The 119,613-nt window shown below is 42.5% G+C and overlaps 3 protein-coding genes across 6 annotated transcripts; 1 reads left to right on the forward strand and 2 right to left on the reverse strand.

Moving 5' to 3' along the window:
* Positions 1-4,627: 4,627 nt before the first annotated feature.
* PODN (podocan) lies at positions 4,628-43,207 on the reverse strand. Of its 4 annotated transcripts, none has more exons than XM_050962439.1 (11): positions 43,097-43,207; positions 37,447-37,709; positions 32,745-32,838; positions 31,138-31,202; positions 24,032-24,141; positions 21,128-21,284; positions 18,892-19,007; positions 15,866-16,523; positions 13,066-13,214; positions 7,380-7,570; positions 4,628-5,307 (listed from the first exon to the last, which is right to left on the reverse strand). In XM_050962439.1, the coding sequence occupies exons 2-10, from the start codon at positions 37,702-37,704 to the stop codon at positions 7,408-7,410; spliced, it is 1,770 nt and encodes a 589-aa protein (XP_050818396.1). In that variant the 5' UTR covers positions 37,705-37,709; positions 43,097-43,207; the 3' UTR covers positions 4,628-5,307; positions 7,380-7,407. The 4 variants fall into 4 exon arrangements, with proteins under 4 accessions (XP_050818396.1, XP_050818397.1, XP_050818395.1 ...); XM_050962440.1 differs by lacking the exon at positions 43,097-43,207 and adding an exon at positions 42,861-43,046 and having other exon boundaries at positions 4,628-4,910; XM_050962438.1 differs by lacking the exon at positions 43,097-43,207 and adding an exon at positions 42,861-43,045.
* Positions 43,208-49,807: 6,600 nt separating this feature from the next.
* SCP2 (sterol carrier protein 2) lies at positions 49,808-108,152 on the reverse strand. Its single transcript, XM_050962443.1, has 16 exons — positions 108,021-108,152; positions 100,041-100,098; positions 98,992-99,063; positions 95,979-96,110; positions 93,536-93,600; positions 91,405-91,531; positions 90,374-90,437; positions 90,018-90,104; positions 89,241-89,391; positions 87,849-87,996; positions 81,291-81,398; positions 72,505-72,658; positions 67,461-67,551; positions 62,769-62,898; positions 54,419-54,498; positions 49,808-50,691 (listed from the first exon to the last, which is right to left on the reverse strand). Exons 1-16 carry the CDS (start codon positions 108,069-108,071, stop codon positions 50,596-50,598), a joined length of 1,614 nt encoding a protein of 537 aa, XP_050818400.1. The 5' UTR covers positions 108,072-108,152; the 3' UTR covers positions 49,808-50,595.
* Positions 108,153-109,011: 859 nt separating this feature from the next.
* LOC127056026 (uncharacterized) lies at positions 109,012-117,327 on the forward strand. Its single transcript, XM_050963667.1, has 2 exons — positions 109,012-110,675; positions 117,262-117,327. Exons 1-2 carry the CDS (start codon positions 109,710-109,712, stop codon positions 117,325-117,327), a joined length of 1,032 nt encoding a protein of 343 aa, XP_050819624.1. The 5' UTR covers positions 109,012-109,709.
* Positions 117,328-119,613: the final 2,286 nt, after the last annotated feature.

A 119,613-nucleotide genomic window follows, 5' to 3' on the forward strand; every position in this document is an offset into this window, starting at 1 on the left:
ATCCACAAAGAGATTTAGATGCTTAACTGCCACTTTAGGCACCCCACTCAGTTGCCACCAAACTCTTGAGTACCTAAATTCCCTAGGCACCTAAGTTTCTGTCAGTAAAGTCCCCATGGCACCTAAATTTCTGATAGTAGGCATGTGCAAAGTCACCTCAGTTCTGACACCTAGTGTCTAGCTTATGCCAGCCCCAGCTAGATCTTCAAACTAGCTGATTCCCTGCCTATCTCACCTCCAGGTACAGATCTGGTAGGACCACAGTCAGTGTCTCCTGTTGAAACTGTTCCACTTTCTTTAAACACTTAAATATTTATTAGGCCAGCGACCAAAAGCGTGAGAAGGTTTCTACAGCCCAGGGGTTAAGGACCCACATGGGATGTTAGACTCAAATTCAAGTCCCTGCTCCAGTGAATCAGTATTTTATATAAAGCTTTCTCAGGCGAGATAGAGAGACCCACCCCACTCACCCAGATGCTAGGCATTTACCTGTGAAGAGAGAGAACTGGGTTCAAGTTCCTGCTCTGCATCAGAGTGGGTCTCCCACAGCCTGACTGCTGTGACTACTGGGTATAAGGGCTCTTCCTCGTTTGTTTGAAATGACTGACCTGACTTAGGCACCTAACAACAAGAGAGGTTGGGCAGCAGTGGATCCCAAGAAGGGGACGGTGCCTCACATTAGGCACCTAACTACTTTTGGTGGGCAGGTCTTAGGCCCCACCCCTCTCCTCAGCATTTCCCAGTGCCTAGTTTAGGCACTGCAAAACCTAAGGCCCCTTTGTGGATCTAGCCCTATGAATCTGTAAAATGGGTAGCACAATGGGGCCCCAACTGCAGTTGTGGGCTGTAGGCACTTCTGTATTATAAATAATAGACTAGACAAAAATTATAGAAGATACAGTGTAAGGATGAATCCTGCCCTAACTGGATTAGGGCTGGCTAGCCCAACAGGACATTTCCTTCTCTACCTATTATATGTGAAATATTGTCTTTGGCCCATACCCTGATGGCAGGAATGAGTCTGTTCTCCAACTGTAAATGAGAAGTTGTTAGACACTTGACAGAGCAGCATATAGAAGTTTCTGTGGGAGAATGGAACTCTGCATCCCGTAAGAGAAAAGGAACATACACATACTCGCTTGTTTTAAATCTCACAATAAACCACTAACCTTGTTCCTCTTCAATAGTTGCAGTGTCAGGAAGAATCAGAATCCCTCCAAAGGTTTCAATTTGAAGGAAAGTGATCGAGTCTTGCTGGTGAGAACTTACCAATCGGATAATTAGGTAAGACAGGTTTTTTTGGGCTAACATCCATGACAATGTGCTTCTAAATCCACAAAAAAGTAATGACAGTGCAAGCTTCCCTCACTCGGAACTGGAGGGCTAACTCCAGTTGTCTGAGGGTTAGTTTCAATGCCCATTCAACCCTTTGCCTTACAGGTACTTACACTGGCTTGGTGCCACTGTAAGAACTTCAACAGGTAGTTAGAGAGATTCAGCATAGGGCCAACTGCAACATAGCGCTGTACCAAAGTCCAGTAACTCATTTAACCTAGGCTAAAGCAGGCTCAGACATTAACTTTCACTCACTACTATCATAGTACCAACCAGGGAGCAGAAAGGGGATTGGTAATAGTATAGGAAACCTAACACAAACTAAGTAATTTCCAGTATTACAGTCCCAGCACCTACAAGAGTCCCATGCCATAATTGTACTGAAATAGAAAATTGTGTCTAGGGGGGTTTCAAAATTGGTCAAGGTTATTACAGTGTTCTAAAATGCAAGGAATATTTTAGGGAGGGATTTTAGAAAGCACCTAACTGTCTTAAACACTTTCAAAAATCTCACCTTAAACAATATATTTCTTCTAACAACTGCTTTACTTTTCTTCGTTTAAGAGCCTGTAGCACTTGATTTTTGGGGTATTTATACAGTCTCTCTTTAAAAAGTTTACTGTACTGGTTGGTGAGCTGGTGGTATTACAAACCATTACACATCTACAATACCATGGAACTGACTGGTGTGTGCATGGCCTTGTGCTGTACAATTTTATTTGCATCTTCTCTATATGAACCAGATCCCATCAAAAATATTTGCGCAGTTGCTGCAGTGAAGAATTTTGTCGAAGTCCAGGAAAAAAATTTTTTTTTTCAGACTTGCGCATTGTCTCCATACTATGGAAAATGGGTTTTAAGAAAAAAATTAAATTGAGGCCTTCATTTGTATACACACTCATACAAGCCATGCAAACATATTGTGTGTTGAAATGCATGCTCAGTAAAATGCTGCTAGGACAGATGTTTCAGATTTGTGCAATTCACTAGCAACAACATGCATATCAACTTCAAGGAACATCAGTTCTTTCTTCTCAAAGTCTGAGCAACTCACAGGAGAAGACAAAGTCATACCCTATGGTGGTTGTTGGTTTCTATATTAAATTTCTTTTATTGGTGCAGTATTGTAAGTTAAGCAGATAGGCTGATTTCCAAACTGTCCTCATTTTTGTCACAGGGAAAAAAACAGAGGCCCTGATCTTTGGGTCTCTTGGTACTCAGAGCTTCAAGGGCTGGTTAAGACCCTGGGACAAATCCTCCAGAGGTCTTTGCACCAGTTGGGGCTCTCTATAATGCAGAAGCACTCCAACCATACCCCCTGCCCCAGCCACATCCTTCCAACAGGGACAAATACGCTGGCTCTACACCAACCAGGAAATCCCCAGCTGGCTGGTAATGCTGGCTTTCTAGTCCTTCTGAACTGGCAGGTAGAGCACACTTGGTTGGAATAGAGCCAGAGATCTGTACAAGGGGTCCTGATTCTCCACTCCCTCCTCGTTTGTAGGGTCACTTACATCTGTGCAAACTGAGTTGCAAACCCTACTATTTTGGTTTGATAGAATGTTATGCCTATTTTGCACAGACAGAAATAATATGAAATGAGGAATCAGACCTATAAGTTCTTTTTTGAGCAGCAAAGTAGTTTAGCTTGTGATGGACAAAATACATATTTTGTGTTGTATTTTTATTGAGGAGACAGTGGCTTCTTTAAGCCTAAGGCCAGATTGTGGTCTTAGTTATCCTGGTATAAAGCCAGAGCAGGTTTTTTTTGTTTTTTTTTAATTTCTGTCAAGTTATTCCAGATTTACACTGGTGTAAAAGAAAGCAGACTCTGGCCCTCAGACTGAAGTTAGGCCTTCCTTAGCAAATGCTAACACTTGCCCTAGGGGGCCCAATCCTGGGAATTGTTGAATACCCTCAATTCTTATTGATTTCAGAGGCAGATGAGGGCACTCAGTCCTTCCCCAGGAGCACGCAAATGAAATGGAAAGTTTAATGGGAATCAAAAGGTGCTCAGCAACTCCCTGGAAAAAATCAGGTGACTGTTTGTTGGGGGGGGGAATAAGTTGTTAGATGGACCCCATCTTTACCACCATTGCATTCCAATAGCAATGGGTAAAGAGAAGCTTTCAACTGTTTGAGGATTCTGAAGAGCATTGTCACTTGTACATAAGGTAGCTTAAATATCAGCCAGGGCCGCAAAAAGAGGGGTTGTAGGTTTGAGACAACTTTGTAAAATATATTCAGCTTTTTAACCCATGCTTTCTCTTGTTAATCTGCTTACATCTTTAGGGGGTGTGGTCTACGGTCTCCTGGCAACTCTGATATCTGTATATTACCTCAGAAATACTCTGAATAGTTTGGGGGTGCTGTAAGTTGATCTGTTTTGTGGGGTGACAGTCTGAGTGAGCCGTTATGCTGAGTGAGCCATATACATCGCTATGTGGAAATCTATTCCAGAAATCAGTTGGCAGTTGTTTTTTTTGCCTCAAATACATACTTAAAGCTCATGATTGTATTTCTTGTTCATGTTTAATGTTTGATTTTTGTTTTTTCTTTGTTCTGGAAGTAATTTTTTGCCTTCTTTTTTCCCCTTGTGTGGCTTGTGGCCATGTTGAATTGTCCGCATTGAGAACTGGCAAGGCCTTGGAATAACTCATGTGTTAGAGAAATCAAAAGGGAAAATGTATAACTAGACCTTCGCCAGTAGGGAAAACAGCTGGCGTAGAAACAAGCCAACAAAACACCTGCAAATAAATCCTAGGAGCACATTATGCAAACAACATGTGCTCAACCAGAAACCCTCACTTCATCAACAACTTCCTTGCACTGATTAGATAGCTCAGATGAAGGACATTACAAGCAGATTAGAACCTCACAGCCCTTACGCTTTGATTCTTATTTTTTCATGTCTGTTCCATGATTTCAATAGGAACTGAGAGCACTCAGGATATTACAGGTGAGAGCAGCTTTAAGGGCCCAACGTCCTGCAAGGGTTGGTTCCCCAGTCTGGCACTGTGATGGAAAACCCCTCCCCTAATTGTCCTTAATGACATCTTAGGGTCTGCTTATGAGAGGTTCTGAGTACCCACGACTCTCACTGCCTTTGGTGGTCACAGGATCAGGCCTGTAAGTATGTATGCTATACAATATGCGTCTAGTTGAGAATGTGTGCTGCTGCACAGCTCCTAAATATTATTTGGTCCATTCACCTGGTCACTATTCAGGGATATTTATACAAATGCCTCATGGACAAAAAGCAGCAGGATAGAAACTTTGACAAAGACGATAATGTAAAAATGCCTCTCTTTTTTATATATGTACAAGAGTTGTTGATTTGTTTTAAAAACCTTTCTAACATGGGCATATACTGCAGGCTTTGATAGTAGGGATAAGTTACTATGGGATCCAGCCTTAATTTGCTTTTCTCATCCAAATATACATATTGTACTAACAGAGGAATGGATTAATGCAGTCTGGTTGTTCTTATTGCAGTCTGGTGATGAAGATGCCTCACATACTGCTCCACAGATGAAGCTACTGTAAATACCCATCCCTCTTGATTAACTATCAATCTGTTTGAGGTGAGAGAAAAGAGACAAAACATATATATGGTTCATTTAAAATGGAGTGACAAAAACAGTATCTGAAGGCATGTGTTCAAAACAGTCCCATATTGTTGTTATAGATGGAAATGCTAGGGGAAGAGAAAAAGAAGAAACAAAAGCCAGCTTTTGTGAGTTCCAGAGCAATTCCTTATGATCCAGAGTCTTGTATAAGATGAAGTGGAAGCTTTGGGATGGCATTCAGGGTCTCTCCCTGATTAAGGCACTATAACAGGCCTTAATCAACAAGCCTGGCCCAGTGCCACAACAAATAGTCTGAGTGTAGTTCACCACGCACATTTCTCTAAGTGCTCTCAGTATATCTATATATAGATACAGGAATATATGTCATTTTCCATATGTTTTCCTGCAAAACATAAGGAAGGCAAAAATCAGAGTTACATAACTTTGGAGCTTGTGATTCAAAACACAGTAAGCTTAATGCATGCTGACAGAAGTCAGATGTGTCCCAGCCCAAAACAGAGATGTACTTCCTAAAAGGTTTAATGTACCTTGAGTTATTAAGTGTAAACTATTTTCCTAGGAGATTAGTTTGACCACCAGTTCTCTTGTACTTTTATGGATAACATAGGCATGGATCTAATACTTGGCTTTCCCAGTAGCTCCTGCCCTGTTCCAACGCTGATAGCTGAAGTAGACAATCCCCAGTACTGAATTGTTCCATACTCTAAGATGAAAACATTTACCAAGGTGGAGACTACATTTGTTTTCACATCTAACCAAATCCAAATTTGAGCTTGGGTCTCCAGTGGCAAAAGGCTCGTATGTACCTTGACCCCTGCCACCTTCCCACCTATAAAAATCCTTTTTTTAAGAGTAGAGCACTGCACAGAAAACAATAAGAAGAACATAAAAATGGTCATATTGGGTCAGACCAATGCTCCATCTAGCCCAGTATCCCATCTTCTGACAGGGACTGGTGCCAGATGCTTCAGAGGGACTGAACAGAACAGGGCAATTATCAAGAGATCCATCACCTGTCATCCAATGCTGGCTTCTGGCAGTCAGAGGTTTAGAGAGACCTAGAACTTAAGGTTCCATCCCTGACCATCATGGCTCATAGCCATTAAAGGATCTGTCCTACATTAACTTATCCAATTCTTTTTTGAACCCCATTATACTTTTAAATAATCAATGGTCTCCAAACACTGCTGCTCCTCCACCTTATCGTGTACAATAGAAAAGAGAAAAAAGTTCAAATAGAGGGATTAATTGGCTAATCAGATTGGTAATGAGATACAGAGCTCTTCATCTCTAGGTCACCAGCTCAAATCAGCCCAGGGAGGTAGTGACCTGGACTTGTCATGATCTGGAGGCTCTTCACTGAACCTATGTGAAATGAATAGTAATGGTTTCAGTGCGGCCCACAATGGACAGTGCTAACTATACAAATACCACCCCCACTACAACTTGGACTCTTGTTTCAGCCTTGGAAGGGGTGGTGAAAGTTTGGATGTGAATATGTAAGAGTGATGCTATGGATGGGTCATTATATCTGGATCTAAAAGCATAAGCCTCGAGCTACAGGACCAGGACCATTATCTCACAGGCATCAGCAGACAGAAGCCTCTAAATGCAGCCCAGCTACTTGAGTGGATCAAAGAGCCACACTGGTATCAATGAGGGTTGCAAGTGGGCATGGAGACTTTGTCATCCCAAGAGGCCATTACTCCAGGCCATTCCTGAGACATAACATGGGGGCAAATTGAAAAGGCAAGTGCTCCTGCTGCCACTGCTGTGTGATAATCAGAGGCTGCTAGGGTCTGTCCAGCATTTTTGATAAACACCAGATACACAATGATTTTTTAAGAGAAATTTTCCAACCAGCTTTGACTGTGCCATCGCTGTCCCATTATATTTTAGGATGGGTCCTTGAGTCCAGCACTCCAACTCTTACCCATGATGACAAGTATCAGAGGGTAGCCGTGTTAGTCTGGATCTGTAAAAGCAGCAAAGAATCCTGTGGCACCTTATAGACTAACAGACGTTTTGGAGCATGAGCTTTCGTGGGTGAATATAGCATCTGAGGAAGTGGGTATTCACCCACGAAAGCTCATGCTCCAAAACGTCTGTTAGTCTATAAGGTGCCACAGGATTCTTTGCTGCTTTTACCCATGATGAGTAATTCCATTTACTTCAATTGCACTATTCTTGTGAATTAAGATTACTTATGTAAGGGTTTCAGGATTGGACCCTTGAGTGGGGGGAGGGATAGCTCAGTGGTTTGAGCATTGGCCTGCTAAGCTTGGCACTGTGAGTTCAATCCTTGAGAGGGCCACTTAGGGATCTGGGGCAAAATCAGTACTTGGTCCTTCTAGTGAAGGCAGGGGGCTGGACTCAATGACCTTTCAGGGTCTCTTCCAGCACTATGAGATAGGGATATCTCCATATATTAGGTATAACAGGATGGTTACCTACCACATGCTGTGCTTGAGTCTGTTCATAGTTATCTTGATTCCTCCTCTTCTTCCTCCTCCTCCTCTTCTGAATTATCCCTGTTCTTTGAAGTATCAGTGAATTCAAAGTTCCCTTCAATATCCAGCACCTGTAAATGCTTTAGGCTTTGAAATGTACTTTCCTTCACTGCTCCAACTGCTATCTTATTATACCTTCAAAACAAAAGTGCGACCACTGTGTTTAAAATAACTGTTCTCTGCAGTGTGCTACATTCTAATTTTGAACTTGGCCTTTATGTTACAATATATAATCTCTGCAGATGCTAAGTACAGTACACCTTCTACCAACACAGGAGTACTGGGAGATTAGAAAGTAACCTGGGTACAAACTTGCCATAGCTTCAGCCTGGCACACAATACCACTCTAAGAAGTACTGTACCAGCCTAAAGAAGTAGCATTGTTCAAAGTGCAAATGCTGATTGGCCTGACTATAGGATGACACTTCTGAGAGTAGGGCCATTTAAAGGTGGACTTTCTTTTTTTTTTTTTTTTTTTTAAGTCCCAGGTTCAACAGCCTGGATGGCAAAATGCAGGGGCCAAATCCTGAAGTCCGTAAGTGGTCTTTACTCAGACAAACTCCCATTGATTAAACTGAGACTTCTGGCTGAGGACTGAGTAAAACCAGAGGACTTGGCCCTTCTGGATGGGTAGAGGAAGAAATGGAAGGTAATGATCTGTGAACAGCCAGGTGAGGCAGTTATTTATATACTCTGATTATTTTTAACTGTACCACAGTTGACAAAGGACTTTTAGAGCAGGGAAACCCTGAAAATGTGAATGATATGCAGAGTAACTGCTCACTAGGATTCCAACTGATCTGGCTGTCAGAGAAACAGTTGTTCCAGATTCCATCTATTACCTTGCCCCTAACCTCTACAGCTCTACACAGCAGAGAAAAATCACAGTATTGGAAAGTCTCCCATACGTTTCTTTATCCCAGCACCCAGTACTTTCCCTCCCATAGGGAAATGGTACCAGCTGCATGTCCTAAGTTTCAAAGTATAGTGTGTTTGCAGAGTTGTTGTAGTTATGTTGGTCCCAGAATATGAGAGAGACAAAGTAGGTGAGGTAATCGCTCTCAACCTTTTTGATTCCAGGCACCAGCTTGCTGCCTTCCTACACTGTAAGAGGGAGATCTCAGGGACTGGTGCCAGTCCACAGATTGGTCGTTGAGAAACACTGCTAATGAAATGGGCAATTGAAGGTTAGAAGGCAGTGCGGTGTTTTACAGATAGTTGTAATGAGCCATAAAACCAGTGTCTCTGTGTCCATGGTTTTATCCATCTAGCAGTTATGAATTTAAGTTCCCAGGCTTGCTTTTGAAGATGTTGTGCAGAGACAAGTTCCCCACAGACCAGCACACACCAAACTGAAGTGGCACCAAACCCTGCCAGAACAACAGATGCAAAACCTGCAGACATATTTCCTCTGCTACAATGATCAAAATCCCACACAACACACCTTTCAAGATTCATCAGTCTTACACACACCTATCACAACATGTGGCTGAGTGCATTATCCAGTGCATCAAATGCCCCAACATTAACTATGTAGATGAAACCAGACAATCACTACACTCTCAAATGAACTCACGCAGACAAAAATACCATGTCACCTGTGGACGAACACTTGTCACAAAGCAATCACTCCCTATCTGACCTCTCAGTACTTGACCTCCAAAGGAAACCTGCACAATACTTTCAAAAGATGAGCCTGGCAACTTAGATTCATAACTCTGCTGGACACTAAAAACCGCAGACTCTGAAACACTGGTTTTATGGCTCATTACAACAATTTGTAACACACAACACTGCCTAACCCTAAATTGCCCAGTTCATTTTAAGTGATCTCCTACAGGGTGAGTAAACCCTTGTGCCTAACAATCCATCCCAATTTGTATTTAGCTCAGACACTCTGGTTTCCTTCCCCAGACCTGAAGAAGAGCTCTATGAAGCTCGAAAGCTTGTACTTTCCACCAACAGAAATTGGTCCAATAAAAGATACTACCTCACCTACTATGTCTCTCTCAAAATATAGTGTGTTTGTCTATGAGACTCAAGAACACCTGTTGATAGTTTGTTTTTTTCCCCTTAAATACTGAATCAAAGGCTCCCTGCAGAAACACAACAAAGTGCAACAATTGATAATCTGTAAACAATGTATACACACTAATATGTATTTTTAAGGCTCCTTCATGTCTATTGCATGGCCTATCACTCTTGAATGTAGTCACTGTTGTATCCTCTTAAATATTCCCAGATGCTATAGTATTTAGTAGAATGCCTTGTCAGCCTAAGAGATATTTGTCAACAAGAAGCCCTTAGTCATCATACCATTGTAAAACAATAGCATGATGACTAACGGCTTCTTGTTGACAAATATCTCTTAGGCTGACAAGGCCTTCTACTAAATACTATAGCAAGACATTTTAGTGTATTTGTTTTATATACACACATTTTTATATAAATTTGGTTTCTGATTTGCATCCAAGTTCTCACTAAATTCTCAGAACCCTGAGCAGCTGGATTCAAAGACAATAGGTTTTTAAATTATTGCATAGTAAGCAAATCAAATTATCCAGGAAAGGATTATTCAAATCTGTAGGTAACACAAAGCAATTTAATTGCATATAAAGGAATAAGATCAGACCGTATAAAGCTCACTAGGCCATGCACATCCCAGGCTTTCGAACACGATACTGCAGGGATAAAATATCAGATTAAATCAAATATTCCATATTAGCCAGGGGTTTTATAAATCCTGTGAGCAGTATTGCTAACATCAGTCTCTTAGAATAATAAAAATACATACATTTACTGGACCAAAAACTGATTTCACTTGCATTAGTGTAAATCCTGAGTAACTCCATTTAAGTTAGTCACAACTGTTTGGATTTATGCTGAGTATAGATGAGATGAGTATGTGGCCCATTACACCTACCAAGTATATAGTTAAAAAACAAACTCTTCATCTAGTGGAGTTTCTAGTTCAATGCTATTTAATCTAAATTACATCCTGGATAGACATCAATATCTAAAGGTTTGCAGTGATTTACAAAGCAAAGAAGCAATCTTTTCCTGAGCTAAAAGGATGGGAAAATATTAAGTCTCTGTCAGAGCTGTGGGAAACTGAGACCTCTTCATTTGTAGGGCTTTTCATGCTCATGAGTTTTGAATTTGAACAGAGCTCAGGAAATAAATTGTCCCAGGCGTGTATGAAACTTACTCATTGAAAAGTTTATAGAAGTGAGTGAACTTGGCCCAAGTTTGGGGTTTGCATTGAAAGCTGATGAGTTTCACTTTTCATTTTGAACATTTCACCCAGTTCTAGTCTCTGTCCTTAATTAACTTGAAATTCTGACTATAAGGCCATGAACTAGTTTGAAACTTTGGGTTTCTATCCCTACATTCCAGTCACTCTTCTGCAGGCAAGTTCTGTTCAGTGCAGGACAATGGTAGCGGGGGATGTGTCTGCATGGCCCTGCCACTTATGTGTGATCTGGGCCATTTGTGCTGCCTGAACTGTGTAAAGTGGCCATAGCACACTTGAGAACGTGGCCCCACATTTCGCACAAAGTGCACAAACGGCCACGTTGAAAAGATTTGCTGTAATATTGCTGATTGTTACCAATAGTAAGAGATCTCGTCTTCAGCAAGCATGGCATGCTGGTTTTGGGGTCTCCCCCAACCTCTGTAGCAACAATAATGACTAGAGCGAGGAGCTGAACAAATGTATGCTATTATGTGTTTCCTCTGCACTATAGATTCTTTAGACTTGTGAGAGATATTAGAAATCGGAGAGGCACGGCAGGTGAGGTAATAACTTTTACTGGACCATCTTCTGTTGGTGATAGAGTTGCCAGGTGCCCGGTTTTTGACCGGAAAGTCTGGTTGAAAAGGGGACTTGGCAGTGTCCAGTCAGATGTACTGACCAGACACCAAAAGTCCAGTTACCGCAGGGTGCAAGGAGGCATGGTGTCATTAACTGATACTAGACCCTGCTCAGCCAGGGCCACTTCTACCTGTAGGCAGGCTTCTTGTCAGGCTGCAGCAGCTCTCATCCCAGCCCCAGAGCAGAGGGAGCCCAGCTGGAAGGGGAGATGGAGGGTGGAGATGATCCAGCGAGCGACAGGGGTGCAGTCTTATGGGGGAAGGGCAGAGCAGGGGGCGGGGCCTCAGGGGTCCAGTTACCTGCCATTAGAAAGGAGCAACCCTAGTTGGTATGACACACAAACTTCAAGCTACACAGAGCTCTTCCTCAGATCTAGGCTGAAGAAGAGCTCTGTTTAAGCTTGAAAACTTGTCTCTCTCACCAACAGAAGTTGGTCCAATAAAAGATATTTTCTCACCCATCTTGTCTCTCTAATAAACTGGGACCAGCACAGCTACACCACCATATAATAGAAATCAGAGTCAGTTTTTTGGCACAGGATTGAAAATGCTCCTTCCCAAAAGATCTGCAGGGCACTTTCAAATGGTTATTGAAAATCAGTTATTACACAACATCAGGGCTAGACCAATCAATCTGCAATGCTACAGAGATCAATTGTCAAACTGTCAGCCACTCCCAAGTTGCCTCCTGGTGGCCAGAGGTGCCTCTGCAAAAGTCTGCCTCAATTTCCCCTTCGCTCAAGGCCCCTTTAAAAGTCCACATGGTCCATATATTCAAAACATTCTCCTTCTGGGGTCCAATTCATTAAGTGCTGCACAAAGTCATTCAAAATAGAACTCAAACCTACAAAGTCTTCACCCCAATTTCAACTGGGCCCAGCCCCTCCTCTCTGAGGGTCTGTCCTCTCTTTACAGTTTATTTCTTTTACCCCAGTGCTAAGCTGGTCACATAGTCCCTTCTCCCTGTGGGTCTGTCTTCTTGCTCTCTCAGCATCCCATACCTGGAATATGGCCTTCTCTACAGACCTTCCCCACTCATGTTTTCTCATTGCTCACATAGGGTCCTGCAGGAGCCTTTGTAATCCCTGCAGTGTCTGCAGGAATCTGCCAACCCACAGCTGACTCCCACTTTATAAGGCCAAGATATCTCCCCTTAAATTCAACTAGGCAGCAGGTAATCAATCCAGGTTCACTGGATCTCACTCCCTCTAAGAGGGCCAGGCCAATCACCCTATGCCACCCATGTTCATAATCATATCATGGGCTCACCCCTTCCCCACAAAACTGCCAATGCAACACACACATTGTGCAAAGTTATAGTCATGCATGCCCCCAAACCACTAACAAGCTTCTATTTGCGATACTATAGATATTCAGGACTGAAAATCAGTGGCAAGGCTGACTGAGTTAAAATTAGACTTTCCAAACTTGTAGTTCCTGGCTATATCTGGGCACAGGACAAACACGTATACTGACATCCTACAGTCTCTCTAATCCATCTGCCTGACCCATTCTTATAAACACTGAAATTTAAAAGGATGCAGCACTCAAAGCAGAGTGAGTGTATGAGGTGCACACATGACCTCTTACTGCATATAAACCTAGCTGCACCCTGGATTACTGTACGATCAAGTTGCCCATAGGAGAAGCTAGGATTTTAAATGCCTCCCCTTCCCCACACCCCTGAAGCAAGCAATCACAAAAGAGAATAAAGCAAACAATCCTGTGTGCAGACTCAAAGTAGAAAATTCCCTTACCTGAGGAAAATTCCTTTTATGTTGGGTGTGGATTCAAAGGCATTCTCTGATACCATGGTGATCTTGTTGTTCTGGAGATATAGATATTCTAGGGATCCTGGCAAGTCCGATGGAATAGAAATCAGCTGATTGCCACCCATATCTAATAGCTGAAAGGAAGAGTCAAAGCCAGGGGTTAACTGAAGAGATGAGTGTAGACAGCAGCAGCACCAACCATATTTCATTACTGGTGAACCAGATTATGATGTGTGAATCTCAAAAGGATGGGTATTGATAGCTATCACTATGGGTAACCATCCAGAAGTTAGGTACAAGTGCAAAACCTATCCCGGATTACTGGGTCTGAACATGTGAGTAGGAAATCACCTGAAAAAAGGTAGGTAGGTAGGGGTGTGTGTGTGTGTGTATCTGTGTGTGTATCTGTGTCTGTGTGTGAGAGAAAGAGAGAGAGAGAGTGAATGAGTGAGAGAGAGACTGAGCATTTTCAACCCTGTAAAAAGGTTCAGTTTCAGTTCAAGGTGGAGGGATTTTTATGGTTTCGAACCTCGTTTCACGTCAAGATCACTGTGGCCAGGAGGATTCTGGGCAGCTAAAGCTGTAGGGGGTCCTGTCCTCCCACAGTGCTATTTAATCTAGCAGTATCACATCAAAGATCATGCTGCTTTCTTTAAGGGCCCCTACATTTCTCTATCCCTATCCTCATGTATTAGTCCAGGCCTGTTTGTAAATGAATGAAAAACATACTGGGTTTCAATTATGCATAGAACTCCTTGGATGATATTCTCTCAAACACTTCATTGATTAAAGTTACTTTTCAAATGTTACTTTCAAAGTTACTTTACAGACCAATGTGTTAGCTATTAGCTAGGGCCTGATGCCACAACCCTTACTCACATGTGCAGTCTTACAGAAAGAAATGGGCCGAATATTTCTCCAACTCCCTATCTAAGATATATTTGTGTAGCACCAATTGCCATAATATCTAGCCACTGCTGTGTGTTACCATTACTGCAAATCTGGAATTCCACTGACTTCAGTACATTCATTCTGGATTTAGGCCCCAAACTTGCTTAACTTTGCTCATTGACTTCAGTGGGAATAGTCACATGTGCAAAGTGAAGCATGTGGATAAGTATTTGCAGGATCGGGGCCTTACTCAGCTATAATTTGTCAAACCTGCCACAATAGGACTACTCATGTAAGAACTGCAGGGTCAACCCCTTAATGAAGTATACATTACTGTATGCTGTAAGAGAAATAACTAAGTAATAAAGTCACTCAAAAAAATGCAGTGTGCCAAATGCAACCTTCTTAGAGGCTACTTGAAGAAAAAAAAGGGCCTGTTATAGTAATAATCATTTTTCTTGAACAGAGTTTACCATGTAGTAGGGTACAGCTGGACTCAAGGGGCTCTGCACTTCTCTGGCTTGACACTAATTTCAGTGGTGTGACAGTGGCATAAAACCAGAGTTATGCTGAAGTGAATCAGACCCATAGATAACAGAAGCTTATCTCTTCTTAATAATTAAAGCTTCCAAGATCTTAAGAGCATTTGGTTTGGTTTGGTTTGAAAACAGATGGGTTAGGATGGATAAATGTCTTTAGTACTACAGTGAAACAATCCCACCATCTGTAATCTTCTTTGGTAACATCATCCTTCAAAACTAAATTCCATCTTTGAACTAACCAGCTTTGAAATACAAACATACAGTAAGTCACACTTTAGGTTACCTGCCTTCATTAAAAGCACCAAGTTGACAAGACAATTAAAAAGGTATGATAAAAATCATGGGCCAGGGCCTCACCTAGTATAAACTGGCATTGCTCCATTAATTTCAATGGAGTTATGCCAATTTATACCACCTGAAATCTGATGCACCATTTTCTCCATAGACTTCAAGAGCAGAACTAACATGAGATGAACTGCTGTACAAATCAAAATTCTTGGCATGTCTGAAGCCCTTACGCTGATAACCAGCATCACATACGCTCTGCATCTCTTATCCCTGTGGTGCTTTCAGATACAAAAGCTCCCTCCCTACAGTGCATTAATGTAGGTACAGTGGATGGTTGCCATATGACAAGAGCAATACCCTTTAATGCAGGAAATGGGGCTCTTGCCTAAAAGGAAATGCAGACAAATCCTTCAGCTACTGACAACTGCAAGATCATTTTGCATATCCCAAACGTGATTGTTCCTGCCTGCCTTATGTTTCTATTCAACTTTCCCTGACAATTAACTAAAGGACAAGCAGTTGATTGAATCCAGGCCTTCTAACTGCTATCCAGGTGCCTTACCCAGCTGAGCTGCTAAATCCTACAGCTTGGCTTGTCTGACTGTAAGCTGCTATGGATGTTTTGTGCATTAACAGCTTGTTTTGTTTATGCACTCCTTGCCTCCCAGTGTCCCTCCTTTCAGAACTCTACACAATAAAGCTTATTTAAAACCCCTGCGGGTGAGGAGTGGCATTTTTATGGCGGCATCTGGAGTTTTAGCTGCATGAGTCATTAATATCCAGTTGAAAATAGAACACAGCTTCAGAGTCCAGGACCAGAGAAATCCTTATGTTTCCTCTGATAACAGTACAAAGGCGGCTGTCTTTCTATTTAGGAGGACAACTCTGCCACAAGTCTTTTAAAATCAGATAATTTCCCCTTTCTGCACTGTCCTGCACTTAATGTGCAGGCCTAGAAAATAAGGGCCAATCTGAACCTAGCATTAATGCTCACTGAATTGGACCAAGCAAATAAGGAAGGGACATCCATATTATCAATACAATAGAGAAGGTGGTGTTTCTACCTGGAGACTGCTGAGTTCTCTCCATGCTCCCCTGTGAATGGAATTGACTTTCAGTTTATTGTTGCTCAGATAGAGCTCCTGCAGCTTTGTCATTCCTGCCAGGGCTCTTCTTGGAATGGTGCTTATGTCGTTCTCCTTCAGTTTCAGAATCTGCAAGTTCTTTGGAAAGCCGAAGGGCAGTATGTGGAGGTTGTTCCCAGAAAGATCCAAGGACTTCAGCAGTCTCAGCTTGCGGAAGGCCTCCCGATGGATATGAAGACTTGTGATCTTATTGTAACTCAAGTTTAGCTCCTCCAGTAAGTAAGTGGTAGCAAAGTCATTCCTGTTAATCTCAGAGATCTGGTTGTGAAGTATCATAAGTGTCTTCACTCGCCGAGGTAGCCCACTGGGAATCCTTTCCAGCATATTGTTGTACAAGTGGACAGTGTGCAGCTTCTTCAAACCCTGGAAGGCTAGCGGGTGGATCCCTCGGGCTTTTAATTTGTTGTTGTGAAGTAAAAGGTACTCAAGGTTTCTAATTTGGATCAAGACCTCCCTGCCAATCGTCTTAATTGCATTCTTTTCCAGGTGAAGGAGGACGATGTTTCGAGGTAAGCCACTCGGGATTTGTGAAAGATTATTGCTGGACAAATCTAGATATTCAAGGCTGGATAGTTTCCTTGGGAAAGCAGGAAAGAAAACAATTCTCCATTTACATACTGCCAAGTGAAACAATAATCTGTCTCCCTGAGGGGATTTATCCCCTTTTTAAAATACTTTCTCCCCCCCATCCTGGTCACCCTGCTACTTCCCTTACTGTCCTTGATGTTGTATCCCTGGTGGGGACAGCAGAATATGTAGTTCCTCACTGGCCACTAGGGGATATCCAGTGCCATCAAGCACCTGCTACACTTGCAGGAGAGCTGGCTGGATTCCATAAGCATCTGCCAGGGAGCTGAGATCTGCCTTTCAGCTTGGTAGTTCTCTCCGTTAACACCACATACAAAATACTACAGCCAAATGATCAAAGTTATTGCATGCCACCAGAAAGACAGGTAGAGATGCAGTAGAAAGACCATTAAAATTTAAAAGTTCTGCTGTCAGTTTAAAATGACTACATCACAATCGACACTAACTCGTGTCTCCTTTCAAATAAAAGAGTAATTTTCACAGTAAAAAAACAAAGTTTTGACTTTGAGATGATGCTGAATTGTTCTCACCAAAGGGGGAGACATAAGCTCAGAGGCCTATGCCAAGATTATGAACTTCTCGTGACCTCCTAGTATTATGGAAGTGATTCAAAGCCAGATCTGCTTTGTGTAAACTATTCAAACTAGATTCTAAGGACTCAGTTGTAGCTAAAGCAAATCTTCAGTGCAGGTACTTATACCAAATGGATTCACATAAGTGGTATTGAATCCTGTGGCACCTTATAGACTAACAGACGTTTTGGAGCATGAGCTTTCGTGGGTGAATACCCACTTCGTCAGATGCATCTGACGAAGTGGGTATTCACCCACGAAAGCTCATGCTCCAAAACGTCTGTTAGTCTATAAGGTGCCACAGGATTCTTTGCTGCTTTTACAGATCCAGACTAACACGGCTACCCCTCTGATAAGTGGTATTATTTCTCAGCTCTGTGTTTCAAGGCATTTCTGGAACTGAATAGCTTCAAGTCAGACAGTATACTCTACTTATATAATCTGTATGGCAATGTATATCCCAGGAAATATGGATTTATGTAGTGCAACCTTCATTGACCACTGAGTACAAAAGATCAAACCCCATCCCCACTGCGAAAGGTGATCTGTGGCTTAGCTGGAGTGATCGTGCTGTGCTCATCCAACCTTATCAGAAAATCTGCAAATTTGACACAATCAGCTCAGGATTGAACAAAGACTGTGAATGGCTTGCCAATTACAGAACCAGTTTCTCCTCTCTTGGTTTTCACACCTCAACTGCTAGAACAGGGCCTCATCCTCCCTGATTGAACTGACCTCGTTATCTCTAGCTTGCTTGCTAGCACACATATATATACCTGCCCCTGGATATTTCCATTACATGCATCTGAGGAAGTGGGTATTCACCCACGAAAGCTCATGCTCCAAAACGTCTGTTAGTCTATAAGGTGCCACAGGATTCTTTGCTGCTTATCAGAAATGTTACACACTACATTATTCTGGAGATAAAAATAGCAAACCCACAGATAAATTACTATGCAATTGTCAGGATGCTAAATAGTGGCGGGAAGAATAAAGGGGTTGTTGCATTTTCCTTTCTTCATAATCTGACAGGTTTGTAGAGTACATAGCAAGTTATGCGCAGGACCCAGGTACTGTGAGTCAGATCCTCAGGTACAGCCAGTCAAGTACTCCACACAACTGAGAAGGCAAAGGTAGCTTTCTGACACACTGATCCCAAGAGTCTCAGTTTACCCATAGCACAGCATAGAGAAGCCAAAGGGCTATTTTAAATTGCACCAGCTTGTAAAAAACCCTTAGGGGCCATTTTACTTCTGGGAAGTATCAAAGCACAGCATTCTCCAGCTTTCCTCCTACACTGGGGTAGCCCCATGGCAGGGTAATCCTTAACTGAATAATTAGGGCAGGTTTCAAGTTCGTTTTGCACTGTGAGAGCAGCACAAAGGAGAATCAGCAGAGCTGAAGATCTAGCCTTAATGTCCAGAAAACTGCACTTGGATCTGATCATGAAAAGTGCTGAGTGACCTCACTTCCTGTTGGTTTCAACAGGAGTGGACCCCTAAACTTCTACTGACTTCAGCATGACTCTAGGCCTCTCCCAATAGGCACCTGGGATTTTGCATGATTGGGCCTGTAGCTACCAGGGAGCTAGAATCATTAGTGTCCTTTGTTTAAAGATACTGTCTGATACCAGTTCAAACTGTTCACCAATATGTTTGCATTTGGATGGCAGCACTTGAATTAAGGCCTTTTCATATAGACCCAGTAAATAAAATGGCACATTTTATAATAGAAACCTTGTACATGTAAAGAAAAAATAGCCAAATTTAAAGAGCAGAGTCTCACCAGAAGGTTTCATTGTCCATCCCTTCATTAGTCAAGTAGTTGTTCTGCAAATACAGCTCTCGAAGGCCCGCAAGATCATTGAAGGCTCCTATGGGAATCTTTTCCAGTTTGTTGTTCTATAGACACAGAAAGAGCATTATTATTCTGAGAATATCCGAGTCTAGAGAATAGTCAGGCACAGCTCTGAGTAGCTATCATCATAGGCCTCATGTCCGTGGGCATAAGCAGCAATAAAAAAATCAGTTGGACTAGCATATGATACATGGGGATGTTACCAGGCTCTGAGAGAAGTATATCCAAACAGTAGGCCAAATCCTGCAGTCCTTTCTCACTCACTCTTCTGGCATAATTCCCCAAGAGTTTTGACTGAGGACAGAGTAAGAGAATTGCAGGATTTGGCCCATTAACAGGGTCCTACGTACTGTACAGGTTCCTGTTCCTTCCCCTCAATAAAGCTATGCACCTAATCAACCCTGGCCAAAGAATCTAGACTCAGCAAACCAGATTCCACTATAAAGTGGACCAACCAATTCTGCAATCCTAACAAGATTCCTTATCTACCAAAAAGTACAGTTCCTAAGAGTTAGATTCCAGAAAGCTACCTTCTCCCCTTAATGTGGCTTCTGAGTGGCCAACAGGCAGCCAAAGATAAACCTTGCTGTTGCCCTGAGCCAACATTAAAAATGTTACGTTCGTTGGTGCATTCCATTTACAAGCAGGAATTATAAATGGGCTCCCACACTTTTAGAATATATAAGGCACTAATGTTGAATTTGGCAGACTCAAAACAGTTCAAGTATATGAAGAATGCACCAGACGCTGGGACAGCTTCATGTCTTATACATCATCTCAATAAATGGGACTACACCAGTGTCGAAGTGATCAGAGAGAGGAAAGAGACAACATGACTGTGTCACATCAAAACTAACTCTGCCTCTCCCCTTTCAACTCCCAGCGGCTAGCCCTCATTTATTGTTGCTCTCCCATTGGCTAGTCAAGACAACAGGTTCATGTGTCGCTACCAGCGGATGACACGTTTTGGAAACAAATCTCATATTTCCCTCTCCGATCCTCCTCTTTTCCCCCACAGGGTCCAAGACTTTCACTCTCACAGCTGACTGAGGAAAGACAGTTAAAGTCCAGCACTGGGCAAACTCTGGGTCTTGATTGTGCACAGGGCTGAGTACCCACACGTCCCGTTAAAGTCAATGGGATTAGCGAGCACTCAACATCTTGCAGGAGTCGTCCAGCAATTCACAAGATTAGGCCCTTTACCTCTCTCTAAACTGGAGACCCTGTTCCTAGAAAGTGTTGCATGAGAGTCAACGGTGAAACATTCAAAGGAAAAGGAAAGCAGGGCAGGCAACAAAGGACTGCATAGCTTAGGGAGATGATAATAGGCGAAGGGCCTTCTTCATCTCCCAGGGATTGTCAGCACTGAGCACAGCTGGGTCCAGAATTCTCCACCATCGCAGCTCCTCCATGTTAGCTATGGTGAGAGCTCTAGTGCAAATGGGCAACACATGATTTTAATCTAGATTAGATGACATGGAGATAATACCAGAGCACAGCTACACTACAGTGCCCACTAGTGCCTCTGCCAGGGTTAGCTGCAGCCATGGAAAATTACTGGTCCAAATATTCCAGTTGCCAGTTCAGTAGAGACCAAAAGTCATTGCTACTTGAAGGTGATACAGCCTATGTGAAATAGTCTGGTGAGCAAAGACAGTACCTTCCTAGTGGATAAGCAGCTATGTCAGAAAAAACACCATCACAAATGGCAGGCTCAGCAAAGAGGACAAAGACCGAATGGCCTTAGGAACTTATCTGCCCTCTCATCTCATCCCTTATCTGCCCTCTGTGTTATTCCAACATGCGAGGACAGCATGACAAAATGTGCACTCTCTCTGTTCAAGGACTGCCTGGTGTTTGGCTACACTCAGGATTGAGACATGCAAGGCTACCAGCCAGCCACCAGCAATAAATTCCCTTGGAAATAGAAAAAACGGAATTTTGATCTGGGCAAACAGCTTGTTGCTTAGCAAAACAGCCGTCACTTCTCATGCCAGTAAACTTGTATGTACAGGGGAGATTGGCTACTCTCTGGCTTGCTTTTAGTTCAGCCCAAACCTAGCAGGCACAATCTAACAATGGGCCTGCCTCTGCTGTTTAAATCTCAGACACACACAGAACTGCATCCCAGATGTAAGAGAATACACAAAGTTGGTTTCATTACCTTTAAGTGTAGCTTATATAGTGCTGGAGGCAGGTTCTTTGGAACATACTTCAGGAAATTGCTGGACATAATCAATATCTCCACATTATTAGAGCCATTGAACATATTATCAGGTAACCCAGCATCTGAAAGTTTATTGTTGTGAAGATACACAGATCTACCAGAAAGAAAGACAGACTGAATTAGGCAGTATAGTCTGCTTTCCTCTCTTATCCAATACAGCCTTCTGAAATCTACACCTCAGTCTATCTTCTTCCTTGTCTTAAGATACAGATGTTCATTTTTTAATGAATCACTTATTCTGCCAAGTATAACACAGATGTGCCCAAACCACAATACTGGCCCCAGGCAGTCTCTGAGTGGTGGAAATGTTCAAAATCCAAACCTGGATTTTGAACATTTCCACCACTCAGAGACAAAGCCTGGAGACAAAGCCTGGAATCTGTACATGGCAAGACTTGGGTATGTTTGAAATTTTGATCTGCATTTAGCAGCTTGAGCCCAGCTCAGTGTTTGGCCACAAGGCAAAGAGACTCTTTTGGAGCGATGGGCAAACCTCAAAGTTTAGAGTTTGGATTTGGTTCAGAGACATACCCAAAATTTGGGTTCTAGTCTAAAGCAGTGGTTCTTAACCAGGGGTCCACGAGCAGGTTTCAGGGGGTCTGCCAAGCATAGCCAGTGTTAGACTCGCTGGGGCCCAAGGCAGAAAGCTGAAGTCTTGCCACACAGGGCTGCAGCTCAGGGCACCAAGCCCCACCACCTGGGGCTGAAGTTAAAGCCTGAGAAACTTAGCTTCACGGTGCCCCCTGTGGTGTGGGGCTCCATGCAACGGCCCTGCTTGCTAGCCCTGGCTATTATAAGCAGAAAAACAGTTGTGGCACAGCTGGGCCGTGGAGTTTTTATAACATGTTGGACGGGGACCTCAGACAGAAAAAGGTTGAGAACCCCTGGTTTAAAGCACATCCCAACCTTGAGTTTGCAAAGTTGGGCTATAAATCTCTTGAGGATTGGTCATCTCAGGAGATTTCCACTCTTTCTGCTTCCATGAAGGCGGGAAATAATACAAGAATACCTTCTATGTTGCTATTTCAGAATTTCTGCTCCTAGAACTCAGGAGTGCAGAGACCACTATGCAGATGAAAGAATAGCTTAACCAGCCTGTAAGACTTTTAAACTTAAGGTGAAGGTTTGGGGAAATATGTTTTTTATTTCCCTCTGCACAGTTAGCCCCATCCCTAGGTAAATTCCTCCCAGGAAGTCCTTATCAGATAAGGGGAAAACAGTTCTATCTCAGAGTGAGGGGAAAAGGAAACAGAGCCTTAACCTCCTTTCTTACACAGTTTTTATAGCTGTGCAATGACAGTGATGTCAATGGAGCCACTCCCGATTTACACCTATGCAAGTCGGAGGAGAATCAGGTCCAAACCGTCCTCCTTTTGTTTTTACAAAAACCCACTGTCAAACAATGGGTGACTACTCCCACTTCTGTAGTCCCTTTGTTTCTGCATGTGCTGCAGGAGGCACTGTGACTAAAATCCTGGTGGCAGATTAACAGTATGATAGGAAACAACTTCCAACGCAGGGATTGAAAAGGCTGCATCTTCTAACTTGTTTTAGGATTTTGTTGTGATTGTGGAGATGATCTGGGGGGATTTTTTGGACTCAACATAGAAACACGACAGCTCCACGAGCAGAGAATCACAGGGAAGGATATGATTCACTCTGTATGGTCAGCTATGCTTTTAACTGACAAATATTTGCCTTTCTAAAAACCTCTCGTTCCAAGTCAGCAGAGCCTGAAAGTACATACTTTACTTGTGGGGGAGGGTACAGCAACTGAATTTGAGAGTTAAGATCTTGTATCCGTCCAGCTCAGGAAACAACGGACTGCTGTTCTGTATTAAACAATGGTTGCTATGGGAGAACTTGTGAAACTCACTTCAGAAAGAGTCCAGCTACTTAATGCGATGCAGGAACTCAGCAGCTTCTGTAATTCAGGTTTTGGAAGGAAGACACATGCATAAGCTCCTGTGCAGACATGATGAAATATCACTCAAGATGAGTGACTGACCCAACCTTTTCAGGTAACTGTAGCGGCTTACCAGACAAGAAGGTACTGAGCTAATGCAACTCCCCCTGAAGTCAATGGAAATTGAGGGCTCTCCGCATATTGCAGGATTAGACCCAGCGGGCTCAACTGTGCCAGCCAGCGCTAGCCACTTACAATTCAAATGTGCACGTTGTAACCAGCAGTGGAGCTTGGGATGCTTTTGCAATGGTTACTGCAGTAATGGAGTCTGTATCCATAGATTAGACTGGGTAAAACTTCTGTGAAGCAGACCACATTTCACAGCAGGTTTGTGAAATGAAGGTGGTCTGTGGCACTGCACTGGGGTCCAGCCTAGAAAATCATCACTGAAGAATAGAAGTGGTGCCTAGAGAATCAGCCACACAAGGTTGAAGTGCTGATGGGGGTTGGTAAGTACTGTTGAATCCAATACTGTTGCATCATTAGCAATAGCTTTAGTCTCAGCTTGATCATAGGCTTTCAGTGAGGGAACTAAAATGGAGTTGGGAATATCTGACCAGTTAGTCACTGATTTGTTTAATCAGTGTTGCTCCTTGCCTCTCATAACAGATAAACACAAAAAAGATTTAGAAGACGTGTTTATTAAAAATGTTGTGTGTGTATAATTTGTCTGATGTCCAGCAAAAGCAACTAGAATGCATTCATCTGAAAGTGGTTTTGGTCCCCTCAGTAACAAACAATCCTCCTCCTCCAAAAGTTATCTCCAGGCCAAAAATGGTTTTGGTAAACAATCTAAATAATCAGTTCTTCCCACCAACCCATTTGCACTAAGCAGTGACAGAACATACTCCTCCTTTCACTTCTCGATCCCTTACCTCAGGTTTGGCTTCTGTCCAAATGTGAGCCCATAAATCTTTGTGATGTAATTGGCTGCAAAATCTGCACTGATCAAAGTATTTGGTAGGAATTTCGGAGCCAGCGTTAGCTGAAAAAACAAATATTGTGGGGGAGAGGAAACCAGTTAGATGCAATGAATGCTTTAACCATCAGTATTGGGTTAGAAACAGAATATTTGCAGGCTATTTACTTTGAAGAAGCAACAGTAAATGACAGAGTCCAAGTGGTCTCGTTAAAAACAGTGAGGATTTCTGTCCTTACTAAATAATCTCTACAGGAGGAAGCTAGACTTTTGCTTCAAAATGTTTGGATGGGTTTTATTTTGATTGGAAGAAATCAAGGGTTCAGAGAGTAAATACATTTCATGTTATGGTCATAATTCCTGTGAAATACTATGCCAAAATTTAAAAAAAGCAGCATAATACCCTCACTGCCAGAGTCTCATGTGAAAGTAACTCACGTGGTGGTTACTCCACACTTTAGTTCCAAAGTCCCATGCATGTTTGACAATCTCTTCAAAACAGGATGCAGGTTACCGGGTTTTATTTTTTTCCAAACACAGCAGAATATAATATCGGCACAAAAGCAAATATCTGATGTGTAATAAGAATTACATCTTATTTGTTAAACACAGACAGTGTATTGGAAACAAAATACAGTGTTCTTGTCCCAAAGATCTTATAATCCAAACAAGACAGATACAGGGCTTGAGTCTCTTCTTGGCCTAGCGCTATTCAATATCTTTATCAATTATCTGCAAAAAAACATTCCTGGTAAAGTTTGCAGATGACAAAAATTGGTGGAGTGGTAAAAGTTTAGGACAAGTGAGTTCTACTGAGCGATCTGGATCATGTGGTAAAATGACTTTACTGAATAGTAGCTAAAGTCAAGGTTATACAATTAGGAACCAATAATACAGGTCACACTTTTAGGAGGCCTGTATTTTGGAAAGCAGCAACTCAAAATAACTTTGGGTTCAAGGTGACAAGATGACTCAAGACATGATCACCTAGAGCAGTGCTGTGGTTAAGAGAACAGATGCAATCTTTCGACGTATAAGCAGTGGAATATCTAGTAAAAATAGGAACATGTTTTCAGTACTGTATGCATCATTAGGAAGATAATTACTGGAATACTGTGCCAGTTCATTTTAAAAAAAGGATGCTGACAAATTGGAAAGGATTCAGGAAAGAGCAACAAGAATGATTCCAGGTCTAGATAACGTGCTTTACAAGGAGGGACTAAAGTAGCTCAATCTATTTTAGTTTATCCAAGAGAAGGCTAAGAGGTGATTTGATCACAATCTGTAAGTACCTGTATGATGAAAATATTTCTGATAGTAGAGGGCTCTTTAATCTAGCTGACAAAGGTATAACAAGATCCAGTGGCTGGAATCTGAAGCTAGACAATTCAGATCAGAAATCAGGTGCACATTTTTTAAGTGAAGGTAATTAATCATTAGAACAATTTACCTGGAGTGTGATAGATTCTCTGTCATCTTTAATCAAGATTGGACATCTTTCTAAAAAGATATGTTCTAGAGGTTGTGGACAACATACAGACATCACTTGGTGAAATTCTATGGTCTGCATTATGCAGGAGGTCAGACTACCTGATTATAATCGTCTCTTTTGGCCTTAAATACTTTGAATCTATAAATCCTCCTCTCACACAGGTTTTACAACAGTGTTACTCCATCAACTTCAGTGGTCCTACTCATGATTTTTAGTGATGTAAGTGAAGGGAGAGTCAGGCCTATAGAGCAGGCAAAACACGAGAGTCCACATAAAGGAATGTCAGTAATTCTTTTTTAAGTCATTACTCCTATTATTATTATTATTAACACTTCATTATTATCATCATGTTGGGGAAGAACAGAGATTCTAATGGGGAATAGCTTATTAACTTCTTAAATAAATGAATAGCTGAAGAATATCAAGCTTCTCTTTCTGCTGGTATGTCAAGCATGCACTTGGCAGAGTAGTGTTTCTATCACCTTGTCGTTCACCAGACATGTAACTCAGACTTTTATTTTTAAACCAAAAATAAGTTTCATTTATTTGTCTCTTTCTTTCCTGTGTCAGTAATTCCCTCCTTAGGCTGCTGAAAATGTCTGATGGACCCAAATCAAGCAACAAGAGCCATTTCCCCAAATCAATTATCCCCTGTGAAGCTTTCTCAGCACCAGAAATAATGGGTGGAAATTAGTGGCATTTTACCAACAATCAGCACTGACACCACATTGCCTTTAGCTTTAGATGTACTCATGGGTATATGCTGTACTTGCTGACCTGGGAGACATAATCTCATGGGAGTGGGTTAATGCTAACAAGCCTGGTCAAGAAGCTCTGGAAACGTGTCATAAGGCAACATTCTCTACCATGGCATAATACACAGAAATCAGACACAGGAAATCACTCATAGATGCAATTAATCACTTCAATCCAGGTTCAAGCTTTCCTGTCTGCATACGTTGTCACCTGGGTCAAAGTAGATATATGAAGCACACAACAGCCCTGGACAGCCCTGTGGGACACTCAGAGAAACAGAATCACTGAAAACCACAGAGAAAGAAAACGAAAATGCAGAGGAGGTGTTTTGCTCTAAGGGCATGTCTACACTACCCGCTGGATCAGCGGGTAGCGATCGATCTATCGGGAATCGATTTATTGTGTATAGTGTAGATCCCCGATTGCTCTCCTGTAGATTGCTGAACTCCAGCAGTGCAAAAGGCAGAAGCAAAATCAACGGGGGAGTCATGGCCATCAATCCAGTGCCATGAGGACACGAAGTAAGTAATTTTAATTCAATCTAAAATAAGTAATTTTAATTCAATCTAAAATACGTCGACTTCAGCTACGCTAGTCTCATAGCTGAAGTTGTGTATCTTAGATCAATCCCACCCCCCAGTGTAGATGAGGCCTAAGAAAGAAACAAAGAAAGAATTGATTGATTCAGCTGCTCAAATCCTTTTCTCGGCATCTCTTTCTCTTCCAGGACCAGTTCGCATCAACTATCTGGGGTTGGACACCTACTGCTGGCCAGGCAGATTTCAGATGTAAGAAGGTACGCTCAGATTTAGCGGACCGAAGCAGACAGCCCTTTCTTAATCTACACAGCAGGAGCTGAAGGAAGGGGTACAATAATGATAGAACTGACACAACTGTCCCAGTATTAGAACTTTCACTCATTGGCTTTTATAACTGGATGAACTGTTTTGTGTGTGTGTGTTCACCAAGAGCCAAGAGATGGTTGAGGAGCACCAGGGTTTGTGTAGGTTTCCAGGAACTCCATTGCACAGAAGTGTCAATATCAGATTTACCTTCTCTTCACCCCTCTGCCTTCCATCCTCTGGATACGAGACAGACATCAGAAAAACATGGCTGCTCTCAAAAGTCTATAAACAAGGTACTCTGATGTTTGGCAAGTTATACTTTCATCCACCCCAGGTGGGTAGAAGCCTGTTGAAAATTACAGAAAACATCTCCGAATGGAAATCCCATTCTCTTACTAGAAATGGTAATGTGAGCAGTTGAGGGAACATCACTGTCCTTTCTCTCAGCTGCCATGACAGATATAACAAATGATCAATCCAAGTGTGTGTTTTGCATTTCAGGTATTGCCAACTAGGGAGAAAAAAAAAAAGACACTCCCTGCAGGGACCTCAATTATCCGACAACAGCAAGTTTGTCTTGAGAGCTATTTGCTGTATCTGCTCCTGCAGAGAATGATGAATTTTCCAAACTTGTGCTGCTTCTACTGCAGTACACAGAATGGATAGTGTACTGAATGCACTATTCTAGGACAATACCTATAGTACTGAATGATGATTTTCATTAGTTGGCTGTTTGGAGAATTTATGCTGGGTTTTCATAGTTGTTAAAGTAGATTCAGTGGCTGGGAATTCTCCCATCATTATTGTCTTACAGCAGTCTAGTGACTTCAACTAATGCGATTTTCTCTGCAGCCTTGTTCCTGCCCACCCCCACCCATCTCCATATTGCAGGTTTCTTTCCTCCATGGCTAACTGGTAGATTGACCGATAACAGTGCTGCCATAAAAGCTATTTTCTCCTTGTCTGCTGCAGACCCTGACACAAACAGAAAAGCCTGGGATCCAGTGAATCCCATATCAGTACGGGAATATTAAGAAATCTAAAGACTCCCTGACCCAAAGGGTTGATAATGTAAAGTAATCAATATAGCAGCTCAGTGCCCTGCCCTACATTTCAGCAGATGAGGTTTTTGTTAAAAAAATGAGGCATGCTGTGGCTACCCATAGGCTATGTGACCAAGGCTTCTTGTGGGTGTTCTTGGGGAATTTAAATAAGAAGTGACAATATACGTTATTTACTTATGGTGAGTGATACACCTGCAATACGGCATGGTTATGTATTAGCCTAGTTATGCTAATTTAAAAAAGCCACCCTGCTAATTTACCTGTCTGTGAAGTAATCAGAACTGCCACTAACTAAAACATCAAGACGAGCCTCCTTCCATAAAATGAGAGGAGTAAACTACCAGCAAACCCTTGTCCTCCTCCAGACACCACAGTTGCCTGAGCTGTAGCACTTCCCTTTGCAGCATGGATGCATAACAAAGCCAATCTGGTTTGTCCTGGCTCGTGATTTCTGAAGACGTGTTATTTTTGTGAGTCCACAACTTCTCACTGTAACTGCTTCTGACAATTTGCTGATGTTTGCATTTTTATCTTGGATGTGTGTCTCTCTCTGCAACAGTGTCAGGAAAAGCCAAACATTTTGTTTTGTCACACATGGAAAAGTTGGACTGCAGAGTTCTGGAATATTAGTCACAGCCTGGCTTGTTCTTCTCTTTTATGCATCTACTTGCTGCCAAGACCATTACATGGAATTGTGGCTTGAAAAAGTAGAGAATGTGATCTAGCTGTACTAAGGAGCAAATTCTGAGTTCAGACACACCAGGGGAAATCCATGAAGTTATTATGGATTTGTCCTGGCAGGACACTTAGACCAGAATCTGGCCATTTGGTGTATAATCTAAAGGCCAAAGGATCACAGACATTTAAAAAAAAGTGTGGTTAAACAGATAGAGAATTATATTTTTTTCTGTCTGAAAGGGGCTTCCTGCTTGCACAGCTGAGCTTTCCCCTTTCCCCACTGACCTGTGCCTGGTGCTTTAAGCCATACTTTTCTGTGGCATCACATTTCCTTCCGTAGCAAGTAAGTGTAGGGGTTCATTAAAAAATTATTCCACTGCAGAACCAAGCAGGAGTAAGGTGATATCAGAGAGGGTATCTCCATCCCTGTTGAGATAGCATAACCTTTTCATCAAGGCTTGGGGTATCTGTTGTGACTCCTATCATGGGTCATCAGCAGGGACCTGGGACCTTAACCACTAAAAGTATGCACTCCAAGCATTTGAGCTAAAGAAGTAACTTGATTAGCTACTAGCAACAGTAGGCACTTAGTCTCTTATGTGGACCAGATACTAGTGTGGAACACACAGCACATAATACATTCGGGGGGAAGGGGGTTACACTTCCTTCATGTCCCAAAACCTCAGTGGCACTAGCTCCTCTCCAACATCTACTTCCACTCATTCCACAGTTCTCCTGATGCACAGAACCCACATTTGGCAGAAAGTTGTCTCTACTATGCATGTGTATAGCTCCTGTAGACATGATGGGAATGGGCTCCATGGAGAATGTTGTGGCATTTTCAGTTCCTGACTGTTCATTATGAGAGTCACACACCAAAGTGTTAGGACCTGTTTTTCCAACGAGGCTTAACCCAGCCTCTTCTCGTGTGTGTGCAGCTTTGCATACCTGCACTCACAGTTTATGTGCACTATCATCTCTGTGTGCAGGGCCTGATCCAAAGCCCATAGAATCCTAGAATGCAGAGCTGGAAGGGACTTCAGGAGGCCACTTGGCCCTGCCTCAGTGCATGGGGTTGAACTAAGTATAGCTAGACCATAGCTGACAGGTGTTAACCAACCTGTTCTTTAAAATCTCCAATGATGGGGATTCCACAAACTCCCTTGAAGCCTATTCCATACTTAACTATCCTTATAGTTAGAACGTTTTTCCTAATATTGAACTGAAATCTCTCTTGCCGCAGATGAAGCCTATTATTTCTTGTCCTACCTTCAGAGGACCTGGAAAACAAGGGCAGTTACAAAGAGGACAGTGATCAATTAACATACTTGAAGACATTTTTCAGGGCCTCTCTTAGTCTCCTTTTCTCAAGACTAAACACTCCCAGTTTTTATCCTTTCCTCATAGGTCAGGTTTTCTAAATCTTATCATTTTTGTTGCACTTCTCTGGACAGTCTCCAGTTTATTGACATCTTTTTTAAAGTGACACCCAAAACTGGAGACAGTACTCCAGCTGTGGCCTCACCAGTGCCAAGTAGAGCATAATGATTACCTCCTGTATCTTACATTGGAGTCATACAGCGTTACTGCCTAGTCAGTAATTCCCCATTTTATATTTGCGCATTTGATTTTCCCTTCTAAATGAAGTGTAGTACTTCGCACTTGTCATTATCGAATGTCATCTTGAAGTCAGTGGGAGTCTCTCTCTTGACTTAGTGGGCTTTGGATCAGGTCCCCAGTGAGTGCAGGTTCTAGACGTTACATGTTCAAATACCACACAACACCAAACGTGGTCAAATGAGCTTGTGCATGAAAACTCTTGCCTGTATACATGTGAAGTAATGGATTTAAATCCCCTGCACTGAGGCAATTGTGCACAAAAGTGCACACAGATTCCAGATGGCGCTAAACTCTGTGCGCACAGGTGAGAGCTCTATTTTGAATGAGTAATGTCCACCTCTCTCATCTATTGATGCACCCTTCAAACGAACATCTTCACGCAACATCTTAAAAGCAACTCCATAAATAGCCCTTTTGTGTTAACAGTTTTGCAGCATGATGGAAGTTTTAATTGTAGGTAGCCTTAGATGAGCCCCCATTGGAATTACACACCTCAGCACAACCTTACAGGCATGGAGACCATAAATGTATTTTTTAAAACATCATTATTGTTTAACTTTATGAATAACACCAGAAGGCATCTCCAAAAACCATTTCCCCCTCTTACCTTATTGTTTGCAAGGTACAGGTAATTCAGGTTCTCCAGCTGTTCAAATGCCTCCTCTGGAAGCCCTTCAAACAACAGGAATGATTTACAGTCAACACCCTTTGTGAATGAGAATGCTAGAGGGACTTTTTGTCTCCCAAAGGATATCTATAATGTAAGTTTTAAATATTTTTCAGAAACAACCTGACTCATGCTTTTTGTTGTTTCATTTTCTATAATTATAAAGGCTAAAGAAATTCGTAAAAAGCTCTAGCTGAACAAAGCACATTGTTTAGCCTGTAATAATGAGTGTGATGATCAAAAGATGTAAAGGAGTGCACCAGATTTAAGGTCGCTTGCTGTGGGATATATATTACCAACTGCACAGAGCATCCATGCTGCTTGGGAAGAAAGGACAGGAATCAGATGTGGATTTTCTTCCCTCCCCTGCATCTCTCCACCTTTTGGTTTTTTGGTTAATTTCTTTTTATCAACTTGTAGAAAATTCTTCTCATAAGGACATAGTTTGTATCAAAGCATATTTGAAACTTACGGCTCACTCATGCGCTCACTGAAGTTAATGGAAGAAGTTTCTCTATTAACTGAAAAGGGAACAAGACCAGGTCCTGAATCTATAATTTTTGTTTTGCTGTGCATTATCGATGTACAATGGTCCTGTGCTTCCAATCAAGTCTACTTGTACCCCCTGAAATAGGAGGCTGCTCCTGTTATCCATACGAGTAGTAGGGTGCACCTCATAGACAGGGTCACACCTGAGTGTGTTGACAGCAGTACCATTTCTGAATCACACACCTTCCCCCTTTATTATCATGTGGCTCTTCCCCAGCCTCTCTCTTCTTCCCCTTTCAGAATCTGGCCTTTTCCTTATTAACTAAATAGCAATGTTCTATAGAAACACAGACTATCAGGTAATCTAGGTCAACCCCCTGCTCAAAGTAGGACCAATCCCCAGACAGATTTTTGCCCCAGATCCCTAAACGGCCCCCTCAAGGATTGAACTCACAACTCTGGATGTAGTAGGTCAATGCTCAAACCACTGAGCTATCCCTCCTCCCATAGTGAGTGCTTGACTTATCCAGCAAAACTTTCCTGAAGCAATCACAGTGGGTTGACAGAGTGGGAGTGGTGTTATTTTTAATGCATATGGTTTGGTTCCAAAGGTTTTGAGTAATTTAGACATCAAATTAACTGAATTGAACTGAAGGAGTGAATTAAGAAGCAGGCTCTGTCATAGGAAATTTGTTCAGCATGCAGATATTTCTGGATCCAATTTGTATTGCACTGATGTGCTCTAAAGGGACTGGAGGGAGCTTCCTGGACAAGCGTGCACTATGCCACAATACACAATATAGCTGCCCTGTCTCTTCCTTTGGTACAAGGAGGACTGCATTTTTATGCACTGTGCATTATTTTTCAGATGATGAAATGCCTCCACGTCTTGTGTGCTGGCCAAAGGAGTGACACTGATTAGCCAACTATTCTAATCACTAACATTTGAGCACACACACCGTTCCTCACGCCTTCCATCTGTGACCACTGACTGGCTTGTTGCATAGACTCATGTTGCAGTGCTCTCGATACTCTAATGCTTGGCTTTTGCAGCTTACCTTTCGAAGTGAGCCTGTTGTTCTGTAAATTGAGCGTTTCTAGTCTGTAAAGACGTGCAAGCTCTTCTGGAAAGATTTCTTCTATCTGGTTATTCTAAGGAAAGGGAGAATAGGAATCATCAGCTAAGTAATCAGAGAAAGACCCTAGCTCTGAACTTTTGGAAAGTTTAGATCTGGATCTGAATGTCAAAAATAGACCCCTGGCTATAAAAGGCCAAACTCAGATCCCGAATCTGACAAACCCAAAGTTAGCAGAGTTTGAAATCTTGCAAAGCCAAATTCTGCAGTTTGGAATTATCCCTAGAAATATCCAGGTCCTGTACTTTATGAGGAACAAGTTCTAGTAAAGCCTATAACGCCTCAGCCAGAGGAAAACCCTCTGAACAGCTGGCAGGTAATTAAAGCACAGCTTTACTCTGAAAAAGGACTATACAAGACTGGCATAGTGGGGTCCCAAGTTTATTTTCTGTCAGTGATTTTATTTTATTAAATCAAACGTGACTGGTACAATGAAATATTTTTTTCTAACTGCAAACTCATCATGAGATCTGAAAGTCAAGCTGGGTTCTAGTTCAGACAGGCCACTGCTAATAAAAAATCTGCCATCAGACTTTAGTTAACAATTCTTTGATAGCGCACAAGGCTGAATAGTATCCATATTAGTATTATGCATGTATATTATGGTAGCATCTAGAGGCTTCAACCAGGTCAGGGGCTAAGAGCTATATATAGAAAATTATAGCCTCTTCTCCAAAGAGCTTACAGCATGGAATCCTGTCCAGTCTCCCATAGCCCATCTAGTGGGCTAACAGGAGTTAAACTTCTGTTTTGACAGTAAAATAGCTCTAACTGGAACATACCTGGAGCAGATCTGTTGAGTAATAAGGTGTCATTTTACATCACAACTTTTCTGACTACAGCTGTGCATTGATTGACAACTCTGAATTTTCCATTGCAAAACTGTACACTCTATCAATTTATCAAATGTGATAAATACCAAAAAAACACTAATAGGGACCACAGGACACATTCTATACAAGTGGGAATCTGCAGTCATTGCATCGACTGTGGAGTTACTTGGGATTCACACTGCTTTAACTAAGAGCACAGTCTGGCTAACATACTCCAGTAAAAAAGAATAATTATGAATGCGTTCCACTGGTCTGACACTACAACATTTCAAAACTTATGAATGAATAACAATCAACACTTGATCAAATGCTTGCCTGACGGGGAGCAAAACACAGCACCATTGTGGCAAGCAAGGAATGGGAAGGGCTTAATTTTAAGGACTTTCAGTGAGACTTGATAAACACCAGCATTAATTATCTTGTCTTGAACACAACTGCCGTTCTCTACCAGGTATCAGAGGGGTAGCCATGTTAGTCTGGATCTGTACAAGCAGCAAAGAATCCTGTGGCACCTTATAGACTAACAGACGTTTTGGAGCATGAGCTTTCGTGGGTGAATACCCACTTCCTCAGATGCATGTAGTGGAAATTTCCAGGGGCAGGTATATATATATATGCTAGCAAGCAAGCTTGAGATAACGAGGTCAGTTCAATCAGGGAGGATGAGGCCCTGTTCTAGCAGTTGAGGTGTGAAAACCAAGAGAGGAGAAACTGGTTCTGTAGTTGGCAAGCCATTCACAGTCTTTGTTCAATCCTGAGCTGATGATGTCAAATTTGCAGATGAACTGAAGCTCAGCAGTTTCTCTTTGAAGTCTGGTCCTGACGTTTTTTTGCTGCAGGATGGCCACCTTAAGGTCTGCTATAGTGTGGCCAGGGAGGTTGAAGTGCTCTCCTACAGGTTTTTGTATATTGCCATTCCTAATGTCTGATTTGTGTCCATTTATCCTTTTCCGTAGAGACTGTCCAGTTTGGCCGATGTACATAGCAGAGGGGCATTGCTGGCATATGATGGCGTATATTACATTGGTGGATGTGCAGGTGAATGAACCAGTGACAGTGTGGCTGATCTGGTTAGCGCCTGTGATGGTGTCGCTGGTGTAGATATGTGGGCAGAGTTGGCATCGAGGTTTGTTGCATGGATTGGTTCCTGAGCTAGAGTTATTATGGTGCGGTGTGAAGTTACTGGTGAGAATATGTTTCAGGTTGGCAGGTTGTCTGTGGGCAAGGACTGGCCTGCCACCCAAGGCCTGTGAAAGTGTGGGATCATTGTCCAGGATGGGTTGTAGATCCTTGATGATGCGTTGGAGGGGTTTTAGCTGGGGGCTGTATGTGATGGCCAGTGGAGTCCTGTTGGTTTCTTTCTTGGGTTTGTCTTTCAGTAGAAGGCTTCTGGGTACACGTCTGGCTCTGTTGATCTGTTTCCTTATTTCCTCGTGCGGGTATTGTAGTTTTGAGAATGCTTGGTGGAGATTTTGTAGGTGTTGATCTCTGTCTGAGGGGTTAGAGCAGATGCGGTTGTACCTCAGTGCTTGGCTATAGACAATGGATCGTGTGATGTGTCTGGGATGGAAGCTGGAGGCATGAAGGTAGGCATAGCGGTCGGTAGGTTTTCGATATAGGGTGGTGTTAATGTGACCATCACTTATTTGCACCGTGGTGTCAAGAAAGTGGACCTCCCGTGTAGATTGGTCCAGGCTGAGGTTGATGGTGGGGTGGAAGCTGTTGAAATCGTGGTGGAATTTTTCCCAGAGTCTCCTTCCCATGGGTCCAGATGATGAAGATGTCATCAATGTAGCGTAGGTAGAGAAAGGGCGTGAGTGGACGAGAGCTGAGGAAGCGTTGTTCCAGGTCGGCCATAAAGATATTGGCATATTGTGGGGCCATATACAAAAACCTGTAGGAGAGCACTTCAACCTCCCTGGCCACACTATAGCAGACCTTAGGGTGGCCATCCTGCAGCAAAAAAACGTCAGGACCAGACTTCAAAGAGAAACTGCTGAGCTTCAGTTCATCTGCAAATTTGACACCATCAGCTCAGGATTGAACAAAGACTGAATGGCTTGCCAACTACAGAACCAGTTTCTCCTCTCTTGGTTTTCACACCTCAACTGCTAGAACAGGGCCTCATCCTCCCTGATTGAACTGACCTCGTTATATCAAGCTTGCTTGCTAGCATATATATATATACCTGCCCCTGGAAATTTCCACTACATGCATCTGAGGAAGTGGGTATTCACCCACGAAAGCTCATGCTCCAAAACGTCTGTTAGTCTATAAGGTGCCACAGGATTCTTTGCTGCTTCTCTACCAGAGGCCTCAGACAATGGATCAAAGGGAAGAAAAATATGTCTTTAATTAAATTGCAACTTACTGAACTTCTGCAAAAAACCCTGCTTGGCAAATGAAGCTACTGACAGCACATTGTGAGTTGATTCATCTAAGGACCTGTCTACATGGGAAAGTTAGACTTGTATAAAAAGGCATTAATTTAAACTAGTATAGTTAGAGTAGTATAATCCCCCAGGAGAGCACTCTAACATCAGCTCGAGGGCCTTTATTACATTTAGTTTGTGTCACTTGGGAAGAAAGTTTAAGATTAAAAGAAAAAAAAAAAAGCCACCCTCCAGAATGAGAGTCCACACAGAGAGTTACGCTAGTAGCACTTTCTCATGTAGACAAAGGCCTAAGAAGTTTAGAACATATTTCCTCACACTCAGCCACAACAAACATAACCATTATTTAGGGAAGTGAGCTTATTATGCCTACAACCTTCTGTTTAAAAACAACCCACCAGGATCATCTTGCTGAACTTGACCTGGATGAGGTCAGCACCAGCTGAGTGCAAGGGCCTCATCTATGCAATTCCCTCCCTGTGGGTTCCCAGTGAGCTTGCAAGATGGCTGTTTTCAGCCCTTGTAAGTTCTTCTCGTTTGGGTGATTTTGCTCATCATCACCATTTAACTTCGCATGTTTCTGTATAGATGGGGATCCGAGGGGATGTTTGGCACTGGGGGTAGAGGAATGCAGCTGGGCCAATGGATCCTGATTATAATATTTCAATTAATAAGGGATACCAGGAAACTTCTTGGCAGCTGCTGCAGTTACACCAGGGAAGAATTAAGCCCAGGTTTTCCAAAGGAAGAGCAGAATTAAGAATTGTTATACACTGAAGGCTCTTATTTGACAGAAAATTCACCTCTGACCCATAAGAAAGGTCTCAACTCTGATCATTTCCTCCCCTTACACACTCAGATCTCGAGGAGGCCTAATACCAGAGTGAGAAAGTTCTCCCATACCTGTCTGAGAGGGGAAAAAACATTTTAAAATAAACCAATATAAAAGTTCAACATAATTAATATTTTTCAGGCACAGAATCTTTCTGCTGATCAGATCACTGACCTCTGAGCCAGGAGTGTGAAAGAAGAAACAGGAAGGAGAGCGAGGGAAAATCAGAGAGCCAGAGATGCATGCAGCCTTGGAGCTAGGGGTAGGAAATCTGGGGACTAGTCCGTGGGCTGCCAGAGCACAGTGTGGCCTCAACCTAGCAATCAGGGCTGCTCTACCTTGTGCTCCCCACTGTCTTAGACCACATAGGCCTTATTGCAGTGAGCAACAGCTGAGGGTAGGGATGCCCTGCCACCCATCTCCTCTACCCTCAGCCAGTCCCAGCACACCCCAGCTCTGAGTCAGGCGGATAGGCCCCCTGCACTGGTGCTATTCAAAGGAGCCATGGGACAGCACTGAATCAGGCCTGCTGCTTTGGTGAACAATCCTGTTGTGTTTTATTTTACCTGCAAGGAAAGGTGGTTTGTTGACTCTGGTAAATCTATGGGAAATTCTTTCAGATCGATCCCTCCACAATCCACAACTCCTTCCTGGGTGCAGGTGCAGTCTCTAGGGCAGTCTGGAGCCAGGAAATTAGGGTCTGGATTCAGTAATTTGGATGAATTTTCCAGAAACTCATTGTCTTCCTCATTGTGACCATGGATCATGTTGTAGCTAAATACCAAAAGCCACAGCACCAGCAGGGATCTGCTGCTTGGAAGCATTTCCACTGAAACCAAACAAACATCATGGTAAGTTGGGAGTTAGTATTTTTGCAGGCTAAGTACTATTTCTGTTTTAAAGCTCAACACAAATTGCAAGTGGAAGGTAAAGGACCTAATCACATGGGGTTGACTGCCACGTAGCAGGCGATTTAAACTGTAGAAGTCACACCAAATAGCAGTATTGCTGTGCGGGCAACCAAACTAACTTCTCAGCATCAATGTTGTCAACCCCACAGATTCAGAAATCCTGAGTCAGCCTCCCAACAATAAAGCAATTGGCAAAAAATCATGAGATTTTTTTAAATAAAGTTTATATTGTGCTTTTCTCTTTGCTTTTCACTCCTAAACTGGTTAAAATGATTTTGGCTCCCATTGCAGGAGCTCTCACCCCGACATCTGCCTGTCCCCCTGCCCAGCAATTAATTCTGCCCCCTCAACTCCCCATCAGCATTGCCTCTTCACAGCTTCACTTCTGCAGCTCCTAGACTCTTTCAACTCCCTCAGCCAGGCCTGACAAGGACCTGCAGCAGGATTCCCTTTTCCCCTTGCCAGGCTAGGGCTGGGAACAGCTCCAGGAGTTTTTTACCCCCCATTGTCCCTTCCCAGTCTGGGAGGGAAGGGGAGGAGCTGTCCCTTTGCTCACAGGAAGAGAGGGAGGGAGCAGAGCTGCCCTGAGCTCTTTCTGCTTCCTTCCCCCCCCCCTCGAGAGAGGTGTCAGGTTGCAAGGAAGGGAGGTAGAGAGAACTCAGCCTGCATCCTGCAACAGCCCTGATTGGCTGGCCTTCCCCAGGAGCCAGCGAAGCAAGGAAAGCAGCCAATCCGAAGGAGGTTCCCCCCTCCAGACAAAGCTAAAATTCAGGAATGGACTTGAGTTTCTAGCATCATTACTGGACTGACTCTAGGCCCAGTGGAAATAGATTGGCAAGACTGCAGCATATTTCAATTAGCCAACCCAGCTGTGGAAACCCTCAGCCTGTCTGTATTATTGCCAGATGGCATTATGACAGTTCACGTTTAATTTGTTCCTCATAATGGTTTGCCACAGAGCCTAGCAGATCTGCCCTTTTAAACACACAGAAGTATCTGGGTAACGTAGGAATTCTGCAGTAAGTGCATAAAAGAGGCTAAAGGACCAGGGGCGCAGAGGGTGGCTATTAAGAGCTCCATCTAAAGAGGATGCCCTATGCAGTGCACAAGGCATTTTATCGGTCCTGCAGAACTCAGAAGTATGCTAAATATTCTTGAGCACCACCTGCTAGACTTCATTCACTGTTTACGCATAACACAGCAATCTCACTTACCGAGCAGTGGCACCGGTGATTCAACAGAGAACTCTTCATAGATACTGACCCACTGTCCCCTCCTATTTGTGATCACATATTATCCCTGTGATGATTGTAGTAGGTGTCATATGGAACATTAGGGAAGTATTTCATCTGTTCAGCTAAGTTACATAAGAACGGCCATACTGGGTCAGACCAAAGGTCCATCTAGCCCAGTATCCTGTCTTCCAACAGTGGCCAATGCCAGGAGCCCCAGAGAGAATGAGTAGAACAGGTAATCATCAAGTGATCCATCCCGTTGCCCATTCCCAACTTCTGGCAAACAGAAGCTAGGGACACCATCCGTGCCCATCCTGGCTAATAGCCATTGATGGACCTATCCCTCCATGAATTTATCTAGTTCTTTGTTTAACCCTGTTATAGTCTTGGCCTTCACAACATCCTCTGGCAAAGAGTTCCACAGGTTCACAGGTTCGTTGTGTGAAGAAGTACTTCCTTTTGTTTGTTTTAAACCTGCTGCCTATTAATTTCACTTGGTGACCCCTAGTTCTGGTGTTATGAGAAGGAGTAAATAACACTTCCTTATTTACTTTCTCCACACCAGCCATGATTTTATAGACCTCTATCATATCCCCCCATTAGCTGTCTTTTCCAGGCTGAAGAGTCCAAATCTTATTAATCTCTCCTCATACGGAAGCTGTTCCATGCCCCTAATCAGTTTTGTGGCCCTTTACTGAACCTTTTCCAATTCCAATAGATCTTTTTTGAGATGGGGAGACCACATCTGCACGCAGTATTCAAGCTGTAGGCATACCATGGATTTATACAGAGACAATATGATATTTTCTGTTTTATCGTCTATCCCTTTCTTAATGATTCCCAGCATTCTGTTTGCTTTTTTGACTGCCGCTGCACATTGAGTGGATGTTTTCAGACAACTATCCACAATGACTCCAGCTAATTTAGACCCCATCATTTTCTCTGTATGACCCACATAACCATAGTATCCGAGTACCTCACGGTCTTTATTTTTATCCTTACAGTGTCCCAATGAGCTAGAGCCCTGGTGTTATCCCGATAGAGGGAATTAAGGCACAGAGAGACCTGCACAAGCTTACACAGAAGTTTGTGGCAAAGCTGGGACTTGGGACTTGAGCCTTGGCTCCCCATCCCCAGATTAACACCCTAACCACTAGCCCATCCTTACTCTCCCTTTATGTATTTTCAGTTTCTTTTAAAGCAATTTAGGAGCTGGAAACAAGGAGAGGAATAAAGACCATGTGATGGGGCAGTGCCATACCGGCTACAGTTTGAGAACCACGGCATTATTGTTTCAACTTGTCTCAAGGATGGATACCCCGGGGCCCCTGTGGCTGCAGGCATAGCAGCATCAGCTGAACTAGCCCTGGCTACTGAAGTAAGTTATTCCCTTTCTCAAATTAAGAAATGCCAGGTCCTAGGGGAGATTTATATATGAAGTTATGCAATGTTATTCTTATGTAACTGTTGATCATAATGTTCCACAAAGTTTTGCATATGGAAATAAATTCCCACATTACACACTACCCTGGTTAATGTAAACAAGGTGCACTGGAAAATAGTGACTCATGCTGTCAGGATGGCCCTACACTAGGTCTGTTTTATATGCATTGAACAGTGACGAAATCTTGAGCTACTGCAGTAAAATATGGTCTGGACCATCTACAGATTTTGGACAGCAACATTTATCTGAACCTTAGAGCCTTGGCTATTATTCAACCTCTGTCTTTCTGGCTGCAGGTTAGAATAATCTAAACAGAAGTTAAATATCTGCAGAATCAGCCAGCTGGCCCAGGCCCAGCTCCATTTCATTCTTAGCACATCTTAGGTTTCATAGATGATGATTTGCAGTAAGAGCTGGTAGTGGCTTTTATTTTATCCTCTCTTCTTTTTTTAATCCTGCAAAGGATTCAGCATTGGAGACAATGTGATCTAGGGTCTACTGCATGTTCCAGCCAGTTCCAAACAGGAGAGGTCATGGAACAGCTAGCTTGTATTGATACTGCTCCTTCAAGTTCCAAACATGATGGGTTGTCGCCCTTAATATGACATAATTACTCCATTCAGCTCTGACAATCAATGCTTCTCTTTTGAGTTCAGAAACAAGAATCTCTCAGAGCCAGGTTTTCAGATGGTGTGAACTGGGAGATCAGCTGTTTTCAAGCAAGTGAGAATCTGGCCCTCAGACGTATTGAGGTTGTCTCTGTTGCAATTTAACACCCATGGCTGGCCCGGGTGAGCTGTCTAAAGATCTATCTATGCTGCAATTAGACACCTGCAGCTCTGCCACTGGCCCCAGTTCAGCTGACTTGAGCTTGTGGGGTTCAGGCTCTGGGGCTATGAAATTGAAGTGTAGGCCTTTGAGCTCAGGCTGGAGCCTGAACTCTGGGCACCTCCTCCCTTACAGGTCCTAGACTCTGAGCTCCAGCCTGAGCCTATATGTCTACATCAGAATTTTACAGCCCCGTAGCCCAAGCATGAAGCAACTAACACAGGCCAGCCCTAGATGTTTAATTCCTGTGTATGTCTTTGTTTAGACACCCCAGAAGTAACTGGGCCAGCTTTCTGTTGCCAGTTATATTGGTGTAAATCTCAAGTAAATTTGTGGATTTGAATGGAGTTACTCTAGATGTCCACTTGCGTGAGATCAAAATGTAGCGCAGTGTGGCAGATAGAACTCTATTTAGTACCAGACCTGACCTCAAAAACCTGACACAGCTAACTGGTTTACTGCAATCCATCTTTGTTACGCAGTCTTGACTGATGTCTTTTGAAAGTATTGAAAAGCTAGAGAACTACAATTTCTGGGTTTTTTAAATTATATATTGATTTGTTCTTATACCTGATGACAAAAATGACTAATTAAAATATTTTAAACATCAACCAGAGGCAGCCCTGATGTAACTACATTAAAGTCAATGTAGTAGAACCAACTTACACCAGGGCTATAGTTGAGCTGACTGTTTTTGGACTAAAACGAGTGCTTTTTGACACTTTTACATAGACAGCAGTTGACTAAAGCGAGGTGAGAGTGTAAAATCTGGCACCATGTTCTAACAGGTGAGAGGAAGTCTCACACTGCTGTCATCAATATGTCCTTTTCTGCTACAATACCTTTGCAGTGATAGTTGCTATGGTGCCACAGAGTGACACTTTGGATAAGGAACATCTGCTTGCTTCCAGAGTTCAGGAAGTAAATATGGGCATGGATTTTGATTTCTCTTAGTTCAAAGAAAGCTTGAAGAGACGAACTCTGTTAAGATCACTAAGAGCATAATCCATTAGTTTACTAAGGGCCTGATCCAAAGCCCATTGAAGTCAATGGAAAGACCTCAGTGAACTTTGGATCAGGCCCTGTGCCTCAGAACAAAATTGCAATTGTATTGGAAGTCAGTACAGGGTTTCTTCTGGGCTGTGGCTACACCTACTGATTTCACTGCACTGTCCCATATAGAACCAAAATTTACTCCATCACATTGCAGCTACCATCATCCACTGCAGTACCAGCAGCCCAGTGCTTCAGCAATCAGTCTCAAGCAGCAAGTGAAGTTGCAGGAGTCAGTATACACTGTACAGTAAGGAAGATAATCTGAACAAACAGCATAAGCATGTTCTCTATATTTTATCATCATGTCTACAGCTCTCCACGTTCAGCCTTACAAGACAGTCTCAATTTTAAAAAACATGATCTTCATTTGTTTTTAAGATCAGCAGGTCATGTGTATTTGTTATTTGCATTACATGTCTTTTCTAAAGGCTGTAGCTAAAAGGAAGGCTTGTTCAATGCTCTCAGTGTACCAAACTGTAACAAAATAAAGTGCTAAAACAACTCACCGTTGTTGACAGAGATCAAATGAATGGAGAAAAGCGTTTCTCTTGCCCCCAAAGGCTCCCCTTAGTTCATGCCATGTCAGTTACACACACTGAGCTCAGAAAGATATTTTCCCTTTCCTAAGTCAGATCCTTTCCAGATGTGAGCAGCAAAACTAGAGCGAAAAATAGGCAATCGTCTCCCAAAGAGAATTTCCTGTCCTTTGCAGTGAAATCGGAGAGGAATTTTCCAAACTTACCATATGGGAAAATGTGAGCAGAGATAAGGGGGGAAGCAGCTGTAGTCTGAACATAAAGACTTGGGCAAGGAACAACCTCCAGTCTCTCGTCAGCACACTTTGCGAGACCAGCAAGAGATGCCAAAAAGAGGAGCAATTTAAAGAACTGATGGAAAGGAAGCAGAGGTTGTACATGCTTAACATTTCACTACATGGTATTTACATTGTCAGTGCAAAATTTATTTATTTAAGGAGCATGCCAAATTCTGGATCTCCCACCCACCCTGCTGTTGGGAAGAATTTGTTAATTTCATCCAGCCCCATCTTTTCCTCTCTTGCTCTCCTTGGTTTTCACCCCATCAGCAGATCTTCAGGGACCAGAGAAAGCCTGCAAAATCCCAGAAACCTCAGGATAGAGTTCCAGAATCTGAGACAAACCAAAGTGAGAGGGGACAGGACTTGCTCCCTCTTGGGAATGGTATTTTTCCCGAGGCTTGTGCTTTGTTTTAAATTAATGATTCAAAATACTCCCAAATTGTTGCTTTCTGCACTTGCTTATCCTCTTCTAGCACACGGCATCTGGACTCTTTCCTATCTGCTCAGCCCCCGGTCCCTTTGCATTTCCATTATGAGAAGCTGCTAGACAAACCCCTCCCAAACCAGTCCTTTAATCATGCGAAGTCTGAGTTTGCTACAGTGACTATTAATCCAAACTGAAGAGCATGACTCCAGTATACTTATGTAACCCTTAGTAAGTGATAATAGCCATCAGTTAGATCAGATCCTCTATGCAGACATATAAAGGAAGCTGTGCCTGCCCCCAATGAGCTCATAATCTAAGTCTAAGGAATACATGCAGAAAATACTGCCAGCCAAACTCATTTAGTGTAATGCCCCACCTCTAAGAGTGCCATACCCAGCTGATAACATTAGCAGTTAACACCTGCAAGAAGGAATATTTTTAGCCTAAAAAGCTTAAGTACCAAAATTTCAATTGTGATACAATCCCTTCTGCAGGTCACTGGGATCGGCAGAAATAGGTCCTTAAGCAGTCTGGTTTTGACAGGACGTCTAGCTATTTAAAGTGACAGTTGCTGTACGCCATATATTTACAGAACCCGAAAGTGTTTCTGCAACGTGCCTAGCACATAAGAGATGCATGGTGAGATCTCCTCCTCTGCACTGGCCTCTTAATGCCAGGCTAAAAGGGCGTGAGCAGCGAAAGGGGGCCCTAAAGGTCCCTGTTCCAGCCAGAGGAGGGCTCTCCCGGCACAGGTGCTGTTAAGGACCCCCCTGGAAGCTCTGGCACAGAGTGCACATTGGGCCAAGCTGCAGCACATAGTACTGTGGAGAACCCAGACCGCCAATGCTATGGTGCATAGGGCCACCCTAGGAGGCTGCCATAATTTAGGCAGGCCCTGAGGGCTGTGTAATTTAGGCCAGGGCTTCTCCAATCCCCAGAGCAAGAAGGCACAAAGGTGGCTTTAAAGCCATCACAGCCCTACTCCCCCTGGCCTGTTACCTGTTAGAGGCTCAGCACATAATCGCACCGGTTGTAAACTCTTTAGGAGAAGGGTAATATAAATGTACACTGACATGATGAGTAAGTGACAAACATCAGGAAAGAGATGGTTGGGGTGAGAACAAAGTGTATGAGCAATGGGATAACCTGGCAGCTCATTTCAGATGTGAACATTCTGATCGTTCAGTTACAAGTGATTATATATCATGGGATTATTGACTCACTTGTGGGCAGCATGGAAGGAGCGAGTGAGAGGGATTAGTTAGATTAAGTTTAGTTTTAATAGAGTCTAAAACGTTGCAAACAGTTGCTTACCTTTGCTTTCTCTTATCCTTTGCGTCCGTCCTTGTCAACCTGGGCTTGTTACGGAAACATTGATACTCCTGAAGAGACGCCAAGACAAACCTTTTATAAAAAGCATTTTTCAGGTAAATTGCCATATATACTCTCTTAAAGATGGTAAACTTTGGTATCCAATGTAATTCAGAACTGAGGCAGGTATTCAAATCCAAGATATAAACTATACAGCCTAATCCTAAACCCACTATCCTCTTTCCACTGATTTTAGTGACTTTAGTTTAGACCCCTAATTTTCTTGGAGGACATACATTTTTTTCATGTTTCCTAACAATAACTGTGTAAGGCTTTTAACTGAACATATACAGTTGATACAAAGTGTATTTTGTACTTTTCTCTATTATGTATCACATCCTGATTAATTTGATGTAGCATTGATAATATTTCTGTACCTATAACCACCTCCTCCTGGTTTGTGATGACCCCACTTAAAGGGCTATATTTGGTCATCTGTTTTTAAGCAGAGCTACCTGTTGAAGTTGGTGGGAAATTCTGCTTTAAAAATATACAGCACAATATCGCCCATGGTGTCACTCCTGCAAGTGGCGCACCTGGTTTTTGTTTTCAGTACTGTAAGAACTGGTTCCATACCACACTGAGTTGCTCCTCACCATTTGTCCTCCATATGTGGTTTGCGTACTCAGATATTGATTTTTCATAATTAATTCATAATTTTCATAATTTTCCCTACCTTTTATCTGCCAGTCTAGTTGTGGGCATTATTAGCCTCCATTTATCAAGAGCTGACATTCAGCTTCGCACCACATAAATCAGACGAGAGAAAGTCCCTGCTCCAGGAAGTTTACAATCTAAAATGATCAACTACGAAGTGGGCACGTGGGAAGAGGATGGTCACACACAGCCTCATGCTTGCGTTGAGTGTTTATTTGTCACGAAGGACTTTTCCTCCCAGCAGTCTGCAATATGCTTTACACCAGTAGTTCTCTGCCTTTCCAGACTGCTGTATCCCTTTCAGGAGTCTCATTTATCTTTCACCTCACTTAAAAACGACTTGCTTACAAAATCAGACATACAAACACAAAAAAGTGTCATGGCACACTATTGCTGAAAAATTGCTGACTTTCTCATTTTGACCATACAATTATAAAATAAATCAATTGGAATACAAATATTGTACCTACATTTCAGTGTATAGTATATAGCGCAGTATAAACAAGTCATCTGTATGAAATTTTAGTTTGTACCGACTTTGCTAATGCTTTTTATGTAGCCTATTCTAAAACTAAGCAAATCTCTAGATGAGTTGATGTACCCCCTAGAAGACCTCTGCACACCCCCATGGGGTATGCGTACCCCCTGATTGAAAACCACTGCCTTACATGGCCCCAAAGAGTGGATGGTTGGCTCCAACACACACACACACACACACACACACGCCATAAATCTTCCTTCCTCCTCCTGCTAACTGACTAAGCCTCTTCATCCATACTCCCCACCAATGACAAGCAACCTGACCTTCCTTCACGACTCACCAAACCTATAAAAAATGAGCACGTACTCCCATTAGTATAACAAAAAATGATCTATCCATCTATCCAATCCTGTCCCCACCTCAAAATGTCCTATGCAGCTACAGAAGTCTGCCCAAGGACCTGCATGCCATACTTCCCATGTGGCCATGCTAATCATAGGGCCAGCCCTATCTGACAACTTATAAAACTGTAGAAATTTGAAGCCTAAAACTGTTTCCCTAGATATCCCAGACCTGTTGTTCATGCACACTCATTCAGCTATGGAGAGTGCTCTAGCAAATGTGCCTGATTTAGGCAAGGCATTCTCAAAAGTTTGTGATCCTGCACTGCATGTATGGCCTATATTTTCAAAGGTGATTAGTGATTTAAGTGCCCAAATTGAGACACCTTAAAGTGGTCTAATTTTCTGAAAGTGCTGAACTTCTACACTCTGAAAATCATCTCCCCTTTAAGTGTCTCAAGTTGGGCACCCAAAATCACTAATCACTTTTTAGCAGTTAAGCCTATGGTTTTAGGAGGATCTATCAAAACTCCATGGTGCTTAGCTTTGTTTTCAAATCAGGCAAAAAAGCTAGGTTCAAATCCAAAATTCAAGGAGAGAGAGAAAACAAAACAAAAAAATCAGGGGCTCTGAACCAAAAGTGAAATAGTAACACAAATTCCTGTAAGCCAAATCTGCTGAGTTAGACAGCTCTGCTCATCAGCTCAGCCTTGGAGACATGGATTTGATTTTCTATATGTACTGAAACGTGTTTTGCACATTAATACAAAAATCATATATAAAAATTACATGGACTTTGCAAACAGATATAAAGATGAAAATATTAGCTCTGCCAACTCTGACAGTTTTTCTTTACCAATGTTAAATGATCAACAACTTAATTTCAGTTGATAAAAATAATGACATATTTCAAAAAGAAAAAGATTATTCATTGAAGCCCAAAAAAAAGGGGGAACTTTATAAGGTTTAATTGCTGAAGCTGAAATTTCTGGTCATATGAGCTGGGAACCTGAAACTACTAAGTCTACTGCCTGAAGGAGAAGTGCTGGGTTTTTTAAGGCCTTTAATACCAAAAGTTATTTTCACATTTCCAGTGCAATACTTCACTGCCGGCAAGGGAGAATCAGAGAAATGGGGGAAAGGAATCAGGCTAACACAAAAAGATAAGGTACTTGAAATAGCAGCTTGCCAGACTTCCACCATTCATCCAGTTTGGAGTACTCTGTCAATGTAGAGATGCACACATTCTGGAGATCAGAAAAACAGATGATCAAAAGGTATGGAGACTCTTAGTTATGAGATGGTGAAGAGCTTAAGCCTATGTTGTTTGGAGAAGACAAGGTTATGGAGGCAAACGAGGAATCTTCTTGCATGTATAGGTTCTTAGAGAGGTGACAAAGGCTTCGGTAATGATCTATTTACTTTATGCAACTTCTGAGAAACACATGGACAGTTTGGAAATGAAAGACACATGCAAACCAGGTTTAGGTTACATCAAAGGAGGACTTTGCCCCCATTCCCCATCACCAGTGTACGAAGCAAGTGATTCTTGGGCACAAGCAGAGTTTAAATTGCCACCAAATTTGGGATCATGAAGGAATTTCATGCTACCACACAAGCAAGGAACTTACTGGTTTTCACATCTCACTAACACATGAACAGATTCTTCTCTATTAGGGTAAGATGGGAGTAAACATCCCATGTGATCCGATTGCTGTGGCTATAAAAGGTAAGAACATTGCACAATGCGGGAATCCTGATGGTGTTTGCCTGTTTCTAATATAGTACACAAAAACACTGTTGTGAGAGTTAAGGTTTCTCTATACATAACACACCTAGCACAAAACCAAGAAAACCAAGTTAAATTGTTTTACGATGGTTGAGATATCATCAGCAGATGGACCCATGACTGTCAAATGTGTAAAAATACCTATGAACCTGCTGACTGGATATGTTTTTGATCTATAAACTTTCTGTCCTTGAAATTAGTAGCATTGAGCAGTTATTTGTTTGCATAAAGCAGATCTATCCAAACTCCATTGGACAATGGCAGTGTTTTCTGAAGGAAAGTCGCTCATTTGGATTTGCCAAGAAATTCTTAAGTTGCTCCAAAGGGTAAGAACCAGTCAGATCACAATCTTCAAAAACTGAAGGTAAAGAAGAAACCACTGCTTCTGGCAATCGCTGCTGGACTCTTACCATATGCTGCCACAATGACTGACAAAAAGGCCAAGGGGCCTAGACAGCAAATGTCTGAGATACAGCAGCTACAACCAAGTTACCTCTAGCCAGTCAGCAATTCTGTTGACATTTAATAGCTGAGCTAACAAACTCACCAGCTAATCTTTTCAACCACATACCAGCCTCATGAAGCTGAATGAAAACCACCCTGAATATCAGCCTCTTTGGTTTTGTATTCTTTTCCTTTCCCATTTTTTACTAGTAGAGGGATACCTCTATCTTAACATGCTTGTACTTGGGCTTTGGGGTTCTTTTTTTTGTTTTGTTTTTTTTTTAACTCCAGAAGATGGCTGGTAGTGGGCATGTGGATAGAATCCACAGAATTTGAAAACATATCCATAGACTATTTCCTCAAACACCAAAAACTGCCCCAGGTTAGCACTGCTAACTAAAAGATCACACATATTTCAGGGTTTCGGGGTCATATGCTTAAATCCTGAAACTTATTTTCATCTATATTTTTGTAACTCTGTTTTAGAGGAGATGGGAAAGATTGTTGCCTAATCATCTGTAATTTGGCCAGGGAATGCCACATTGGACATCAGAAAATTTCAACCTGGGAGTGATTTGACCCTTCCTGTTGTTATGACAAATATATCAGTTGGCACTGAAATTGACGATGTCCTATTATTTTGGGGCTGATAGCTAAGACTGTCTTCCAAATTATTAGGTAAAGCTTTTTAAGAATTTTAGGTTTATTTGGTATGATTTAATCAATCGGATACTTAGATTAATTCAAAGATTTGATGTTAATCCATTTTATTTTAATTTCATAGAATATCAGAGTTGGAAGAGACCTCAGGAGGCATCTAGTCCAACCCCCTGCTCAAAGCAGGACCAACCCCAACTAAATCATCCCAGCCAGGGTTTTGATTTGTTTATATGTATTTTATGCTTTTTTGCTTGTTTAGTTTAGCCAACAAATATATAAAATCAGAACATTATGTGAGATATTCTTCCCCAGACACTGGTTCTCCACAATGAATTCTGCAGTAGATAACAGACTACTTTGTCACCCGCTTGATGGTGATCCATAGAAAAACTGGCCCCAATAGTCCTCACAGTATGCACCATGAAAATTGATTTGTATAATAAAATCTGACAAAAAAAACCACACAGAATAGGAAAAGCATATTTAATTTTCCATTAAACATTTGACCAGAATACATTATTTTTCCACCGAATAAAAAGGAATAAGAATTTTTTTATAGTATTAGGTAAAAACTTAAAAGAATTATCAGCTCTAGGAATATTTTATCAATAAGTATTTAAACAAAGCAGATGTTATCTGATTTTCCTCTCAATCTTATTTCAAGGTGATGAGGCATTACAATTAATGCTGTGAATCTCAAAGCAAAGTTTGGTCTGACCACTAATTTTGAATGTTTTTATTTACTTCTAGAGGTTATTTTTTTTTTTTAAATTTCCAAAGCAGTAGTATGGAAAATATTTTAAAAACAGATTCCTAGGAGTTTAAAAAGAGTTACATAGCTGTAGAGATCCCTCTCATAAAATAATTTTAATTAAAGAACAAATTTGTTAGATTTAAGTTCAATGACAGCAAAGTGATCTCTCTCATTAAAAATACATAAGGCTTTTTAAAAATTCAGACTGGTTACCACCAAATTTTATTTATATAATTCCTTGGATTATACTGTTAATAACCATGAATGCCTCAGTTTAGTCTGAAGTCACAATTACTACATTCACCTTGCACTAGACAGATATATGGAGTTCAGCAAGACGGTACCTTAAATCTCTATTAACGCTCCGTTAAGTTTAGAAAAGATGAATTCGATTACCCAAATTTAGAAAAACATGTACTACTGTTACTTTCAATGTCTAGTTCCACTCTGGATTTTGACAAATATATATAGTCTTGTGTGTGAAGTGCAGTCAAATGAATTCAAAGTTTAGCTTTGCCTGGCAGAAGTTGTAGGCTCTGAAGCTTCATAACCATGCCCATGTTCCCAGAAACCTTCAATTTACCTTGAAAGAAAGCCTGCAAAGATGAAATGAAGAATGTTATTTTGTCCTTTGGTTTTGATGCTTCTAATCCTTTCAGGTGACAATGTCCTGTCTTCATTGCACCACTTTATCCAAGGTTTACACTTAATATTTGGAGGCTTTTAAATAGTATGGCAATACAGAATATAAAAAGACTTTGTAGCACGGGCTGTAATTTCTTTACAGACTAGAACACATCACCTCTGCGGCACTTACATGTAGACTCAGTTAAAGAATCAAGGAAAGAAAAAAAAATTGTAGAGAAGCAGGCACATAATTCCCCATGTCAAAATGCTGCATTATAGACTGCTTTACATTTTTTACCTTTTAAATACTGAATCCAAAATGTGATGATAATGGAAACTGCCAACCCCAACTGTCTGTGAAGAATGAACAGAATATCTAAAATATGGGCCTTTGAGAATTAGGACCCAGTCCTGCAGAGATTTATGTGAGCAGTCCCAATAAAGTCAATGAGATGAATTCACATACGTAAAGTTAAGCATATATGTAAATCTTTTCAGGATCAGGGCCTGATGAAACTTCCTGACGTTTATATACAGTGCTACGTAATTGTGATATCTAAGCAGTTAAGTATGTTAAATGTCAGAAGTCTCTTTTACTACGTAAGGAAGGACTTGGGCTCCACAAAAGCATGTCAGAACCCCCGAAATTTCAGTGACAGACCATAAAACAGAGTTAATGGTTACTTCAGACAAATCACATAGAAATACTGGAAAGCAAAAGTGTACTTGGAAAAACGAGGACCTCAATACTTGATTTAAATATCTTACCAAGTTTGGCAAAAAAGTTTCGGGGGGGGGTTGTTTTTTGTTACATTCTCAGCTTTGCATAAAAGTATACAGTGCAAAGAGAAGTTAATTTGCATAAATTTCATTAAGCCACCGTCATATATGTTGGAGGGGGCTGGTGATGAGGGAAGCCAGACATTCCCAAATTGAATGGGATGGCTAAGTACTACTTTTTTTCATTTCAGACTGCATCCTTTCTGCATGTCATGAAGCCTCCTCATAAGTGATTCATAGGCTCAGGGCCGGCTCTAGCCATTTCGCCCCCCCAAGTACGGTGGCATGCCGCGGGGAGCGCTCTGCCGCTCGCCGGTCCCGTGGCTCTGGTGTACCTCCCGCAGGCCTCCCTGCGGAGGGTCCGCCGGTCCCGCGGCTCCGCTGGACCTCCTGCAGGCCTCCCTGCGGAGGGTCCGCTGGACCTCCCACAGGCGTCCCTGCGGAGGGTCCGCTGGTCCCGCGGCTCTGGTGGACCTCCCGCAGGCATGCCAGCGGATGCGCCACCGGAGCCACGGGACCAGCGGACCCTCCACAGGGACACCTGTGGGAGGTCCACCAGAGCCCCCTGCCACCCTCCTGGCAACCGGCAGAGCGCCCCCTGCAGCATGCCGCCCCAAGCACACGCTTGGCGCGCTGGGGCCTGGAACCAGCCCTGCATAGGCTACACACTGGAGTTCAGAGTGGAACATGCTTATCAGCTGAAAAGCCTTCCCAGATTGAGCATTACTGGCACTACTGTCCCCAAACTACATTAACTTCTCTGTAGTGACAACACAGTAACGTATAATTGTGATAAAGGCAGTTTACGGTTATATGGTGCCAGATCAGATAAAACAGATTTTGAAAGAGATTTTTTTTCCTCACCCCCATACTGTATCAGTACAGGACAGTTAAGGTTGTTTAGATTTCTGCACTTTCACATATTTGGATATTTAAGTTTAAGGTTAAATCTGAATTTCTGGGTTTGCAACATTTGTTATTTGGGATAAGAAGAAAATCCCTATCATGTATTTTACCCTAAATTAGTGGTGGGTAAATTCAACCTTAACTCCATTTTATCACACTGTTAGTCTGGGAATTTCTTTGAGTAATTTTTATACTAAAACTCAAGGGAATTCCCAGACAAAAAGTGTTATATATGAACTGCAAGCAAGAATCCCAAAGGGAATGTTACCCTGAGATATTTCTGATGATTTGAAAATATAAAGTATCAACTTAAAATTAAAAATAATTCAAACTTTTAGGCCAGATTCACCAGTATGTTCTGATGGCTTTATGCCACTCTGAAGCAGAGCAAATCAGCAAGAGCATACTGGCCAATTCAAATGGGGTTTTTTTGGTTTGATTTTTTTTTTTTTTTACAGCTGCTTTGCATCACCAGAGCAGCACAAAACAGCCACAGCATGTACCTCTGTTTCCTACTCTCTCTTCTTGCCCAAATTCTCCCCTGCTTGTGTCTGCATCTATCTCCCTGTACACAACACCAGTTTCTCCCTCCTTTGTGCACTCCACAATCCCCTGCGTACAGATACTAATTTCCCCCTCGTCTTCTCCTGCAACCTTCAGACCTCAAATTTCCTCTCCTGGCCTATCTGGTGAGTACATCCAATATAATGTGTAACTTTTCAAAACAAATTTTTAGGATTAATGGTCTTTTTTGCCTTTATTTAAAAAATGAAAGCTTATCTGTCACAGAGGCTGGTTAACAAAAATCAGAGACACTCAAGAACTGCCCTCTTTCTCAATGGCCCTCCTCTCCCATGGTTTTCAATGGGACAAAGCATTAGCTGCCACCCTCAAACTGACCACTGCCACCACTTGTTTCCAATAAGTGAAGCCCCCTATACTATCAGAAGGCAGAGAGGAATACTATGGGAAACAATCCCTTATAAAAATGACCATCTGAGAACAGCCAATGTCTTCCATCCCATTGAAAATAATGGGAGATGACAGCCATTTTGAAAGAGAGCAGTTCTATGTAAAATTCTATGCAGAACAACAAAATTCCTCATCGCCATGCTAAAGGAGAAACTTCCACTTAAGAACAGGGGGGGAAATGACCATTAATCCTAAAATTGTCTTCAAAAATAGCCTGCACATAAGATTTCAGTGAGTTTTTAAGTAACAGAAAAGTGTAAAACATCTGTGTTATTCCATTATTAAGATTATTCAGGACAAAGATAAGGTCCAACATCAGGTGCTAAATTACTCAAAGGACTCATTTTAAAGTAATAAAATTTGCTTGTAAAGTCTCACAAAATTGTAGTTTGTATTCAAAGAGAGTAAATGCTGTGATTTTGGTGAGGATATGCTGTATTCTTCGTACACAACAAACTGGTTGAATCTCTGGTTTAAGTGCAAAAATGCTCAATTCACACTTAACTCTGGAACTGTGAGTGGCACTTTCATAATTTTCTGAATGGACCAGTAGTGCACTTACAAAACAGGAGGAATTTAATAAACAGTTTCAAGAACGAGAGTAACATTTTTAGAAGCAATATATGACTCGAGCACCTACAGAATCTTAGAATTGTGGCACAGTAACTGCCTTGTTTTAGACTGTTCAGTACTTGGGTGTTCTGTGACTAGTGTACTTTCTGCTATTCATTTCTTCAGCATGCAGCCTTGTTATAACAAGGCTGAATATGAAGCAGTTCCAACCAGGAAATTTATTCATTGCACTTACTGATTGCCAGGTAAACATTCTGCCAAGTACGCTGAAAGTACATTAGTGTAAAAACCTATATTTGCTATCCTTTAGATCTAACAGGTGTTCAAAAAATACTCTTGCATAAAAAAGTATTCATCACTTAGCCAAAAGAATCCAGAAAAAAAAAAAGGCATTGCTTCATAGCCTATGTAAAATAAAAACAAGTATAGATATTCAGCTTTTCCTTTAATCTTCATTTTACTTACTGTCTGTGGATTTATTTTGCCAGTCATTAAAGCCAACAAGTCAGAATCAGCCATTGTAATTGTACAGTCAGCTTTCTTATCTGCAACACATAACAGAGATAGAGTTTGACTGTTTAGCTTCAAGTTGAGAGAGACAGAGCACCGTCAGGCATGAGTCACATTAAAGCTCCTGCGAACGTAGAGTAGTGGAATGATATTAAAAAGTCATGGACTATAGGGTCACATGCTGCTTATTAACAGAGCTCAGCAGAAGTTAGAAGGAAGGGATAAAATATGAGCAAGCTTCATTAGTAGGTCTAGCAGCATAAGTACTGCATAATCACTAACAAATAAGTGTCAGAGGGAACTTGACTGAGAAACTCTTGTTACATATGGATCAGCAGGAGTCCCAGACAGGGCTTTACAATATAGCCTATATAGTCAGACAGTACTTAAATCTAAGTATTAATGCATTTGCTACAAAAATAAATCCATTAATAATAAAGGGCACTGGGATTAGATGGGCTGGAGTAGAGCAATAAGATTTAAATTTTTTCTCTAGACTGCTAGTACAAATCAGACCCAGGTCACTGGCAGCTGGAAGTTGCTAATATCTGAGGACTGTCTGAGGCCTGTAAAGTGAGTCTGTGACCACAATCCAGTTCCAAAAGGAGTAGAGTCCACAGCAATAATCCATCACAATTGTCAATCTCAACTGAGATGAGGGAGAGATCCTCAGCCACACTTTAGCCCCTTTGTGCTGGGGAAAGGATCAGACATAAATGGCCTCCAGAAGTCCTATCTGGTTGGGATTTCCTTATTGCTGGCACTGCAGAAAAACAACTATAAAACGGTCTTATGGGGACCTCTTCACATGCCCAACTACAGGGGGTGTGCAAAATGTGGGAGGGAAACATTGTATGTGTGACAGTGATCCTAGAGGCCACCACAGCCCCCAGAGCAGCCTAGGATCAGGAGGGGCCAAGGGCCTCTTAAAGCCTCCCCTTCTGATTTGTGAGTTTTGTGTTTATACCTCTGAGGGTATTTCTACATTGGAATCAAAGACCTGCAGCTGGCTCAGGTCAGCTGACTCAGACTCACAGGGCTGTGGGGCTATAAAATTGCAGACGTAAAATCCATAGACGTTTGGGCTCTGGCTGGAGCCAGACTTTGAAATTCTGTGAGGAAGGAGGGTCCAGAGCCCACACTCTAGCTAGAATATCAACATAGTAATTTTATAGCCCTGCAGGCCAAGCCCGAGTCAGCTGACCCGAGCTGCGGCAGTGCCACAGGTCTTTTATCACAATGTAGGTGTACCTTTAGAAATGCAGCACAGAACTTCACCTTCAATGGGCATAACATTATCTACTCTACATAGTCCCCCCAGAACCAGCTTGATGGTCATTTGCAGGGAAGGGAAATGTCACTTCCCCTTTCTGCTCTTGGAACTACATAGGGGATTTTAATATTTGTGAAAGGTGCTGAAAACTAAGTAGTATTATTTCTTTTAAATTTGGGAAACGTATTTAATTCTTCATTCACTGAGAAACCGATCCTTATGTGATTAGTTAAAAGTTAACTCCAGGAGTTAGATTCATATTTTTTCACCCTTTTGATTTGTATTGCGAACTTAATTTCTAAGTAGAAATAAAAACTTTAACTTGGATTAGATGTTTATTTTCTCCTGAGACACTTCCTGGAGATATGTATCACTACACAAACTCCAAGTTGAGGCATTTCCTGCCCAGAGCTTTTCAAGAGGAGGCATGTGTGTTCTGTTTTCCTTTGTACATTTCTTAAAAAAAAGCTCACAGCCACAGCTGCTGAGTTAGTGCAACCCCAGGAGATTTCAAGAACTCCTTAACCATAAACCAGCTGAAAATGTTATCATCTATTTCATCTGTATCTGTAACCACAACGAGTTTTCATTGACTTTCTTGACTAGATTTTAATTATGACAAAAGATAGGCCAGTATCTATATATAGCATTGTTCTTTAATGCATTCGTAACAGAAAGAATAACGACTGAAAACATCTTCTCCTTAAACTAACAATACCGTACTTAAATTCTGCTAACTCAGTTGCAGGTTTATGTTCAAGGACAAAATTACAAAAGACATGAACCATCCAATTCTCTGAAGTACATTCAGTGAACAACTCTGAAGTATTTTTACTCCACTGCTGTGGAGTGAATGTCAAATACTTCCACTCTTTCTGTAATAGCATTACATATAATTTCCCCCACCAAGTTTTGTACCCTTACCATGCAGCCAATGTTGATTTATGTTGTAATCAGTGGATGCAGCAATTCTGGACATGGGCCAGGCAATTTGCAGCTGCAATTAAGCCTGCCCCCCAAATTTCAAAAACTAACTACTATCTGTCCTTTCAGGCATTTCTAGGATCTCCATTGGTGTAGTAGCCACTCAATTCTGTTTATTCTGACATTGGTCCTTCCAAGAGTCATGTATGTTATAATCTCCTCAAAGACTGCGGGAAGGAACTAGATACAGACAGCTTGTTTGCTCAAGGAGGGCGCCCCGTTAGCAGGCGTGGCAGCCCTTTTATTCATTCTGGTTACATTGTCAGCATAATTCACAGCCTTGTTTACTTGTTTCTTACTGGCGGAGGATCCTCCTTATCTCCCTGCTTCTCACCCGCTGCTAGCAAGCGTGACGTGCTATGTTTTTCATTCTACTCAGGCATGTTAAGATCGGGGGGGTAACGGGGGGTTGCAGGGATTAACTATCTGGTGGTTTGCCAGCCAGGATCAATCCCTACATCTCCCCCTTTACTTTTTAGAAGGGAAGGGCAGGTTTTTTTTTGCCCAAGGGCACCCTTGGGTGCACAATGAAATTAAGGAGGGAATACACTGAACGCCACAGCAGGTGAGTATGAGGAATAAAAGGCAAAGTCCTCCATAGGTTATTACCTGATGTAACCAATCCCATTCTGGTAGCCAGCTAGATAGCCAGTTCCACCAGGAGGAGAATGGGTCATTGTGAATTTGAATTTGAGTAGTAAGATTTTTGATTAAAGCTATTTGATTATTAATAGCATGGGAATGATTAGAAATATTAAAACAACACATATTATTAATTTTTTTACAATTATAGTGATGTAGCAAAAGAAGATAATTAATGGCAGCTTTATTTTGCAAAATTTTATGACGCAGCTCTGTTTGCTTTTTATTAAGCAATGCCACTGCAATAGACGTGGCATTAAGAGCTTTAACCGCTGAGCAAGCTAACCGATTAAGATTTTTATTATTACTAATTGTTAAGCCAGGTATGCCAACCAAGGAGGTGGCCAAGGCATTATACATAACATTACACAAGAATTAGCATTTAGGCAAGCAATAAAAGCAGTTAACAAATTTTTTGGGGTTTTTTTTTTTTTTTGCTGTTTCAGCAGACGCTCAGCTTGGTGTGGGGGGAACTTTGTTTGTACCCACGTCACTGGTGCATTGGGAGTACTGCGGCGCCGTTCTTGAGACAGCGTAACTGTTGTTGTTAATAACTGATTGAAATCAGGAATGGGATTGTTAAGACCCTGGTGCCACGCCATGCTGTGGGCCGCCTGTGGGGTCCTCTTTCCACGGACGGATGTAACGGGCTGGGACCCACACAGGCCCCTTAGGTATGTTAACGGCTGCGTACCCCCGCCCCCAGGTAATCAAGGGGACTGGGGCACTCCACGTGGTTCCAGGGAGTTGTCTATACGTTACTTTAGGGGCGGGGAGTTCTTCCTTGCACCTAAAGTGTTTCTGTAAACGGGAGGTATAATGGGCACCATCAAAAACAAGATTTAAATAATTGATTGTATAAAGAACATGTGCTAACCACACCTCCTTGTCGGGCAGCGTGGGCGGGATTTTTTTTTTTGTTTTTTATTGGAGGAGAGCTGTTTTGAGGGTACGGTTTGCACGCTTAACGATAGCTTGGCCCTGTGAATTATAGGGGATGCCAAAGGTGTGCACAACGCTTTAACGGGAGCAGAAGGCAGCAATTTGTAAATACTGTAAGCGCATTAATTATGGGGGTTTGCTGGCAAAGATTACGAAATACAGTGGGAATGTGACAAATGGCATGCAGGCGAGGATTTTTTTGAATATGATAGGACAGGGAGCCCACAAAGCCTGCCAGGGCTAGTTGAAGGGCATTTGGGAAGGCAAGGGCTGATTTGGTTTTTGGGTAGCGCTTTTTTATTTGTGAGAAAAGAAACTTAACATATGTTATTAGTGCCTGGCAGTGTTTTGCAGATTTTATAGCTGCTTGGGCACATTTAAGCCCCATTTTTTTTTTTTTGGTTATTAGCTAAGTTTTAGCTGTGAGCAGTGTTTTTGAATGGAGACAGTGTTTTATTTATAGTTTTTTAGCTATTTTTTTTTTTTTAGTTAATTTATTTTGTTTTTTTTTGTTTTTTTTTTTTTTTGGCTTTTTTTAATTTGCAAAGGAAACTTTTACTTTTTACTTATACATTTTTTTTTAATAACGAACATGTAAACATTGCCATTATATAGTACATTAGTTTTATTATTTAATATATGTTACATATACTTTTTTATTAAAATAACCTTATTACAGAACTTTGGAGCAACGAGCTAGAACAAGCACACCCACTTTGAGGAGTTTATTTAATTTAACCTTTAGTTTAATAGCTTTTTACCATTTTTAGCCCTCTGGCTAGAAATTTGAGGTAGCCAGAAAGATCCCATGTATAATATGGGGAGTGGGTTAATTTTTTATGTTTTTGCTTTTAAAGACCGGTGGCATGCAAATTATAATAACAATTTTTTTAATTAACAATTTGGCCAATGAAGCTTTTTTTTTTTATTTAAGCAAATGCATTAGACTTTAGTGTATTATATTTTTTTGATTTATTTAAATATTTTGTATTTTAAAGTTGAATAAAACAAGTATTTGCATTTAACTTTTTTATTTAATTTTAATTAGACTATTTTATAAAAATATTAAACACAATAATTTTGGCCACGAGACAAACACCATAAGACAGGACATAGAACACAAAACATAATTTTTGTTGTGCCAGTAAATGCATGATACGTTGAATGCCGTTCAGCTGGCATTAGTTTTTTTTGATTATTTGAAAGACAAAAAAACAGAGGTTTACCCACCCCTTTTGGGCAGACAATTATTGCTTGAAATATACAAATACCCTTGTTGACTTTAGGCAAAAACAGAGGAATTACCCCATATTTTTATATATTTGTTTTATAAGCAGCCCAGGTTTTTAATTACATAACACTGTATACATTTTTTAGCTAATGTAACTAAATTGTTTATAGCCAAACCAAATAATAGCAATTTAATAATTTTTTTGCCTAAATTTATTTACAAACATTTTGCAGACATTAAGAGCCCTTTTTTTTAGCATTTTTACAAAGTTCAACTGCTGTTTCCTTCAGCAACTATAGAGTTAACTTTTTACTTTTTTTTAAATTACTTGCTTGTTTTTTAACAGACATTTTTATTAACTTAAATTACTATGCCAAGTAAGTCCTGGGTATTTGAAATTTTTACGCTTATACTTACTGACTTTTTTTTTTTATTACATTTTTAAAGTTTTTTAACTTGTTTTTTAATTTTTTTTTTTGTTGCTTGTTTGCCTGGGCCCGATTCTGCTTTTTTTGCTGAACCGTCCCTTTTATGGGCACCAACTTGTTCCACTACCAGTTTAGCTAGGAGGGTGGGCTTCTTAACTAGCCCCCACCCCTCCTGGTCTTTTTTTTTAAACTTTTTTATTTATAAGACTACCCGAGTTCTCCTTTATGAGGCTTGCCACCTGGACAAAAATTTAAACCCCTTTAGAGAGTTTATTTAGAGTCCACCCATTTGTCTGCTGACACTTAAACAGAAAAAAGAAATTACACAGAGCGCAGAGGGAAGTACAGTCTAAGTTAGACTTTCCCACTTTTATACACTGTCCGCTACAGGGGACGGGACAGAAGGATCTTAATTTAACCTTAGGGCTTCCTCGCGCTTATGGCTTTCACCCCAAGGAATTACGAACGAGAGGTTCAGTTCCGCCCACACTTTTAACGCCCAAATGTATACAGAGCAGAAAAACAACATAACCGGTTAAACAGAACAGAACTAAAACCAAATAGCATTTTTTTATTCTATTAAGGCATACTTTTACTTATGCAATTTTTAACATATAGCACTAACAGTACCAAGCAAAGCAAACACAAAATAACAAGGGTAAAACAAATAGATGGTGTAAATTCTGCAGTGCTCCCCCCTTCTTAATTGCTTATTAAACTGTGACAAATTTCTGTTACTAATTTATTCCTCGTGTCAGGTGATTAGGCTGACACTACAGGATCGCTGGGGGAAGATAAAGAAAACACACCATATGACTGAATTTTAAAGCTTTATTAATAAAATAATAAAACAACAATGGAGAGTGTTGGGAACGCTCCCACATCACTTAGGAAAATATTAATGCCCCAAGCCCGAAGCTCCTTTTATACTTACACAGGTACGTTCAGACTGGCCACTTTTGTGTATAATGTTTAGAGGAGGGGGAGAGGTGGAAGGGAGATTATTTTGTATACAGCTTGTTCAGAATTTCCAACATGCTTCTGCTCTTGGGAGGGCTGTTCTTTTATACCCTGGAATCTCCTGCGGCGTCTTTTTCAGAGATTCCAGTCCAGGTCGGCTGCCTGTGGCTTCTTTTAATTTATTTACAAACTGGTGAAAAGGCTCAGAGGACCCTTGTCTAATACTAGTGAAGAACGACAAGGGTTTGCCAGTCATGGGAATACGACGAAACGCCCGCATGACTGAAAGTGCGGTGCGTTTGAAAGATTTTGCCGGGAGCACCAACTGTGCATTCACCTCTGCAAACCGCCCCGACCCATAAATTTGGTCAGGGATGATCTCTGCAGAGGAGCAGGCTAATGCTGCAGCCCGGAACTCACTGTCCCATACACAGTACTGGGCAGGAGATAAAATCATTCGGAACAGGTGTTTCCAATTTGTTGGCAACATAACATAGACTGTACCCAGCCCCTTAATGAGACCTTCCACATAAGTGGAGCGGAGGCCGGATTGGCGGACCCCGCTATTTATTTCCCTAATAACCTTGAATGGTAACGGGTGATGTGTAGCAACGTTCTCTCTGGCATCATTCAAGGCATAGGTAACGGGATAGAGGGCCGGGAGGTCTTCCTTCCATTTCTCCAATAAGGGGGAGGCATCTATTGCCATTGCCTGCTGAAGAGCGGCTTGCACCGCGCTCTGAGCCGGCGAGGACGAAAGAGAGGGAGGCGACGGCGAATCAAAAAGGGCAGGACTGGGGGCCGTCGCCTGCGCCCGAGGGGCAGGACAGGGGGTTTGAGGTTCCGTGACATAGAATGGAGATGGGGTAGGGGTGGGAGAGGCAAGCGGGGGCGCCTCCTTTCGCAAACGCCCGATTGCCTCTGCACAATGCTGCCACAGCAAAATGTACTGGATGGGTGCTCGCGGTTTTTTTAGGAATCGCTCACCCACAGTCTGCCAATCGGAAACCTCGAGAGATTCTGTCTCGGGGTACCAAGGGCATTTAACCTCTATGACATGGAGTAAATTTTTTACATGTTGCTGCGATGCTGCTGTGCGACCTGTTACCTTGAGTAATTGAACCAGCTCTTTCGCATGAGCCTTTTGTTGCACGGACAAATCCCCCCCCATACTCACAAGGGAGTGCGAAGACGCACTGTGGTGCACCACGGCTCGGCCGGCCGGTGGGTACGGAGGGCTGGTATCACGTCGGGGTCACCAGATGCGGGAAGGAACTAGATACAGACAGCTTGTTTGCTCAAGGAGGGCGCCCCGTTAGCAGGCGTGGCAGCCCTTTTATTCATTCTGGTTACATTGTCAGCATAATTCACAGCCTTGTTTACTTGTTTCTTACTGGCGGAGGATCCTCCTTATCTCCCTGCTTCTCACCCGCTGCTAGCAAGCGTGACGTGCTATGTTTTTCATTCTACTCAGGCATGTTAAAATCGGGGGGGTAACGGGGAGTTGCAGGAATTAACTATCTGGTGGTTTGCCAGCCAGAATCAATCCCTACAAAGACTGCTTATTTAACTGGAAAGTCTTAAAAAAGTGTCATAAGAAACATGATGACAGAAGGAAAAAGAAGAAGAGGAACAGCACTTAATCTTAGCCATAACCAAACAATGAGGATTAAAAATTTAACTTCACTTGTCAATAATAAGGTGGGGATTTTAAAAATAATGTAGTTCCTGTTTAACTAAAGAAGTTCATATTTTGTACATAACCTTCAAGGACCCGATAGTTCCCTTTCGTTCCAATAACATGGGTTATACCAAAAGACATACTGTAGAGATAACAGCACTGACCTGAATTAATATCTACAGAGCCTTTACCATTTTTCACATCTACTATCCAGGTTGCTTCTTTACCATCAGGACCATCTTTTACTTTGAAGGCAAAGATACCACCAATTTTCTTGACAAAATGTTCTCCTTCCTGTAACAATTATGCATAAGTTACATTTGATGGACAAGTGAATCACTTCATTCCGTCGACTTTGGCACAATTAAAATAATTTGTTTTAACAGATGTTTACACCAAGTAGCAATAGATGACTCTTTCAACCTGTTATTAAAGATCTATTCAATTCATTCTGATAAGCTTAATTTAACACACGCAAACCTGAATTTATGTATTACAGATATTGTACATAAATACATACTCTTTGGAAGCTGAATATCTGTTAATTTTGAGACCAATGGTAATATATAATTGCTTTTAATTAATATAATCATTCCCCATTTTTTGGAGTTACCCCCTCCCAACATACTGATAAAAGTCTACTAAACCCAAAAAGAACAAATAATTCTGAGGTCTCAAATAACTGCCATTTACAAATATGAGTTTAAAAGCAAAGATCAAATAAATTATAAAAAACAGGTAAATATTAATACTTGCTTGAAAATGACAGACTTGCCCTATTAAAATTTTTGCTTTAAGTTTGGAAAAAGGCCATGTTACCGTGGAGGAAAATCGAAAGAGGGCCTTAAAACTCTGGTCAAGCTACTAGGCCTAAAGCATTGGCTGAGCATGTTTCTGTTTTTTCATGGCCAAATGGAAAGTCCCCAAAATGGAACGATGGCTTTCTGTGTATAAGGGACATGAGGAGGAAAAGTCCCCAAACAAGACAATTTGCAATAGCCACGCTTAAGAAATATATAACCATAACAGTACTGTTAGAAAAGTCAAACCCCAAAAGAACCAGACCGTGAATAACAACAACCAAAAAGGCTGAATATGGGAATATGATTATTCTTTTTGCTTTTGACCTGTATTGACTTTGCAATGTATTCCAAATAAGGTAATTAAGACGAAAGCATGGGTAATTTGTTTGTGGTTTTAAGCTTTAAAAGCTTGTGTGTTCCTTGAATCGGGGGGGGGCAGCTCCGACAGCTGTCACCCCCTGCACGCTTGTATTCAATGAAGGAAGCCTCAGGCTTGTTCTGATCCAAACACAACTCATGGTCTTTTTCCACAACATTACCATTCTTTCATTATAGCAAGCAGCAAACACCAAATAAAAGCTGAAAATTAACAACAGTAACTAGGTGAGCACAATACATAAAGATCGACAACAGAAAAGGAGGAAAATTAAAGACTAAATAAAGTAACATGTAAATGCAACAGGTTAGCAAAGTTTGAATGAGAAATACAAAGAAATTGAACAAGTGGATAAGGAGAACAAAGTGAGATACATCAAAAACATAAGAGACTTTAATTAAACAAAAGTGATCAATATGACCCTTAAAGACAAAAATGGACAATATCTCAATATCTAAAAGACAAGAATGAGTTATGGCAAAAATATATCAAGGAACTATGACGACAGGCCTGAAAAATCTCAGCCAGAGATCAGTCAGGGAAGCCCACCAATAACTGATGAAGAAATCATGGTAGCAATAAAAATGCTTCTGAATGGAAAAGCACTAGGATGTGATGAAATACCAGCTGAATTGTTAAAAAACATAGGGGATGAAGGATTGAAAGCCCTGGCATAGGTAGAAGAGTATGAATGATTTTACAACTTCACTGTGTATCAAAATCCCAAAAAAGAAGACCACTATGGATTTTAAAGACTATAAAACAATCAGACTAGTATCACATGCCTCTAAGACACTTTTGTGAGTTGTTCAAGACCAAATACAAGGAAAGATTGATAAGGAAGAAAGTGAACAACGATATGGAATCAAACATGAATAGGGCACCATAAACAGCATTACAAACGTGAAGCTCATCTTAGAAAGATCAATAGAAATGGAGAAACAGCATACTTGTGTTTCATTGACTTCTAAAAAGCCTTTGAGGGAACCACTACAAAATTTCTCAATATAGTAAGATCTGTAAGGATTGATGGGTACAAACTCCCAGTAATGAATGGCATTAGAAGGCAATTATATTGGGAGATGAAAATGGAAAACATGGCAAGTATTTGATTAAATTAATTGAAGAAATAGAAGGGTTTAACATGAATGGAAAATGGGTGAATAACATTCGCTATGCAGATGACAGTATTGTTGGCTGATTCAGAAGACAGTCTGATGAAGTTAGTGAAGATTTGAATATGGACAAGACAAAAATTATAGGCGTATCAAGGATCCTAGAAAAACATGCAAGATTCCAGTGAACAGCACAACTATACAGCAAGTGAGAAATTATTGCTACTTAGGAAGCATCATAACAGACGATGGAAGATTGGATACTGAAGTCAGCACCAGAACAGCTAGAGCAAAAGACATTCTGGAAGAATAAACGTCTGATGAGAAGGGACATGAATCTGAAGATTAAATTCCAACTCATAAAAACTTGTATTTGGTCTGTGTTAAATCACAATTGTGAATAACAAAAATTCTTAACAACAAAAATTCAATCCTTCAAATTATGGTGTTACAGAAGAATTCAGAAAATATCATAAAAAACACATAACTAACAAGTACTGAAAATGATTGGCACTCAGCAAAAGTTAGATTTTCTGACAAGAAAGTTTTTATTTCAGGCCACATTTTAAGTGATTGAGAGTGTGATATATGTTTACAGGCACTGGAAGGGAAAGTTGATGACAGAAAAACGTGAGGCAGAAAAAGAAGAATTTAGATGGATGATGTGGTATCTTGGGTGGATCAAAAAGATGATTCATCCACAAAGGGACAAGCAGAGGACCATACAGAATGGGATACCAAAAGTTGCAAACCTCCAGTAATGGAGAGGCCATATTAGAAGAACCCAGTGAACTACTAGGACTTGCCAGCAACTTGGAGCAAATTGTTAAAATAAACTAAAAAAATAAAAAATAAATAATTGGAGATATACCAATCTCCTAGAACTGGAAGGGACCTTGAAAGGTCATCAAGTCCAGCCCTCTGCCTTTACTAGCAGGACCAATTTTTGCCTCAGATCCCTAAATTGCCCCCTCAAGGATTGAACTCACAACCCTGGATTTAGCAGGCCAATGCTCAAACCACTGAGTTATCCCTCCCCCCTTTGTTTTAAGAACAAAGATCAGTTTGATAATCAGAGTAATTAAAGTGTTTTTGTAACTAACTTCACCTTCTGTGTACCGGAAGCATAGCCTAGTGAATTCACAAATCACATCAGTTTCAAATTTTATATTACTAATGAAGAGAACTGGACAACTTATACGCTTAAAGTTAAAGCACTTGAGCATGTGCTTAATAGACTGGGCCAACGTGCTCATCACCTTGCAGGATTGAGCCTATAATGAGTAGCTCCTCTCCCGGCAACCTGTCAGAGGTGGAGGGCGGATGGGTTGAAATTTTGCAGGCATAGTAGCAGCCTCTCTCAGCCCCCAAATCCTCTGTAGAAGTGGCAGAAGTTCTCCACACTCACTCCACTCAAATTAGTATTGGGAGCCTTCCCACCCTGCACACAGAGCCCTTTATCGGTGTGGTTATTGTCAGTTTGGGGTAAGTGCATCTGCATTCCCTCTCTGTGGTCCACTCCAGGAATACTGGCCAGTGAGGTCTTGGATCTCTAGCCATCACCTGTCTCTGAGCGGGAACCCTTGTCCCATTCCCTTCCGCATGGGGGTTTTAAGGCTGCCTAGCCCCATGTCACACTGTAATATCCCCAGAAAGCCATCTGTCTAAAGGTCAGCACCTGGGCTGCTCTTTCTCTCTGGTAAAACCCTGTCATTGTTTTCAGTGACCACGCAGATCTCTCTCAGCAGAAAATAGGATCAAAAAAGCATTAAAAAAAAAAAAAAAAGACTTCCTACAGGAATGCTAAAACCTTACCAGAAGTCACCCATCAGTCTGATGGGGCCCTAATAAGATAAAGTCTTTCCAACCTTTCCACAAGGGTTGGTGCCCCCTTGGACAGAAGATCCTGTCCATTTATTGGATCAGTAAGAAGGACCTGTATCAGTTCAGCTTTTTATACCAAAAGAGTCTCTGGAAAACCTAGTTTGAATGAGTATATGCAAACACCCCAGAAGGTGGTGCTTTGGAGTTGTTTACATATCCCACGTTATTACCTCCCACCGTTTTTAGTTCCAGGAAGAACTGTGATAACCCACCCCCAGAGAGCAGAACACAATCATCCATAATTCATCCATAAATTTAGTACGATGGCCCCCAAAAATACTGCATAGGATTGCAATATCTGTCACAGTTACCACCTACACAGTGCTTCCCGCTCCAAAGTGTGGCGTGACAAATCACTCAGACAGACACCTAATTGTCAACAGCAACAACCAATTTTCTCCCTCAATACACATAGTGATCCTCTTAGTATATAGACTTAAGAAGGGGTCACATCTTTCATTTTGAAAACATGCATGGATTCTGCAAAAGTTGATGCACCTTACATTGAACAGATCTCACTCTGGACAAATACATTTTTCGAGTCTTTGCATGCAGTGAGGCACACAAGGTGTGAATTAAAGCTAGATGATCAACCTTATCTCTGAAGCCAAAGCATAATAAATAAAAAATTAAGTCTCCCATTATAAAGACTTTAAAAAAAGAAATAAAGGGATTTACCTCTTCAAGTTTCTTTTCAATCTCTTTGAAGACAAGATGGGCCTTAAATCCATCAACAGTTGCCCTGGTGGGAATAGCCTGGATGCGCTGGCTGCTGAAATGAAAGGAAACCACTCATTTAAATCACTTAGGCGTTTGTCACTGCAAAGTAAACTCCAGTTATCTACATTCAAGTTAGCCTGGCTCAAATGAGAGTAGCCACACTACAAAGTAACACTCAAACTGCACAGAGTGATTAGTTAGCAGCTCATGAGTTATGCAAACTCAAGCTGTAACCTATACCCAGACAGGCCAGCCAACTAGAGTTAAAAGCACCATCACACTTAAGTTAATGGTGGGGAAGGGGGGAGAATGGGATTCAAGCTATAATGCAAGTTAACTCCGCAGTAAACACAAACCTTAGAATCATGTGAAGAACCTAACAAATAACCCTCTATTACGTACAAATCCATCTCATCTAGAGCTACATATAAAGGCACCAAGTTCTGCTCCTATGTACCTGGATGTATACCCAGAGTAACTTTTAATTACGGGAGGCACTGAATACTGTACATCTAGCTCTGATGACTTAAACCAAGATTGCACCAGTATGAAATAAAATTTATAAAGATCTTTATGACCATGAAATGCAATAGCTTTCCCTTTGTTACCCAATGTTAACATATCACACTACAATTGCATAGCTAAATGATGTGAACAGAGGAGCTTAACTTTTTTTAATGCCAACATCTTACATATGTTTAGCGTAACTCTTCTAGTAGAGGTCTTTTACAGGTAAAGCCTTTTGGAAAAACAACTTTAATAAGAAGACAGCAATTGATAGCTGTCTAGATTTTAATTTCTGTACTTTGAAAGTTATCTTCAGGAAAAAAGAAAAAAATCTCACGAGCAGTTCTCCAAACCAAATTTTTGTAAGATCATAATTATGTCAAAGAAAAGTCAAATAAATGGGTTGTAGTAATTTCTAATTGAAGTTATTTAGGAGGAACACAATCAGCTGAGTATGCAAAACCTTTCCTCACACACAAAGGAGAGCACTATTGTCAGTAACTCAGGACATGCTAGCAATGTAGAGACAATGCAAAGACTGTCCAAAGAGCTTACGATTTAGAAAGACAAAAAAAAGGGGGGGGGGGCCGCGCTCAGGAAAGTAAATAATTGTGGCAGATAACATGAAAAAAGCTAACTGAATTAAGTATCTTTGGAGTCCATTATATTAAATACAAAGGTTATGTATTATTGTCAGCCAGGATTGTATGTAACCTCTTTAGAGGGGAGAGATGATGCGAAACCTGGAAAGGGTTATGAACTTCAAAGGACTATACTGAAAGTGGGCCAGACAAAAACGGACCTTTGGGACAAACAGTCAAGCAGTTTGCCTAGAAAATCTCTAGAGCAGGGGTCGGCAACCTTTCAGAAGTGGTGTGCCAAGTCTTCATTTACTCCCTCTAATTTAAGGTTTTGCATGCCGGTAATACATTTTAATGTTTTTTAGAAGGTCTCTCTCTCTCTAAGTCTATATATTATATAACTAAACTAGTGTTGTATTGTAAAACAAACAAGGTTTTCAAAATGTTTAAGAAGCTTTATTTAAAATGAAATTAAAATGTTGATCTTACGCTGCCGGACCGCTCAGTCAGTTGCTGGTCTGGGGTGCTGTTCACCTAGACTGGCAGTGGGCTGAGCAAAGCCTGCGGCCAGGACCCTGGCTGGCAAGGGTCTGTCAGCCAGAACCCCAGACCAGCAGTGGGCTGTGCGGGGCCGGCGGCCGGGACCCAGAGGGCTGGAGGCAAAGTGCTGGAGTCAGGGCTGGGTATGTGGGGAGGTGTAGGTATCAGGGCAGAGGTGGGGCTGGGTATGGGTGGGGGTGCCAGAGTCAGGGCCAGGATTGTAGGGGGGGATGAAGGAGTCAAGCAGAGGGCTGGGTGTGTATGAGGGAGGTACAGGGCTCAGGGCAGGGGCCTGGGGGGTGTGCGGGGCTCAGGGCAGAGGGCATGGTGTGTGTGCGCGCGGGGGAGTGTCAGGACTCAGGGAAGAGGGCTGGGTGACTGCCCCCCTAAGAACTCCCAACCCCCCTGCTCCTTGTCCCCTGACTACCACCTCCTGGGACCCCTGCCCCCAACTGCCTCCCAGGACCCCATCCCCTATCTAAGCCTCCCTGTTCCTTGTCCCGGGACTGGACCCTACCCCCTACCTGTCCCCTGACTGCCCCGACCCTTATCCACACCTCCGTCCCCAGCCAGACCCCCGGGACTCCCATGCCTATCCAACCATTCCCCGCCCTCTGACAGGACCCCCAGAACTACCAACCCATCCAACCTCCCACCCCCCTCCACCTGCCCCAACCCCTCTCCACACCTCTGCCTCCTGACAGGACCTCCAGAACTCCCAACTCATACAATCCACCCAGCTCCTTGTCCCCTGACTACCCCCTCCAGAGACCCTCCCGCCCAGGACCTTCCTTGTTCCTGGTCCCCTGACCCCTATCCACCCCCTGCCCCCTGACATATCCCGGGACTCCCATGCCCCATCCAACCCTCACTGCTCCCTGACTGACCCCTCCAGAGACTCCCCTGCCCCTAACCACCACCCCTGGAATCCCACCCCCCCATCCAACCCACCCTGCTACCTGTCCTGTGACTGCCCCCACCCCTTATCCCGGCAGGCTCCAGCGTGCCATTAAAAATTGGCACACGTGCCATAGGTTGCCAACCCCTGCTCTATAGGGACCTGAATGCAAATTCCCCATCTCTGATTATGCAAAAATCCAGTCTTTTGAAGCTACACCCTGAGCAGAAGACCATTATCTGCTGATTACCTATTCCCAGAGTCTCAGAATTAAAGGTACAAGCTACATAAAGGAAAGACTGAACTATTCACAATGGTTCTGGTTCTGAATCTGAGACAGCTATGAACTTGTAACCCTGGGGAAAGCTCCGTTGTGGATTCTGAAGAACTAATACCTGCCAGAGCCTGAGGTTGGAGTTGGGGTGACCTCTGATAAGTTTTTTAGCATGCATTTAGGTTCTTCTATTGTTTTTAGTATGTTTTCTCCATAATATTGTCACCTATAATATAAAACTTCTACAATGCCACTTAAATACACGTATTATACAGTAAGGAAATTTCTCTATGACCACACCTGATAATTCACCAGTGAAAACTTGATGACCCTTACAGCTACTATAGAAGATATTTTTATTCATATAGATTTACCATTTTTAATCTTACCAAATTCTAGGCCTAGATAATCCCATGACAGAGTTCCTCAAATTAATTACCTGTTTATTTTTTTAAAAATTAATTTTCTTTGTTATCTTAATTTTTACCACCCCCTTTATCCTTTTACTACGGGACTAGAAAAATATGAAAACTCAAATGGACTATCATATACCTTTTCTTAATTTATATACCTGTAGTGTATCTTCTCTTACTCTTGCCTGTCTGAATTAAGAAACTCTATATCCTATAATCTCTCTTTGTATGGAAACTCCCTCATATGCCTATAATCCAAATTATCTGTCTGCTGTAAGAACACGTATACATACACTTGTTCCTAAACTGGGGGGGGGGGGAGAGAAGAGATTATGCCTACAATACTCTTTTTAAACAAACACTATTGCAAAAATATTTGTACAAGCAGAAACACCAACCCCAATTCCTATGCAAATATTCCACATCCGTCATCACCAAAGCCATCAAATATTCACATCACTATCAAAATCTGTGATGGGGATTATTAAACCCTTCCCAATAGTAAACAAACTTCCAATAAGTAGTAACAAACCTTACACTGTACAGATTTTGAAACAGGCGTCTCTGTTGCTAGTAGGATTGGAAATCCTGACCCCACTGAAGACAATGGCAAAACTCCATTAAATAAGAACCCCAAAGAAAAATATCAGGCACTTGCTAGTTTAAAAAACAAAATCCCACTCACATGTTCTCTGTGAAAATAAGATTTTTCTATTACAAAAAATAACTGCTCTTGAACAGAAAAGGCATGAAGCTACTGTTTTATTTCATATTTCTTATACAAATAACTATTATTTGTACATTTAAACAAATAAAGGAATCCTCTGACTACTGGCTACAGTACCCAGGAACGGTCAGTGACCTGTGCATTCAGACTGGAGCATTTTGAAGTACTTAAAGGTATGAAGGTTATAGCTTTCATGCTGCTTTATGGCAATTTAACTGAAGTCTTAAAACGTCTGGAGTTTTACAAGAATCATATCAAAGTATCAGTGCCAGTTTTTCATATCCCTTTTCCTTAAATGTATTTAGAATTTTGGACATAGAAACAGATACTTATTAGAACACAATTAAGGAGGGGGAAAAAAGCAGCCATCATGACCAACACCAAAACCACTATAAAAGCTGAAACAGACTGCAGGAAAAATAGCTGCACATAAGCATTGAGAAAGAGTTGTGCACTCAGGAACTGCATTTTCCCCTGCCGTGCGGGAACAAACATAATCCAAGCAGTCTATTTAATAGGGTACTGAGAAAACTGTATTGCAGGGGTAGGCAATCTATGGCACGCGTGCCGAAGGCGGCACACGAGCTGAATTTCAGCGGCACTCACAGCGCCCAGGTCCTGGCTACCGGTCAAGGAGGCTCTGCATTTTAATTTAATTTTAAAAGAAGCTTCTTAAACATTTTTTTAAAACTCAATTACTTTACATACAACAATAATTTCATTATATATTACAGACTTATAGAAAGAGACCTTCTAAAAATGTTAAAATATATTACTGGCATGTGAAACCTTAATTTAGAGTGGATAAATGAAGACTCGGCACACCACTTCTGAAAGGTTGCCGACCACTGCTGTATTGTATGTGCAAAATAAGCCAATTATATGCACATTTTCATTTCAGCACTACCAAACTGGATCTACCACAGTATTTAAACATTATATCCTACTTTATGCTGCACTCAAACAGAAAATCTCTGTCTTCCAAAGTAAAGAATAATGCTGCCTCTTCTCTGATGACGTTTATATACAGATTTATATAAACACAAATAGATAAAAGCTCACCTTACTGCTTCAGGAAAACCCATTCTGAATAATGTTACAACTACAGCACCACCAAGGCCTATGTTATGTTGCAGAGCAACCTTTGCACCAGGAACTTGTCTCTTCCCAGCTTCCCCTCTTAGCTGCCAGCAGAGTTCAGCACACTGAGCCAGACCTAAAAAATCAAACACAGAGCAAGCAGATCTTAAAACATTCCAACTATTGCAAGAGCAAGCAACAAATACAATAATGTTTTATATCATGCTACCTCTTCTGCAAACTAAAATTTTAAACAACTCCAGTTACCAAAATCCTAAGAAAAAGCCTTTTTTAAAAAACAGAAGCTTAAACAGTGAGGTAATATCTTTTATTGGACCAACTTCTGCTGGAAAGAGAAATTTTTGAGCCACGCAGAGCTCTTTTTCAGGTCTGTGTGGCTCAAAAGCTTGTCTCTCTCACCAGACGCTGGCCCAATAAAAGTTATTAATATCCTCGGACCAACACAGCTACAACTACACTGCATACAACAACTGAAAGGAATACAAAAACTAGGAGTGCTTAGGGCTAGAAAGTTACACTGATTTAAAAATGAGCAATCTTAAAAATGCTGTTTTCTTTTAAGGCAAATCCAATACTGACCATGACTTAGGTAATATTATTTAACTCTTATATAGCTAAAATATAGGATAATATGACAAAGTGCTTCAATCTAGTTTGAAAATATTAGTCTCATGAAGTTTTAGTACATGTCAAAATGTAATACTGTAATAAGACAAACATTTCTTATTGATATAACACTTAATAGAGAAGTATTTCTCCACAATGCAAAAAACTTACCATTTGATAATTCTGACTGTAGTTTTAAAAAGAATAAGAAGGACACTACGAACCCGGGCAAGACTAAAAATTGACCAATACTCAGAGAGTGGTGCTTCTGGAAAGCTTTAGCTTAAGAACACTGTCAACTTTAATTTTTTTGATAAAGCACCCTTTCGATTGTTCTATAGGCATGAATATTTTTTTAATTCCTTAAAAAAAATAATAATTTTTGCTTCCCTATTGAAATTTGTAAAGATCTTTTCAGCAATTAAAAAAAACAACTAACTATATAAGTAAAACAGTGAAGCAGAATATGACCTTGGATTGAAGGTCCATCAATGGGAATTCTTCCATTGATTTCAATGGGCCTTGGATTGAGCCCTATTTATTGATACATTGGGGTACCTAAATTTTGACTAATTTGCCCAAGTTTATTTTAAAAAGCCCACAATCACTGCATTTGTCTGTACTTTCATCTTCCCTGAAAAATAGGACAGAAATTTTGCAATTCCTCCAGTGAAAAAACACTAGTGTTAGCTTTATCCTGACTTTGCAGCTGCAATACTGGCATATTTTAGTACTCTTATACCTGACTGAGTTTCAGGCTGTCTCTCTTAAGCAATCTTTGGTTTTAGAAAACTAATATTTTCACAGTTTTAGGAAAAAGAAAAATACAGCATTTACATCAGTGCATGCATACTCTATAAACATATGAGCTTGTGACTCAAAGTAATGCATTTTTCACTTACATCCCCTTCAAATGTCCACTGTATGGAAGATTAGTTTCCTTATTCTTTAACCATTTTATGGTAATACCTTCCAGATGAAGTCAGTACTCAGAATGTCAAATCCTGGCCTACCAACGTGAGGGTCCCTTCAAGAAAATTCCAATTCTTTAATGAAGGCTTTATTACCAAAACAGCTGCGTGACAGTGAAATTTTAGTCTTTAAAAAGAGAATAAGTTCTGAAAACCATATAAAGAATTTAAGTAGTTCTATTTTTCACAACCTGATGGCAGTATTATAAATCCTTCTGCTAAAGGTCTGTCAAAAGACTGCATTAGCAGAGCGTTCTTGACACTTTTAGGAATTAGAGGAAAGAAGTACTTTCAATTCTGCTGCAGTAATAAATAAATAAATAAAAAATAAAATAAAAGTAACAATGAAATACTTCAAAGGCTGGCAGTAGGAAGCTGAATTCAAAACCATTTGTTAAGTATTTCTTACAGAAATAAAAAACTGATCACAGACTCCTGAACAAGTTAGGGGTTGTATTTTTTTAAAGTAAAAAAACAAAACAAATTACTGCTCAAGCAGTGCTTTGTTTTTATGTTATACAGGAAAGTATGCTGGCATACAGGACCATGATGTATTTGGATCTGGATAACAGGCAGCAGGTTTAAAACAAACAAAAGGAAGTATTTTTTCACACAGTGAACAGTCAACCTGTGGAACTCCTTGCCAGAGGATGTTGTGAAGGCCAAGACTATAACAGGGTTCAAAAAAGAACTAGATAAATTCATGGAGGATAGGTCCATCAATGGCTATTAGCCAGGATGGGCACGGATGGTGTCCCTAACCTCTGTTTGCCAAAAGCTGGAAATGGGTGACGGGATGGACCACTTGATGATTACCTGTTCTGTTCATTCCCTCTGGGGCACATGGCATTGGCCACTGTTGGAGGACAGGATACTGGGCTAGATGGATCTTTGGTCTGACCCAGTATGGCTATTCTTATGTTCTTAACAGCTGAACATGCTGAGAGCAGAGGAAGGGCAGGAAGACTCAGCAGGTGAGGCACATGGCACTGAGCTCCTGGATGTTGATGTGCATCTGTGCCTCCCTGGGGGACCAGAGGTCCTGAGCCACCTGGCCGTCCACATGAGCACCCCAGCCAACGAGCAGGCATCTGTGGTGAGAATGGTATAGGGTGTGGGGGGCGTGAAAGGGATGCTGGCTAAGACTGTGCACAGGTTGCACCACCACATGAGTGAGGTGAGGACAGAGGGGGAAAAAGCAAGACCAGTTTGCCTAGGCTGTCTGACTGAGGATCATAGATGCAGTGGAGCCACAGCTGGAAGCAACGCATATGGAAGCAGGTATGCAGCGTGACAGAGGTGCAGGCAGCCATTTGATCCAAGAGAGAGGGGGCACTAAAAGACTCGTGTGCATGCATGATGAGAGCAGTGAGGGTGGTGAAGCAATCCAAGGGGAAAAAAGGTGTGGGTTGCAACAGAATACAGATGAGCCCCTATGAAAATGAACATGTAGGTAGGGGTAAGGACTGATTTCTCCTCATTGATGCAAATCCCCAAGGTGTCTAGGAGGATATGAAGGGTCTGGACAGTGATAAGGAGGCAGGCCCGGGACGGAGCCACAAGGAGCCAGTCGTCCAGGTAGGAAAACATGGAGTGACCCAGGGACACATATAGGCCGCCATGATGGCAAAAACCTTTGTAAAAAGACAAGGGGAACAGCACAATCCCAAAGAGAAGGTCCTAGAATTGGCAGTGTGTGGAGGAATTTGCGATGAGCAGGGGGATGTCTATATGGAAATATGCATCCTTCACATCAAGAGCCGTGAAGGGACGGGATGATGAGGGGGAGTGTGACTATCCAGAAACGGAATCTGCGGATAAATTTGTTCAACAACCGGAGATCCAAAATGGGATGGAGGCTCCCTTCTTCAGTACGAGGCAGTAAGGGCAGTAGAAACCATGGCCATTGTAGTGCTGTTGAACAGATTCATAGACTCTAGGACTGGAAGGGACCTCGAGAGGTCATTGAGTCCAGTCCCCTGCCCTCATGGCAGGACCAAATACTGTCTAGACCATCCCTGATAGACATTTATCTAACCTACTCTTAAATATCTCCAGAGATGGAGATTCCACAACCTCCCTAGGCAATTTATTCCAGTGTTTAACTACCCTGACAGTTAGGAACTTTTTCCTAATGTCCAACCTAAATCTCCCTTGCTGCAGTTTAAGCCCATTGCTTCTTGTTCTATCATTAGAGGCTAAGGTGAACAAGTTTTCTCCCTCCTCCTGATGATACCCTTGATTCTACGGCGCTCTTCCAAAAGAGGGCATCTGCTTCCTCTGAGAGAAGATGGTATTGGGAGGGATCCCCAAGAGGCCCTCGGAGTGAGTGATGGGCAGGAAGAAGAATTCTGTGAGGTACCCGTGGTGACCAGTGTCCACCACTCAGCCATCGGTGGTAATCGCGTCCAGTTGTAACCAAAAAGGGCAAGATGAACCCCAAAAACAATTGGCGGGGGGTGACTGCAGGGGTGGAAGGAGGTTTGCAAGTCTCCAGGAAGGGGTACTTGGAGGAACGTTGCAGGAAGGCAGAAGTGGCAGGAGCAGTGGCAGTGGAATAGTGGGGCTTTAGTGAGCACATGATGCTAAAAACACTTCCAGTGGACATTGAGGATAGGGCTGGTAGGTGGCATGAGGGCAGGGTCTGAAGGACAGAGCCATCCACAGGGTATGACAATTGGGGTGACCGCTCCGGGTCCCATGGGCCAGTGTGACTGGCCAGCTCACATGGATGGAGCATGAACCGCTGGCTGGGGGAGATTAGCCTCCCAGCCCCGCCCCTTCCACCTGAGGGAGAGTGTGCCAGGAGGGAGAGTGCATGGCAGCATCAGTCTCCCCAGCCCCGGAGCATTGGGAGGGAGAGCATGTGGCTCTGCTGCATGCTACCCAGCCCCACGAAGGTGGGCAGCATGGCCCCAGCCCCCTGGAGCCCAGCAGCACCGATGGTGCAGGGCCCTGCAGAAGCAGAGTGTGGGCTGGGCCATATCTGGCTGTTTGGTGAGGTACCGCCTCCCCTACCCACCGCAGTCCACCGTGGAAGTGACAGATTCGTCACTTCCACCCCAGGCCCTGCACCCCTCTAAGGACGGCCCTGCTGAAGGACAATCTTTGTTGCCAGCAGGTTGGGCACAGGGTGTATATGCCCAGCGACAGGCGGGCACAAAAGTCCTTAAGGGAGTGCAGGGACTCACTGGTTTTGTTGCTAAACATTTTGTTATTGTCAAAGGGGAGGTCCTCAAGTGTAGTCTAGAACTCCTTCAGAAACCTGCTAGATTATAGCTAGCAATCACAGCAGAGGACAACCCCTGAGGCCAGAGAGTGGGATGCAGTATCAGCAGCATCAACCGCTCCGTGGAGGAACGTTGTGACCAACTTGCTTTCATCCAGAAGGTGTTGAAGTCCTGCTGCTTCTCTGGATGGAGGAAGGCTTGAAAGTAGACCCACAGAGGAGTTGACCTTCAAGCCAAGAAGTCCAGCTTCTTGGCACTGTGACTGGCACAGGGGGAAAAGAGGTGTTGGATTTAAAGAGCTGTTGCCAGGCACGCTCAGTCGCTGCATGGACTACAAGAGAATTTCATGGCGGGTGAGTATACAGAAAGTTTGTGCCTTTGGAGTGCACGAAGCAAAGATGCTCCACCAGCCTGGGAGTAGGGACACAAGAAGCTGGGGTGTGCCAGACCATTTGGGCCAGTTGTAAAATGGTCTCGTGAATAGGCAGAGCAGTAGGGGAAAGCCGGGGGACGGGAGAGGAGAAGGGGTTTGCAATATGTGAAGGAAAATGGTTCCTGGGGTCCTGTACATCATTTACAGGCAGGTTGAGGGCCATAGCAGATCCTGGTATTGCAGGTGATCATTGGGAGGCGAGAGAGAGCTGAATAAGGGCATTGTCCAGGGAGGAAGAGACACAAACAGGGACCAGAGGGTCCAATGGTGCTGCCAGTGCCAGAAAGTCCTGGGGCTTCTCATAGACAGAGAGGGGGACAGTGTGCATTGGGAACAGCTGGTGATGCAGGCGTGGTTGTCCCCGTGATTGCTGTAGGGGTCCCAAGCTGCTCAGCAGGGTCAGGCATAGGGGTCACCTGGCATCAGCAGTGCCTGCATGTAATGGAACCATAGGTTGACCAGTGGGGGGTACATTGGTTGATATGGGTGGTGCTATATGACTGGGCGGGCAAGAAGGCAGAGTCCAGCTTCGAGGACCACTCTGAGGCCAAAGACAGGTCTGGTAGAGGCAGAGTTGTCGGAATCATCAGTGTGGCATGAGATGAAACCGGATGGTCCAAGAGCAAAAGAGGTTCCTCTGTGGAAGGACCCAGCAGAGAGAGGCAGAGCAGAGCAAGATGCTGAAGGAGAAGGGGCTCGTCCCTGGGAACCAGCATGCTGGCAGCAACAATATGCCTGAGCGTGGAAGGGAGCCGGCACACGGCAACATCAGTTCAGCCGTTGGCATGAGAGGGGACAAGCACCCCAGTGTATGTAAGACTGGGCATGCAAGTCCAGACATCCCAGTGGAGTGGACGGAGCTGGAGGTGACGGCAGCAGGCCAGTCACTGCTGCCAGTGGCAGGGCCAATGGAGCGCGGTGCTTGGACTTATGCTCTGAGTGGGATTTTTTGTCACTGGAGCATCCGAGTTGAAGTGACAGCTTGGGGAAGCAATGATATGTTTAGAGGCAGTCCCCCTCGGGGAGCAGCCCTTATGTCCATAGCTGTGCCTGTTATGAGCATGGGGCCTTGGGCAGTAGCAGTGGTGTCTCTGGTGCCGGTTGGGAAAGGCCCAAGGAGGAGCTCGCCACCGGTACAAAGCACCACTCTGATGGATCTGTTGGTCCTGGATCCAGTTGTGCACATGGTCACATTAACTCCTCCACACAGAACTTGCAAAGGCAAAGTTCTCTGGCCTCTCGAGCAGCAGATGGAGCAGCGGGCAGCAACGTGGGAAAGAGCAGCAGATGGAGCAGCGGGCGGCAACGTGAGCTTCGCCCAAACAATACAGACAATGTTGGTGCTTATCACTCACAGAGAAGGACCGTAGGCACGAAGCACAGTATTTAAAACTGGCTTGCCGGGGCATAGTCCCTGGGCTGGGGAGGAGCCCCACAAGGGGAGAAGTCCAACAAAGAAAACCTAGCTAACAAATGGACAATCATATACAACTAGTAAAAACTATCTACAGACAACGATCAAAGAACATCTCTCTTGTCAGCTAAGAATACTGAGGAACAGGGGTTCCGACTCTGGCCACCCAGTAGTAAGAAGGAACTGGAGCAGCGTCAACCTGCAAAGCCTCAGACGTGCCACGCGGTCAATGCACGACACACGTGCAGGTCAACAGATACTACCATGAACCGTTCTGAGTCCAGCGTATGTGTACCCACGTTTGGAATCAACATAGGGTTTTTCTTCGAGCGATAATCAACACCTAATCATCTAAGCTGGCACATCCAAAATCAATATTAAAAAAGTTCTCAGTTAACAATATTGCTGAAAGTTAAAACATACTATATTAAATAGCAAATCAGCAGAGAATACATACGTAATTTCTAAAAACCCTTTAGAGTTTTTTCGAAATGACCAACTGGCTCAGTGCAAAACAAAATTACCCATATAGTATTTCAAGGCTCTATCAAAAATCTGATGGATTCTCTACACTTTTAACAGTGGTGGTGGTGGATGATTTGCTTATAAAAATCATAATTCTTTTTCAATTGACTTGAAACAATACTTCTCTTACTCCATGAAGTGTTAGCTAGTATTTAAGGTAAGGATTGTCTCAGATAGATCCAAATATATGCAGGTCAAAAGAAAAATGAAGTTTACAAAGTTCACAATCAGTAAAAAGTTAAATACAAAGTTCAATGCCAGTGTGATCCTTCATCATATAATACCACAGAAACTGGTTTAAGATTTACATTTTAAGCATCTTACAATTAGATTATAACTGAATAGCTCTTCAAAGAAGTGTTGCAAAATTTATGACTAAATGTATATTATGGAAAACACATGGGTATGCTACAATCACATCTTATTATGTTATGTGCAGTATACTTTCCTATATACATATGGAAAACATCTAATGAAACCCATTAAATTGTGGCAATATAGAGAGAAATTAAAGATGGTCTTGAACTGAAATTATTTTTGAAAAAAGAAGTTGGGATATGTCTTGCTAAAATGGCACTTCTAAAACCACAGGTATTTAGCTTCTGAGAAAGACTGCTGAAGCACAAAAGTGGAAGTTTCAAAGGAATGCATGAGAAAGTTGGTTCAAGGTTGAGATTTAAAATTACTGCATAAACATAAAAGCCTTTAGTGGACACATTATGTAATGCAGAAGATAAATATTCACCTCAACTACTTTGAATCCCTTTCTCTGAATAGGCAGCTGGAGACAGACTTTGTATATAAAATAAAACTACAACATTTTAAAACTAATAGCTTGATTTTGATTGGAGTAGTCTCTAAAACAGAAAAATATCTGTTTATATCTCAGTGTAAACTGTATATTCAAGTACTCTCTGCAAAGTACAAAAATGTATTCTTAGTATAGTCTATTGAAACTTAAAGAAAAAATAGTAAGTACTCATGTCTCAAAAGAAAAAAAATTGTATCATAACTCTGTATGCTTTGTCAACAATATGAACCTTCTCGCTCTCTCTGGACAGATTAATTAGGTCTGTGCAAAATACCTCTGTATATCTAGCAAATTAGACATTTTAAGTCAAGTGAAAATGGATTTTATTTTAATTAAGAAAAACAAATTCTAGCCCACTCCTTTTTTAAAAAATCACTTAATTTAAGCAAAAGTTGTCACATATCATTCTCTATTATTTGAACTATTCATTTAGTTAACTAATGAAATGCATATGACAAATACAAAATTCATATTCATAGCTCAAAGGTGGCAAACATTAAGAGTAAACTGCATGCTGTGTAAAACACTTGAAGTCAAGAGAGTATTTTGACCCTTGTAAGTGAGAAAACAACCAACAGCAAGGTAACATATACTGGAAGTCATTAGACAGACATCATATTCTCAGACCCCAGCACTCCTGCACAATTATTTCACGACTCATAAATCATGAATACCTTCAGAACCTGATGAAGAAACTGTTGGTTTCCACAAGACCACCTCAAAATCATTAGAAATACAACTTCTGTATTTGCCTTACCTGTGGCACCCAATGGGTGTCCTTTAGAAATCAAACCACCACTGGGGTTTACCACCCATTTTCCACCATAAGTATTGTCTCCTCTATCAATCAGCTCCCCAGCTCTTCCTATAAAATAGTAATTGAAACAAGGAAAATAGCTGTAAAAAAAAGTCACTTTATGGTACATTTTTCAACCTTACTGTTACTTCTGGATATTATTGCATATGTTTTGAGTCAGCCAAAACCAGAAAATTGTAATGCACAAAATTTTGGAACACATATGTGAAATAACCAAATATGAACATAACGGCTTATACTGTTTGGACAATAGGTCTCCATTTGCTTCCATTGCCCACTAAATATATATTTTAGTACACTATATAAGCTTTTCAGTTTATACAATAATTAAATTAATAATTGGTAAAATTATAATGAAAAGAGCAGATGTACCTGAAAAGGAGCAGTTAGTCATTACAGGTACTGTTATGGTTTTCACTGGAAATCACAACTTGCAGTAATATTAATGACACACAAGGTGGGTGAGGGAATATCTTTTATTGGACCAATTTCTGTTAGTGAAAGAAATGCTCCTAGGAAAATTCTGCATCACTGTGCAATGCAGAATTTTGCCAAAATTAATGTTGGGCATGCAGAATTTCCTTTTTTCCTCCCCACATAGAAATGGGCTGCAGGGATGTTGGCCGCCACTAGAGCTGCTGGACCAAGCACAGTCTAGCTCCTAAATAGAAAACAAGGCCAGAGAGAGAGTGGGAGGGGGAGGGAACTGGACAGTTCCCAGGACGCCTGGAAGAAAAGAGGTGGCAGCATGCAGGAAACTGCAGGCCTGGGACCCAACATCAGGCTGTTTCTGCTTCTGGATCCTTGGGTTCTAGAAGGGTAGGGTCTGTGAGTGTCTGGGCCAGGGGAGGGGCATAGGGGCACAGCTGGCCTCTCTGGGGGTGTGTCTGAGCTGGGGAGGGGACCTGCAGATGGGTTCTGGGGGAGAGGGGGTGTGAATGTCTGGGCCAGGGAAGGCCTCATGGCTGGGCTGTGGAGGGGAGTAGGGTATGAGTGTATGGGCTGGGGGAGGGTTACCAACCCTCCAGGATTGTCCTGGAGTCTCCAAGAATTAAAGATTACTCTTTAATTAAATTTTATATCATGTGATGAAACCTCCAGGAATATGTCCAACCAAAATTGGCAACCCTAGCTGGGGAGAGGGCATAGCTGGACTCCGGGAGAAAGGTGGTGAGAGTGTCTGAGTTGGGGGCCCCATGGCTGGAGTCTGAGGGGAAGGAGGGGGTAAGTCTCTGGTCCCCTGGTTGGGCTCTGTGGGGGAGGGGTCAGAGAAGCAGGAATTGAGTTGTCACGGTTTCTTTAAATCTCTACTCCTGGGGGAATTTGTGTGTGTGTCTGTATTATTACAAACATACTTGCTGACAGATATTTTGAAATAAATTACCAAAATAATTGAAACTGGTGTAATTATACAGTGTTATTTTGACAAATAAAATTTGCAGAATTTTAAAATACTGTGAGCAGAATTGTTCATTTTTTTGGCACAAAATTTCCCCAAGAGTGAAGAGAGAAGCTTTCAAGCTACATGACCTGAAGAAGAGGTCTGCGTAGCTCAACAGCTTGTCTCTGTCATCAACAGAAGTTGATCCAATAAAAGATACTACCTCCTCCACTGTATCTCTCATATCCTGGAACCAATATGGCTACAATTCTGAGAGCAGTAATATTAATGGTAGTTGTTGGCATGCGGTAGACTCAATACTTTTAAATACATACATTCTTACTTAACAGTTTCAGTATCCAAACAACACAAACCACATGAAGTACCAGATTTTGATTCATAGGGGTGAACAAATAATCTTGTGCATTTGGATTAAGCAATTTTCCCACTGAAGAGCTCTCAGGGTGTAAGAAGTTAAAGAAACAAACATTCTCAAGGCATTGACTGAAGAGAGAAATTGATTAGAGCACAAGGAAAAAATGCCATATAAGATATGCTACTAGGTTATAAATTAATAATTGACCAAATGGGAGTAATCGGAGCATGTGTTGCATTAACTAGGTGCACCATGACACATGCAGAACAAAGAGTGGGTGCTTCTTTTTACTAAACGAGTGTACATATCTAAATAGAAAATGACTGCAACCATTTTTGCTGCTCCTGGTGCCACAGAGACCTAGCAAATAATAATGTGGTATAGAGGAACAGGTCAGAGAAAGGGAAGGGATAGCAAGGAGAAAAGGACAGAGGAAGAGATCTTTTTAAAGCTTCGTTCAGTTAAAAATCCTGAGTCTAAATTCTTGCAGGCCTTTCTGTTGAATCCCCAATCTTAGCTTGACTGTTCATAAACAAGACTATACACCACCAAGTGGTGTCTAAGTAAAATCATGCCATTTTTCATAAAATGATTCACAGAGGATGTTCTCAACTTTTTAATTCAATTTTTGAAAAAACAAACAATAATATGTTTAAAAGCTGAACTTTTTAAAATCTGAAATGTAATAGTTTAATACATTTTGAACATAAGAATATTAGAAAAGCTATACTGGGGCAGACCAACAATCCATCAGTCCCATTATCCTGTCTTCCAACAGTGGCCAATGCCAGCTACTTCAGAGAGAATGAACAGAAGAGAGCAATCATCGAGTGATCCATCCCCTATCGTCCAGTCACAGCTTTCGGCAATCAGAGGTTTAGGAAAATCCAGAGCATGGAGTTGTGACCCTGACTATCTTAGCTAATAGCCAGCGATGGACGTATCCTTCATGAACTTATCTTATTCTTTTTTTTTAAACAGAGTTTTATTTTTGGCCTTCACAACATCCTATGGCAATGAGTTCCACAGGTTGACTGTGCGTTGCATGAAGCAGTACTTCCTTACACTTCTTTTAAAGCTGTTGCCTATTAATTTCATTGGGTGACCCCTGATTGTTGTTGTCACGCTGTCTGGAGTGGCTCAAGACTGAATGTCAAACAGACTGTCAAAAGCAGAGCAGAAAACCCAAACTAGTTGTATGTTCTATAATTAGATTTCATCAACCCAGTAACAAGTGTGAACTCCTAAAGCACTATAACAGTCTTACCATGGAATCACTGGCATTCCCCTTGGGCATTCCAGTTCATCTTGCCACCCAGGCAAGCTGGACTATGTGATAGATGGTCACTTTATAGCAAAAAATCACAATAATATTCAGGTTATTCCCAGTCCCAAAGCACCAGTCACTTACCCTCAGTAAATTGTACTCAGATCTCAAACCAAGGACAACACCTGTAGCCAATCCTATAATAAACTAACTAAAGAGTTATTGACTAAGAAAAGAAATTATAGTTATTTACAATTAAAGCAGATAAGCACACACACACACAAATGTATTACAATCTTAAATTCATAAAGTAATAGAAGCTTCTATAATAAGCAAGTTTTTATGTCCTTTGGGGCTAACCCAAGCCAAGCAGCTTGGGGATCTCTTGCTTATGTTCAGGAATCTTTTCCCCTCAGAGTTCAAACAGCATAAAGAGACAGTTTCTCCTTGTCAAAGATTTTTCTCCCCCCTCACCCCAGAATCCAAGCTGATGGGATGAGTGCTCTTGCATACAGGTGACTGGGGGGAGCAATCAACAAAATCTTTGTTCAATAATGGTTCATTTGAATGTACTAGTCCTTCCTGATGGGCAGAAGACGATACTTTTGGGGGTAAACTAATATTTCACACTTAGAAATGCTTCTCCCATGACTGTGGGGAATTGACAGTCAAACATTTCTATAGTTTAAATGTTTGCTCTGTAACATTACTTTATGACATGGGATACTGATATACATGCACCATCCTATAAGCATTCCATAAAGTCTAAAACACTAAGCACTCTGTTATAAATCTAATATCTATTTTGATAATGCTAACACGCAGGTAAACAAGACTGGTTTCAAGCTATGCATTTGTAAGTGTTCAGTGAGGCCTAGGGGCCTTGGCATGAGCTGGCACCTGGTCTGCCAGCATCACACTTGTATCATGTAAAGGGGTAAACATCATTCCCTATTCACTTTCTCCACACCATTCATGATTGTGTAGACCAGGGGTAGGCAACCTATGGCACGCATGCGAAAGGTGGCACACGTGCTGATTTCAATGGCACTCCCACTGGCCGGGTCCTGGCCACCAGTCCGGGGCGCTCTGCATTTAAAATTAAATTGAAATGAAGTTTCTTAAACATTTTAAAAGCCTTGTTTACTTTATATACAACAATAGTTTAGTTATATATTATTGACTTACAGAAAGAGACCTTCTAAGAATGTTAAAGTGTATTATTGGCACGCGAAACCTTAAATTAGAGTGAATAAATGAAGACTTGGCATACCACTTCTGAAAGGTTGCCGACCCCTGGTATAGATCTCTATCATATCCCCCTTAGCTGTCTCTTTTCTAAAATGAGCAATCCCAGTCTTTTTAATCTCTCCTCATATGGAAGCTGTGCTATACCCCTAATCATTTTTGTTGCCCTTTTCTGTAAATTTTCCAATTCTAATATCTTTTTTGAGATGGAGTGACCAGAACTGGACATAGCATTCAAGGTGTGGGCATGCCATGGATATATATAGTGGCATTTTGATAATTTTGGTCTTATTTTCTATTTTTTCCTAAAAAAATTTCCTGTTAGCTTTTTTGATTGCAGCTGCATACTGAGCCGATGTTTTCAGAGAACTATCATTGTGGACTCCAAGATCTCTTTCTTGACTGTAAACTGCTAATTTAGAACCCATCATTTTGTATGTATAGTTTGAATTATGTTTTCTGATGTTCATTACTTTGCATTTATCAACACTGAATTTCATCTGCCATTTTGTTGCCTAGTCACCCAGTTTAGTGAGATCCCTTTGCAACTCTTCGCAGTCTTCTTCGGACTTAACTATCTTGAGTTGTTTTGTATCATCTGCAAACTGTGTCACCTCACCGCTTACCCCTTTTTACAGATCACTTATGAATATTTTGAACAGCACTAGTTACACTATAGATCTTTAGGGAGACTCCGCTATTTACCCCTCTCCACTGTGAAAACTGACCATTTATTCCTACCCTTTGTTTCCTGTCTTTTAACCAGTTATTGATCCAATGAGAGGACCTTCCCCCTCTTCTGCTGTGATTGCTTACTTCGCTTAAGACCCTTTGTGCGGGACCTATTCAAAGGCTTCTGGATGTATTGTATTTCAAATCAAGAAAAAAATCATATCTGAGGGTGTCCCTCCTTTAGTCTCTGTGAATACTTCTGAAACAACTGATCAGCAAAATCAGCAAAGAGTCCTGTGGCACCTTATAGACTAACAGAGGTATTGGAGCTTGAGCTTTTATGGGTGAATACTCACTTCGTCGGATGCATCTAGTGTAAATTTCCAGGGGCAGGTATATATATGCAAGCAAGAAGCAGGCTAGCCTGCATGCTTGCATATATATACACCTGCCCCTGGAAATTTCCACTACATGCATCCGACGAAGTGAGTATTCACCCATAAAAGCTCAAGCTCCAAAACCTCTGTTAGTCTATAAGGTGCCACAGGACTCTTTGCTGCTTTTACAGATCCAGACTAACACGGTTACCACTCTGATATTTGATCAGCAAAACTATCTTTAAATGTCAAATAAAGCCACATATCTATGCTGTATAATTGGTTTAAATCTATATTCGGTGCTTCTTGTTCAAACTCCGTAAGTAATAAAAAACAACAATACAACATTAAAATTTAAGGTCTTACCTTAAATACAAAATGTTAATGCATAGTCAACAAACTTACGGAAAACTAAGATATTAGAATAGGAGATACCTTTTAGGAGATTTCTAACATTTTTAGCCCCAAAATTTTCCAATTCAATATACCTTTCTAAGTGTTGGTGGATTTTTTTAAACTATCAGTGTTAACTAAGCGCATCTGGGAAATAAGTGTGAAAGAAAAATTGAAAAAAACGGTGTTTACTCACACTAGTCAGAAAATTAGTTCATAGCAACCTAACTGCCACTGACAGCAGCAGGGAAGCACCAATGGCGTTAAGAAGGTTGAGAAGTAGCTAGATCAACTGGCCACAGCAGTAGCTGGAAGGAAGCAGAGCAAAATCTAGGATAAATGAATAAAAGTCTAGGAACAGGGAACAAGAGCTTGAGCAGCTGAAAAGAGCGGGGCCTGAAGCTGAGAGACAAATAAGAGGGAGGAAAGTGAGTCAACTCCCCCCCCCACACACACACACACTTCCTTTTAAAAGAACTCTCCCCCTGCAACTTGCTAACCACATGATTTTTTGCACCATGTATCTGTGATGCATTAATTTGCCTTTTGATATTCATTTTTTCATGGAGTTATTTGTCCAATTACAGTTTTTACAATATATTTATGACTTTTATTAATATTTTGCTTTTCTTCACCCTTATGAAGTTACAGAATAATGCTCTTACCATACAGGACAGATTCATGCAATGAAGCGGTAATAACATTTATAACAAACACCAAAGTTACAAGACATGTTTAAGGTTGTCCATTTTAATAAACTAAAATTCTTCATTAATGTTATTACCTTCAGGACAAAGTCCTAAAGCTTCATAAGTAATGAGCTCGTTAGATGAGAAACAATCATGTAGTTCAATCACATCCACATCCATAGGTTTCAGACCTGCTTTGGAAAAACATCTTTGCGCAGCTTCTTTACTCATATCATAGCCAACCTACAACAACAAATTGTGAGTTACACAGTTCAAGACTTTAGATTATGCTCATCTGCTAGTTGTGACCGGAACATGTGCTATAAGTGAGCTGGCCTATAAGTGATGGTAATCTAGTCTAATATTAATGTGCCTCGTACTGCAGTCTATGAATTTCCATTATGTGGCATAATTTTGAAGCAAGAAATCAGGGATTCTAAACTTCATTGTAGGAACATTCTAAGTGATGGCTCTTCTGTGTTCTTCCTCCACTCCTTCTCCCCATATGTAAAAGTATATGCAGCCAAAATTATTTAGTCATTAAGGGCAAGATATGCTGCTGGTATAACTGGGCGCAATTCCATAGATGTCTGAAGAATTGCAAATGCTTATGCCAGTTGAAAGTTTGACCTCAAATCTCTATTTGGCTAGTAATCTGCACCTCTGCTGCCAGCCATCTGACTTTAATGCTAATAGTCAATATTTTCAAAATCTGACTTTCTGGAATGCATTAATTTGATTTGCACCTACTGGGCTGAATTTGGCCCTCAATTACCCCTGTGCAACCCCACTGACATCAATGAGGTTGCATATTATGTGGTAGATTCCCAGATGGTGAAAACTGTCACAGCTCCATTGACCTATGCCACAAAGGACAGAATTTGGTCCATAATTACAATAGACAGACTCATACTAGAACTGTAGATGCAAATAACACCTAACTTTTAAGAAAACTTGGCTCTGCATCCAAACTTTGCAGTTTAGGCCTACCTCTGGGTTTAAGTTAATCAAACTAGAAATTACACCTATGAATGACATAGCCACCACAAATTGATGGTTACGTGGTTTTCAGGTTCATAATAACCCTTCTGTAGAAGAGAAGGAAAACTAGATACATTGGTTCAAGACACAGATGAATGATTTCTGCATCTGTCTCACAATTTTTATGTTGTCTCCTTAATTTGATGTTCTAAACAATTTGAAAAAGTGCAGCTTAACACTAAACTTTTTATAATCCTACACTTAATACCAATACATACATATACACTTATAAAAATTGTTTTCTTAGCATTACTCCACGGATGTATCTTTTATCCTAGAAGTTTTGTGTTTTTCTGAAGTGTATAGTATATAGTTTATTTTTACTTCATAGTGAAGTACAGTGCATGTGCTATCTGGATATTTTATCACGGAAACATCTGTAGTAGTATTAGGATCAATGTGCATAAGTAGTGGGGAGCAGGGAAAAAGTAATATTTCAAACCTACCACCTTAATACAACTATTCTCCTCAAATGTACTTGCAAGATCAGTGACCATCTCTTGGGCCACAATTTCCACCGCTTTTGACTCCAATCCATGTTTTCTCACAAACTCCTCGTTAGTTAAAACCACAGCTGCAGCTCCATCAGATGTTGGGCTAATTGAAAGTAAAAGAATTATTTACTCATTGCACACAATTAACAATGGTTTTCAAGGAAAAGAGTGCTATTCGTGGCAGTAGTCATTGATATGTAACCAAATTAAATCCATAAGCTATTCCAAAGTGGTTTGCTGACATCATCTTGACCTTTCCATCAAAAAGTTGGCTGAACTCTTCTAGCAAAATCTTTTATTGAAACAGATTTCTTTAATTAAAATAGCATATTGCTCAAATTTCTATTAGAAACAGTGCTGACTTTAGAAAAAAATTTATGGGTGGACAGGAAAGGCAGCAGTGAGGAAAAACCTTGTTAAACAGCAGCAGAAATGCACTGATATGCAGGGCCTGGGAAATATATGAAAACAGAAAAATGAGGTATACTTTTGTCTAGTGAGTTATAGTTCAAGAATTATCTAGTTAAAGTTAGAGCAAAATGGGCTGAATTTTGTTTTATTTATTTAAATTTTAATTTATAAAATGCATCTAATACTCTGAAGACAGATGGTACAGCATTTGAAAAAAGGCTACAGCTTATAATCCAGTGGCAAATTAAAGTTGTTTTATTTCTAAATATAAAGTGCTTCAGCATTTATTTCTACACAGTATCAAAGTCCTGTTCTTACCAGCACTGTAAAACAGTCAAAAAATCATAAATTTTCCGAGACTGCAACACTTGATCTAAACTGTACTTCTTTTGGAACTGGGAAAACCTAGGAAAAACACACCTTACTTTAGCATAATCTCAGGAAGAAGACATATTAATCATAGCTACACCCACTATATTGCTTTCATACTGTAATTTTACAAAGTGTAAGGCACTGAACAGAGAATTTATATTGGAGTATTGTTCTCATTGTATATAATGGAAAGTGTTTTGTCTATTTTATACTTTGAGTTTTACTGTTGTGCAATACATGATTTCTTTCAAATTTGGTTTTCTTACTATATTTTCATTACCAAAGTACAATATTGCACTCACGGGTTGTTAGCTGAATGGCTATGATTCTTCCATGCAATTTTTGCAAAGTGTTCTTCTTTTGTTCCTGAAAGAAAAAAAAGTCAAGCTATACTGAGAGGCTGTAATATTTTCTCACAGACTTATTAACAAGTGACAGAGATGCTGTATTCAGTTCAAATTCTTATGGCACTAGTTCTAAAATCTCTGTTATAACTGATCCATTATATTAAGGATTCTTTGCAATACAGCTGGGTTTGGGTCAGTAAGTGTTTCAATTACTAGATGAGAGATTATTTAAAACTGGCTGAATTCCAGCTGATAAATTTAGAGATCTAATGCACTATGCTGTCATTAACAGACACATAGAAAATACAAAAAAGGCTAACAGCTATCAATTTTAGTCAAATTTGAACAGAGATATGTTCATATATTACTATTTGTTCACTGCACAGTAATTTAATTACATTGAAACATTTGTCTTCTAAATTATTTCCATAAATCGTCTGAAATAAATTTTTTAAATATGAGATGTCCAATAGTTCGTTTGGCAGGAATATGTGCTGCCAAATAAGAGACTAAGTTTTAGAAGCAATTATGGGACTGTTATTCCTTGGTTGGTGAGAGCTGAAGGAATCCCAATGGCGGTACTCTGAGAATGTAAATTGAGATATGACTAATGCACAAAAGTTGTCGTAAAACTCTTAATGTTGCTACACACATTCATACCATGCACAAAACCACAAAAGCAAATAAATTAAAAATTAAGCCCTATACAGGCACAAACCTTACCACTAACACAACTATTGTACAGCATAGAGTATACACCACAAACTGAACTCCATCCCATGAAACTACTTTTCTGAAAATATCCCTTGATCAAGATTCCCCTTTGCCAACACTATTAGTTGTGGATGTTGGGTATGGCAACATGTACCTGGTGAAAACGAAGTCATGGAACAACAGTTTATAACTAAGCTCCCAAATAAATTTTTCACTTTTCTTCTAATACTTTACTCTGCAATAGGATTTTTCCCCACAAGTTTGACCAGTACCATATTTCTCCATATGTTCTTTTCCAGCATTTCCAAAAAACTGTGCTGCTACTGGAGCTGCAGACAAGCCATATTTCTTTATCATCACTTCCGTATGTTTATCTAGTGGATTTGTCCTGCCTGTGAACTAAAAATAAAAATAGTTGTAAATTAAGCAACTGGCAAGTTCAAGGTGAATTATCCATTTCCTTTATAAACTACAGTATTCCTGCAAAAATATAATGGACTTTGAGAAAAAGAGAACATCCCTTAACAGCTCAGCACTCTGCCTGAGTAGGATATTTTGAAATTTCAATAACTTGCCTACTTGTAAGAAAGGACAGATAAGCAGAAGACAGTCAGCAACTGCATTATGGGAGGTGGGGAGGGAAAAGGACTTATTGAAGCCCTTAGAAAATGCCCAGGGGGCATTTTGAGTCTACTGGATTCAGCATGGGACTAAATCAGAAGACTTGGCTTCTCTTCCTCCCCCCTACCCCCCCTCACCTCAACTTGCTGTGCAATTTGAGGCAAATCACTTTAACCACTCTGTACCTCAGTATTACCATTTGTAATTTTCTGCACCTCCCCTCAATTTTGTTTTTAATATAGACTAGGTCAGTGTTTCTCAACCTTTTTGATACCAGAGACCAGCTTTCTGCCTTCCTAAACTGTATCAAAGAGATCTCAGGGACTCGCCAGTCCACAGACTGGTCATTGAGAAACACTGGTTTAGGTCAGTGGTTCTTAACCAGGTGTACATGTAACCCTGGGGTATGCTGACATCTTCCAGGGGGTAGATCACCTCATCTAGATATTTGCCTAGTTTTACAACAGACTACAAAAAAAGCACCAGCGAAGTCAATACAAACTAATATTTCATACAGACAATCCCTTGTTTATACTTCTCTATATACTATACACTGAAATTTAAGTACAAGATTTATATTCCAATTGACTTATTTTATAATTACATGGTAAAAATGAGAAAGTAAGCAATTTTTCAGTAATAGTCTGCTATGATACATTTGTATTTTTAGGTCTGATTTTGTAAGCAAGCAGTTTTTAAGTAAGGTTAAACTTGAGGGTACACAAGACAAATCAGACTCCTGAAAAGGGTACAGCAGTCCGGAAAAGCTGAGAGCCACTCGTCTACGGGCTTGGCTACACTTACGAGTTAGTGTGCAATAAAGGAGCCCCATGCGCACTAGCTCACTCTCCATTCACATTGGCAAGGCACATAGAGCGCTCTCACTCTTCAGCTAGAGAGCTCCTGATACTCCACCTCGGCGAGAGGAATAACGTTTGCTGTGCCCTCACTGAAGCACTGTGGTGTTGCATTACTGCGCTCTGATAGGCCTCTGGAAATGTCCCATAATCCCCTTAAGTTAAGTGGCCACTCTTGTCATTGTTTTGAATCGCTGCAGGAATGCGGCTATGCCCTTTAAAAGCTCCGTTTTTAACAGCCAGCTGCTTATCTGCTCCGAGACAAAGCAACCATTAGTGTGGAATGCTGTGTGTGAGAGAGAGGGAGGAAGAGGAGGTCTGCTGCTGTCTGAACTTATAAGACAGCATGCTGACATGCTCTCAGCCCCCAAAAAAAACACTCTCTCCCCCGACATACACACAACTCACTCCCTGTCACACTCTACCCCACCCCCCCATTTGAAAAGCATGTTGCAATCACTTGCATGCTGCGACAGCTGCCCATAATGCACCGCTCCCAATGCAGCTGCAAGTGCCGCTGCAAGTGTGGACAGACTGCAGCGCTTTCCCTACTGCACTCTACGATGGCTGGTTTAACTCAAAGCGCTCTACATCTGCAACTGTAGCCAAGTCCTAGGTCACATATCACAGTTGTTAGGAACTATTGAACATTAATCTTCCGACAGTGAAATTTACTGGGAAATTAATCTCTTATCTGTGGATACATGATTTGCACAATGTACATTTATATTTCCTAGTAAATGGTTGTGAAAAGTACCTTAACTATTTTGATGGAAATGTAGATAATTTACCTTAAGCAGTCTGTCTGATTATATCTTAAACTAATTGATGTGTACATAGGAAATTGGAACTCTCATACATTTTAAACATTTGTACTGGTAGATTACATTCCAAAAAAGGGTGCAAATATTTTAAAGACACTTACTTTAACTTCAATAGACCCCCTTTTCATCTTCTCAAAGCCAAGAGCCAAAGCACAATTTGCCAAACCTTAAAATAAAGCTTTCGTTATTTGAAATATGACTAAATATCTAAAGATCATGTACTATAAATATGCATTTTGCTAAAAAATATATATACACAAAAAATTGGTACATTTTCCTTCTTTTTCTTTACTTTTGAATTTGAGTCAAGTTTGAATGAAAATGGTATTGAGGTTACACAAATTATTGATGTCAAATAAGAAATGTACCTTAGAAGATCAGATTTCTTTATTTCGAACCACATATTTATTTTAATGCTGAAAGATCAATTGCTTAGCATTGCCAAGTGTCCTCACCTCAGCCGCAAATACAGAAATACAATTGTTTAGAGGAACTCTGAGTCAATATTTTTAAATATAGAAATAACAGGAATATCATGTGTCCTCCTCTCCCCTTTTTTTGTGCTACAAAACTCCCTGAAGAACTAGAGAAACGGAGTGTAAACTCCCTCACCCTTCAGTTGAAAAGGAGTAGGTATAGAATCTTCCACAAAGAGTTCTTCCCTAAAGTGTTAGTCAAGAGTGAGTTATTTAAAGTTAACACAATACAAAACAAAATTTAAACAGTCTGACTAGAACTCCCTTCTGCTCTCAGTGGTTCAAGGTTTCAGTCTCTCATGATGCCACAATCCCACTAGTTTCAGTTCTCCAAAAAGTCATTCCAATAAAACTGAAAATAAAAACCTGATATTTCTAGTATAAAACATAAGCAGAAAAAAAAAAAGTCATTATACACCAAAAAAAGCGCTCTCCTTTCCAAGATCACCTTTTAACTAAGAGACTTTTCAGTGCAGTATTACTTATTACTTCCAGTGTGGGAAGGAAGTATAGTTCAGAAGGTAACTAATAAAATAAAGAGCTGCAATAGACAAAGAAAAACTGTCTTAAAAGGAACAAACACACATCTTCTCACTGTTCTGCTGGTAAGCAAGGCAGAGGGAGGAGATAAGAAAGGAAGGCCTTGGAGGGAGGAAAACAGCAAGGATAAACTGCTTCAAACTGTGTTTTGCTAAAGGTAGTAAGTTAACTGAAGGATAGAGGGAGAGTCGAGAATCTGAAGATTCTTTGTTAGACCCTAACTGATCATGCTGAAGCCAGGGCCGACTCCAGGCCCCAGCACACCAAGCGCATGCTTGGGACGGCATGCCACCGGGGGCGCTCTGCCAGTTGCTGGGAGGGCAGCAGGCAGCTCTGGTGGACCTCCCGCAGGCATGCCTGTGGAGGGTCCGCTGGTCCAGCGGCTCTGGTGGAGCATCCGCAGGCACGCCTGCGGGAGGTCCCCTGGAGCCGTGGGACCAGCAGACCCTCCGCAGCCAAGTCTGTGGGAGATCCACCGGAGCCACGGGACCGGCGAGCGGCAAAGCGCCCCCCACAGCGTGCCGCCGTGCTTGGGGCGGCAAAATGGCTAGAGCAAGCCCTGGCTGAAGCACACCAGAATGAGATGATTTGCCGTGGGTCTGGCCTATTTGCAGGTATACTGCTCACATGCTTATGAACAGGGGCGGCTCCAGGCATCAGCGCAGCAAGCGCATGCCTGGGGCGGCAAGTCACGGACGACAACCTGCCGGTCGCTATGAGAGCAGCAGGCAGGCAGCGTTCATCAGCACGCTTGCGGGAGGTCCGCCGGTCCCGTGGCTTTGGCAGCAATTCGGCGGCGGGGAGGCCGATGGCACGGCACTGGCGGACCTCCCTCAGGCATGCCGCCGAATCCACGTGACCACCAGACTGCCCGCAGGTGCGCCAACACAAAAGCCGCCTGCCTGCCGTGCTTGGGGCAGCAAAAAACAAAGCTGCCCCTGCTTATAAATACTTTGTTCTTGTATTGGGCGTAGTGACCTCTTATTTTTAGGCTGTTAGGCATGTTTAGAACAATTGTATAACATAGCATTTGGCCTCTGGATTTAATAAAGGAATTTATGGTTAAATTTGTATCCGGTGGTCTCCCATATTAATAATTCTAACAGAAATTGTCAATATTTTGTAAAGACAATGCAGAATAACAAAAAATTGAATGCTGGCACTTCCATTAAGTTTTACTCTTAAAAATGAAAGTACATTCATAAACAATTTTAGATTACTTAAACCAACATTGCTTACTGTATTAGACTCCTATCCTGCAATCTACTACATATGGAGGGATCCGTACTCCCATACAGGGCATGACAAAATTGATCAGTCTAGGCAATACTTATCACCCTTCCTAGTCTGAGGAGGCAGGCAGAGAATTTATGTAGCTCTGTTTATGGAAACTGAACAAATGTAATTTATGAAATTTGGAGAACATACTATTCCCTTCCACTCCCATTTGTTTCAGAGTGTGATTCACAAAATTAATGAATATATGTATTACATCATTGCCAATTAATTCTAAACAAACATATCTTACCTCCCTGGATTACTTGGCGGGCCATGAACAAAGCAGTGGATCCAGTGGAACAGTTGTTGTTAACATTAATGATAGGAATGCCAGTTAACCCCAAACTGTGGTAGATAGCCCGTTGACCGCATGTTGAGTCACCTTTATACAAAAATGAAACATTTAAAAGAAAGTGGAGAGTAGTCATGTAGTAGCAAAAATTATAACAACATAAGGGTAATGCTATACTTTGATTCTAGAAAAGACACTTCTAAAATCTTTGAAGAGCATAATTTTCCAACTCAACCAATAGCAACAGGTAAGCTAAGATTGCACTTAACCTTGTTATAAAGCGGTCCAGTCACTACTGCCAGGTTGTACAAATAACAGTCTACAATATAATAGCAGCAAAGAATCCTGTGGCACCTTATAGACTAACAGACGTTTTGGAGCATGAGCTTTCGTGGGTGAATACCCACTTCCTCAGATGCATGTAATGGAAATATCCAGGGGCAGGTATATATATGTGTGCTAGCAAGCAAGCTTGCTTGCTAGCACACATATATATACCTGCCCCTGGATATTTCCATTACATGCATCTGAGGAAGTGGGTATTCACCCACGAAAGCTCATGCTCCAAAACGTCTGTTAGTCTATAAGGTGCCACAGGATTCTTTGCTGCTTTTACAGATCCAGACTAACACGGCTACCCTCTGATACTTGACACCATACAATATAATAAGTGTTCCAGATATATACACTCATGACACTAGGGGAATTAGTTTCCCAGACATATACGAAGCGTCACAAGGGGTTAAGAGTCAACCTGAACTATGTTCAAAGGACATGGAATCCATTTTCCTAAATATCCCAGCAGATTGTCTTCTGCTCATATCTGGTCAAACACATTTAATGGAAGACAGGTGATTGAAGTGGTGTGCCAGATTGAATTTTCTGTAGAGTATTGTATTAAAATAAAATGAAGTTTGAAGGACTATGTTTGCCTATTACATGCTTAGGTACATACCAAGATGGCAGTATTTATTACCAAATATCTTTCTAGACAATAAACAGTTCTCTCCTTCACCCTAAGAAATTAACTCCTCAGATTCAAGCTTACCTTTGCCTTTTCCTGGCTGGTTAAAATTCTGAAAAGTGATTATCTAGGGACTATATTTCCTTTTCTTCATTTCCAGCTGTAAGTGTGTGTTAATATTCACTTGACCCCAAAATGCCAGTTAGCTCTTAAATGGCAAAACAAAAAACTACTCAAACTACAGCATATACTTATTCATTAGTCCGTTTGTTTATAAGCCAACCCCCCAAGATGGTTAGGTAAAAATAGCAAAAACTGTATGACTCTTTCATAAGCCGACCCTATATTTCAGGGGTTGGGAAACTTTGGCTCCTGGCCAGTTAAGGTAAGCCGCTAGCGGGCCTGGATGTTTTGTTTACCTGGAGCGTTCACAGGCATGGAGTCCCTCAGCTCCCTGTGGCCACAGTTTACTGTTCCCAGCCAATGGGAGCTTCAGGAAGTTCTCCCGCAGCTCCTATGTGCTGGGAACGGCAAAACTCGGACACTGGGAGCTGAGGGGTTCCATGCCTGTGAACACTCCAGGTAAACAAAATGACAAAGTATTAGATATTTAATTCATTGATTCCATAGAGTTTAAAATCATCAAATATTAGTGTAGACCCGTTTATAAGTCGACTCTTGCCCTTTGATGAGTCACTTTTTTACTAAAAATTTGGCTTATGAACGAGTATATATGGTACTTAGTTTCTAAGCATTTGTAGCAAAACTCTTTGTTAATTTATATGATTAATAATTTTTCAGCATAGGAGGTTGAGCAATATTTCTATTTAAATCTTTAACTACTTGTTTTAAGAAAGTTCTTGGTTACTTTCTAATGATTACAAAAATATAACAAATCCTCAAAGAAACTTAATCACCTTAGTTTTATTTCTTCTTTATTTCATCAATAAAATGCCACTTATTTACAGAACTGTAAAAAAAGTCACAGAAATGCTCTTCATTGACCTGTATCCTTCTTTTTGAAATGACCCTGAAAGACTGTATTTTGACATTCACTCTTCTTGGCCTAATTTGCTTTAAAGAGAGCTTTGCCATGTTGTTTGGCTTCTTAGTGGCAGTGTTACTGCTATAAGTAGTTTAATTACATAGTTACATCATTGTGTGTTGTGTTGTCTACTCACAATTGGGTGATTTAAGAAAAGAATTCTCAGAATTTTAACCTTCCTGTTGAACTTCCCTGTTATACCATTTCCTTTCCATAATGTACTTGAAGGAGGACTGACTTTGCCCAAATAATAATTAATCTTTTTTCTATAACTAACTCAGGATGAATTGGGCAAACTTGCTCTGCAAAAAGGAACACTTATAAATATATCTTTAAGTACTGTGAAGAAACAATACAGAAAAGATAAGGAAGAAAGAACAACAGAAATGCCTCTTGAGAAAATGACTTGCTCTCTAAAAAGGTGATGTTCTAGCTTTGCAGGCAAGGCTAGCATAACTTCTCAACCTCCAGAGGTGGCACCAGCTGGCAAAACTATACTGTTATTTAAACTACTGCAATGAATGACATTACCATAATAATTACAAAAATGTATGGATTGTGTACAACTCACATAAAGTACTGGAGATGATCAAACAAAATATAACACTGTAGCGGCCTGATCCTGTAATGGGAGCTACTTAGGATATTCGCACATGTACCACGTTTCCTTGAAATCTATACTACCAATGATTAAAATAACTGGACACTCTACAGGTCACTAAAGCTTGAATCTGTGCTCATTAAAAATCTGAGGCCCTAATCTTGCAAAGACTTGTACAGGTGTGTAGTTTTAAGCATGGCTCTGTGTTAAGGCAGATCCACGAATGGGGAAGGAGGGGTGGATGTTAGGCTTTGTACAGGAATGGACAAATTTCATTCTCATGAATGAGACTCCTCATACGCATAAAATTAAGTAAGTAGGTGTTAGGAAACTCATACCCTAAAAAGGTAACATAACTTACCGTAAACATAGCCCACACATGCCTGCTCCACTGCTGAGTAAGGAACACCTGCATCAGCTAAAGCCTTCTGACCTAGAGAGAGGTGGTGGTGTTTTTTTTAAAAGTTAATAAAATATTTTTTGAGAAAGTGATCCAAACAAAAGTTATAGGGAGGAAATTAAAGAAATTAAATCAAGGGCAAATACATTATTTATTCTCAGAGGGACAGACTTAAATACTTCTGCAGTTTGGAGGAACAGACAAACTTTTAATCCTCTACCACAGAAGCCTAATTAATTTTTTATTGAATGTAGCTCTGATTTTTGCAAAAATTTAGAAGCTAATCTAGTTAAATTAATTCTTCATCCCTTTGAATAAAAAGGTACATTATAATATGCATCTATGTGAACAATATACAAAAATAGTATTAAGCATGCACTACAGAAACAAACTTCAAGGACTACTATGTTTGAAAGAGGAAACAATGTATCTTAACCGACTCATTGTTATACCAGGAATCTGTAGAAGTCATTAGTATAATTAAGACAAGAAAATCTTGTCTAATACAAAATTATTTCAATGAAAGTGTCAAAATGGCGACATAAGGTCTAAAGATAAGATTTTAATGCTGGAATATAATAAATATTTGAGCCCTGTGATGTATGCCCAACATTTTCTTAGGCCACATAGTTCAAATTTCATTCGTACGTAGTTTTAACAACAGAAGCTTCTTCCTCCTGGCTGTTAAGTGATCAGCTGGTATGCCTATGCATGAAAGTTGATATCACGTATATACATTAATGTTAGCTAGTGCAACTACATAGGATACTGTTTATTTAAATATCTAATTAATTTTTGAATCCTATGTTCTTGGCTCTGATTCTGTGTGGCAGTGAGTTCCACAGGTCAATTATGCACTATGTAAAAAAGTATTTCATTTCATCGGTTTTAAATTTGCTGTTTTAAATGTTCATTCGTTGCTTCCCCGTTCTTGTACATTTTACCCTTTTTCATAATACAATTCAGAAAAAAAAATGTTAAAACTAAAAGTAATCTTGGTCATTAATTACCTGCCTCTTTAGCCATGTCCGGGTAATCCCAATTTTCCCGCACACCAGGCTTTTCAAACTGGCAGGAAGAAAAACAATATTTAAACTTAATATAGATATTTTGCTCACATTGCTACACTCAAGCATCATTAAAACATAATTTACTCATATATTTGAACACCCAGGCCAAAATCCCTCTTGCAGAGGGCCCATGCAAAGTCATTGTTCCACAGAAACTACACAGTATATAGCACAGTGTTCCCCAAACTGTCGGGCATGCCACCTATGGGGTTGTAGAGGGATATTTTGTGTGGGGGGAGAAAGCATGCAGTGGGGCCCAAGCCAGCCCCCAGGGGGACACAGGGAGGAAGCACCACACTTGCAGCCACACTTCGCCCCCAGTCCAGCTCTGCCCCCCGTCTCACTCCTCTCCCAGCCCTGTTCAGTCCTGCTCCGCCTCAAGGCCTGAGCCAGGCCCCACAAGGGGCAGGGAGGGAGCATCATGCTTCCATTCCAGCTTTGCCCCCAGTCTCGCTCCTCTCCTAGCCCCATTCAGCCCCCCAGTCCTGCTCTGCCTTCAGGCCAGGGCCAGCCCCCATGGAGACAGGGAGGGAGCACTATGCTTCTAGCCCAGCTCTGCCCTCATTCCCTCTTTGCCCCCAGACCAGCTCCGCCTCTAGTCCTAGGTCCTTTCAATCCCCAGTTCCTCCCCCTGCTCTGCCTTCAGGCCAAGCTCCTCTGCCGAGGAAGCCTTGGATGTGCATTAATGTGGGGGTGAAGGGAGAACACAGACAGGCTCCATTAATGGTAAGGGCGGGGGGGGGGGGGGAGGAAAGTGTGACTGGAAACGTTTGCACACCACTGGTATAGCATGAACAGAGGCTATGCAGGCGAGGCTCATCTCCTCCAGAGAACCAAGGCTGTGCTCTGTGCTGGCCCTGAACTGGCCAGAAAGGAGAGACTGGACAGGGAGTTCTTGGCTCTGTGTTAAGACAGATCTGTGAATAGGAGAGAGGCGCAAACGGAATGAATTTCTCTCTCACAGATTAATACAGTACTTATAACCATCACTAAATTTTGACAAAGGTTTTGTCCTTTTACACAATTTTATGGCTATGTGAAAATATCTATGTACCTTACAAAAGCAAGCAAATTCAGTGTTATTTTGTGTAAGCCTCCCTTCCCATTCCTGATGTCAACTCACTATGCATCATAACCTAGGTGTCAAGTTATGTCTAGCCTTCATTCTTGCAGCAGCGACTGTACTTTTATTCTCTCTATAAAGAGACAAAGGAACATGCTACATGCAAATGTTTAATAAATAGTGATAAAATATGTCAGCAAAAGATTTTATTTCCATGTTTAGATCATTACTGAAACATAACTGCTTTTAAAAAAAAAAGTGAAACCCATTATCCCCTTCCCAATGTTTTTAAAAATATCTGTGTTCACTATTACCAATATCAAAATGTGATTCTACATCTACATATGCTCACCTTTATAGCCCGAATCCCAGCCCTTCACATTCATTATCTCTATTTTCCAAAACCTCTTTTTAACAACATATACCAATACCCTGGTAATGAAGGCCAGAAAGATTCAGTGAAAGGGAATGGATCTATGTACAATCTTGTACTTCAGAGCATTCTGTATTTAATAACACCCCTTATTCAAAAGATCTTGCTCTACCTACACTACTATATTAGCAATTTCTCAGACCCTACTGATGTTTTAATTGAGGTTATCACAGTCCTGGCTAAACTCACTCTTCCAGATGCTCACCATGAAGTTGTGTTTGGATCTGCATACTGAATCCACAGGCGTTTAAGCAACTCTGTGTCTGGGCAGAATTTGACCTCTCAGGTATGCTTCTTGGGCACAGACTTCTGGTACCACTTCTAAGGAAAGGGACCCTGTAGTCCAGCTGTCATAAGCTCCAAGACCACGTGACAGTTAAAGCATGTAGCAGAGGAATTTCTAAACAAATCATACTTTACTCATAGACAAATCACATGAGAGACACAGGCCTAGGCAAAAATGAACACCTGTATGCAATTCCTTCTCTTAGGCCACGTCCAGACTAGGAATTAAAATCGATTTTAGATACGCAACTTCAGCTACGAGAATAACGTAGCTGAAGTCGAATTTCTAAAATCGAGGTACTCACCAGTCTGGACGGGGCGGCATCGATGTCCGCGGCTCTCCGCGTCGATTCCGGAACTCCGTTCGGATTGATGGAGTTCCGGAATCGATGTAAGCGCGCTCGGGGATCGATACACCGCGTCCAGACTAGACGCGATATATCGATCCCCGAGCAATCGATTTTAACCCGCCGATGCCGCGGGTTAGTCTGGACGAGGGCTCAGGCTTGGTCTACATGACAAAGTTTTGCCAGCATAGCTATATCAGCTAGGAGTATGAAAAAAATCACACCGTCTTGCTGACACAGCTATGGCAGCAAAACCCTTGATGAAAGAGTAATTTATTCAGTATAAGTAATGTCCTCTAAATGGTGGCATAGCTATGCTGGCAGAATTTGTTTTGCCGGCATATGCTGTGTCTCTACTAGGGGTCTCTGCCTGCATAGCCATGTCAGCAAAGGCTCTAATCCATTGGAGTCACCACCATTCTTGAGCATTTGTTGGATTTTGATAAGTATCTTCAGGGATCCTCTCCTGCACTAAGTTCCTTTGAGCTGTTCAGGTCCAGCATCAAAAGGCTTCCCCTTAGCTTAGCGAGCAACTTCTAACACTTTTTGTCTTTATGCCTTCTTTTCTGCTAAGGATTTCTCATTCCTTCAACGCCACTTCTCTATAGCGTATCTACTGTACTGCAAGAGTTAAGGACCCTTGATTACTCTGCAGTGCACTGTTAACTCTTTGTCAAGTCCTCTCAGAATGTCAATCAAAGATGGAGGCAAAAAGATAACAGGGAAGGCACAGTTTAGTCTTACAACCAAGATGATGCTCACAAAACAAAATGAAGTGTGTAGTTCAATGGAGATACATACAGACCTATATTAAGTCAAAGACCTTATTATATTTTTTGACAAATTAATGACAAATGATCTATGAAAATGGTCATATTAGGTACATGAAATGTATATCTACTGGCCAAACATGTTAAATATTGACAAAAGAAATATTCCCATGAGGCCAAATAGTGTGCAACTATATGATCCTGAAAGGCTCCGAAACAAAAAGCTAACGAGACTTTTAGGCATGGTTTCTGACAAGCTACACAACTTTTCCAATTCCTTTGTTTGAGCACAACACATGGAGCCTCATCTTGCTCTCACTGCAGTCCAAAAACTATATTCTTTGGCCCACTCAATATGATTAAGTCTGCTTAAAAGAGGATAAAAACTAGAAGAGGATATTTATGTCAAAACTGGTAAAGCTGTGCAAAGACTATGCTCACATAGTATTCACCTGACTTAAGACAATGTTATTAGAAATACAGCCAAATTGTCAAGAAGATAATGATTTGGATCTACCAAATCCTGTATGACTTGGGTCCTGGCTATGTGACAGACCAACTGTTATACCTCATTTCTTTCTCCTCACTCCTCATACAGATACCCTCTAGAGTCAAAGATTTAAGGAGACAGTAATAGGGTATTCTCAGTAGAAGACCTTCAACTCTAGAATTTGCTTTCCCCACTATTCTAACAAAGCCCAAGTCTGGTGACTTTTAAGGCACAGTGCAAGGCCCCTTTCCCCTCTCAGGCTTTTTTTTTTTTTTTTTTTTTTTTAAACAAAAGACATATTATCCTTCATTTTTCTAAGTTCTCTACTCATACTTTGAATTTATTTTTAATTTATAAAATGCCTTATTACAATCTCCACATCAGTTCAAATTAGCATAACTGAAACATATGCTCATTTTTCTAAAAGCATAAAAATGTCTTACTGCTGTTGCAAATAAGTCCTTCTCCACCAGGGCAAGTTTATTATAAATAAGAAATATACAGTGAACTAGTAGCTGAATGATTAAATATAGTAAAAGATACCTATAAGCATAGCTCAGCACCCACTGGCAGCTCCCTGTAGCCTGCCCCGCCCCTCTGCTCCAGCTCGCCTCCACCTCTACCTCCTCCGCGAGCATGCTGTCGCGTTCTGCTTCCCTCTATCCCTCCCAGTGCTTGCGCCACAAAACAGCTGATTCGTGGGGCAGGGAAGGAGAGGGGAGGAGGAGGAACATGGCACACTGGGGGAAGAAGCAGGGCTGGGATTTGGGGAAGGGATCCAATAGGAGCAGGGAGAGTGCGGAGTTACGGAGGGGACTTTAGGGATGGGGCCAGAGCCAGGGGCGTGGGGCCATCGGCACCCACTGGTGCCAGAGAAAGTTAGTGCCTATGCCTATAAGATATCTCAATAAATTTAATTCCAGTGTATTTGAAACCTTAATATTAAGCATCCAACATTTAATATTGTCTTCCTCTGCCAAACTGTCCTCATGCAGGACTTCTCAACTGACTGCAAACTTGGCTAATGCTGAACAGCTAGCCATAAATTATGCATTTACGCTACATATTTAAAACATATGTTCTTGAATTAGTTTAACAGAAACAATGGTTAACAAATAAGAATTCATTTTTGCGCATTTTACAAGAAAGGGATTAGATAGACAGTAAAGAGTCCACCACTCTCCTAAAACTACCAAGTTTCAAGAATCGTTGTTGAAATAAGTGATACGCTGGGGTGAGGGTGTGGGGGGGGGGGTAAAGGCCCCTTAGAAGCTTTGGAGAACCTATCTATGACTTATGAATTCTAGTTGATATTATGAAGTTATCATAAGAATGGCTCTACCGGGTCAGACCAATGGTCCACCTAGACCAGTATCCTGGTTTTCAACAGTGGCCGGTGCCAGATGCTTCAGAAGAAATGCACAGAACAGGGAAATCATCAAGCAAACCATTCAATTGACCAGTCCCTGCTTCTGGCAGTGAGAGGTGTAAGGACACCCAGAGCATGGGTTGCAACCCTAACCATCTTGGCTAATAGCCACTTATGGATCTATCCTCCATAAACTTTTTCAGTTCCTTTTTGAGCCCAATTACACTTTTGGCCTTCACAACATCTTCCGGCAACAAGTTCCATAGGCTGACTGTGTGGAAAGAAGTACTTCCTTCTGTTTGTTTTATACCTGCTGCCTATTAATTTCTGTTATGATGTATGAAGTGACTCATGACTGTGAGCGCCTACCTCAGGGTAGGCTGTCAAAAACAGAGCAGACAACTCAAAAAGGCTATAATTACACTCCACCAATCCAGTAACAAATGTTAACTCCTGGATCACCAGTTTACCTGCCGCATCCGCAGGTTCGGCCAATCGCAGCTCCAGGCCAATAGGGGCTGCAGGAAGCAGTGACCAGCCCATCCCTCAGCCCGCGCCGCTTCCCGCCACCCGATTGGCCTGGAGTGGCCAACCGCGGTCAGTGGAAGCCGTGATCGGCCGAACCTGAGGACACGGCAGGTAAAGAAACTGGCCCGGCCTGCCAGGATGCTTACCCTGGCGAGCTGCGTGCCAAAGGTTGCCAATTCCTGGTCTACACTGAAGTGTTACAACGGTGCCGCTGTAAAGGTTTACATGTAAACAAAAGTCTAAACCTCTGGAACAATGGAGGTGTGCAATTACGTTTTTTCCAATAGCCCCATAGGTTTTACATTCAATTACTGTAGATACAGAAAATATTTCATTGGTGCACTATGGAGTTCCACATCTCTACAGGGCCACAAGCAGTAGCTTAATTGGAAAAGATTATATATTTTACTACACATGCAAACTAACAAGTTTTAAAGCACTTCTTCCAAAAATGCATTGGATGGTCTATTCCTGAGGACTAGCCACTTGTGACTGGATCTCTAACAAGGGAAAGTGGAGCCATTTCAGTTATCAACTCACCAAAGAAAGTTTTCGGATTTTGTCAAATCCAGAAAAATACATTCCTCTCTTATATGCACCCCTAACTCAAAAACAGAGGAATATGCTTGGCTCCACCTTTGGGGGAGGAAGGACTAGGGCCGGCTTTAGGAAGTGCGGTGCCCAATTCGAAAATTTTTGGCGGGGCCCCGGCAGGGATGACTAAAAAAAACCCTTTCATTTCTTAGCAACCAGTTTCCTATAAAAAGTTCCTATTTAAGGGATGTGCCACAGAATGTATTTTTTGTAACAACAGGGTTACCATACATCCGTATTTTCCTGGGAGGAAAATTTAAGAACCAAAACGCCTGACATGTCCGGGAAAATACAGATGTACGTTAACCCGACCTAAAGTTCTTTTTTAAAAAGATGGGTCTGAACTAGAACTGAGCTCCGTTTCACATGCGTGGGTCCCTGCCACTCCCTGGGGGTGTGCTAGGGTGACCAGATGTCCCAATTTTATAGGGACAGTCCTGATTTTTGGGTCTTTTTCTTACATAGGCTCCTATTACCCCCCCACCCCGTCCTGATTTTTCACATTTGCTGTCTGGTCACCCTAGGGTGTGCCCATGTGTGGGTCCCAGCCGCTCCCTGCCCCCCTCATTGAAGCAAGTATGCAGGGTTACAGCCCCGGGAACTGCAGGGCACCAGTGGACCTGGGGCTGGCTGGAGGTAGGGTCTTGCTGGGCTGGCTGGAGAGAGGGGTACGTGGGGTGGGCTGGCTGGCTTCAGGAAGGGGGGTGCGGCAGAGGTTGGCTAGAGACAGGGCAGGGGGTGCGGGGCTGGTGCAAGAAGGGCAAGGGGTGTGGCAGGGACTAGCTGCGGGCAGGGCAGGGGGTGCGGGCAGGGCAGGGGGTGTGGAGCTGGCTAGAGACAGGGGCTCGCTGTGAGCAGGGTGGGGGTGCAGGGCTGACTGGAGATGGGCTGGCTGCGAGCAGGGGGTGCAAAGCTGGCTGCAGACAGGGGTTGGCCACGGCCAGGGCAGGGGTGCTGCAGGGGCTGGCCACGGCCAGGGCAGGGGGTATAGTCCACCCTGTACGGTAAGTGCCCCCTCCTCCTCCCTCCCTCACCGGGGTAGCAGCAACAGCAACAGCCGCCAGGGGCTCGGGGGCTATTTAAAGGGCCCGGGGCTCCCCTGCTTCCACCACCCTGGCCCTGTAAATAGCCACCGGAGCCCTGTGGAAGAGGTGGGACTCCGGGGGCTATTTAAAGGACTGGGGTGGCAGAGGAAGCTGGAGCCTCAGCCCTTTAAATAGCCCCCAGAGACCCCCATGATCCCAGGGCTCTGGGGGCTATTTAAAGGGCCCAGGGCTCCGCTGCTTCTACCACCCAGGCCCTTTAAACAGCTGAGGGAGCCTTGGGGGAGCAGCCGGGTTCCAGCAGCTATTTAAAGGGCTACCCCAAGGCTCCAGCAGTGGGGCTCTGGTGGCAATTTAAAGGGCCTGGGTCTCCCCAGGCCCTTTAAATTGACTCCTGGGGAAGCCCGGCCACCCTGGTACACCTTGGTTGAACTGGCCTAAAGCCGGCCCTGGGAGGCCACTTATTCATCAGGACAGTTTGGAGGCAGGGCGCAGAAGAGCCATGCCTAAAACCATTCTGGGAGACAGGCCGAGGCGTGAGAAGAGTCCAAGCCGTTTGCTGCACAGAGAACTGCCCCAGGCCCAGCCCCCTCAGTCAGTCAGGGATGGGGAAGGGAAACACCCTGTGCCCAGACCGTCGGGCCGGCGGGGCTGTGTTCTGTACACACACACTCGGTTCCCCCCCTGCTCTCCGGTAACTCTAGCCCAGACACTGGCTGCCGGGCAGCGGATAAAACCCCACGGCAGAGGGGCGCAGCTGCGTCACTGGGGACCCGCTGTGAGGCGGGGGAGTGGGCCGCGTCCCCACGGGAGAGGCGGAGGGAGACAGCGGCGCCTGTCACCCCACAACCTCCGCTGTCCAGGCTCAGAGCCGGCTGCGCGCTGGGGCGGACACGGCTCCCCGAGCCCCTCAGAGACGGGGGCGGGGACACACGCGATAGGCGCCCGGGGGAGGCGCAGGGTCCCGGGGGGGGGCGAAGCCGGGGCCCCCTGAGTACCTTGGTCATCCCGACTCCCACCACAAACACTCTCCTGCCGCCCGGGTCCATCGCGCCGCTGGGTGAGGCGCGCGCTGGGCGAAAAGGAGGCGGGCGCCAGCGAGCCGGGAGCGCGGGTCGCCCAGTGCCGCTGCCACGGCCCTGGGCCAGGCGAGAAGAGCCAAAGGTCGGGGGGGGGGGGGGGTAGGCTCAGTTCTCCTGCCTCCTCCCCCCGCCCCTTCTCTTAAAGGGGCAGCGCCCGTATAACACACCCGTGCTTTCCTGGCCGCCACTTGCCCCTTTACATGAGGGAAGCGGGCGGGAGGAGGGCGAGGTCTCCTCGGGGTCGGCGGTACAAAGGGCAGTGGGAGCCGCAGCCAGACCGGCACCGCCACAGGGCGGATCGCGCCACTGGGCCCATGGGGGTTGGGCCTCTGCTGGGGTCGCTCCAACCAAGGCCGATAGCTGGTGTCCGGCTGCCTAGCGCCTTTCCCGGACCGGCCCCGCGGCTCGAGGCCTTGGACTGTGAACTCCTGACGGGACCGGGGCGGTGGCCGGTCTGCGGCGCCCGCTGTTAATGTTTAACCTCCCCGAGGCAGGGCCGGATTACCGTTTTGTGGGCTCCCGGGGGCAAGGTGCAGAGGGGGCGGGCTGGTCAGGCTGCAGCGTGAAGGGCGGGCTGGGGGCAAAGGGGCACAGCGGGGCAGCAGCAGCCCAGCAGGAGGGCACCATTTACAAACCTGCAGCTGTCAGACACACGGGCCTGCCCCGCCCTGTGCTGCCAGCGTGCCCCTTCCCACTGAGGCCGGGCTGGCACCGCACCACCCAGTGCCCCACCCTTAGGGTGACCAGACGTCCCGATAAAATCAGGACTGTCCCAATATTTGGGTGGTTGTCCCGCATCCCAACAACTGCCCTAATTTGTGCAGATATTTCGCTCTGCCAGCAGCCCTTGGGGGGGGGTTGATTTTTTTTGCTCTGCCAGCAGACACCCCCCCTGCACCCTCCGATATTTTCTTCATCTCATCTGGTCACTCTACCCACCCAGTATGCCCAGTCCCCACCCCTCCCAGAGACCTCCCTGTTGGCCTCCCGCCACAACTGCACAGCACCCTCCACATCACACCGCTCGCCCAGTGCCCCCCACCCATAGACCTCCCCACTGCCCACTACCTTCCTCACAGTCCCACCATCACAGCTGCACAGCATCCCATATTCCTGAGGGGATTCTGCACCAAAAAATTAAAAATTCTGTGCACAGTATTTTAAAATTCTGCAAATTTTGTCAATAAATAAATGTGGAGGCTCCAAAATGGCAGTGGGGAGCACAGGCTACTGATTACATGGAGGTGGGAGATTACCCAGCAGCCCTCAACCCCCACCCCGGATAGGGACTCGGCAGTGAGGCTGCACCCGTCCCTGACACAGTGCAAGGGCCAGGCCTGCCCCAGAAACACCCCTGGGCCCTACTCCCCAAGCCAGGCGCATCAGGTGTGGGTGAACAGGCTCAGCCCAGCAGCAGGATCCAAGTGCAGAGGGACTTAGTGTGGGGGCATCTAGGTGGAGGTAAGAGAGTTCTCTGGGGGGCAATATGGGTGCGGCTGGCTCAGTGGGAGATCTGGATGCACAGAAGCTCATTGAGGATTCCAGGTGCAGGGTCAATGGGACTCTGCAGGTAGGGTGACCAGCCAGCAAATGTGAAAAATCGGGATGGGGGTGGGGGTAATAGGAGCCTATATAAGAAAAAGACCCCAAAATCGGGACTGTCCCTATAACATCTGGTCACCAGATCTGCAGGGGATCCAGATGAAAGTGTTTGGGCTCAGCAGGGGGGGCTCTAGGTGCAGGGGAGGTGGGGTTCATTTGGGTGGGGGTCCAGGTGCAGGTGGTTGGGGCTTAGGGGGGAGGGTGTCTGCGGGAGCTCATCGGGGTAGTACAGATGCAGAGGAGGAAGGGCTTGTCATGGTGACGGTTCAATGGGTCTGCTTAACAGGGGAGCTCCAGCTTCTGCCAAGGAGATACCGCATGCTGGGCTCCAGTTTCCCCCCCTACTCCCACTTGCCCCATCTCCTTTTCTTCCCCATCCCATGCCCCTTCCTCACCACTCCATCTCCTCCTCCTCCCACCCCCTTTTTTCCCCACTGCCTCTTTCCCCCAGCCCCCACTTCCCTCCTGCCCCCTTCTCTTCCCCATCCCATGCCCCTTCCCCACCACTCCATCTCCTCCCCAGGCTTGGGGGGGCAGGGGGGAAACCACCCCCCAGCACGAGCTGGTGGAGCAGAGCGGGCTGGAGCTGGGTCATTCCACTTCCTGCCGCCCGGTGGTTCCAGGGCAGGCCCAACCCCACACTCACAGGGCTGTTGCAGGCACAGAGGGTGCCCGAGGCAAGCAACAGTGGTTCGTTGCCCAGAGTGCGTAGCGCCAATAAACACACCAGGGTGGAGAAGCAAGCAAAGTTTATTTGAGATCTCAAAGCGGTGCAAGGAGACGAACGCCTCAAATCATGCACACCTACACAAGCAGCTTTTCCCTTTTTATAAGGTTTTTTTTTTCTCTTCCCCCTTCCCTTCCTCCCCCTGTAGCAGTTATGTAAGCGCAGGTGCATTAAGTAATCTTGGCCGTGGCAGCTCATTAGTAAGTTTTCCTTCTGCAAGTTATCTTGTCCTTCTGCTAAAGGTGCACATTCCTTATCACCACTGCTTTAGACCGGTTTTAGCTGTGCTGCAACTGATAACTGGCTGTTACAACCAAAACTAACTGCTAACACTACATTTTTGCAGCTATTAGTACATTAGGTTACACTAGGTTACACAAAGTGTTTAACATGGAGGAACATTGGTTCATTGAAGCCTACAACAGGAGGGCTTCATTGACACTTGTGGTTTACCACCCTCCCGACTTACCTAGATTTATGCCTAGTGTCACCAACACCCGGATCCCTCCTGGTGGTCAATGGATCGCGGCGACGCCCGACGCCCAGTGCACACCGGTGACTTCACCGGGGGCCTCGGCGGAGACACAGTTCAACCAACCTCGGAGGGCACAACGGTGCAACGCGCTCGAGTAGTGGAGAAGCAGTTGTGGGCGACGGTGAGGAACTGGTCCCTTGGATAAGGTAGGAACAGTCCAGTTGTCTGGACTTTGTCTGTTAGGACCTGGGGACGCCGAGTGTCTTCCTGCAGCATGGGGCAGGGACAGAGTAAAGTGGGGAGGGCATGGTGCACACCCCTAGAATGCAATCTAGAGAATTGGAAGGTATTTGGTTCGGATCCGATGACTAAGCATAAACTGAAAAAGTTCTGTACAGTAGACTGGCCTCAATATCAACTAGAGGACCAGAAAAGGTGGCCACTGGAAGGATCACTTAATTATAACACGATCCTCCAATTACTCCTGTTTTGTCAGCGAACAGGTAGCTTCTGAAGCTATTTGTATGGAGAGCTCTTGTAAAAAAAAAATCCCCCACCGTAGCTCCTGTTCTGACCCTTGTCTGGTGGAGTGCAAGGATTCAAAAGCAGGTTAGGGATAGTGCAGGGACAAAGGAGGGACCTGTCTAGAAAGGGGAGACCCTATGTCCTAGTGCACTCTCTCCCTGTTGTAGCTAAAAAGCAAGATCAGATGCAGAATTGTACTGGGGGCCAGTGTGAGTGACTGTTACCGGAAGATGTCCAGAGTACCCTGTGAAGCAAAAGCTCATGACCAGGACTACTCTAAGCAAGCCCGGTAACTAGTGGATCTTTAGGAGGTCCGACCCATGGTGGGCTGACACGGCCTGGCATCGTCCAGTGAGGAAGCTACCTGGGTCTAGAAGTGTGTGTACCCTCCCCCTTTCCTTTCCATGTGGGCTACTAACAGTCTGATCCTCTCACTGGATGCAATCAGAGTAACCGGCGCCCTCTCTCAGAGACTAGCCGATGCTCTTTGCTGAAGGGAGATGTAGGAGGTTCGTGGCCATCCTCGTTAGCCTCTCCTGTGTGAGTACCCTGTAGGGAAAAATCCTTAGTTTATGAGCCGCTAGCGCGGACAGGGCACCCTCCCTGTGTGTGTGTAAGTGGAAAATGGACAGGGGGCAGTCTAAACATTCCACCTCACCCCCTAAGGGTACCCCTGCATATTACATGTACGTACATTATGGTTCATCAACCTGCAGGTATTTAGGGAATTGGAATATTTACACGCGTGAAAATCCATCTAAACAATGCCCACTAGAAGGTACTTCAATCTAGATAAGATCATACATCTAAGAGGAGCGTTTAATCATCAAAAAGCCCTGACATAGTGTGAGCAAATTTGTCTATTGAGGAAGGGAATGGGTTAATTTGAAATTCAGCTTGGCCTAGGGATAAAAAGAAAGTTGCTCTGCATTCAAGGTCAAGAATCAATGCAGACTATGCTAAGTACAAAGAAAAACTGCTTTTGGCCCCAGTTGGCTGTGGAAAAAGGAAAATTGACAGAGGCGAACCAAAGGCAATATAAGTTATAGAACTGAGATTACATTTGCAAAGCTTAACTGTCCAGTAAGATCCAACAGTGTGCCTTTGTGACCCCGGACCCGATGTGGCTTGGTGACACTAAAGAAGCCACAGGCAGCCGACCTGGACTGGAATCTCTGAAAGAGACGCCGCAGGAGATTCCAAGGTGTAAGAGAACAGCCCTCCCAAGAGTGGAAGCATGTTGGAAATTCTGGACAAGCTGTATACAGGATAATCTCCCATCCACCTCTCCCACTTCTCTGAACATTATACACAGAACTGGCCAGTCTGGACGTATGTGTGTGAGTATGAAAGGGGCTTGGGACATTAATGTTTTCCTGAGTGATGTGGGAGCGTTCCCAACACTCTCCGTTGTTGTTTTATTATTTTATTAATGAAGCTTTAAAATTCAGTTATATGGTGTGTTTTCTTTATCTTCCCCCAATGATCCTGTATTGTCAGCCTGATCACCTGACACGAGGGATAGATTGATAACAGAAATTTGTCACAGTTTGGTGAGCAATTAAGAAGGGGGAAGCCCTGCAGAATTTACACCATCTATTTGTTTTACCCTTGTTATTTTATGTTTGCTTTGCTTGGTGCTGTTGGTGTTATATGTTGAAAACTGCATGATTAAAAGTGAGCCCTAATAGGATAAGGAAACACTATCTGGTTCTGGTTCTGTTCTGTTTAACCAGTTACTGTTTTTCTGCTCTGTTCATTTGGGCGTTAGGAGCGTGGGCGGAACTGAACCTCTCGTTCGTAATTCCTCGGAGTGGAAGCCATGCGTGCGAGGAAGCTCTGAGGTCGAATTGAGATCCTTCTGTCCCGTCCCCTGTAGCGGTCAGTGTATAGAAGTGGGAAAGCCTGGCTTAGACTAAAAGTTCCTCTGCTCTGTGTAATTCTCTTTTCTGTTTAAGTGTCAGCAGACGGATGGGTCTCTGGGTAAACTCTCTAAAGGGAGTTGGATTACATGTTAAGTAAATGGCCTTTGCCCAATGGGCCATGTGTTTTCGCCCAGGTGACAAGCCTCACGAGGGAGGACTTCGGTAGTCTTGTGAGTAAGAATGTTTAAGGGAAGAGATCAGGAGGGGTGGGGACTAGTTGAGAAGCCCACCCTCCTAGCTAAACTGGCAGTGGAACAAGTTGGTGCCCATGGAAGGGACGGTTCAGCAAGAAAAGCAGGATCAGGCCCAGGCGGGCAGGCAACAGACAGAGAGATTGGAAAACAGGTTGGAAAACTTTAAGGGTGTAGTGGAAGAAAGGAGTCAGTAAGTGTAAGCATGGGGATTTCAAATACCCAGGACTTACTTGGAATGGTGAGTTAAGTTGATAAAAGTGGCTGTTGAGAGACAAGCAAGTGATTTAAGGGAGAGTGAGAAGTTAACTCTGTATTTGCTGGAGGAAACAGCAGTTGAACTTTGTAAAAATGCTAAAGAAGAAAGTTCTTGGTGTCTGTGAAATGTTTGTAAATAAATTCAGGCAAGAAATTATTGGATTGCAATCATTTGGTTTGGCTATGAACAATTTAGTTAAATTAGCTGAAGAATGTATACAGTGTTATGTAATTGAAAACCTGGGCTGCCTATGAAACAAGTACAAGAAAATATGGGGTAATTCCTCTGTTTTGCTTGAAGTCAACAAGAGTGTTTGTATATTTTAAGCGATTATTGTCTGCCCAGAAGGGGTAGACCTCTGGGGTTTTTTTGTCTTTCAGATAATCAGAGAAAACTGATGCTAGCTGAACAGCATTCAACGTACCATTCATTTACTGGCACAATAGGAATTATGTTTTGTGTTCTATGTTCTGTCTTGTGGTGTTTGTCTTGTGGCCGGAATTGTTGTGTTTAATATTTTTATTAAATAGTCTAGTTTAAAATCAAACAAAAAGGTTAAATTAAAATGCAGATACTTGTCTTGTTCAACTTGGAATACAAAGTTCGGATAAATCAGGAGAATGTGATATACTAAAGTCTAATGCATTTCCTTAAGTAAGAAAAAGAAACTTCATTGGCCAAATTGTTAATTGCAAAAATTGTTGTTAAAATTTGCATACCAACAGTCTTCGGAAGCAAAGACATGAAAAGTTAACCCACTCCCCATATTGTACATGGGATCTTTCTGGCTACCTCAGATTTCTAGCCAGGGGGCTGGGGATGGTGGAAAGCTATTGGACTAGAGGTTGAATTGAATGAACTCCTCAAAGTGGGTGTGCTTGTCCTGGCTTGTTGCTCCAAAGTTCTGTAATAAGGTTATTTTAGTAAAAGGGTGTGTGTGGCATATATTGAATAATAAGACTAATGTACTGTATAATGGCAATGTTTATGTGTTCATTGTTGGGAAAAAGGTGTATAAGTGAAAAGTGGAAGTTTCCTTTGCAGGTTAAAAGAAGCCAAGAAGGGAAAAAGGACAAAGAACAGAATGAGTTAACGGAAAAAAAAAATTAGCTAGCAAGCTCAGGCTATAGATAAGACACTGACTCCATTCAAGGACACTGCTCACAGTTAAGACTTGGCTAACAACCAGGAAAAGGAGGGCTTGAATTTGCCCACGCAGCTATAAGGTTTGCAAAACACTGCCAGGCACTAATGAAATGTGTTAGGTTTCTTTTCTCACAGGTAAGGAAGCGCTACCCGAAGACCCTAGCAGCCCTGCCACTCCTTGGAACCAGGAAACTGGATTGATGTAAAGGTCCACCAACGAAAGACTGCTTTGGCTCCATGCTGAAAAGGCCCTTATTAAGCCCTGCTGACTACCAACACCGCTGTGAAGTGCCAAAGGCAGACTGTCTGTTCCCATGATTCTCACTGCAAAAAGACCCCTCCACATCGGGAGAATTCTCCTACTGATGATTAGCCTATTTCTCCTTCTAGCTCCACTGTGCCTTCTGGACAGCAGGGAAAAAGTACAAGGTGAAGTGCTAGTAACCTCTCCCTTGTCCACTGACAGATCTACTATGCCTTTGAATTTTTCTAGAAGAATCAAAACCATTACAAGGTGACATGCTGGTAACCTCTTCCCTGTAGGATGCTGAACCACGACTGTTTCGGGAAAGAAGGAACACTCAGAAATTGCCAAAGTCCAGGAATTCTGGACTAGAAAGGACATTAAGAACTGATCCTGGTGAAGAAACAAAGAATTATACACTGGCGGGAGGACATTTGTGGGACCCGTGCTTGGGAATGTGGTATTGATTGGAGCTTGGGGTTTATTCTACAGGCTGCGTCCCTGTGTCCTGGAGAGTGACTAATAATGTAACCCCCCTTCCTATGCTATTAATGTTGATGCCTTTTGAAAGTACCTAAGAATAGTTAAAAAACAGGTGTATTATAGTACTACACCAAGGAAAGATGGTATTGAATATAACTGAGGCTGGGAAGGCATTGCAGTGGGATCTAGTATGTTTAGGAATTCAGGATTTCCTGAATGACCAGCTGATGGCTATTCGGAGTGATCTTGAGTACCAGACTTGGCCCACTGCCCTTACAGACGCATCAGGAATACCATCTGATCTGTGATCATGGAGACATACGTGGACACTTCCTGGGTGGAAGTGTGGCTTCCCAGGGCGCGGTGTGCGCCCTTATAGGGGATGAATGCTGTACTTATGTCCCAGAAAACACACAAGATATTAACAAGCACATCCTGTCAGCCAAACAGGCTTTTGAACAGTGGAAGGCCCAGGAAAGGGAACCCACTACTTCTGATTCCCTCTGGGACTGGTTACCCAACCTGGGGAACTAGGGGAAGGCATTGTTCGCCTCCTGCACACTGGTGTGGTGTTGTGTATCGTTACTCTCCTCTTGCTTGCTTGCTGTAAAGCACTCCAGCTCCCTAGAACTTAATCGCTTTTTGTCCTCAAAGTATGAGAAAACTCAGCCAAAAGTTTGTTGGGTATTCTCAAAAGGAGGGAGTTGTTGGTGTCACTAGGCATAAATCTAGGCCTCAGTGAACCAAAGCTCCTCCATGTTGAACTCTACTTGATCTAGAAAGCTAGCAGCTGTGAAATTAAATGTGTAACAGTAAGTTCTCTGCTGTAATACACTGAAGCTCGGCTAAAGCCCGCTCAAGGTCGTTTTAAGATACTGTATACATGTCTCAGCAGCGAAGAGGGGGAAGAAAGGGGGGGAGACAAAAGATTGACTGAGAAAGGATACTGCAGCTGGATGGGAAAGTACAGGGGAGTGAAAGATCAGCTAGTCAGCATCAGAAAAGGAATACAAGAAGAAGGGTATAAATATTCCTGCCCTGCCTGTGTGCTATGTGCAGGATCTGAGATTGTTATTTCTCCCTGGCACCTTATTTGAGCTCAAATAAATTTGGTTGTTTGCTTCTCCACCCTGGTGTGTTTATTGGCGCTTAAGCACTCTGGGCAACGAACCGCTGTTGCTTGCCTCTGGCACTGCTGTGTCTGCAACACGGGCAAGGCTAATTTTATCCTCAAGCCCATCCAGGGATGCCAAAACTGTTGCAGGCACAGAGGGTGCCTGAGGCAGCAACAGTGGTTCGTTGCCCAGAGTGCGTAGTGCCAATAAACACACCAGGGTGGAGAAGCAAGCAAAGTTCATTTGAGATCTCAAAGCGGTGCAAGGAGACGAACGCCTCAAATCATGCACACCTACACAAGCGGCTTTTCCCTTTTTATAAGGTTTTTCTTTCTCTTTCTTCTCCCCCCTTCTCCTTCCTCCCCCTGTAGCAGTTACGTAAGCGCAGGTGCATTAAGTAATCTTGGCCGCGGCAGCTCATTAGTAAGTTTTCCTTCTGCAAGTTATCTTGTCCTTCTGCTAAAGGTGCACAGGCCTTATCACCTAGATTTATGCGTAGTGACACCAACAGGGCAGTGGGAAGTGGAGTGACCTGGCCCCAGCCTGCTCTGCTCTGCTCCCCTGGCTCCTGGACTTTGGGGCGGTAGCCACCCCCCAGCACTCACCAGTGGCACGGCTGGGAGCCAGTGGAGTGGAGTGGGCTGGATCGCTCCACTTCCCGCCGCCCGGTGAGTGCAGGACAGGCCCAACCCCTGCTGCAATCCCCTGGGACATGTGGCTCAGGGAGGAGGCTTGGGGGGAAGGGGTGGGGATGGGGATGGGGCAGAACAGGGGTGGGAAGAGGCAGGGTGGTGTAGCTTTCTTCTTCTGACTCTGGGCCTGGCACTATGGAGCCACTGGCGCCATGGTAAACCCAATACTGGCCAAAGGTGGTGGCTGGTAGCTGGCTCAGTGTCCCTGGCGACGCAGGATGTCAGTGTTGCCAATGCAGTGAGGGGATAGCTAGGCAGCCTGCAGCTTTCAGGGTCATTCACTTGTGAAGGGTGCCCTGCCCAGCACAAGAGAGGGAGTTTTCTGCTGGCCTGGCCAGACAGTGTGCTAGCAAACCTCCACTGACAGCAGGACACTTCGGCTTGTTCTGTTTAATAGTCACACGCAGCTGTAAGGACAGATGCATGTAACTAGTGAGCTGGGCCTGAGGGGCCTTGGTGGGGGAATCAACAAGGGGTTATTTTAGGAAGAGGAGCTTTCTTTTAACTTGAATGGATAGTTCCTTTCCTTGTTTAACACTCCCCCGCCCCCTCCCCCCGCATAAATACATAAATCTGTTCCAGACTACAGGGTATTAAAGTGCTGTGACCTTTGCATCTATGGACCTGCATATTGCAACTGTTAGGCCTGAATAAAGATATAGCAGACAAAATCAGGTATGCCAACCTGACCAAAGTCAGGCTAACAAAGGTTTGTGGGTAATTTCTAAGTAAAAAACACTGAGAAGCAGCAGCATGTCTCACAAGTGCTAAAAAAAAGTAAAATAAAAAAAAAAGCTGCATTCCTGGCATAGTACCAAATGTGCTGTGTTCGGGCAGCTCCTTCAAAGAACTGATAAAAGCCCTAGTTTCCCAGCCTCCTTGTTTTCATTCCCTGGTTTTGTTCTTTGTTTGTTTTTAACTCCCCTACATTTCTAACTTTAGGCATGCATGTATACTAAGAGTGTCTAGTTTCTAGTTGTTAAAAGAAGGGGGTGGGTTGCTCCAGTAAATAATTTATAACGCAACGGAACTGTCTATATAGGCTTATACTAAAATGTAAAGGGCAGGCTGGTTCTCTCAGCAAACAAGCTGCTCTCTATTGATGCGTGCACTTGTCAATAAAGAGCTTTTGATCGAACCTTGCTGGTGTTGCCTGTCTCTCTCGCGGTCAGACAACGAACTTTGCCGTCGGGGTTAGAGTCCCTGACACAACCAAGTCCCCGTAGACCTCTGTTGAGTTCACTGGCATTCCTCATGGGTGCCGGGATGACCCATTCAGAATCAGTTGCAGGATCTGGGCTGGAGAGAGATGAGGGCAGCAGACAGAGCCATTGAAAGAACCATTTAGAGGAGGACTCTAATGAGTGAGATGAAAATTACCACTGTGGGGGACTGGGAGTATTTGGCAACTGAAAGGAGGTCAAGGTGGGTATGGAGTGATCAAAATGGGAATATTGTGGCAGATAGGAGGAGGCTCTGAGCAAGGCAACAGAGAGGAGACGCACTTAAGAGTGCTGCAGAGATGCTCCAGCATGTACACATTTTCAGTTCTCAAATTCCCCCTGGTTAGAGAGTGGACAGTGTCCTCACAACGATCAATTTAATTAAATCATCTGGTATGACCTCGAAAAACAGGATATTTAATACAAACTAGATCAGGTGCTCAGTTAAGTTATAGGGTGAATATGCACCCACAGAGTTATTCAGAACTCACGGGGTAAATATTTTAACTCTTTCAATTTTCCTTTTTGCTGTACTTATTAAACTAACAGCTTAATTTTTAAAAGAGTGTTTTAAAAGTGTTCCCTTTTTATTTCAAGCCCTGAATCAATTTTCAAAGCATCAGAATTGTAAATAACCCCCCCCCATAAACTATTAGCAAAGTCAAGATTAGAACCTAGGGGTCCTGATTTGCAGTCTCCTGCACTAATCACTAGATACTAAAAACAGGTACATGTATGAGAAATATATATAAGATCAATCTGACAAGTGGAGAGTGAGAACTCATCTGACTTTAAAGAGATCTCACCTTATTTACTGAGTATTTCTTGTGGGGACTGTACATTAAGGAATGGCCTGGGGAGGTATCATATATACCACTATAGTTCCTATAGTGATGGAAGCA

Source organism: Gopherus flavomarginatus, chromosome 7, assembly GCF_025201925.1.
Source record: "Gopherus flavomarginatus isolate rGopFla2 chromosome 7, rGopFla2.mat.asm, whole genome shotgun sequence".
Classification (NCBI taxonomy): Eukaryota; Metazoa; Chordata; order Testudines; family Testudinidae; genus Gopherus; species Gopherus flavomarginatus.

Coding starts and splice junctions, on each gene's coding strand:
- SCP2 (XM_050962443.1), bottom strand. CDS start 108,071: ATGGACCCGGGCGGCAGGAGAGTGTTTGTGGTGGGAGTCGGGATGACC. Junction 90,438..91,404: donor AGAACATATGGAGAAATATG/GTACTGGTCAAA, acceptor TTTTTCTTTCAG/GAACAAAAGAAGAACACTTT. Junction 72,659..81,290: donor ACACCCATTGGGTGCCACAG/GTAAGGCAAATA, acceptor TTGATTTTTTAG/GTCTGGCTCAGTGTGCTGAA.
- PODN (XM_050962439.1), bottom strand. CDS start 37,704: ATGCTTCCAAGCAGCAGATCCCTGCTGGTGCTGTGGCTTTTGGTATTT. Junction 32,839..37,446: donor CAAACCACCTTTCCTTGCAG/GTAAAATAAAAC, acceptor CCCTTTCCTTAG/AATAACCAGATAGAAGAAAT. Junction 19,008..21,127: donor TATATAAGCTACACTTAAAG/GTAATGAAACCA, acceptor CTGTGTCTATAG/AACAACAAACTGGAAAAGAT.
- LOC127056026 (XM_050963667.1), top strand. CDS start 109,710: ATGGGGGTGGGGGTAATAGGAGCCTATATAAGAAAAAGACCCCAAAAT. Junction 110,676..117,261: donor ATCTTGTCCTTCTGCTAAAG/GTGCACATTCCT, acceptor CTTCTGCTAAAG/GTGCACAGGCCTTATCACCT.